This window comes from Magallana gigas, chromosome 5, assembly GCF_963853765.1.
Source record: "Magallana gigas chromosome 5, xbMagGiga1.1, whole genome shotgun sequence".
Classification (NCBI taxonomy): domain Eukaryota; kingdom Metazoa; phylum Mollusca; class Bivalvia; order Ostreida; family Ostreidae; genus Magallana; species Magallana gigas.
In genome coordinates this window covers 17,920,871-18,065,049 of record NC_088857.1, presented here as the reverse complement: position 1 = coordinate 18,065,049, position 144,179 = coordinate 17,920,871, and the positions used below count along the sequence as shown (strand labels likewise).

The 144,179-nt window shown below is 33.3% G+C and overlaps 6 protein-coding genes and 1 non-coding gene across 12 annotated transcripts; 4 read left to right on the top strand and 3 right to left on the bottom strand.

Moving 5' to 3' along the window:
- Positions 1-8,862: 8,862 nt before the first annotated feature.
- Positions 8,863-22,791, bottom strand: LOC105338615 (uncharacterized). Of its 4 annotated transcripts, none has more exons than XM_066084649.1 (11): positions 22,089-22,775; positions 20,958-21,002; positions 20,710-20,805; positions 20,204-20,425; positions 19,619-19,725; positions 16,778-16,904; positions 16,471-16,605; positions 13,982-14,260; positions 11,954-12,058; positions 10,731-10,824; positions 8,863-10,153 (listed from the first exon to the last, which is right to left on the bottom strand). In XM_066084649.1, the coding sequence occupies exons 1-11, from the start codon at positions 22,153-22,155 to the stop codon at positions 9,781-9,783; spliced, it is 1,650 nt and encodes a 549-aa protein (XP_065940721.1). In that variant the 5' UTR covers positions 22,156-22,775; the 3' UTR covers positions 8,863-9,780. The 4 variants fall into 4 exon arrangements, with proteins under 4 accessions (XP_065940721.1, XP_065940719.1, XP_065940720.1 ...); XM_066084647.1 differs by having other exon boundaries at positions 8,864-10,153; positions 20,958-21,227; positions 22,089-22,766; XM_066084648.1 differs by having other exon boundaries at positions 8,866-10,153; positions 10,731-10,812; positions 20,958-21,227; positions 22,089-22,745.
- Positions 22,792-35,655: 12,864 nt separating this feature from the next.
- On the bottom strand, positions 35,656-41,396 carry LOC105317302 (uncharacterized). Of its 2 annotated transcripts, none has more exons than XM_011413911.4 (4): positions 41,253-41,396; positions 40,382-40,459; positions 37,873-40,257; positions 35,656-37,704 (listed from the first exon to the last, which is right to left on the bottom strand). In XM_011413911.4, exons 2-4 carry the CDS (start codon positions 40,455-40,457, stop codon positions 37,331-37,333), a joined length of 2,835 nt encoding a protein of 944 aa, XP_011412213.3. In that variant the 5' UTR covers positions 40,458-40,459; positions 41,253-41,396; the 3' UTR covers positions 35,656-37,330. The 2 variants fall into 2 exon arrangements, with proteins under 2 accessions (XP_011412213.3, XP_011412214.3); XM_011413912.4 differs by having other exon boundaries at positions 35,656-37,695.
- A 1,156-nt stretch (positions 41,397-42,552) lies between these two features.
- On the top strand, positions 42,553-50,458 carry LOC105317300 (protein SpAN). The gene is made up of 14 exons (XM_066084395.1): positions 42,553-42,678; positions 42,937-42,961; positions 43,079-43,153; positions 43,279-43,331; positions 45,170-45,254; positions 45,505-45,625; positions 45,991-46,166; positions 46,708-46,929; positions 47,110-47,451; positions 47,645-47,748; positions 48,357-48,534; positions 49,083-49,424; positions 49,701-49,973; positions 50,114-50,458. Exons 1-14 carry the CDS (start codon positions 42,637-42,639, stop codon positions 50,455-50,457), a joined length of 2,382 nt encoding a protein of 793 aa, XP_065940467.1. The 5' UTR covers positions 42,553-42,636; the 3' UTR covers position 50,458.
- LOC105317301 (uncharacterized) lies at positions 49,444-62,766 on the bottom strand. Of its 2 annotated transcripts, XR_010713942.1 has the most exons (6): positions 62,663-62,710; positions 62,347-62,379; positions 53,796-53,897; positions 53,276-53,349; positions 51,500-51,614; positions 49,444-51,201 (listed from the first exon to the last, which is right to left on the bottom strand). It is a non-coding gene; the product is annotated as an uncharacterized protein (transcript). The 2 variants fall into 2 exon arrangements; XR_010713941.1 differs by lacking the exon at positions 62,347-62,379 and having other exon boundaries at positions 62,663-62,766.
- A 12,823-nt stretch (positions 62,767-75,589) lies between these two features.
- LOC105317299 (uncharacterized) lies at positions 75,590-94,396 on the top strand. Its single transcript, XM_066084716.1, has 8 exons — positions 75,590-76,251; positions 77,308-77,565; positions 90,893-91,126; positions 91,229-91,456; positions 92,433-92,687; positions 93,087-93,341; positions 93,490-93,732; positions 93,946-94,396. The coding sequence occupies exons 1-8, from the start codon at positions 76,200-76,202 to the stop codon at positions 94,260-94,262; spliced, it is 1,842 nt and encodes a 613-aa protein (XP_065940788.1). The 5' UTR covers positions 75,590-76,199; the 3' UTR covers positions 94,263-94,396.
- Positions 94,397-95,946: 1,550 nt separating this feature from the next.
- LOC105317298 (SCO-spondin) lies at positions 95,947-133,756 on the top strand. Its single transcript, XM_034474977.2, has 27 exons — positions 95,947-96,089; positions 96,233-96,382; positions 96,946-97,068; positions 97,707-97,799; positions 99,184-99,339; positions 100,444-100,590; positions 101,476-101,649; positions 102,083-102,253; positions 104,220-104,384; positions 105,713-105,889; positions 106,897-107,067; positions 107,273-107,443; positions 107,766-107,936; positions 109,204-109,371; positions 111,721-111,891; positions 114,706-114,876; positions 115,418-115,588; positions 115,717-115,887; positions 116,174-116,344; positions 116,582-116,752; positions 130,585-130,755; positions 131,114-131,284; positions 131,573-131,743; positions 132,217-132,387; positions 132,487-132,657; positions 132,997-133,121; positions 133,609-133,756. Exons 1-27 carry the CDS (start codon positions 96,050-96,052, stop codon positions 133,708-133,710), a joined length of 4,185 nt encoding a protein of 1,394 aa, XP_034330868.2. The 5' UTR covers positions 95,947-96,049; the 3' UTR covers positions 133,711-133,756.
- Positions 133,757-134,517: 761 nt separating this feature from the next.
- Positions 134,518-143,384, top strand: LOC105317296 (semaphorin-5A). Its single transcript, XM_066084112.1, has 12 exons — positions 134,518-134,627; positions 138,554-138,703; positions 139,996-140,187; positions 140,369-140,569; positions 140,821-140,937; positions 141,292-141,381; positions 141,551-141,955; positions 142,032-142,127; positions 142,377-142,550; positions 142,652-142,822; positions 142,903-143,024; positions 143,221-143,384. Exons 1-12 carry the CDS (start codon positions 134,591-134,593, stop codon positions 143,314-143,316), a joined length of 1,851 nt encoding a protein of 616 aa, XP_065940184.1. The 5' UTR covers positions 134,518-134,590; the 3' UTR covers positions 143,317-143,384.
- Positions 143,385-144,179: the final 795 nt, after the last annotated feature.

Below are 144,179 nucleotides of genomic sequence, written 5' to 3'. Positions count from 1 at the left end.
GTTCTGTGTGTATGGCGACAAATTGGTAAATTTGCACTTCTCGCCCCTTGTAGCTTCACCCTTATTACATTTTATCTGGCTAAGTGTAATGTAGTAGTATATTTAAAAGTACACACATCTTTGCAGTGCTTATTTACGTCTTTAGAGAGTTACTTACATACAAAGTAAACTTTTGTATGATTTATATGCAATTATCGTCAATTTTGGTGCGTGGGGGGGGGGGGGGGGGGGTAGGAAACTACAGAGAAAATCAACTTGGGTGTGATACATATCCCTGTCTGTATCTTCTATTCTTTCTTGTTGATATATCAATGAATGAATTATAACAAACTACAACAATAGATTTTGAAAAATTCATGCACAATCAAATTTTTTAAATTTTACTGTTCTCTGCTCAAGAAATCGGCAATGTGAACAAAGTGGCACCTAATATCCCTACCTTTAATTGTACAGAATATGTATCCTTCTATATTGAAAACAATGCCAAAGGTAAGACTCATAATAAGTTGTTTACTCAAGAAAAGGGGAAAAAAATTGTCTTAATTAATAATTCCGTATGATGTGATAATATTTCAATGATTAGTTTATAATCATAGTATTAGTGTATGCCTGTATACATAAAAAACGATAAGTAATGCTTATATTTATTGGTGAAACCTGGACTGATTATCTATATTTAGATTAAAACATATTTTAGTTACTATAATCTTCATGCGCGGAGGGGGTCTATAAAGGAGGGAGTCAGGGGGTCTGGACTTTTCTTGGGAAAATTGAAGCTTATTTAATTTACATAGTAAAATTATTGAAAATTGGCCTAGGACCCCCCCTACCGAAAATGGTTCCTGGCTCCGCTTATGAAGCTCTCTACCATAATCGAATTTTTACACAAAAAGGGTGAATAAAGCCGGGGTTTAAACTATTGGTGGTGAAATACCCCAGGGTTCAAACGCATCAGGTGGAAATGCACCAGGGCAAACAAAATCACTTAGATCTGCGAAACACACTGCATTATTACTAGTCTACTTGAATATTCTGTGTAAAAATAAATACAAACAATTATTTATTTAGCTAGGGAGAAGTGATCATAGCATTTATTTGTATATAAGAGCTTGGACTAATGATCTTAAGCTTTAAGTAGAACAGTTTGATGTCGCTAGGATACGTGTTTTCAGATCCTTGATTTGATTGGTTAATTAGATATTGAATCTCGAATTTCGAATCTTGAATCTCGTATTTCGAATCTCGTATTTTGAATCTCGTATTTTGAATGATCCTTCTCGGCTTTCGTAGGAAACAGAAAAAGTTTACTAAAAAGTTTGGATACAACAATTTTTAAAAAGCACCAGTTACAGTGCTGTAGTTAAAATACCGAGATTTTCAATTCATGACACATGTTAAAACCTAGGACGCGAGGTAATTGCTGAACTTGTTATAAATACAACATTAAATAGACTATCTAGTTTATTTTCACCAATTTGCGACTGAATTCATTCAGATTTAGAATTAAAGTGTTTGTAGTCAGGAAAAAGTGAAACGGAAAATGCGAAGCAAATTTGTTAAAAATCAAAAAAAGTAAAAAAAATACAGAGTATATTGCAGATACATAAGTGGTTATTGAATTGAGCCGAGTGCTGGTATCCAAAAACAAGAGGCCCAGGGGCCACATCGCTCACCTGAGCAAAAATTGCCTTAATTCTGATCAAATTAGCATTACAGTATCAAAATATCTTGACAACTGAGTACAGTAGATCTTGCTAAAAAAAATTGAAAATCTGCCAATTTTTATCAACCTCTTATTTTTTGGTAAATACCAAGCCCCTTTTGTTGTTGTACCTGTAAGAAGATTTGTCTCTATTCCTATATACCCCCCCCCCTTCCCCCCATTTCATGGCCCCATTTTTCTCTAGGGAATCATGGTTTCATCAGACTTAAATCTGCATAACCTTTGCTTTCACACTAAGTACTGAGTTTTGAACCGAACACTTTCCCAGAATAGTTTTAAAGATTTTCTCTTCATATTCCTATGTAAAAATTCAAACCGCCATCACGGTCCCGCCCTACCACTAGGGACTGTGATTTTGCAAACTTGAATTTACACTACCCGAGGATGCCTCTACACAAGTTTAAACCCTTTCTGGCCAAAAATTCTTTAAAAAGAAGATTTTTAAAGATTGTCTCTATATATTCCTAAGTAAAAATTCATCCCCCATTGTGGCCTCACCCTACCCCTGGACTATTATTTAAACAAACTTGAATCTATACGATCTGGGGATGCTTCCACTCAAATTTGGGCTTTCCTGGCCTAATAATTTTGAGAAGAAGACTTTTAAAGATTTTCTCTATCTATAAAAATTCATCCCCCATTGTGACCCCGCCCTACCCCCAGGGACCATGATTTGAACAAACTTGAATCTACACTTCCTAAGGATGGTTACATGCCAATTTGAGATTTCTTGGCCAAATATTTTTGAGAAGAAGATTTTTAAAAGATTTTCTCAATATATTCCTATGTAAAACTTGATCTCCCAATTGTGGCCCCACCCTACCCCCGGGGATCATGATTTGAACAAACTTGAATCTACACTACCTGAGGATGCTTTCATTTCAATTTGAACTTTTCTGGCCTAATAGTTTTTGAGAAGATTTTTAAAGATTTTCTCTATATATTCTTATGTAAAACATGATCCCCCTATTGTGGCCCCACCCTACCCCCGGGAACCATGATTTGAACAAACTTGAATCTACACTATCTGAGGATGCTTCCACTCAAATTTGAGCTTTCCTGGCCTAATAGTTTTTGAGAAGACTTTGGCTCAGGTGAGCTAAAAAAGGTTAAGTTTACAATGCAATAAGTTGTTAAAGTTGGTTTCTGGAAGAAGAGACTTTGAAAATTTTCTTAATAAATATTGAAATTTTTTTTAGTTTTTTAATCTTTAGTTTTTAAGATCTGTGTACAAACATAGAATTGTGAGCAAATCTCTGTATCTTGCTTATAATTCGAAGCTTAACACTCAAATATGGTTAGTAAATAGAAATTGTAAACAATTATATAAAACACAAGAAACATGCACTATAACAAATAAAGAACACAATTTATTTTTTCGAAATGAATCATATATATACATGTACATGTATATACCTACATATTTCCGACAGCGATATCAAACTCTATTTAAACTGAATAAACTCGAGAAAATGCCGAGCATCTCAACAAAACCTATTGCATTAATATACCATTACCCAAAATATAATGCCGAATTACCGATAGAATGAATTGTATTTCAGTACTTTTTTGATACATCAGATTTTGCTTAATTTGCGCAGGTAAACAGTTAACTGTTTGATTTACCGAAGTCTCTGTTTGATTTGATACGTAAAAATCACGAAATACAGACGATAGTTCCCAGGTTACAAAGCATAAATAATGAAAACGAAACGAAAATCAGAACAAGCTAACACCAACGTCATGTGTGAAAACTGTCAACGCATTGAAATATTTAGCCTCAATTTACTTCACAAAATCGGCACAAATACATTTTGCATGTTTCAAAACTCTCCCTTCATTCGCGAACTGTTGCACAACAAGCAAATTCATCATAGTCAGATCGACCCTTTTTCGTATAATGTCATGGCTGCTTTAAACAAAGAACCTCGTTTTAGATGTATGGAATACGAGTCTTGGTAAAATGGGTACGCAAACCTGGGCCGTGGCAAAATAAAAGCCGGGGCAGATCGGCAATCGTCAATTCCAAATACGCATTATTTTGCAGCAATATTTACAGCAAATACAAATATACTGGTCCATCAAATATCCTGAAATTTTAATGAGATTGGCAGATTAATAACTGCCAATCTTTTGTTTTGCCCAGGCCAAGTCTTGTCTACCCATTTTACCGAATGCCGAATCCGAAGCTATTAAACTGATTGAAACACGCCTTTCCTTTATTATTATTTTCGTAATAACTCAGATTTGAAACATAATTAGACCTTAATTTTTGCAATTTATATTTTCCTTCCCATAAGGATAATTTATGCTAAACAACGTTGAATTGGAATCAGTAGTTCTTGAGAAGAAGATTTTTTAAAATGCACCCCCCTTTTTTTACAGTTTCAAGGTTTTCTCCGCTTTGAATACAGATCTGACTTTTATTTCTGCAATTTATATTCGCCCTCCCATAAGGATGCTTTGTGCCAAATTTGGTTGAAATTGGATAAGCGGTTTTAGAGAAGAAGTTCAAAATGTAAAAAGTTTACAGACGGACAGACAGACGGACGGACAGACGGACGGACGGACGGACGGACGGACGACGGACAAAAAGTGATCAGAATAGCTCACTTGAGCTTTCAGCTCAGGTGAGCTAAAAACCCAAAAAACAATGAGGGTATTGCAGATACGTTAAGTGGATAATGAATTTGATTTTATAATGTGCTTTTATAATGTAAGGCATGTATTTATTAATATATTATTTAATTATTGGGGCGATTCTACAGAAAGTAAACAAATTGTCATTTTAATTTACAAGAAACAAAATGCATTTATTTTTTGTCCCGTGGTAACGAAGTATGTCTGTATATATATTTTTTTCATTTTTTGGCCGCGAGTTAAAATAAATATTCTTAAATTGTGATATCATTAAAAGTATCAAGCCTTTGTGAAAGAGAATGTTAGCAAGACAATAAAATAAGGTGAATCGATCTTGTAGCTCTCACAAGCACAATCTAAATTTCCATATAGTTGGAAAAAGTAGATTATACATCATTTAAAATAATATAAAGATAAGATAGTATAACGAAAAGCAAATGCACTACTTTGCTTTAACATAAATAACTAATATAATCGTTTTATTTATAGGGGTTGCCAATTTAACTTTTGTAGCTTTACTGATAACATTAAATATATTATTGTTTGTTGTGGTCAGGACAAGCTGCTGTTGTCATGACAAAGTGTTATAGTTATGACGGTTTGGGTGTTGAGACACTACATATCATATAGGAATGAGAAATAATGCAAAACTAAAATAAATGTATGTACCAAACAAAACGTTACAGTATTTAGTTCAAATCAAATTGTAACAGTATTCCATTCAAATAAAAAATATAACACTATTTAATTCAAATCATCACGAGTGCTTGCATTTACACCGAAATTCAATTCAACTTTTAACATCTAGAATTCATCTTCTTCTTTCTGTATTAGTTCTCAGACAGTAGGATCAACCTCAAGGCGGGTTCTTTAGTAGGGTTATTATATTTTCTTTTTCACACCACAGTGTATCGTCCATTATGGGAAAAAAATAATCCAACGGTTTAATCCAACTCTTTGCATGGTTTTGACCTCTAACTCATCATCAGCTGCTAGTATGACAACTGGGCATGCTCGACCGTCGTAATTTAGAACACAGTATTGTGATACAAGGCTTTCATCTAACTCCAAATTCGATTAAGCCGATAGATTTCACAGACTGGCTCAATTACTTCTTCTTGTGGAGATGAAAAATCGAAGACATCAACACTATTCTATAAATGGAAATGAAATTTCATATTATTTGTTTTATGGCGAGCTATTCCTTGAAGTTTTCTCTTTTCACATTTAATAAACATATACACTAAAAAACAACAACAATAAAAAACAATATTTGACTGAAAACAATAGCATGAATAACATACCAATTTGTTAAAGGGGAAGGAAACTAAAAATATGTTGTACAATAAATCAATTAATTATCATCTACTATAATTGTAAATCGTATTTATTTTCATTAAAAACCCCGGAACAATGAATAAATCAAGAAAACTACAAACTAACGTAAAATGGAGTATGTTCGTTGAAATCTAAAAGCGGGGGTTAGTGTCGGAGAAATCTCCGCGTAAATGTGGAAATTGTCTACAGATGCCAAGTATCACAGAAAATGTCTGCCGTCGTTATTTCGACATGGTAATTCCGACTTTAAAAAATGAATTTTAAACATCCCGATTACAATTATAACATTAATTCAGTTAGCGAAGAACTTGACTTGGAATAAAAAATTTAATCGAGGTCGTTTTCAACTTTGAATGATAGCAGATTAATAGCTGTCATTTACTTATAAAAATGCATATTATATTTATGCATACAATGGTACATGTATTTATTCTTTAGATTGACGTGTGAACTCAAACATTATCAATTTTGTTTAGTCGAATATTTGAGTAACAGAAAGGTATAAACCAGCGTTAATTATATTCAGAGCACTGTGTACATTCATTTGTTTATGTACACCAAACCGGAATAGATGGTGTGACGTCAAAATAATCAATTTTTTTTGTTTTTAATACAAAAGAGTTCAACATCATGTCAGCCTTCAGTAAATACGATTTCTCCAACTTCAAACGTTCATTCAAGCTTAATTACGTATTTTATTTTCAAAACAGCATGACCACATGTGATAATTTACACCACTTTATTAAAATAAATAAATTATGTTTTTGACTTTCCTTCCCCTTTAAAAATAATTGACACACAACACAACGCGCGGTATTCAATTTGTCTGCACCGTTTGGTTTGTCATGGACCGACGACATCCAAAACAAACCATTCACTGCTTAAATAATTATTTGATACTGTAATGACAAAAAAAAATCGGCCCAAGCAGCTTTAATTTCTAACAGTCAAAATCACCACTGAAGCGGGCTGTTGGAAAAAAGAGTTAATACAGAGGGACACTTGACCATGTATTGATTTCAAATTACCTTTCCCTTATTAAAATTAATGATAATATGATAAAACAAAGTGTTTTAAAGATGTTTATACTCAGTCTTTAATTAACTACATTTTGAATATTATCACCTTTTGTGAGCGTACTCCCTGAAAAACGAAGAAATTTACATATTAAGAAGATTTGTTTTACTCAGCGTTCAAGTAACAACAAATTTAGAAAATATCAGCTCTTCATTCTGGAGGGGACACACTTGTAAGTATATTTTGAGTCTCATTTTAGTGAATCATCGTTTCGCAGTTTCCTTCAGATGAAATTTGGCGGAAGCTTTTGACACTCTGTGAAATTCTGACTGCGATAGGATAATAAAAAGAGTGTCAAATAAATGATACCATATAATTATATTTAATCAGTAGAGGGCTTGTATGAAAAAGGATGTGCCATGATCTTGAGTTTAAGCTTAGAATAGAGCGACTTCCTCTTGAATATGTGTCAATTGTTCTTTATTAAAACAGGCACCTATAAGATTGTCACAATTTGATGATGTCTAAATATATCTGGATAAGGTTGTATAATCTGTTCTCCAATGCAGTGTATTTTAGCATTATATTAAAAAAAAAAAAAATTATTTTGTATCACAATATGATATAAAAAATTGGAGTCTTGAGTTTTATTGTTTATTGGCGAACGGATGTAACAAAAATAAAATAACAAAATGAATTCAAATAAAAATTTGAATTCATTTTTATTTTATTTTTTTTGGACACTTTGTAGTCTGACTCATAACTGTTACACATCACTTGACTTGTGTGGTAATTAATTTCAGATTAATCAGGAATGGAAGGATTAAGGGGTCCTCTGTTCAAGGCTGTTGTCTCGTTTGAGAGCTTCACTAATGTAGACTGGGACTTTCCCGCTATTGCTACGCGGAGATTGTGGCCTTACAGTTCTACTAGCACTAATGTGTATGTTGTTTTCAAGCCGGGTATAAGGGAAGAAAAACATATGACGTCAGGGGCCTGTTGAAGGATAGGGCCTTTGATTAAGGCATCGCCCGTTGAAGCAAATTAAAAGGAAAATGAAGATTGCAGGGTGGCAGTGACGTAATAGTTCACGCTAAAACATCGAGATGTTAAGTAAAGTTAGCCAATACACGGAAGAATCTCCAACGATTCAGTCATTGTGACAAATATAAATAATATGGTTTTAATACACCAATTACTTTGATGACTTAAATTCCTATATTTGAACATAGTTCTTGACCAACTACATGCACAAGTTGATTCGCTGTCCCAAGAAATCAAAATCCATGTAAAATCACAACATCCATCATTAAATCACCCATAATTTAATGCAAATTTAATGCCAATGTAAAAGTTACAGACGAGACGGGTATGACGATCTCATGTACCAATCCATGCATTCTCACATGGGTGGTAACGTTGATAATTCTTCAGCCTCAGGCTGTACTTTTAGAATGTCCCTCAAATCACATCCAGGTTATGTTTCGATGAGGTTCCATTCTTTTTATATAGTCTTCTAAATTAAATAGTATCAATAGCCTACAGTTTAATGATTAAAAATTGACAATTTTTGGAAAAATATTTCAACAAGAGACCAATAGGCCTTAACGGTCACCTGAGTAGTGCTCATATAACTCAAACATAAACTTGTCGAAGAGTTTCATATATGCATTCAATTTGGTTTCATTCTGGAGTAGAAAAATTATGAATTTGTAATGACGACCACCTTCCTGCCTGAAATCTTTCAAAAAGAACAATGAAACCTATTATTTTGGCAAAAAATTAAAGATCTGGTCTACAAAATCGTGAATTCGATTATCCATTAATTTTTAAACATTATATGCATTAACAACTATACATCCATTTTGGCCCTGCCCTAGAGTCAAAAGAAATACTCCAGGGTACATGAAATTTAAATTTTAGTAGAGGACTTCCTGGTAAACATAATTATGAAGTCAGTTTTTCATACAGATGTGTGGGAATAGATAAGAAGATCTTTAAACATTATATGCCTTTACACTATATTGCCCCCCCCCCCATGTCCTGAGCCCCTGACCCAGGGGCCATCAGTAGACATCAAAACCATGTATTCAGTTTTATGCCAATATGTGTGGAAGTAAAGAAGAAGATTTTTTAAATTTTAATACATTTTTACTATATAGCCCAATTAGTCCCACCCTTAATAGCTTGAGCCTGAAATTCACAATTTTGGTATCAATCAGAGTTTAATGCAACATTCATATAAGAATTAGAATCATTATCGTAAATGTCTTTGGATGAAATTTTCCTAAAGTTCTCTATCCTTGGAAACGCGATATGAGTAGAAAGCAAACAATTTCTTTAGACATTTATATTTAATACAAAATGATCCTTGACCAAAAAAAAGTTCCAATTCATATTCTCAGAGTTGGCAAGGATTTTGGTTTTTGTATCTGAGGTATCGATTGGTACCTTTATATGAGATTGAGTGATAGAAGTGTATTACATGTATAACTGTATAATCAGAGTTTAATGCAACATTCATATAGGAATTAGAATCATTATCGTAAATGTCTTTGGATGAAATTTTCCTAAAGTTCTCTATCCTTGGAAACGTGATATGAGTAGAAGGCAAACAATTTCAATCTTCCCCAATTTTGATTCGATTCAACTCCATCCCAACCCACTCGGTTCTATTTCAAACTATGTGATTTTTCTTAAATACTCTTTATAGACCGCAAATTGTTTAATCAATTGAGGCCAATATTACCAACATGCGCGAATTTCTTTGTTATTTATTATATAGTCTTTATTTAAGATGTATAACAATGAAATGGTTTACAAACAAAAGTAATAAAAAATAGTAAACCAAAATAGTTAAACAATAAAAGTATTTATGTAAAGATAACGGAAGCTTTAATTCTAGTTCTTGAAAATAAACAAAAATCGACATGACCTTAAAATGTTGGTCATCATGTCTAAGCACTCGCCATTTTAAATAATAAAATCATAAAAATAAGTTATTCACCCATTGAGTAACATTGCATGTACACTCAGTGGAACTGTTAAATACATGGACAAATTTATAAGTTGTAAGTATCGTTATCTGGTGTCTGTAATGTAGTATCATAAATCCCACTGACTGAATTATTTGTCCTGTCATAAATGTTGGCATCGACTGAAACCTCTTGGTTTTCCCTTGTATTCCTTAAAACATCATATTCACTACTTTGCTCGGTCATTGCGTATTCATCCTCTAACGTATTATTGAACTTGATTTTGTCAGCTGAATGAAGCTTTGAATAGTCCTCTTCCAGCTGTTCGATATTATTGATTGAATCTCTTTGAATGTTTTCTATTACTGCTTCTTGTGTATTAACCGGCTGAGAATAGATGTGTTCTTTGCTCATAAGACCAGTATTACGAATTCCTTGATTTTTTCGATTTCTCTTGACCCTGCAGAAAAAAAATTGCAAAATAAATTAAATAATATATAGAAATGATTAAATATAATATCTTTTTGTATATGTCATCATCACCAAAAAAAAAAACCCCACAACACATATTATGTAAAAAAAAAAAAAAAAAAGGAAAAAAAAAAGAACACGTTAAATTAAAACGGACTCTCACAAAATAATACGTCAACAAACAAACTTAAGGTGGAATAACACACCTGGAAAAAGTCACTCAAATTAACAGGATTTGTTTTTAATGAAAGATATAATGATAAATAAACTGTACAAATGTCAAATAAGCGAAAAATAAGCAGTTTGTGGATAAAAAATAAATGTCTAAAATAATTATTCCAGTAAGTAACAACAAAAGCCCGAACTCGGGATGTACGGATCACAAGTCCGACACTTTATCCAGTCGGCTATGAAGTAAGTTGCATGTGTCAGTCCATAAAACGAATCGTCTTTTCGATCAGCGGTCAGCCATTTTGTGATGATGTGTTATTGCACTTTAAAATACTGCTAAAAATGATAATTTTTGTAGAAAAAGAAATTTTGAAAATATTTAGACATAATCTGACCTGTGGATGACGCAAGACACAACAACAACAATCAACAGGAAACCAACGGAAGATGGTGCTATTATGATGATCAGCTTGGAATCTAGAAAAGAGACTGATTAAGGTACATGTACATGTATTCTTCTAATAGTATATGGATTTGATAAATAATAACACATATATGACTGGAATAAAAAGACGCATGTATCAAATTAAAAATATTGTTCTTTAAATTATACTTTTCATTTTTTTAATAGCTTTGTTCAGATATTGCCGACTCCAATCAGGATCTTTACATAAGGTAAATGTACTTAAAAAATGTTCTTAATAAAACTGCCAATCTCCTCAGTCTTATAGAATACTATGGTTGTAGAATAAACGGAAGCTCTACATTATTAAACTTTCTTTAATAACTAATGTCGCCGTCTATTTTAACGTCATTGTTGTTATGACCATATTAGGTAAAAAGTCCGAGGATGTTTACTCAGAATGCAAAATGTAAAGAAATCCACTGATGATTTAAAAATAAATCTATATATATGTTTATTATAGTGTATTATAGTGTATGTTTTACAAATAAACCAGGTCAATTACGCTCTTATTTGGTGACGTTTAAATTTTTTAAGCAAAAAAAACCAACTCTATCATTTGATGGAGATTCTTTTATTCGTGAAATTGTCATCAAATAAAATAACTCTTAATAGAAAGAAATTAAATAGAAAAACGTAGTTAAAGATAAATATGAAAAATTGAAGGGGGGTTTGAGCAATAATTCATAAGGTAAAGGCTTCCATTCCGAATTTCCTCTATCAAATTTTTAAACTGTATTAATTTTTTTTTAATTTGAGAAAAAATGAATGACGAAAACATGTAAACATTTTCAGTCATTCGCTGCATATATTCACCTTAATTTTTATTTTTTTTTTTGCATTTCATTTCAAACAGTTAATTATCTAGCGTAAAAATTAGGATAAAACAAGGAAGAAATCTAGTGAAATCAATTTGAAATAAAATTGCCCAAATTTCCTCTGTTTTTTCAAAAATTTTCAGTTTGTAAAATTATTACTTCCCGTTTATCAGAAATACTCTATACTAAATTTGGCAAAAAATGGCCCTTATCAGATGAAGGGACCGCGGATTACGGCTGATAAGAAAAGCTCAACTTAAAAAAAACAGAAAAAACAACATCCAGTTGGCAGTAATTAAATCATGAAATCAATTGATAGTGACAACATTTTACTCACCACTTTGCCTAGTAGGTGGTACCCCGGTATTTTGACCTATTGTTGGTGTAAACACGTTACTATCCGTTTGTGAAGTGTTGATACAAGGGACTGGCTTTTCGTAATCTATAAAAAATATAATTATAATTAAAATTTCTCAATTATTTTGTTTATTTTTATTGAATTAATCCAGTTTTTTAGTCATTTTTTCTCTGTACTATCAATGTATTGATCGATGATACGATGATTTATTTAAGTAATTTAGTTTTTAGTTTAGATTCATATTAGATATTACGATGTGCATATAGTTAATACGGGATGTAACGGTAGCAAAGATTACAGGGAGAAAAAATAACTCATGTTTGCCTGTATAATTTCCGCGTGATTGATGTACCGCTAATCAAATAAAGAAGATGGATGAATAAGGCGTGTAAAATGCCCATATGAGAAATAATTAGATACTGCAAAATTAAAATATCATTAAATCTGATACTTTTTGAGAAAAAAAATTAAAAACAATGTTTATTTAACGTAACACCGGTTAGTAACCCTTAAATATTTTAAATACTTGCAATAGGTTGATTCAAACTCGCGTATGCGTGTCAATACCTCCAAATAGTGTAAATTTTATAACTTAAATGCATTTTCTTTCATAGAGTGGGTCTGAGCTTCATATTTTTGTCATAGTCTAAATGCGGTTTAATTGAATTTAAACCGATTCTAATCAACAAAAATGTGTAGAGATGACCCAATTTACTTTTAAAATGTTATTTTGTAGCCCAACAATTGAACGTTTTAATAAAAAAAAAATACAAGTCCGTAAATTTGTGGCCAACGTCTCATATAGCATTTAAAAAACGCACTTTATTGTGAATGAAATGGCTCAGTGGTTAGAGCAGCAGACATTTGTTGACTTTATAGAACTTGGGTTTTTAGGTTGTGGGTTAGATTCCACCAAAACTTGAGGATTATTTTAAAAAAATTATTATCGTTTTTTGAAATATTTCAAACTGAATATAGTTAGAAATTACCCTTTTGTTAACTTGTATTATAACAAATCAAATATATTTAATTGAAAAAAAATGTTAAATTTGAAATTGTATTTTGCGACTAAACCAAATGGGCAGTTGCGCCATCCTATTCCCCCATCTTCTTTATATTTCGATTTCATAATTTTGAAATACATTACTTCCTTTAAATATTTATGTACATACTTGTCTCCTTGTGTAATTCCCCGTTAAAAGTGTATTGCGTGTAAAGCAATATTTCGTCCCTGTTTTTTTTATTTTCGACAAGGAAAAAATGCACATTTTAAATATTTGTCACGATTCTTTTCTTTAGATATATAACATATTCATTGAATCAGACTTTAGGAGTAAGTTATACTAAAAATATCAAGATCGATACACTACATTAGATTTGAATTATACGTGTAAGAGAAATACATTGCCTATAGAGAGTCACGCTTGTGTCCTCACCAACAATAAAAAATACTCATGCGAACTAAATGTACACACGCATGCCCGGTTAAAAATTAATTTCCTGCAATAGTTGTGCACAATATATTGTCATGAAACAGAGAACAATTCATTATCACTTTTTTTGATATTATAGCCAATTGTGCTAGCTTCCTAGTTTTTTTTACTAGTTATAGAAAAGCTTGCATTAAAGAACATTGTTATTTAACGCAATCATTGCGTTTAAACTAAATTAAAAGAAATACTTTCCGGACTCAACAGGCTTCCATAAAATAGCGAAATATAGGGATAAAATGAATCATTTTTTTTTTACGCTATTGCGTTACATATCATTATCAATGCATACCGGTATATTCTCAAATGTAAAAATATGAAATTCATTAGGTTAAAAAAAAATTGTATAATCAATTATGTTTTTTATTAGCACATACATGTAATATTTTTTTTATAATTTGTGCATTAGTATACGTGAACACAAAAGCATCCCGAATTTCAATGCATGATTTTTATAGACGTCTCAAAATAATTGTTGCATTGGAAAAACCCATTATTTTTACCGAACGAACTTTACCCGTTTTGACTCGGCATAAGAATGGAAGACCACGAGTGTTGTTGGTTGGTTGGACAGTTGTGTTGCCGTCTATGTTCTTTATTTGTTTGATTACTGGTCGAAACATGATAGATAAGTTTTGGTATACGGCCAGACAGATTAATGAGTTGTTAACTATGTGACTCAGTGGTGATTTGAGTAAATCGGATTCGATGCCTGGCAGTGACTTGTTTAGACTGATGCATAAATCCATGGCCTTTTTCCATTGCTTGTTACCATGTTCCGTGACGTTTGATCCATCTACAAGAAACCATGCTCCATACGATGATTTTTATTATAAATACCATTAAGGGATTAAGTCTGAGAAAATAGAAATAAATTCATTAAACTAGACAAATACCTATGGTGGCATATCTCTGCCCCTTGTGTGCAAGTTATTTTTCTACCAAATATGTCGACATGTAAGATAAATATGTTGACATGCAAGATAATTATGTCAACATGCAACATAATTATGTTGACATGCAAGAAAATTGCAATCAGATAAGAATTATACGAAATCTCAAAAAATCTCAAATATCGCCGACCTGTGACATCCAAGATGCTAGATGCTACTTTTTTTTATGTCGACATGCAACTTATTTATGTTAACATGCAAGATAAATATGCTGATATGCAACTTATTTATGTCAACATGCAACTTATTTATTTCGACATGCAACTTATTTATGTCAACATGGAACTTACGTATGTTGACATGCGAGATAAATATGTTGACATGCAACTTAGTTATGTTTACATGCGAGATAAATATGTTGACATGCAACTTATAAGTTGTATGTCAACATAACTAAGTTGCATGTCGACATTAATATGTTGCATGTCAACATATTTATCTTGCATGTTAACATAACTAAGTTGCATGTCGACATAATTAAGTTGCATGTCGACATAAAGAAGTTGCATGTTAACATAAATAAGTTGCATGTTGACATCAATAGGTAGCGTATCTAGCATCTTGGATGTCACATGTTGGCGGTATTTGATATTTTTAAAACATCTTATTTGATTGCTGTTTTCTTGCATGTAAACATAGTTATGTTGTATGTTGACATAACTATCTTGCATGTCAACATCTTTATCTTGCATGTCGACATAATTAATAGAAAAATAACTTGTACAGAAGGGGCAGAAATATGCCACCATAAATACCTTTATTTGTGAAAATATTATTAACAGCTAAGGTTTCTATTATTGGGTCTCGCTTTGCGGTATTGTTTAAACCTATAGTACGTGTAGGTGTCAATACATCACCTTGACTCTACATGCCTTATACTACACCAATAAATTGCTTGCTGAATTAATGTTGTATATTGAACTTTAAGGTGTATGTGGCGTATTTTTGTGGATAACAATAATAAGATCTGATTATTTGCTTCGTTTCTTTACTTAAAAATAGGACTTTCACACAAATTACGCTTTATAAGTCTATCGAATAACAAAGATACAAGAAATCAAAATAATATTTTTTGGCGACGACGAGAAAGATAGATATATCGTTTGACAGATTTGGCAATGAAAGAAAAGAGACAGGCAGACAAGGATAGAGAGAAAGGGAATATTGTTATCAGAGACCATGTAGATTGATGGAATAGGAATTAAAGTAGAATTAAACTAAGTTTCCATCATGAAGTAGTAAGGGTTTTACTAAATAGTCAGGTTCGTGCTTCCTGTGTTCCTTGTCTTTACTTTATAAGTTATAAACCACAATCGGATTTTCGTTTAGAGGAATTTTTGAATAAAAAAATAAACACTCTAAGTACACGCATCCCTCAGGGAAAGGGGGTATTCACTCTTAAAGGAGAAGGGTATTTACCGTGTCGATGATGCTAAAATCGTCTTTATTACACATAATTAACAACTTATATCGTTCTATTAATAAATGAATTTCGGAATAAAAATACTTCGAGCATCATCTGATATAAAAATTATCTAATATAAGACATGAAAAACGGGATTCTAATTTGTAAACAACTGTTCTCCCATCGTGTTTTAATGCTAAGTTTTCCCGCACTCATGCGCAGTGGCGTTATAAAAGGCGGATAACATTATTTAATATTCATCAGACGTGTAGCAAATAACTAAGGACAGAACACTTTTTTATATGGGCTTAGAGTTTGTGAAACGTCTAATTATAAGAAGCATGATGTATATTTTTACTCAAACTCGTGTCAAAAATTTTACTCCAAATACGTCACATATACCTTTAATAAATTTTATTTAAAAACAAAAGTTCTTTAAGTTTTTAAGTCCATCTTACGTTCAGCATAATCTCCATAATGTCAAGTTTATTTATAAAAAGACCAAGTTAAGGAATAAACCCTTCAGATACCATCTGCAATAGCTTACAAACAAACAACATACTAAGATTAGAGCTGTATATAATATTATACTATGAACTCCTCCAATAGGAGTGACAAGGTAATTTTTAAGTAAACAAGAAAACAAACCATGTCGAAGACAAAATGCATCACAGCGAGCTGTCTCTGAACATGGTATTCCCCAGAATTTGTTCTCTTCTATATCAATGTAAGCTGCATTACAAGTTGAACTTTCTTCTCCAATGAAAGATAGACTATATGAACCTTGAAGAAACCATTTAAAAAACTAAATATTAACTATAATTTTATCACGAAAATGATTTATATTTTAAATTCGAAATTAAAGATATCTTCAAACAATCAAAAGATAATTATAAATTACATCTATAGTTTTTTTTTTATAGATATATTACATAATAGAAACAAAGGTACATACCATCTATGATGGAATACAACTCTATATATTCATAGGAATCCTTTTTATCTTCTCGGCAATACTCATATGACACTCGTTTACCAGTGGCATTTTCACTTTGATCCAATAGAATACATTTATTTAGCCTCTAAAATTAAAAGGTAAGTTCATGGGTCACGTCCCTCATATGACAAAATTCTCTTAAGAAGATATGTTTCCCCAATGTTTTTTCATAGATATCGTAGTTTTAGTTTGACCATGACAGGTCATAATTAAAACTTATTATTTTCAAAACACCAAAAGCATTTTCTGCATGTATGGGTCTAGGCCGATGGCATCAACAATTTTTTCAGACACATCACTAATTAAGAATATTTCTCTTTCTGTTTTCCCATTATTGTTTAGGGTTTAAGTAGCCCCCAAACAAAATAGTCTTATGAAAAACTTTGCACTCGTCGTAGTCCTATTTTTGGATTATTTACGATAGTTTGAAGACTCTACACTCCATCAGGATGCTTGCATATGACATTATACAAATCGATTTTCTTAGCACGCAGATTTTTTCATCAGTTTTCTTCCGAAATATTTTTTGGTCAAATCTGCATGCTTCCTATGGCCCTAGCATTGATCAGTGATGCATTATTTCGATGATAGTTTAACTAAGAAGGAATTTATATTACACCAACTAGCCTTTGACCCGTGCGTGCACGGGTTGACATTGCATATGGTATAGGACATTTACGAAATAGATACATCGACCCACCGTATTGTTGACATTTACATATTAACCAAGCTTTAATAAGCCTACGATAATGCTATTAATTTCACTACACTATGTGTAGTTATAATAATCCAACTGTGTCTCGACACAGACCTTCACCACAGTTAAAATAACTCCCATATACCCGTAATGTAGCAAACAATTGCAGAATCACTCCAAGACGATTTTGGAGAAAATTAATGAAGATGCATTGAAAATTACAGTCAAATTTATAACAAACCATTTTGAGGCTGTAAATACCTTTCACCCAAAAATTTAATTCATATTAATGAAGAATCAGGGACTGGAAGAATTCAACACTTTTTCACCAACGTTTTTACTCGCTTCGAATATTTACACATGTTGACATTCGGAACTTTCGGGATTTTTCATATTAAATGCACTGAGTTAGAGTTATCACCTACCCGTAATTCCTTTGATGAACAGAATATAATTATGACAAATTTTCAGTGAAAATTTATACGTATTTGTAAAATCGTTTCTGAGTTTATCCACACAAATGTGATATTGTGGAAACATAAACTAAAGAGCCTACTATGATTTATCGTGAATGTAATGCGCATGCGCAAGATTGTAAAATCCAAAAAATCCAAATGTTTTCCTGATTTTCTAACGGAATTTTCGTTGATTCTTAATTAGCGAAACTTGATTGAGAAAAAATTAAAACAAATTGGTAAACTTCAAATACCAATGATGTTTAAAATATATAAAACAGAAGACAGTACTGTACTCTTCCGATTTCTCGCGATCGGTATTAAAGCCCCAAAATTCGAGTATATTATTTTAATAAAGTAGTATAGATAATATATTTATACTATTATATAAAGGTTTTTTTAAGGATGGAAAGTGTCTTTTTTGAAACAATCTCCACTCCTCTACCTAGAAATATATTAATCAACGCTAAGTTAAAATCGACTTAGAGTATCACAGATAAAACCTATAAACAAGAGGCACAGATGTTCACATCGCTCATCAAAGCAACAATAGCTCATACCTCAAATCAGCATTTATAAAATCACAAAATCAATTTTAAAATACTTTGACAATAAAGTACAGTAGAAATGGCTTTAAAAGTATTCTAAAAACCTATCGACTTTTATCCACCTATTTTTATGTAAAATAGCTAGCCCCTTTTGTTTTTCTAGCATTTGAGAAGATATTTTTATTTATTCATATTCTAAAATCTCCAATAGTATCTCCTCTCCTATGACTAATTTTTTTGACAAAACTTTAACACAAGTTTCAGTTTTTCTGGCTAAATGTTTTCCCGGAGGAAGATTTTTAGGATATTCTCCTATGTAAAAATGCAATCCCCAACAATGAAGCATAATCATATCCCCGGAGATGATGAATTGAACAAAAATGAATCTACTCTAAGAATGTTTCCACACAAGTTTCTGCTTTTCTTGTTGAACAGTTTTTGAAAAGAAAATTGTTTTTAAAAAGTACGATTTATTGTTGCATACCCTTCCCTAGGAGATCATGATTTTAACAAATTTGAGTCTGTAATACCCGAGGATGTTTCCATACAAGTTACAGTTTTTCTAAATATGTCCCTTTGGTTTTTTAAAAGAAGATCATAATTTTTAAAAGATGATTTGATAATTACTATGTTAAAGTTGACCTGCTTCCGATTGTGGTCTTACCCTACGACGGGATAATGATTCTAACATTCTTTAATCTACACTACCTGAGGATGCTGCGATATAAGTTTCAGCTTTTCTGGCTAAAGGGTTTTTGAAAAGAATTTTTTAAATAACAACAAACTCTCAATCTCCTATTTTATTTGAACAAACTTGAATTCTCTTTAAACAATACTGCTTTGTGCCAAGTTTGGTGAAATTGGCACAGTGGTTTTTAAGAAACAAAAAGAAAATGTAAATGTTTACGATGACAACATCAACGACAGACAGCGCCAAATTTTGATTAGAAAGCTTACTTAAGCCTTCGGCTCAGGTGAGCTATAAATCAAACGATTACCGTCAGAGAGACAAAATGGCAGACGCCTGACACTGTGTGATCAGAAGCTAGCTTAAGCTCATAACATTTTGAATAAAAAAAAGCTTAAAAATATTTTTCACCGTGACTCCAATTAAAGGTAGACGGTCAATTGTTTTGGTCCATTCAGTGACATCGATTGTTGTACAGTCCTCTTCTTTAAATTTATTTACAGTATAGTTGTAACATCCTGCAAAAAAAAAATCATAATGGTAAAAACAAATCAAAACAAAACAAATCAATTTTATCACTGATGGTTTTTATTTCGAGAAAAACCCCCGATATTACTTAATAAGGTACAAACGTTTCTGAAGACTGCAAAATCAATGTAAATTCCTTTAAATTTTAGATACATTAACTTTTTACCGACTTATTGAATGCTAATTTTTGCAATTGATTAATATCGTTTCGACAATTTAACTAGTCAGAATAGGTCATTCCTTATATCTACAGCTATTCGGTGATGAATAATTATAGCCTAATATCTTAAATCATAAAACATGCTTTAAGAAAAGGTAGTTTCATTCAAGAAAAATAGTCATAATTGAGTGAGTTTTAAAAAAAAAGTAAATTATGTATTTTATATAGAAATAATTTAAAATATTGTATTTTATAAACGGAATTTTCCTTTACTGTTGTATATCAACCAAACATTTAAAGTACCATACCTTTATAAGAGACCCATGGTTTGGATATAACAATACTTTTATTGTTAACACTAAACGTTGGGAGAACGGAGTAAAATGCAGATTCATTTGGACGAAGTCTGATTTGGTGTACAATCGAATCGTCCTCGAATACACTGCAATCAAACGGGGTCAAAGTCGGCGAGGAAGCGTTAGGTTTTGGCATAGTTACGTACTCAGTAAGGTTTCCTGCTCTGCTTGAATCTATTGCATCATAAACAAAAGAAATTACTTTATACAAAATATATATCAGTGAAAAAATTAAGCTTTTTACACTTTTATTTTGATGTAAAAAATGTTCGCTTAAAACTGTAACTCTCAATGTGTAAATTTTACACATGTGACAAGCAACAGACAATTTGTCAATTTGGCACCAATATATTTCTGTAACTCTTACCATTTACTTCCACAACAAAAGAATGAATTATGTTGTGAAATATGAAATGCTGTAGTCATCGTAATAAAGACAATGCTTTAAATATACTCACTGCTTGTGTAAAGGCTTTTACTGTTATATTTTGTTATTTTTTTGTTCGAGAGAGTCGCATAACATAAATATAATCCTTCGTCCAAGTTGCTGGCATCTGTAAATAGATACCGTCATTGATAGATATTCTCTTTGATATTTATTTTTACTAGCTTTGTAATCAAACTTAACAGCATTATTGGGACTGGTTACATTTATATTATCTAAACATTACATTGGTGGATTGTGATATAAAACATGACAACTTACTGGAGACGTGTAACCTCACTATGGTTCTTTTGTGGTAATCATCATCTTTGTAATAGAATACCATCCAGCTATAATTATCGTTTTCCGGTAAATCGTTGTTTTCGAAATTCGATATTGAACCTTTTACTATTCTTTTGATAAACTGATTTTGTCTCAAAAGAATTTCTACATTTAATGTTAAAAGATCGACTCCGCTTAATTCAAAAATATTACAATCAATAGAAAAGGCTTCTCCGGTTTTTATGAAATTTGTTGATGCATCGATTGAGACTAAAATAAAATAAAATATATATTTAATTAATTTTTTTTATTAACAATTATATAAAAGATTTTCTAATCTTCATATTATTCTATAATGCAATATGCATGGATTTCAAAAATAAACGATTTTGTTCGGTAAGCAATTTTAATCTTTTACACAAGGTGTGTCATGTATAATTCTAACTTTTTAACCTGGATAAATACATACGCATGTGCCATATTTTTTATAAGAATTGTTCAAAAATACACAACTTTTACATGTCCATCAGTAAAGTAGAATTTAAAATAATTATTCTTTAAGAGACTGCAAGTAATTTGCATATATACTCAATTTTTATATTGCGACTTGTGACATCAAAATAGCATACATTGTATTTTATATTGTTCTACTTTCAGAAGTGGAATTCCAACTCACAACACAAGAATAGGCCCGTTCTTTTGAAAATAAGTGTAACCTTTATATAACTATTAGAAAATATAAATGAAATATTAAAATTCAACGGAATTACAGGTTGTGGGCCAAACTGTCAGATTAATCTACTATGTACATGTAATTATAAGTAACCCCCTCCCCCACCCACTTAATCTGAAGAGCCACTCAAAGGCATTTGGGAGCGAACCTAGTATTTGATTTAACTTTTAGCAGATTGTTATGTACGTAAGTAAATTAATTGTTTTTATGTCACTTGTTCACTCAAATTGGTCTTGAATATTTTAATTTTCTAATTTGCATTTACTGTGACTCGATCATTGAAAAAATACAAGCACAAAAATATTCAAAACATCATGATAAAATATCAAATTATTATGACACAACATTATTCACCATACAACATACATGTACTAATTATATCATAATTGAGCACATACCACACAATTCGCTATCAGCAGTTGTTTGGTAAATCCATCCAAAGAAAGTTAGTATTAGTAAATCCATTCCTTACATAGACTGGATTATGCTGTCTGTTACTTTCACGATAATATAAAACTGAACACACTTCCTAGTTGGTATGAATGTTACACTATTATCGGCGCATTGCGCTCTTCCCTAGATGTATTTGAAGCAACACTCATAACTTCCGTTAGCAACTCAAGATGAACTTGTGCGTTTCATTTGAAGGTCTGAAAATGCATAGCATACTCGTGGCATCGTTTTTGAAAGAGGAGACAGATCCGAAAAATCTTGACAAGCCCAACAAATACATACATGTATTCGTCAACCTGGTGATCTTCTAAGCCTAATCCATGGTGCAAAGTCCCTTAAGCTATTGTTTTAAAAGTTCATTTTCTGAACTCTTATATAAATGTTTATTTTTTCCCAAAAAAGTAGGAGGTCAACTCAAAGAGTACATTATAGAAAATGTTTGTTGCCACTTTTGATGATATGTGCCCGTGCCTGCATAATAATAAAGCTACACAATTTATTAAAGAAACTTTCAACGATGGAATGTCATATTTCACATCTATACTATTCTGTCCCGTGTCTGCTTATCTCCACAATAGTATAATTTTATTCACAGAAATTTTTTGTTAAAATAATTATAATATACCAATGCACCATCATGCATATTTCCTTTCATTCTTTAGTTATTAGGTCTTTTTTATTTTTCATTATTTTATCGTTTCAACTGAATTACATGCAATAGCATTCCTTGAAAAAAAAATCTTTTTAATAATCGCACGTGGAAGCACATAAAGAATATCGATACTTTAGTAGAGAGAGAGAGAGAGAGAGAGAGAGAGAGAGAGAGAGAGAGAGAGAGAGAGAGAGAGGCTTTTTCTATTCAATTAAAATAAAATGTTTTCAAATAAAAGTGGCCCCTAATGGCACGTGATTGAAATCTTCGCAAATGATCATAGCGTTATAAGATACAGTAGTGCTAATTTATATAATCTTCATCCGAGCAGCGTATCCATTTTTATGGATCCTTTTTTATGTTTAAACGTTTTTACAGGAAACTATTCAGATCTATGTAAACAAGCAGGGTTTTTCTCTTGATAGCTACTTGACCTGTAACATCCCGTTGTGTATCGAGATAGTATGATAATTTTGACACTTTTGAATTCTCAAATGATGAACATTATGATGTTTGGCACATGTTTTGTGACAGGGACACAACAAAAAAAGTTCAAAGTCTCCTTCGCTATCACATGACGAATCACCTATTAAGCGTCGTCTATGGAGGGTAATCGTGTTCAAAAGTCCAGACATGTAAACTTGTAAATCCGAATATGCAATCGTGTTGATGTACGTGCCTGAGTATAAATATGTGTAATTCTGATCGTGTAACCTATAAAACTCGGGCATAAACACGTGTAAGATATGACTCAGTTCCTTCGCATGATGCACATTTTGCCACTTTATTGTTTACATTAGCTAATTAAACCTTTAACTTTGCACGCTTTCAATCCGTAGTTTCTGCATTTGTAACTTCAGACTCGGCAATAGCATATCTGACATGATACAAATTGACAAATGTAAAGTCTACAAGTTTGTCGAATTTTGACATGACCTTATATGGCCACTGCCTTGCTGCGAGAAAAGGCATGCCGTAATCGCCGGAATAGACGAAAAATAAACATAATATTCAGCTAAACCATTGCAATAAGCTTTTAATGAACGACACCTTTTCTATCGAAAATACCGGTATTCTTTTTAGAAAAAAAATTGAGGCACGATTGAAACTGGACCAAACAGGAAGAAGTTGCCGATGTGACGAATGCGCTAATTTCCGTAATATAATTCTCATAGTATTATAAAAGGAAATGCCTAATATCTTATTTCTCTAAAAAAAAAAATTGACATGTAATTTAAACTGGAATATAAGTTAATGCGTACTCTTTTCTAGAAATGAGACGGATCAAGAAAATTTCTAAGGGGGTAAATATATTTTGAGCGGCATGGGGTTCGAAGACCGCCGTGAGGTCCCGTGTAACTCCATTGCTTCTGAATTCTTGCCATATATGAAGAATTTTGAGAGAGAATTTAAAACCGGGTTTCCGATTACATGTATTGAAATAGTAAAAATGGCGGGCGGGTGAGTGGCTGCCAAAAAGGTACCCATATTGTACCGATAACTCCTCGTACAATTTTCAAGATAGGAAGTTTTGCAGATCAATTATACATACCGTGGTTTCATTAATATTCGTTGAATACCAATTTTCGTGGATTTCGTTATTAAGTTGATCCATGAAATTTATTGTTCATTAAAGTGCAATTTCTATTAACTTTTTGTAATGATAGGGTCATTGGCCTCGAATTTACGTATCCTTGAAACTGTGATTTTATCTTTATCCACGAAAATTGACACCTTTAAATATTAATGAAACCACAGTATGTTACATTAAAAGTTTAGACTTTATCAAGTTAAACTTATCTATAACAGTCTTAAAAGTTTAGACTTTATCAAGTTAAACTTATCTATAACAGTCTTACTGTAATAGATAAGTTTAACTTGATAAAGTATAAACTTTTAATGTAACACATATATCAGAGGTATGGAAATTGCTGGGATTTTGATTTTTAATAATTTATGAAAAAATATCAGCTGTTAAACTAATTCATTTTGGGCAAAAACATTGTATATAGCGTACCCCATTTCTTTGGATAGGTAGTATTCATCAACTCAGGATTGACAAATGGATTATGGATACTGTTCACACAAAAGAAAACCGGTTTGCTGTCACATTGACAGCTTTTATTACTCTTGTTATTTTTCTGAATTAGTTAGAATAAACGTCCTGCAAAGATTTGGTAATTTTTCGCGGAAAAATTTATGTTACTTTACATGTATTTATACTTTTTTGTTTTCGTGCAAGTGAAAGATAAATGATAACACAATCTTCAATAATGATTAAAAAAAAAAAAACAAGAGGCCCATGGGCCACATCGCTCACCTGAGGAACAATAGGTATGATAAAATCAGCTTAATACAAACTATCTGGAGAATGTACAATAATACATTAAGATCCTATATAAATAAAATCCATTTTTCCCCCGGGATATTCTTATGTTTATAATCATTAGTCCGTATTCTAACAGGATGATTTTATAGTCATATCACATGTTGAATGTTGCAGTTCTCAAAAAGATCCTTAACAATAGTTTATATATGGGATATAAATCTATATCAAACTCTGAACCTTCTTGTGAGGCCAAAGAATTGTCCTGGGGCCAAAGTCTTAACAATTATAAAGAATCATCTGGCTGATTAGTTTCTGAGAAGAAGATTTTTAAAGATTTACTCTATATATTCCTTTGTTAAAATTTGACCCCCCATTGTGGCCCCACTCTACCCCCGGGGGTAATGATTTTCACAACTTTGAATCTACGCTACCTGAGTATGCTTCCACACACGTTTCAGCTTTCCTGGCTGATTAGTTTCTGAGAAGAAGATTTTTAAAGATTTATTCTATTTATTCCTATGTTAAACCTTTACACCCCCATTGTGGCCCAAACCTACCGCCGGGGGTCATGATTTTCACAAATTTGATTCTACACTAGCTGAGGATGCTTTCACACAAGTTTCAGCTTTCCTGGCTGATAAGTTTCTGAGTAGAAGATTTTTAAAGATTTACTCTATATATTAATATGTTAAACTTTGACCCCCATTGTGGCCCCACCCTACCCCCGGGGGTCATGATTTTTACAACTTTGAATTTACACTACCTGAGGATGCTTTCACGCAAGTTTCAGCTTTCCTGGCTGATTAATTTCTGAGAAGAAGAATTTTAAAGATTTACTCTATAGATTCCTATGTTAAACTTTGACCCCCCCCCTCTATTGTGGCCCCATTTTACCCCTGGGGGTCATGATTTTCACAACTTTGAGTCTACACTACCTGAGGATGCTTTCATACAAGTTTCAGCTTTCCTGGTCTTATGGTTCGTGAGAAGAGTTTTGAAAATTTCTCAAACATTTTCATAAATTCCTAATAATTTTCACAATTTTGAATTCCCTTAGGCTAAAGATGCTTTGTGTCAAGTTTGGTTGAAATTGCCTTAGTGGTTCTTGAGAAGATGTTGAAAATGTGAAAAGTTTACAGACATACGACCAGACAGACGGACGACAGACAAAATGTGATCAGAATAGCTCACTTGAGCTTTCAGCTCAGGTGAGCTAAAAACCAACGCATATTTTTATGCGCCGTAAATTGAAGTTTTTATTATGGGAGGCTACACGTACAGACCTGCAGCTACTTCACAAGTGGATGTAAAGCTGTAATATAATTATAGCTCTCCGGAAATTTTTTATCAACCAACTTCACAAAGTGAGTCTGTATTGAAACTACATTCAGGACGTCATACTCATATCCCGTAATAATTGCTTGAAATAAAAAAAATGCCAATTTTTACCTGCATGATAGGCTTTTTTCCCTACATATTGCCGACAATGCAATGAAACATTTCTAAAATAATTTGTACACATTTTAATTTCACGACAGTTAACCTAATCTTTGGAATTTTTAACTGGGTTTTCCAGCGGAAAAATCCAGTTATAAAAATGGTGAAAATGGCGGGCGGGCGGGCGGGCGGCTGCCAAAAGGGTACCCTCATTTTACGGATAACTCCTACAGTTTTGAAGATAGGAAGTTGTTCTTTTGCAGATAATTTGTACATATATCAGAGGTGTGCATATTGCTAGGATTTTGATTTCTGATAATTTTTTGAAGAAAAAAATACCAGCTTTTGAACTTAATCATTTTTTGGCAAAATATTGCATATAGGATATTCCATTTCACTGGATACGGGTTGACATGGATTATGGATACAGTTCACATAAAAGAAAACCCGGTTTGCTGTCACATTGACAGCTTTTCACTTGTTATTTATTTTTTTAAAGAGGGTATCGCTTCTTATGCCTCATATTAATCACAATTTCAAAACCAATGTCTTTAAGTAGTTTGTTTTTCTTATCGATAACTTTGCAACTCAGTTGGCCGACCCCGTGTAATTTTTCGCGTAGGGGAAGGGGTTGTTTCTTGTCCCAACTTTATGGTAGCGATAAGGATGCTTTTGGAGATATTTTCTTAATTCAGCTGATGCCTATACTTTAACAACTTGTTGCATGTACTCTAATAAACTTTACACACGTGTATTCAAACAAAGTCATTTAAAGTAATTTGTTCAGTCCTAAGAAAATATCTGAAGCCAATCGAATTCCTCACTCGCATCTTTTAAACATTCTCTTGATAAAATGTACATCAATCTCATAATTTAATTTTCCGAAAAGTAATAATTAATACTTTCTAAGAAACGTTGTTATCCAGAGATAATATGATTATAAGCCTACCTAATATTTTTTATTTACTCCGTCCGTATTCCGGCGATTACGGCATGCCTTTACCTGCAGCTAGCCTTTTTCTATCAGTGACGTCACTCTTTCCATATATGGTCATGTCAAAATTCGACAAACTTGTAGACTTTACATTTGTCAATTTGTAACATGTCAGCCGTGATTTTTCAGAAAACGGAAAGACAAATGCAAGGATTACAGATGGAAAGTGTGTATTATAGTAGCAAGTTACATGTAAATTTCAAACAGCATTTTACAGCTGCACTTTAGCATCTGTAGGAAAAATTAGATTGAAGGCCTGTGGGGTTAACTCTAAAGTGTTTATCATTGAGTTGTTTAGGTTATACGATCAAAATTACAATAATTCATACTCAGGCTCACACAGCAACACGATTGCATATCCGGATTTACAAGTTTACAAGTCTGGATTTTTGAACACGATTACCCTCCATAGTCGTCTACGTTTGCAAGTGACTATCTTTAACTATCGGACGTCACACATTAAAATCAAAGTACCGAAAAACTTACGGGAGTTGATTTTATCGATGGTTATTTATTTTAAAATCAATGATATATGTTATTTTGCATGACAAGTACAGGTAGTTTCTAATCTGTATTTGAATTACGCACATTTTTATAATATGAATTTTCGGACTTTTTCAACACAAGAATGTTGATAAAACCCCATACGAATCATGTTAAGTAATATTTAAAGATAGAATAAATTCAATCAAACTATGTATCAGTAATAGAAATATTTCTGGAAAATTTATGGATCCAAGCAATATTGAACTCTTGTCTCGTTCAACCAAACGCTCGGCTCTCGCCGTTAATCTCCGACAAGCAAGAGAGACTCTCTGCTTGTTGGAGATTTAGATTTACAGAGACAGCCGAGTGTTGAGTTGAATGAGACTATATTGAACTCTGGCGTAAGAATACATACAGCTACAAAAAATATCTAAATTGTTCGTACCATTTAAAATCTGACTATTTTCAAGGTATTTATAAATATGTTTTCTTGAAAAACAATGCTTTAGCATACATTATTTCGGATTTATCTATTATTCTCAAGAACTAATTCTTGTCAGCGGCGATGATTTGTGCTTTGGTCCAAACACTGTTTCACTTTTGGTTTGTCAGAGTAACTGCATAGGAGAGTTGATTAAAATCAACTCCCAAAAACCAGCATATTATCAATAACATGGTACAATTATTACACTTATATTAGCGTCACTGCAGATTCAATCGTCGTCCAATTTCTTTTTTAAAAAATTCGTCTCTACCAACGATGTTTGATTTATCCATATGGGCAATGAATCTTTTCATCCTCTTCAGGATAATTGACGATCATAGTCTCTCTGAATACCTGTCCATGCAGTTATTAAATGTGTTGAAGGAGGGGGGGGGGGTAACAATTTTGACAAACTAAAAAAAGGCATGTTCGCAAATTGTGAAACATGTACCAAAAAGGGAGCAACTCCATGATGATTAAGTTTTTGAAGTTTAGAGAGGAATATTTTTTTTAATTAAATTATTTAATTTTGATCATGTCATATACTCTGAAGATCCATTCCGTCCTGGTACTGTTCATGGAAAACGTGTTAAAAATCACATCAGAAAACGTGATTGAATTACATGTATTCCATTGTTAAATATATTGATTCATTTGTGTTTATAAAAAGACATGTATTTAGAAATATGATGATTAATTCTTTCTTCACGAATGACTGACCTGTGAACTGATAAATTTCTGTTCTATCTTAATATATGTGATATTTTCCTCAAAATTTCGATACAGCAGTTTGTTTAATAAGCTTAGGTAAAATGAAACCTTATGTACAAACCCAAAAATTGTGCTAATTGTCAAACTCGCTGTTTTAGTTTGGAATGTTCTGGACTTGATTCTTGTAGAAGGCAACATTTTATGTGCCTAGGTTCCTTATTATTCTTTTTCCGTCATGGTTCTGTTCAAGAGGGTGTTTCGTCTCATTTGATCTTGATGACATCAAAGTTGAATGTTAGTATATTTATCTAGAGATATCACCTGTTTAGGAGACCATTACAATCCTAAGTATTTTTTTACGCAAAAAGAAACAAGTTTTTAAATATATATATTACTTGCCTATGCCGTATGATTTTGCTTCAGGGGTCCGTATACATGCAGGATATAAGCGTGATTTACGCAGATCAAACAAACAGGAAGATGGTGGTGTGTCGACTTCAAAGGAAAGAAAGAAAAGGTCAGTGAAATTACTACATGTTTTTCAGTCCTTAGCATGAAAAATCTCTGTATAAGGCACCAATGATTAACTGTGTTGTTCACATTTGTAGTATTTTAGGCCTATTACTTAATTTTATGAACAGGTATTACTCAATTTTTTTTTCTAAAGCAACATTGATACAGTTTAAAAGAACTGCAACTACAACTTATCCGCATCACATCATATAAAAGAAATAAGAAATATTAAACAACGCAGTGAAACATCATTGCATTGCTTTGATACTCATAATTACACTAGTTTTTTTCATAACTTCTTTGGACTTCAGAAATGAAATTCGATTCCAATGTTTAAATCTATGCTAATACAATATCAATAAGTAAACACTATAGAATTTAACCTGTTGATCAAGATAAATGAACAGAATTGAAAAAGGAGTTAAAGTACTGCCACAGGCATGCTCTTTCTACCAACTTTACTCTCCAAAAGATTTGTTCATTAGCCTTTAAAAGGCGAAGAGCATGGAAAAGAAAGCCCTGCAGCTAGATTAAATGGTCTCCCTCCACTCTTCCCCCATCCCCGGAAATTCTTTTCATATGATTTAGAATTGTAATGTTGTGCGTGTGTAAAATATCTTTCCCTTTTCGGTCGCTTTTTTGTCACAGTTCAAGACAATTTTGAATAGTATTTTTTTACAATTTGTTTTGAATTAAAGGAGAAAATTGTCCATGTCATGACCCACCAGCCCCACCCACCCCGCGAATCTAAAGGTTATGATTGCAATAAAGAAATCGCTGGTGTTTTTGCTAACTTATTTTCCTCCTAGTTTACGTGTGTTTTATGAATATACTTTTATTCTTAACACATTGATGGACAGCAAGATCCTTTATAGAACTTTTGCACCTCTTTTAAACCGTACAATGTGGATCCGCCCAATTTACTTAAATAATTATGGGCGAAACAAATGCTCATGTCTTGGCAATTACAAAGTTTAAATTTATTCCGGTTCAAATTCCGGACTTTTAGACATAATTTTGCTGATATTTAATGAATCAACGCTAATAGGAGGGGACAAATTGGCACGACTAAGTTTGGTACAATGTTCATTATAAAATATAAAGCAATGCACAGTTCTCACCCAACTTGCCGGTCTTAAAAGACAAAAAATGGAGTCCATAATTTTTATATAGAATTACATGTATAGATAAAAAAAAAAATGTTTTCACAACATCCATGTTTTCTGGTAATGTGAACAATGCATGACGCAAAAGATCAAAGTGTGTTTCGCTTCTACCACATTTACAGTGGTTTTGTCTGTGATAACACTACGAATTCAATTTGAAACGTATATTAGTTCAATTTTGAAGCTTCCATCACACAGGGCAAAATACTGTCTGACTGGAAAAATGCTTTTGGTACCCTTCTGTCCAAGAAGGGTAACCGCAGTAAACCATCAAATTACCAACCAGTAATTCGAACACCCATTCGCTGCAAAATACCAGAGCATATTTAATCAGCGTCGTCATGAAACATCTCGAGACTACATATGTAACTGCTTTCTTACTGAGTCAGAGCATGACTTTAGGAAATCATATCCATGTGAAGAGCAGCTCCTTCTAACATTGGAATTCCTAGCATCCAGCCGCAGCAAGAATAAGCAAATTGATGCGATACTGTTTGACTTTAGCAAAGCCTTTGATAAGGTTCCTCATCAGAGTTTTAGTAAAACTTAAGCATTACAACATCATAGATTACAATGTACCCTAATAACTGGGTCAGCGACTTTCTAGGAGGACGAAAACAATAAAGTAGTCTTAGAAGGAAAACACTCATGCAACATCATCAAACGTAACATCAGACGCCTCTGAAGACACTGTATTGCGACCGCTTCTGTTTTTCCTGTTCATTAACGATACCGTCAAAATCAAGGTTATTTGCTGAAGATTGTTTCTAATATCGAACAATCAAAATTATAGATAATGCTGAAGAACTCAAAAAAGATCTGGATACACTTCAACGATGGGAACAAACCTGACTTATGGAATTCAACCTCGACATATGTGAGGTGATTAACATTTCCAACGAAAGATTACATGTACACAATAACCATAACATCCATGGAAAGACACTAGTTATGTACCCCAAGCTAAATATCTTGGTCTAATCTTTTGTACCAACATGACATGGAACAAACACATCAATTGACACCATAACCTCCCTAGTCATACCTAACGCTGAATACTCTGCGACAGTATGGAACCTACATACTAAATAAAACATGGACAAAATGAAATGAATTGATTCCAACGTAGAGCTGCACGTTTTGTCAGTGGGTACTATTCGAAACACAGCAGCGAATTAAAGATGATAACAAAACTTAATTGGCCGTCATTTAACCAGGACGTCAAAAATTGTAATTGATCATGATGTACAAAGATAGTTTACAACCTGGTTGCAATTCCATAACAAGTCCAGCTATCACCAACACACCCAGAGGACACTCAATGAGATTCATCCGCACACTCCCGGATTAAGGCTAATCAGTATTCATTCTGTCCTTCAGCCAACCGCCTGTGGAATACAGTGCCAGACATACTAGTGGTCTTTTCAACGCTGGAGTCCAGATGGCCGAGAAGAAAAAGGAACTTGGATTTTTAATTTTAAATACACACTCTTTTACGTGTTTAGTCCTTTGTCGCCGTATTTTCAGAAGTTCGACAATACTTAGTCAACTGAGGGATAAGCTTTAATTTATGGAGGGTAATCGTGTTAAAAAATCCAGACATGTAAACTTGTAAATCCGAATACTCTATGCAATCGTGTTGATGTGTGAGTCTCGGTATGAAAATGTGTAATTCTGATCGTGTAACCTGTAAAACTAGGGCATAAACACGTGTAAGATTTGACCCACTTCCTTCGCATGATGCACATTTTGCAACTTTATTGTTTACATTAGTTGATTAAACCTTCAACTTTGTTCACTTTCAATCCGTAGTTTCTGCATTTGTAACTTCAGGCTCGGCAATACCACATCTAACATGATACAAATTGACAATTGTAAAGTCTACAAGTTTGTCGAATTTTGACATGGCCTTACATGTATATGGCAACTGCCTTGCTGCGGGAAAAGGCATGCCGTAATCGCCGGAATGGACGAAAAATAAACATTATATTCAGCTAAACTGTAGCAATGAGCTTTCAATAACGACAATTTTTTTTTTCGAAAATACCGGAATTATTTTTAGAAAAAAAATTGAGGTATGATTGAAACTGGACCAAACAGGAAGAGGTTCATGTATAAAAAAAAAAATCGTTGCCGATGTGACGAATGGGCTTATTTCCGTAATATAATTATCATGGTATTAAATAAAAGGAGATGCCTAATATCTTATTTCTATAAAAAAAAAATTGACGTTATTTAAACTAGAATATAAGTAAATGCGTACTCTTTTCTAGAAATGAGACGGATCAAGAAATTTCCTAAGGGGGGTGAATATATTTTGAGCGTCATGGGGGTCGAAGACTGCCGTGAGGTCCCCTGTAACCCCATTGCTTCTGAATTCTAAGAATTTTGAGAGAGAATTTTTAACCGGGTTTCCGATTATTGAAATAGAAAAAAAAATCGCGGGCGGGCGAGTGGCTGCCAAAAAGGTACCTTTATTGTACCGATAACTCCTCGAACAGTTTTCAACAAAGGAAGGTGTTCTTTTGCAGATCAATTATACATATATCAGAGGTATGCAAATTGCTAGGATTTTGATTTCTGATAATTTATGAAAAAATATCAGTTGTTGAACTTAGTCATTTTTGGGCAAAACATTGCATACAGAGTACCCCATTTCTTTGGATCATAGGTAGTATTTATCAATTCAGGATTGACAAATGGATTATGGATACTGTTCACACAAAACAAAACTGGTTTGCTGTCACATTGACAGATTTACTCTTGTTATTTTTCTGAATTAGTTAGATTAAACGACCTGCAAAGATCTTGTAATTTTTCGCGGAAAAATTTGTGTTACTTTACATGTATTTATACTTTTATTTTGTTGTGCAAGTGAAAGATAAATAATAACACAATCTTCAATAATAATTTTAAAAACCAGCGCATATTTTTGTGCGCCGTAAAGTGAAGTTTTTTATTATGGGGGGCACTGTAGCTCCCAGGTCGTCCATCCGAATTTTTTCAGACCGGGAGCCACAGACCTGCAGCTAGTTCACAAGTGGATGTAAAGCTGTATTATATATAAAAGCTCTCCAGAAAATTTTTATCAACCAACTACACAAAGTGAGTCTGTATTGAATCGACATTCAGGACGTCATACTCATATTCCGTAATAATTGCTTGAAATTAAAAAAAAATGCCAATTTTTACCTGCATGATAGGCTTTTTTTTCGCTATATATTGCCGACAATGCAATGAAACATTTCTTAAAATAATTTACACACATTTTAATTTCACGACAGTTAACCTTACCTTTGGAATTTTTATTTATTTTTTTTAAAGAGGGTGTCGCTTCTTATGTCTCATATTAATCACAATCTCAAAACCATTGCCTTTAAATAGTTTGTTTTTCTTATCGATAACTTTGCAACTCAGCTGGCCGACCCCGTGTAATTTTTCGTAAGGGGGGGGGGGGTGTTCTTGTCCCAACTTTATGGTAACGATAACGATGCTTTCGGAGATATTTTCTTAATTCAGCCGAGGCCTATACTTTAACAATTTGTTGCATATACTCTAATAAAATGGCGTATATATCTTTATAAACGTGTATTCAAACAAAGTCATTAAATGTATTTTTTCAGTTCTAAGAAGATATCTGAAGCCGATCGAATTCTTCACTCGCATCTTTCATACATTCTCATGATAAAATGTACACCAATCTCATAATCTAATTTTCCGAAAAATGATACTTTCTAAGAAATGTTGTTATTCAACATGATTATAGGCCTACCTTATATTTTTTAATTTACTTCGTCCCTATTTCGGCGATTACGGCATGCCTTTACCTGCAGCTAACCTTTTTTTAACAGTGACATCACTGTTTCCATATATGGTCATGTGAAAATTTGACAAACTTGTAGACTTTACATTTGTCAATTTGTAACATGTCAGCTGTGATTTTTCAGAAAACGGAAATACATATGCAGGGATTACAGATGGAAAATGTGTATTATAGTAGCAGGTTAAATGTAAATAACAAACAGCATTTTACAGCTGCAATTAAGCATTTTAGGAAAAATAAGATTGAAGGCCTGTGGGGTCAACACTGAAGTGTTTATCCCTGAGTTTTTTTTAGGTTATACGATCAAAATTACACTCATTCATACTCAGGCTCACACATCAACACGATTGCATATTCGGATTTACAAGTTAATTGAGGAAGAAGAAATCATTTCCTCAGTGAGCTAAACTATTTGGGCGCAAGCGGGGTTTGCATAATTATACAAAAAAGAAAATAATGTAAAAATGTCGAAAATTTAATATTTAATCGTAGAATTGTTAAAAATCATAAAAACATAGGTATAAGGAATCATTCATCGAATACTATGAAGTGATCATTTAGTGTTCATTGCGTGATCAAATCTATGATAAAGTTTAAATGGAATTGATTACGCCCCAACCATAATGATCACTTCATAATACTGAGAGAGAGAGAGAGAGAGAGAGAGAGAGAGAGAGAGAGAGAGAGAGAGAGAGAATCTTTTGATCCTCGTCTCCAGATTGTTTTGGTTTAATATACACCAAATTTATTTATATCTTTTGTTGTACGCATACATATGAGAATGTGCAATTCTTAATGATATATTTATTTACATTTTTTTTTGAGAATTATTTTTCGCTACTTAAACATGCTACATGTAACAGGATACCTCGATATATAACATAACCCTTAATGTTAAGAGGGCTCAATGGTCGTGACAATTTTGATCTCCTTTGGAAGAAGAGCACTAATCAAAATTAAATTGCATTGATTTTTCTTCACTAGATGATAGTTTGTAGCTTAAAAATCATATCTAGAAAATTAAGATAGGTATGACGGTTAGTTCATTAACACCCAGGCTACCTAAAAGTCAGATGAAAAAAAATATTCTATTTTATTCATTCTTAAACCAATTTGTAAACAGGATGACAATAATGAAATTTTACTCCAATTAGAGCCTCTTAATATCTTTCCTACAAAAATACAATACAACAGAAGTGTGTCAATCTAGATTTTGTGAGTCGTATAATGAATATTTTCAAGATCAAGACTTGCCGCTTATATCGCTTACATTTAGTGACTACCGAAAACATAAAAAATAGCCAACCCTTTTACTGGGAATACACCGCCAATTGTCACTTTAAATGTTATTGAATTCCACTCGATAGTTGTGTTTTATAAACGCAGTCTGCACATTATTTACGTATAAAAATAGAAAAAATCTTGACTTGTTTTCTTTTTATTAAAAAGAATAATAAAAAAATAATGTTGTTAATCTCTCATAATCCTTGTCAATCAACATAGCACAGTAGGATAAAACGTAACCTATTGGACTGCAAGTCCCGTGTTTAAAACCCTCTTTTAAGAATAATATATTAATATGTAATATATGTTCGATATTTTAAAAAATGCAGTGCAGTGATGTTTTGTGTTTTAAATATGGTATAATTTTATTTACCTTGATATATCAAGATACCCCGATAGATTTACTCCGCCTTTAAAGGGGCTTGGACACGATTTGACTTAAAATTTTTAAATTTTATTTTTCCATTTTCAATGTTTATACTGATAAAAATAGAAGTTTTTAATGCTATGTCAAAAATTGAATGTCAAATATCAAATATAAGCAAGATACAGAGTTCATAGTTCTTCGTTTTGTAAACAAAGCTCGAATATTGTCATTTTTACATTTGTGTTGTATTGGTGTAAGTTTCAATCAAATGTATCTTTCTTTTGTTGATAATAGCATTTAATAAGATATTGAGTTAATTTAAATTGTTTTTTAAATGTCATTTTGTCTAAGAAATGGTAATTCTCTACATTGCATTTTTAGTAAACAATTATAAGACTCGAGCTTTGTTTACATAACGACCAATTCTTACCTCTGTATCTCGCTTGAAACTTGACTTTAACATTCAATATTTTCGTCAATCATTTAAAATGCTCCAGTTAATCATTTTATACATAAAAAATAATTTTTTTATCTAAAATCGTGTCCAAGTCCCTCTAATATTATGATAATTAATGATCGAGATAACAACGGCTTTTGTTTCATCAATATGTGAATGTACTAAGAATATGTATTTTATACATGGATGAATAAACCTGACTGGTCGTTAATTTTCGACGAAAGAAGAATGTTGATTTAAGTGTAGCATTCGTGCCAGTAATTGTTTTCTGATTTCAGAGGTATACATAGTGTTTAATAATTGATTTTAAATGGCTCAATGTATATCAGCTAACACAGAGGTCCCCAAGATAGCACAACCCTTCGCCCGCCCTAACCTGTCCCACAGTGAAAAGTTCTATAATATTTAACTTCATAACCACTTAAAAAACGAAATTCATTTTTAAACTGAACATAACCGAGTTACGACGAATTGATTGTTGACATTAAAATACTCTATTTTCTTTCACAACAGGTGTATTAATGTATTCAATTTTTCTTAGTCCTTGCATAGTAGCTTTTTCTAATAAATTTTGTGTAGCATTTTGTTTTGAGACAGGCTTAATTCTTTTTTTGGACGATGGCTTAACTTCAACATCAGAAAACATCATCACTCGAGGATTGAAAAACCCACTGCCCATAAAAGGAAGTTCTTCGCTCGCTATAATGGGCGAGACTGGGGGAGCAATCTGTCGTATTCCGAAAGGGTTATTATTTGTTTGCGGGTTGAGAGGAATGTCGATTCTCATCTGATTTGGCATTTGTCGGCTAGGAAACTGAGGTCGTCTTCGGTTCTGGAAGGTTCGTCTGCCTGAAATGTCTAATGTCGGATTAAATAGATTGTTCGTCAAAGATAGAGATGGATCTTGAAGATAGAGGAGAGCTTCTTCGTTGAAGTTATCGAAGAGTTCAAAGGCAAGAGGATCTAGAAGAAAGTCTTGGAAAGGAAGGAAGAGAAGAGGATCTAGAAGATCGAAAGGAGGCCCACCTTGTTGAAGTTGATTTTGAGTCTCATGCTGTCGCCCGCGCTGCCTCTGTCGTCGACGATCTGTCCGAAACGTAGGTCGCGTCGGGGAGTTTTGGAAAGGAATTCTGTTCAAGGGGATTTGAGCCGGGTTAGGAAATCTTGCTGTTGGCTGGGAAGGACGAAAGGGAGGACGAAGTGTTGGTGCAACGTTGCTTGGAATTAGCTGTCTTCGTGAAAAAATTGGAAGGCCTTGTCGTAACGATTGGGGTAATCCCTGATTAACACGAAACTGAGGTGTGGTCACAAATGCAGCATTATTAGATCGCTGTCCTATCTGATTATTTGATAACATCGTTGGATCTCTTCCAAAGTTTTGAGACCTATCTTGTATCCCGTCCCAGACTTGTGTATTTAAATTCCTGGTGCGTTGATCATTTATAAAACGCACTGCGTTGCCATTTTCTACAGGTATTGAGTTTGGACTAGTGCGGCCAAGATTTCGTTGAATATTCGAACGAATTAAATTCGGTGTAAATTGCGAGTTTGGTATAGATGGGCCGTTAAAATTAGGAATTTCCAAATTATTCACTGGCATTGGTCTATTTTGTGAATCAATCATTGATCCCTGGGCTACGGTATTCTGAAATATCCTCTGTGCTGGCAATGGTTGTGGTAGTGGTGCAAAGCTATTCATTGCAGTCGGCTGCAATTGTTGCTGCTGGATCCCTGTAAAAACTTGTTGCTGTTGTTGCTGAATTCTTTGTGAATCTATAAAGTTAGGGCGAATATTTGGTAACCTAGGTGATGTTATACCTGCAGAATCTGCGCTAATAAAATTGTTTCCTTGTTCGTTTCTAAAGCTACTCACAACATTTTGGACTGTTCTAGAAGGATTTTGGAAGATATCTCTAGCCACAGTTCGCGGCTCAATTCCATTGCCCGGGTTTATTTGACCTTGCTGTATTGGAGGTCCCTGAATTGGAGGTCCTCGTAATGGAGGTCCCTGTACTGGGAGTCCTTGTATTGAAGATCCCTGAATTGGAAGACTCCGTAATGGAGGTCCCTGTACTTGGGGTCCTTGTATTGAAGATCCCTGAAATGGAGGTCCCCGTAATGAAGGCCCCTGTACTGGTGGCCCCTGTATTGGAGGTCCTTGTAATGGAGGTCCCCGTAATGGAGGCCCCTGTACTGGTGGCCCCTGTATTGGAGGTCCTTGTAATGGAGGTCGTCCCTGTACTGGACGTCCCCGTATTGGAGGCCCGCCTCCTATTTGGAACACACCTAGTTCATTTACGATGGGTTGTCGTACATTAGAAAATTGAGGTAAACTCGTTGGAATTCTAGGCTGAAAGGTTGATCGCGGAGGTGGCAAAAGAGGTCTGTTAACCTGTTGTCTAATGTTAGTGTTAAGAGGAGATCGGCGCAGTGGTTGATTTACATGAATCCTATTTTCGCCCATATCAGACACTGATTGTCTTTGTTGTCCACCTATTCCATTTCGAGCAATGTTCCCTCCCAATGGAAAATTGATTGGAATATTCATATTCCCAAAGACATCAGACGGTTCGCCTAAATTTGGACTGTTGAACAATGAGTTGTGTGACCACATATCAGATTGTGCAGCTCGATCCGCCGGTAGGTTATTTTGAATTAACATACTGTTCATACTGTTTTGAGCAGGGAGTTGGTTGCTATTTTGTGCTAAAGAATCTGTCAAAGGTTGCCGACTACTAGGAAAAGAAGGAAATGAAGGCTGTGTATCTGCAGGACTGCTATTTACTGGAGTGTTAAGTTGATCTTGTCCTGAAGTAATTGATAACCAATCTCTAATTACAGAAGATGCGGGTGATGCAGTATTTGCCTGATTGGTTAAAGAAGGAGGCAGCTGTTCGTGTGGCAAGTTCTGGTGAAAAATTGTATTAGCATTAGGACTAGGTTGGTTCCTAGTTAATTCTGAAGACCCCTGAGTTGTCGATGATTGACCAGTCATTGACATCATAGAACGGAGATCCGGTAATTCTGGTCCTATTGGCGACGCTTCACGTTGACGGTCTGTTACAGAATCAGAAACACGAATAGTATTGTTCGGAGGAATATCATTACTGGTTCCAGGGGGCAGTTGGAAATTCGTCCCTGAAATCATGTCATCAATAAAATTTCCATTTGAGAATAACGCATTGTTTCCAGATGAATCAGGTGGAGTGATATTATCAAACAGGTTATTAACTGAAGAATGTGGTGGCCTGATGGTAGTTCCTCCCAAGAAATCTAATGGCACATTAGCGAGGCTTTCAAGATTAGGCATGGACTCAGAACCGGAGAAAAGATTCCTTCCAAATGGATCCGGGTCAACTGCACTAGGCTCGTTCAGCGGCCTTGCAAATCCGAATTCGGGTCCATTAATGCCTTAGATAATAAATAAGATAACGGATATTAGATTGATATGAATTAAATATTAACGAGAGAGAGAGAGAGAGAGAGAGAGAGAGAGAGAGAGAGAGAGAGAGAGAGAGAGCGAGAGAGAGATTACCATTTCTCTGTTGACCGGAAGTCACGTATATTGCCCCCAATAGTCCATAAAGAACTGCGACCAGCCTTAGCGTCATACCTGAAATTTAATTTGTTTATTAGTGTGATTTACATTATTTGTATATAAATAAAAGAGACAAAAGTAGAAGGAGAATGGTATCTAACATTTACGTTTGTAAGTGATTGAAAACAAGTTTTTTTTTGTTTTTTTTTAATTTTTATAATTAAGTTTGTAATATTGCTCTCAATTAAATACATAAATATGGTACAAGTAGCAATTTATGATATACTACTATCCTCCATTCCCATTTTATTGCTAGTTCTGTTGTATTTCACTTATTGTTTCACTCATGAAAATTAAATAAAAATGTTTAGAGCTCAATCTAAACATGTTATTAAACTATCTGTCAACGATAACGTACATTTGAAAAATCAAAAAGGGTTCACTCTGAAAATAGAGTGGTCACTTGATGGCTAATAACAATTTGAGACCAAATTTTGATATATACATCTTTGTTCTTTTGCAAATAGAGTTTAATGTTGATAAAAAAAAAAAGTATATCATATCTAAAAAATTACAATGCATTTAACAAATTAAATTTAAAGCAGAAAACATTAGGCGTTATTGTTATAACAACAGAACTACAATGAAAATAGTCATATCGATATAACTATGTGCTAGCAGTTTTCATTAAGCTAATATATGATAAAGAAGCTATCAAAAAAAAAACGGTTTATCATTCATATGTCTTTTACCGGTGTATACAATCCGTTAATTAATTATATTCAAATAACTGGAAAACTCCGATAGCAGCGATGAAATCATTCAATAAATTTATATACTTAAAAGATCATAAAATAATTAGGCTTACCTGACGCTTGATAAAGGATCCTTGCTCAAATCATATTTTAAAGCTTATATTTTTTAGCATGTGAAAATAACCAATCGAGTATCACGTGACCTTGTTGGACATGCTCGTTATGAAAGCGTTTACATATCTACTCGGTAGACAATGGTTTTCAAAGGTGTTGAACTACATACAAATGCAATCTACCGTGACAGGCGTACACATCTTAATGAGCAAATTGAGACCGTATATCTTCGACGGTCCTAGTTCAAACGACTGACCACAAAGTAAAAAGGAAACGAACTTTGTTCTACTACTATTCATGGCTTGCCCCCCCCCCCCCCCCCCTTGCTATCATATCTTTCTTTCACGCTTATTTATCTCTCTCTCTCTCTCTTTTGCTCTCTATCTATTTTACACATACACATGAACACATTTTTTTTTAAAGGACTATATATGATAAGGGTCGAAAATGGCCCCCTAAAATGAACATCGTCATTTTTCTATCATTCTTTGTTTTCTTAGTACAGATATGTATGTGATGTGTTTACATAATATTCATTTTGGTTCAAGTGCCCACAATTTAGAAATATGACATTATAAAGACAACCTTTTCCCGCCATATTTGCATTTTTAGCTTAAAACAGCTTGTTTTCAAGCAGGTTTTCCTTCCGAAAACATAGAGCGCATTCTTGAACAAATAAAATATTTTAATCAGAGATGTATCTAGCCAAGACTAATAAGTGACAAAAAAATTCTCCTTGTTCAAGCATGCGCTCTATATTTCCCATTCGTAAATAGATAAGAAAAATGTCAATTTTTGGCCGATTTTGATTGAATTATAGAAATGGCGTGATTTCTGACGTCATATACTGCCAGTGAGTGCAAATTAATCAATCAAATAGATGAAAAATATATTTTATATCAACTCTTCTAAAAAATTAGTTAACATTTTATTGTACCCGAAACACTCAAAAAATGGCGAATCATGGAGGCCAAATTTAATTCTTATCATATATACTTCTTTCATTTTTAGCAAAGAGTTCAACCTATGTAATAAAATACGGATTTTAAACGATGCTCATAAAAACACAAAAAGTCCATGGTTTTCAACAACTTAAATTGTGCAATTGTTCGCCTGAACAACTAAGCTTGTCCATTATGGCTTGTCGTCATTTGAATTCATAATAAAATTAAAACCTATCCTATGCGTGATGGCCGGTGTTTCAGTAATCAGCCTGTATATATTTGAAGATTTTTGCGTATCACTGGACTTTATCACAAATTGCTTAAAATTAGAACGAAATTCGTTTCGGACATAAGCTTATCTGTTGACAAACAAACTCATCTGCAGGACCCTGATGAAGGTTTATTCATGTTCATGTAGCTAGCCCGAAAGATTTAAACAATGAGATATTTGGTTGTGGCCTTGGCGCTTTGCCTCGAGACAGTAAGTTTTGAAACTTTTTTATTAAAACATTAACAAATAAAAAAATAATACGAATGGCAAATCAATGAAAAATAAAGAACTTAAAAAGATGCAAATATTTTCAAAAGGATTTTTTCACCCTTTTGAGCATTGCGCCTGTCTGTAATGAACATTCATAAATTATATGTGTTTTCATCGGATAAATTAAGTTGCAATGTACCATGGACATGTACATTTATTTACGTCATTCAAAATCTGGGTTTTTTTTTCTTCTGAAAGGTTAATCATGGGACGCCTTGCTATGGTATGTATAATTATGATTTAATTGTATTAACATTACAGTCAAGTTATTAAAAAAGTTTTGGACACATTATGATATTAGTTTCAAATTCATAAGACAACGCCTTTTTTCTCCCTGTAGGTCAAACGAATGACACCACAGGGGATTTACCCCAAGATACCAATGTCATGGACATCATTGTCAAAGCTAACATGGGTAGAGTTCTTCTTTATTATTATATATAGATGTTTATTAACTAAGTCTTTTATATATTCAATTCACCTATTTTCATTCAAATCAACCCAAAATGAAATAAATGCGATATGTTTGTATGTCCACAGAGTCCCGGAATTTGAATAATCTTTACGAGGGCGATATCATTAGACATGCATCGGTATGTATACATTACTTTTATACATTGTATATTAATCAATAATACCATTATCACCGAGATATCAGTGCATTTTTTAAAATTGGTTCTTTACGAATATATTGGTGAAAGAAGCTCTTAGTGCACATGTATAAGAATTGTAATTTTCAGTGCCAGAAATTTTATGACTATTTTTTTCTGAAATGCATGTAATCCTAAATGTTTTTTTTTATTGTTGCTTATTTTTCACGATTTGCAAACAGGAAGTAGTCCACAAATATATATAACAACATAAGTATAACATAAGTACATCAATTCAAGCGTTTTTAAAGTTTTATTTTTATCTGGATGTTTAATTCGTTTTCTACACTAAGCTTATATTATACGATGTGAAGTCAATTTGCATAACATTTTTTTATTGATAAGATAAGGAATAATTATGTAAGCAAGAAATTTTCAACATTTTTATCTCTTTTTGTTTTCATGATTTTTCCGTAAAGTAAACACCACTACGCGTGCACACGCATAACTGGCATGTCATTTGTAATAAATATGAATTACCCTTTATTTTCTGTATTCGGATAAATACACATTAATTTTTTTTGGGTGTGTTATTTTTACACGGAGTTAAGGAAATTATATATTAAGAAATACTTCTATGTACGACCAAGTATGGCAAAATTTATTGATTTACTCAATTCTGATTCTATATTTATGTTAAAAAAACTGGGTAAATATGTGTACGAACCTTTTAATAAGAGGGACAACTTTACCATGAGACGTGAATAAGCGTAAATCAAGTTTATATATAATTACTGCTTTGTTGGTCTTTTTGATATTTTTTCATCCACTTTATACCTTTTATATATATTTATATAACTTGCCTCCCACCTGTACCCACAATTATTGTAAAGTACTGTTAAATTGTATGCTATGGCAATGTATGTAATGTATACGCCAATAAACTACTACTACTACTATTAATCTATATTGAGATAAGTACACATAATTTAACACCGTGAATATTACGAGGCTACAGCTGTTCTTGTTTTTCCGGGGCCCCGGGCTAAACTCTTGTTTACTGATAGTCTGTTAAAGACGATACGCGGTTCATTAGAATCTTTCTGTACAGTAATAATGTGACCGTAATTTTGAGGAACAGAAATATTTGTTTATGTATTTATGTATTAAGATTTTCGAGGGTCTTTGTCTGTGATAATTCTACGAATCAGATTTGTAACATAGAGTTTAACAGTGACGCAAATAACGTGCATGTACTGTTGGGGCGAGAGCGGTGTTTGCATGATTATAAGAAATTGTTATAACTTAGATAAGTTGATATATTAATAAAGTCATAAATAACTGAAATTTTGAAAAATATTTATTATAGCCGCGGAATTAACTAACAACGAACTCACGATTTTTCATCTTAGATGACGCTAAGCAGTCCCTTATCATCAGTTGTTGACGGGAGGGGGGAGGGGGAAGCTCGGCATCGACTTGAATTTTTAAATCACTCAACTCAGTCCTCAACTCAAATCCTTATACGAAAAGTGCAGAATTTGAAGTCAAAACTTATAATTAGACTTGCGGCTGTGTATTGACTTGAGGAAAGTTGGTTAATATACGAAGGAGGCCTGAATGTACAATTTGTTACCTACAATACACAAAAGCCGTATTAAATTTAGCATTTTTGTCCAGGCGGTGAACTTTGAAAAAATACTATCTTAATAAATAAACCGTTGATTTATTGCATGTGAACAAAATTCATCCAATATGATCAAAACATTGCACTTTCATGATAGATAAACAATTTTTTTTAGAGTAACTGTTGCACTTTTTTATTTTCATTAATATGTTAGAGAGAGAAAAGAAATGCAATACGGGTCGAAAATTGGAAGTGGAAAAATAACATTATCCCTTATATCATTGAGAAGAATGGAATAAGTGAGTAATTGGATTAAACAGATATTACAATATACATGTAATAAATGAACAGTAATAAGTTAACGTTTTACAGATCCGACTTTGAAGATCAATACAATTTATCTGTGGCAAATAGATGTACTAATACAAATATTACACATTCCAATGGTGACTTTGAACCGATTGATTTTTGATCGTTGATACATGTACCTCAGTCTATAAATCAATGCACCATCAGACCACACCAGAATTTTTGTTTATCAATTTCAAGGTGACAAAGGTTTGGCCGTGATTCAGTTTGCGATAATCAAGTACAACAGTGTACAGTCCTGTGTCAGGTGGATCCCGAGGACGAAGGAGGAGGACTATGTCATCATCAAAGACGGAGAGGGGTACATGTTTACATTCTCATATTACATAAATTAAACGGAAAGTTTGAGCGTACATTGTCAACACTTGACAATATATAGCTAACAGTGTTTCCTTGTTTCCGAGCACAGTGGATTTTTGTGCAAGTTGTCTGAATGTGAGTGATTGTGAATCAAGTCTATACTTAACTTCAGAAATTCTTCGGAATCAAAATACATGTACACATGTTATAACTCAAATAAAAACGTTGATATTTAGAACTTTGTTGGTAACATGTAACTTGACCTCAACCATAAACAAAAAACAAATGTACCGCAAGCAAGCATGTATCTGGGAACGAAAGTCGATCTGCAGTATTTTTTTCAACAAAGCAAGTCCTTTCTTTCAGCTGTCATTCGTCTATCGGTCGTGACACTGGACCTCAAAACCTCGTTCTGGGCTCTTCCTGTTACTACATCGGTGTCATATTGCACGAGTTGAACCACGCTGTAGGATTTTTCCACGAGCAGAGCCGGTATGACCGAGATGATTACATCCTTGTCAACTGGGAAAATATTCAAAACGGTATCATCTTTCAGGATTTGTACTCGATAACACTGTTTCTAATACCCAGATTTCTACTATCGACAAAAAAATCCGACACAGACTAGAATAAGTTTTTAATACTATAGAGAGTTTTGTTTTTATAATGAAAATAATTTTATGATGAATCGTCTCCAATGTTTGTTTTTCACAATTCAGAAGAAATCAAGAATGTATATTTCATCACCGTGAATAAGAAGTCTTTTTTTTTTAAAGCATTGATTTTCAATATTTTACATCATTTAAAGCTTAAAAATCGTATGTGCTATTCGTGCGTTTTCAAGTACAATGAACATACAGTAGAAATCTTGATTTTTAGTACATGTACATGTACATACCGTAAAAAGTTTTTTCCCAATTATATACAATTTTTCAATATTATAAGAGATTATTCCTTATTGTGTGCATACATATACTTTAACAATAACGCTATAGGTTTATGCTATATTTTTTTTGGGGGGGGGGAATTTGACGATTTTGAAAATATATAAGGTTTTATCTGCTTTCTTATGAATTTTTGTAGATAGGACAGGCGATTTCACAAAGCAACAGAACAACATTATGGATACTTTGGGAACTGTATATGACTATGGTAGCATTATGCACTATAGTTCGACTACCTTCTCCATAAATGGAAAACCTACGTTGGTGCCCAAATTCAACACACACGGAAATATGGGACAGAGATCGGAAATGAGTGAAGTTGATATCTGGAAAATAAACAAATTATATGGCTGTGAAAAAGGTAAATATTATCATTATTTTTTGTACTTCATTCAAAATAACTGTATTCCGATCGACTTTCTAAAATATTTTTATCAAAATTTGTTTTCATTGATATTCAAAATTTATTTTAATTGAAATTTCAAGATAAAACGTAGTCTTTGATAAATTGTTTTTAATTTTGCATATTTTCTCTATTAAGGTGATCCACCATTGCCAATTTGGGCACAATTAGAGCAGACGACAGTCACAACATCAGTACCAGTGCCTTCAAGTACCCCAACAACAAACCGATCAACTACCAAGCTACCATCGACAACCCAGGGTCATGTGACACACTCTCCCATGACGTCATCTCTATTGGAGTCTTCTTCAACAACCTCTCATACGTTACAGATCAAAACAAGAACAATACCTACAACAACTAATGCAATGACAACAAAAGCTACAACAACAACAAGAACAACACCTACAACAACCAATACAAAGACAACAAAAACAACAACGACAACAACAATAAAGCCTTGTCCTGAAGAAAGTCGACGTAAGTCAACAGCCCTGCTTTTATTTGAACAAGAAACTACAATCTAACTAATTTAATATTTTTGAAATATATTTACAGCAAACTTTAACTTAATTTTTTTATTTTTATAAATGCAGTGCTATGATTGAAATGTGGCACATGCATAGTAAATCTTTAATGTATTGACTGATATTTATTTCTTTAATTCTTGTAGTTCCTAATGGCATTCCAGGAAAAGTTCAAGACTTGAAAGTCTTTTTGATTGAGAACACGTTAAGGGTGTTTTGGATAGCACCCTGTACAAGTGTCCCTTTAACAGTAAGACGCTTACAGTCAGTCAAGCATATCTTTTACAACATACACCACAGCACAGCATAGCATAGCATTCAAGTCTCATAGCATAGCATTAGATCTCATAGCATAACAATGGAATCTCATAGCTTAGCATACAATCTCATAGAATCTTGTTCGTCATATCATAACATAGCATACATAGCATAGCATACAACATTATTAAAACCCAGTTTTAAGGGCTTTTATTTAAAGAAATAAATGTTCACATTTCAAATTATTGGTAAACTTTGGCTTTTGTCATTTTATTTCGAAATGTTTGGAACTCTTCTGTAAATGGAGGCGTTTTTGTTCAAATCTCATAGCATAGCATACCATATCATTTAGTCCTTCATTTCAATTTCTCATAGCATACAGTTTACGAATAGCATTGATGCATGCTATGCTTGTACACAAATTTTAAAACTATAATTGAAATATAATTATCAATTTCTCACAATTCTATTTAAAGCACTCAATGTGTACCGCATAACAGCGTATTGTAAAATAAAAGTTTAAATTGAATCTGATACATGTGGACCAAATTTAATCCAAATTATTGCAAAACTGAAATAAAATGAAATAATTATTGACAGGGCTACAGGTTAACAATTAAAAATGGCCAGAAACACTCGACAATAACAATAGCACCAAATCATCGATCCTACTACGTTTACACCGCCAATCATCCGGGCACTCGGTACGAAATGACAGTGACGGCTTTATCTAAGTCCGGAAGTGGAGAAACCTCAGAACGTGTATCAACTGTTTCCGGTAAACTTTTGTCAATGTATCCTCTTAATTTTTATTATTTCTAAGGTCTTTTATTTTAACTTGCTACCGCTTTTACGACAAGACTGATCTTTATACATGTACATGTATTAATAAAGCTGTTATTCACGACAAATCAACACAACTTAATCTCTGTGTACATAACGTGCAGTTTTAATATTAAGAAATCGTATTTTTAAATTAAACGTAATTTCATTATTATAATACCATTCTACATGTTAATAATTATTATACATTGTACAAGTTCCCTTACAATTTTTGGGTTCGGTCGTGCAATTCCTGTTACTCACATTCCGGATATTATTTACCAGATACTAATGCGTCATGCTATGTTAACACGTACTTGCATATGTATTTGTATTAATTAAGTTATGTCAGTACTTCATTTAATATAACATAAGGAAATAATACATGAACATACATGTTATATAAAAGAAGTCTTTTTTATATCTATAAAAAAACCATGTCTAATAAAAAATATAGTTCTGATATGTAGAATGCATGACTGTCAATATTTTTTTTTATTTAAGCTTGTGGGCACGATATTGTTCTACCAGAATATGGAAAGGTTGCTTCAATTCACTCTCCCTACTTCCGTAACGAATACTATGAACCGGATGTTGCGTGTCATTGGAATGTCAAAGCATCTGAGGGTCAAAGATTAAAAATTCACTTTGACGCCATCAACCTGGCAGATAACACAACTTCCTGTACAAATGATTACGTCATGCTTAACGATGACCGCTTCTGCAGAGAACATCCAAATGGCGGATATTACGTCACAGTCGGCAGAGATGCAAAAATCATATTTAGATCATCGTCCGGTGCGAATATCAAACATAGTGGTTTTAACTTATCCATTGAGGCTATAGGTAAATAGTTAACAATCAATCCTAAAATCAGTATATTTTGGATTTTACATCACAGACCATCATCCACTTGCAACAAAATTTAAAGAACATTCCCACATTGAAAAGTAACTGTGTTGTTTTATGTGGTTAACGATGTATTTGAAAATCTTATATTTAACAATAGTACATTCAAACATGTTTAATGACACAAAAGAATTTAAAAAAATTGAATGATGTTAGTAAAAGGCAGGTTTCCTTTTCCAAGACTGCTATAATCTTCATTGTACATCAATTTAGACACGAGGCCAAACGTAAAGAATGTGATCAATACACCCGGAGTGATTGGGCTAGCATGGGATCCTCCGGAAAATTCCAAAAATACTTCCTATAACCACGTCCTTAAATACAGAATATTACCGGAAGTAAATCAAGAGGTCATTAGGTTGGCACCAGGTGTCCACGAGTTTGTGTTTCCGACAGGACGAAATATAGGACGCCAGTACGAGATTGAGTTATCTACCTTGACTGATAAAGAAGAAGGACGACCCGTCAAATATACCTTAAGATCGGGTATGTTAGTCGCCGATTCATCGCGAACAATCTTTTTTTGCTATTACAAAAAGGCGAAAAAATATCGTAAAATTTCAGTTCTCATACTTGCTAATAAGCAATAGGTTTCTGCAGAAAATGTACCATTTTTATTATTTCAGCTTGCGGTCATAATGTCACAGTTAATGGCGTTGGAAGAATTCAGAACCCGCCATCTTATGGTCTATATCAACCGGATGTTGTTTGTGAATGGCAATTCAGTTCATTTCAAGGACGACAATACAGATTACGTCTCTTAAATATAGAACTCGAATCTTCCCCAAATTGTGAAAATGATTTTGTATCGATTAACTCACAGAAATTCTGTGAAGTCAACCATATAACTTCTAGTACTTCTGTTTTTACCAAAACTGCAAAAGTTGTGTTTCGGACAGATGGGTCCGTACAGGGAAAAGGTTTCATTATACAATATGAAATGGTAAGACAATACGCAATGACCATTTAAAGAGTTAAACAAATAGTACAAGCTTCGCATGTTGTGCATACGTTGTCTTAAATTTCCACAAGTTGCTTTACATATATTAACTTGTTTTTACGCTAATTTATGTTATTAAGTCTTATCGATGTACAAAATAAACAAAGTTGCTCAATAATTCCTTGAATACATTTTCCAAAGCCAGTATATACATGTACGTGTTTCATACAAAAGAATGTTTTATCAAAATTCTATTTCTTTTTCTGGTTTTTTTTTCAGGTATCGTGAGTTTTAACAATGGTTCCACCATTACCTGAATGCGGGAAGTAAATTTGTACATTTCTTAAAGTTTAAATTTATCATTTTTGGTTTTAAAAAAAAACACGTTGCAATTTTGTGGTTGTCATAAAGCTGACTCTTTGTTTTAAAAAATCTCAGGCAGTTGTTGTTTTCGTCTTGTTTCCACCACAGTGCCCTTTCGGAATCAGCAATGGCTCTGCTTGGTTGGATGTGTTACGACAATTTGGTCGTTCGTCTTTGTTTTGCAGGCTTAGGTTAATAATCTCTTCGTCTTTTTGACTGCTGTAAATCCTTTTCTTTAATAAACCCTTCAGGAAGAATCCAATAGCGGTTCCCACCAGTATTGCTACCAGTATCAGTGCATTCATCGACATGACGCACAGCATAAGGAGATATGCTACAGTTACCCGGATGAGGTACAAAAACGTTCCCAGTAATCGCCGTGGTAGCACAAAGGGGTTACACGACGTCGATCTGCTGAGTTAAAAACAGATCTTATATCTATTCGTTTAAATACAAATGTATCTTAGGGAAATCCTATTTTTGAAGAACATATTATAAGATTGAAAGTTTTAATTCTCAAAAAACGTCAACACTTAATATGTGAAACGCTGACTGCAATTTAGTATTTATGTTATCTTGAAGTTTTGTAATTCAAAGAATTCAAAACTATCTATAACAGTCTAGATTGTTATAGATAGGTTTGAATTCTTTGAATTACAAAACTTAAATGTAACTTTTAATATTTAATGATTATGAAATACAAACTTACTGCTGGAAATTATTTTCGATCTCGTGCAATCTAGTAATAACTCTATAGTGAATTAGGGTGATAACCTCGAACAAAAATGCCAGGACTGCACTTGCAACCATAGCCATTGCTATTCCTGAAAAGGAAAGGTCAATACTAGTAATTGATTAAATATGAAGGAAATAAATAATTGTAAATATGCAGGGTATTAACTGCAATCATTATGCATTTCTGTTTACGGCTTTCGTTGAAAAAATACCATACCGGTACATGTATCTGTATTTCATGAATCTACAACTGTTGGTTGTCATCAATACGATTCGTATCTCCTTGACATTAAAGAGGATTTGTTGGAAACGAATTGCACTTGTATCCGAAAACTTGGAACGTTTATAAATTAATAACGTATTCTATTTTGTTATTGTAAAATATTACATATTAATAATAACTAGACTTTGACCCGTGCGTGCACTCTCCTAACAAATATAATGTAACTTTTTTGCAATCTTCAAGTACCAATGATGTTTAAAATATATACATTTTGTAAATTAAACAAAAGACAGTATTCTTCCGATTTCTCGGTATTAAAGACCAAAAAATTCGAGACTATTATTTAAGAAATAAAGTACGAGTTTTCGTGAATGTTGCAGAATAACCTCCGAGGTCGAGAAATGTTGTTTTGAAATATAAAAGCCGAGGCGTTAACCGAGGCTTTTATATTTCAAACAATATTTCGAGACCGAGGAGGTTATCCTGCAACACTCACGAAAACAAGAACTTTATTCCTATTCTACTAACAGCCCAGTATTTCTACAGATCGTTTCTCCTATAGAGAGACGATCTAGGTCATTTTGACGGCTGTTCCGTGTAATCCCAACGGTTTTGTTAGTAATGTTTACATGTGTATCGATCAAAGGAATCACATGCAGACGACAGACTTTTTCTTAGGATTTTAATACTCTTCACTTATTTATAAAATATCTATGAATCACATTCCTAATATTTTAAAGGCAATTTAATACGATTATTACTACTACAAGTTATATATATTTTATGTAAAAACCGCAGTGAAAATGTGCTAGGGAGGTCCTAGGAACAGCCGCATTGATCTCTTAAAAATAAAGATTTGAGGCAATACACATTGTTTTGACTGGAACTAACACGTGAAATTGACATGGTTTTAAAACTTTTTACGGTTTGAGGTTGTACTTCCATGGTCAGTGCGAGACAAATAGGTATTTCTGATCTAATAATTTACGTGGTATATTGGAGAATAATGTCTGCGGTATCTCTTTGATCTCGGCAATAACTGTAGTAGAATTTAATATAGTAGTATAGATATAGTGGCTTAAATAAAACTGTTTTGAATGATATTCTTCCGTTAGAATGAAACGAACAAGTCTCCTCTTTAATTTAATGCTGTATATAGGCAATTTCGCCATATTTGACTCTCATATATATAATCTGCCACATATGATACTTACATGATTCGATTTACATATGATACACATTTGTCATAATTTTATGATTCTCATATAATTTTAAAAAATATATAAGAGAAATTATAAGAGAATCATATATGGCGAAATTCCCTATGTATTTTTTTTTTGTCACGAGAAGCAAGTTTTGAATGAATGAATTCATTTTAATTACACAATTAGGAGTTGACAAGAAACTAATCATTCTTACCCCCCCCCCCCCCCCAAATTAAAATTAAACTTTGATACATTATTCGTACCATTTACTTTAAAAGTTTGAATGTTTTTACTGAAAATCCATGATTCACAGCACACTTACCTGACGGTGTCCCCAGGTGCCAGGCATCATGTATCAGATGGGTCCTTGTCAACGTTGTCCAATAACTATACATCCTATTTATTAAATATTAAACAAAATTATTAGTATTTTTTTATTTGATCTTTATACTTTTAAAGGGGTGGGGATGGGTAATTTATATAAAAGACAAGACCCTTGAAAGATGACACACTACATGAGTGATTGCTAATATATTGTACCATTCAGTCGTGTGAACTGTCTGACACACAAGTAACCAGGTACATGTATATTGATGCCAATTGTTACTTCTAATGCAGTTTTTGTTCCATTGTGGGTTTTTTATAATCTCATATGGAGTCTTAAAAATGATGAAGAAAATCTCTAACGTATTTTATTTTTACCAAAAACTGAATAAATTTGCATTTACTTTCTTAGAAATCACCTGAATCATTGACATGATTCTTAATCAGCCGAAGTTTATACATGAAGTTAATCAACTTTCAAAAAAAAATGAATAGATAACGGTAACCCCCACACTTACCTGTGAACAAAACTTCTAGAACTGTTAAGAACACAGTTTTCACAGACAGAGCGTTAAATTCATTATGACTTCCTCCACGATGAAGACTTAGTTGCACACAGCCTGTTAATTGGAGAATAATACATCACTTCATACCATCCGGAAATGGACATCCATAACAAAACAACACTGTTTTTGTTAGTACTTCATACTATATATATAAAATATCGTCATTATTTTGTTTACTCTCTTGTAAAATACTGATCATATAGGAATAATATAAACATCATACTTATATTTGTAATTGAAAAATCTAAAATTTAAAATGTTGAAACTTTTTGTCACCCACCCACCAACCCCACAACCCAGCCCCAATTAGGTAGGGCTTTCAATGGTTGCCTTTATAATGACCGTCTTCTTACAGTGGCGTTGGAAGCAAATCGAAAGTGTGTGTGGGGGGTGGGGTGAGCTAAACTTATCAGACAATCTTGACAAGCAAATTAAAAAAAATAAAAATAGGCTATCATTATGGTTTATGTCTAACATTGCAAAAACAGTGGGGGTGGGAGGGGGGTCCGACGCCTACATGTACGTCTTATTTCTTATTTTCATTACTGACATTTATAGCCAACCTCACTGCTTCATTCCAAAAATACTCTTATTTCCTCGATACCGATTCCTTTCCAACACAAAAAAATCTTACCATAACAAATAAAACCCAATTAGAAGTAGCATTGTCTTTTCTTTTTAAAAAAGTCTTTTCCAGCAAAATAAACGATCAATGTTAAACAATTTGTATGCACTTCAGTAATTTTTCCGGTCGAATAAACCATATTTTAATGGGAAAATGTTAGTTTACTATATGTTTTTTACGAAACAAACTTTACATTAGAGGGTACTGCAGTTATTTCGCTTTTTAACGATTTGCCCTGACGTCGAGGCGGGTATGATTGTGTTAGGACTTTGAAATTAGCTTGAATTAAGGAAATGTCATTTACGATTAGTTTGAAAAATTTTATAAACGTACCAAAGTTGGACGTGTGGGGTGGGTTTGGGTAAAACGTTCAAGTTTCCCTCGTTAGATTTCTGAGGATAAATAAATGTATATATGCTTTTAAAGGACTTGGACCCGATTTGGCCTCAAGTTTTCAAATTTTATTTTTCCATTTTCAATTTTTATACTGATAAATATAGAAGTTTATAAATAATGCTATGTCAAAATTTGAAAGTCAAATATCAAGTTATAAGCAAGATACAGAGTTAATAATTTTTTGTTTTGTAAAAAGGTAGAATATTGACATTTTTTACACGTGTTGTATTGCTGTAAGTTTCAAACAAATGTATCTTTCTTCTCTTGCTAATAGTATTAATGAAGATATTGAGTTAGTTTAAAATGTTTTTTACATGTCATTTTGTCTAAGAAATGGTAATTCTCTACATTACATTTTTTGTAAACAACTATAAGATTCGAGCTTTGTTTACATATCAATCAATTTTTACCTCTGTATCTCGCTTGTACTTGACTTTAACATTCAATATTTTTGTCAAACATTTAAAACACTAGTATACCATTATATACATAAAAAATAAAAATAAAATTTTTGATCTCAAATCGTGTCCAAGTCTCTTTAATCATAACAATGTAATGATTCTATACAGGATAGCAATATCCGTAGGATGAGTGGCAACATAAATGCGTACAAGATGACATTGGAAATTTTTACAATCATATAAATCTCCATCTTCGCTAGCCAAGGGTTTTCGGTCCACTTTGCTCCCCATAAACCCTTGGCGGATTTCATTGCGAGAATTCGGTGACGAGCTCCGTTTTATGATTGGCTGCAGCTGCGAGTAGCTGATCCAATCGCAGTGCTTGTAAATATAAACTTTAAAAGAAAACACGTGTGTGATCTTAGGTAAATCTAGCTGCAATAATGTAGCCCTCTCCCGATTTTTTTTTTTTTTTTTTTTTTTGGGAGAGGGCTACAACTCCATAGGATCTCCGTAATGGTGCAAGTGCGGGAGTGTTTCACTCCCGCAACAATTTCGTCTCAAATCGTATATAAATGACAATAACATTTGCATTTTTTACCTGAACTCAAACATTGTAGATGGCATAAATTAATCCAAAAATATCAAGTATAGTCCATATATCGGTTATTTTTCGTGTATTTCAACAACACAAGTTGAATTTGTCCGCCATGTTTACTGACCTTGACCGGTCTTATTTTTGGACAGCCAATGAGAATTCAGGAGCGGATCTTGAACTGAATACAGGAATTCCCCTAATATAAACATAATTAACGCGGTAAATATGAATTTTCCATTACATACCATTTCCTTAAATGATATTTTGGTGATAGAACGAGGTAAGATCGATTATCTACACTGACATTCACGTTATCAAGCCCATCAAAACTCCAAGCGTAAATCCCATAAAATCACGCGAGAAATGTCATGGCTGCTGAAAAAGACGACTGGTAAACATACTGATGTGTTTTATCTGGTTTTGGTTTATATACGGGTAGTTTGTTCAACCTGAATTAAAAAATAATTTTATCTTAAGGAGGTCAAATATAAAATCGATCTTTTCAGACCGAAGTCAGTCGCATCAAAAGATTAATTTTGCACCATTACGGAGATCCTATGGAATTGTAGCCCTCTCCAGTAAACATCAGATATAAAAAATCGGAGAGGGCTACATTATTGCAGCTAAGGTAAATCATTCGGTGCTTTTAACAAATTGAGACACAAGTTCTCGAGTACAGTGCCTCGCCAACGATGGTCTAACCAGATCGCTTAAAAAACCTATATATTTTACTGGGATTGAACATAGTTCTACAAACTTGTCAAGGCTCGCGTGATAGCATGGGAAGTAAACATGGCGAATGTAGAAGCTGCCCATCCCGTTAGTATATACGTTCCTGCTTATGGTTATTGCTTTTAAAGGTTCAATGAGATTTATTTTATTTAATTTCTTTGGTTCACAATATTTACGACAACGATACCTGGTTTTATGACATGAAAGCTTTGATATAAATCGCGACTTTTTCACTCCTGGTACAGATCCTTACAAAACACTATGAATAAAACATTCCATGCTTTCCATAGTTTATAACTTAATTCGTATTTAATAGCATCGTTAATTATGTTCCGATATTCGGTAGTCAACATGTTTTCAAGTTGTATTAATGCCGTAGTGTGTACATGGTGTATATAACCCGTTGTTTAATTCGATTAAAATGTAAATATGCAAGGGGCGCAACTCAAGTTGCTCGCTAGATAGCGCCACCACATCACCGAGTTTTCGCAATGAAATCCGCCAAGGGTTTATGGGGAGCAAAGTGGACCGAAAACCCTTGGCTAGCGAAGATGATAAATCTCTAGTTTTACTTTTACGTTTTTAGATAAATCAGTATTGAATCTTGAAATCATTCAACCGAAAATATTCCGAGAGCTGCCCATGTTTAGTAAGCATACATGTATCTGAGAATGGTGTTTGGGTTCCGATTATGATAAGCAATTGTAAAAATGGGATAAAATGTGTGTGCAAAGGTTTGTTTGACAAGTAAAAATATACAGGAAAAAAACCCGAAAAATATTTCTGAATTTTTATATGAAAATATAGGCATCTCGATACTGCGTACAACAAAAACCAAGAAATTTAAGAATATTTTAAGCATGTGTTTTTATTTTATCTCTTTTATCTTATTATTAACGTTAAAAATGCTAGGATAGTTTTTGTTCGATAAAGTAAACAAACCGTTACTATCATAATTAGGTATTTCCTTCGAAACTTCTGTTATAAATATTCAAAATATTGAGATTTATACCATTTCTTTCTTTCAACTTCAAAATCGACCAATTTATATTCGGTTCCTGATTATATTATTGTTTAAACCCCATCTGCACTACTCCTATACCGGTAATATCAATTTTTAATTTTCAATATGCTCACAATATTTTGAAAAGCAATGGATGATATTTATAAAAAAAAGAAGTTATAATTGTAAATTTCTTTGGAAGTTTTTAAGAAATGGTGTCATCCAACAAGATAATTGATCATGGCATTTTATTGCGGGTAAAGAATAATCTTTAAAAATATGCAAGATAACGATTGGTTTACAGGTTTTTTAATGCGCTCACTGTCTCCCAATAAATACATAATAAAGAGTTTAAAAATCCTCAGAAAGTTTATTTCATTTTAATTTTCTCAGAAGTATGATTTAAACTCTCTTGAAGAAACATTTACTCTTCATTGAAAATCTTTTTCTTAATGCAAATTCATCGAAAACATTGACCCGTTAACCTGGATTATAAACATTTTATAAATAAACTTTACCTCGACATTTGAAAGTTATGGCCTCCTGTCTCCATAATAAACACTGGATGAATTGGTTACATTATTCAAACATGTAAATTGAAACTGTGGTTGGTCGAGTATTTATATCAAAATGTTTTGGTTTAGTGAACTTGTTGAATACGAGCCAGCGGTTACTTTAAGAAATGAAAAGAATCCCCCGTAAAGAGAAAACTATAAACCTCGGATAAATTGAGTTAAAAAATGTCACGGGTGTTTACATGAATGGATGTATAAAGTGGACAGATAACACAAAATAACAAATATTGTGGAATGATTAAATTTTGTGGTGGATCAATTTCCGTGGAATTCGTGTGTACCTCTCATCCACGAATTAACATCCTCCATGAATTAATAAATAAGGGTTATTTAGTCATATTTCCTTTTGAAGATATAATGTATAAGAGAATACACGAAATTACGTCCCAAAACCTATAAAATTTAAACAATCCACGAAAATTTGCACCCACGAATTCTAATGATTCCAAAGTATTAGTATTGATGTCCTCAGAAGTTCATTGATACAAAAGTTTCTCTAACACATTGGAACACATACAGGTATGCAAAGTACCCGAAATGATTCTTCAATATCCAAGCAGCACTGTAAATGTATGTGGTATGATATAATTCACCGTACTTTTGTGACAGCTCTTAATCGACTGCATCACAACCTGGGTCATATTTCATTTCGAAATTCGTATTTCAATTGCAAAAATGAAAGCCGGAATTAAGAATGCCCATTCTAGTCTTCGAATTTGATTTTCTCCTTTCAGATTCTTGGACGCCAATCAAGTGTCATCCTTGCCATTTTTATTCAGCAATGTCTTCAGCTCAAAATGCGATTCATTCTCAGTACCATTTTTTGTTATTAATGAAAGGCTCACAATGTTTAACTATTGTAATCGTTTCTCTCTCCGGTTTGTAGCCAGGAAAGTTGTTACCGACTTCCATGTCTGATCTGGAAAACTCCTTTCTTTTTATGATCCTTTTGAGAAAATGTCCTGCTGAAGTCCCAAGAAGTACTGTCACTAATATCCAAACATTCATTGTCATAACACACAGCATTAAGATGTAAACTATCAGAACTCGACACGTGTAAAATACTGTTGTCGTCAATCTCACGGCAATGGAAGAAGAGTTGTGTTCCTTGGATCTGTATGAAGATATAAATACAATAGTGTAGACAAAGTATTTACAGCGCTATTCAAACGGAACGCCAATTACACAAACTATGTTAAAAAGCTATCGAAAATTCAATGCAGTATCAATTAGGATTATTATACTTTCATATTAAATACTGAAATCTGATTGGTTTAGACGCAGTTGGTAATCCGTTCTAATACCCTCAGCGTTAGCAACACACTCGGCAAATGGTAACACAACGAATTGTTACATGCGCGTAAATTATGCGAGTACGGTTCGCCGTAGAATTCACTTCATTTCTATATAAAAGCAGTAAAATTTTCTTTAAAATTAAGACATTCAGTATAATAAAAAAAAATTGCCTGTTTGGGAGGGTAACTGTTGAAATTGACATCCCCCGAAAATCATTGTTTCGGGGTGTCAATTTCAACAGTTACCCTCCCAAACAGGCACTATTTACATGTATGTACAGTAATATTCACCTGGTCCTGCCACCCACAACTTTCCTCGAGTCAATTCTTAACTTCAAGTCTGAGTTTGTACCTCAAAATTATGCACTTTTCCCTTTAGGATTTGAGTTAAGGACTAAGTTGAGTGATTTAAAAAATTTTGGTGACGGCGGGGCCAGCAGTCCTCGCCATAAGTTTTATTTTCTGTTTCCACCATTTTTGCTCAATATCTCGATACTTAAAAATACCTTTGTGCCTAAATACCTTTTGTTCTGAACCCCCCCCCCCCCTCCCCGACCGCTTCAGGTTTCAATACACAACCGAAAATATAAAGTCGACGGGGGATATACATTGCAAACAATATTAAGTACCCGGGATGATAACTTTAAAAATTGTGCAAGGTGTCCCGAGGATTTCTGAATGGAGGAAAGATGTAAACGTTTCCTATTTTGATTCGCTGTATATGTTTGTTTTTGGTTCCTGTGAAATTCTTCGAGTATAAACAGATGCGTTTTGAATAAAGAAATCTGAACTTTCCTGTTAATCGATTTTAATTGAATTTCATTGAAAAGGTTTTGTTTTTTTAAATTTAATTGAAAATTCATCAGAATGTGACGGCAGCAATACATAGAGACAGACTATAGTAATCATTGACTATGTTGACGTTCACATGGTACACAGTATATTATGTTTCATTGATAAACTAAATACTAGTTAAATATATCTCGTAGGTCTTACTTTAAAACCTTTTTACGTGGCCAAAATCTGTTGACAACTTTTAGTTTGATTATGTCGATGTACTCAAATAAAATGGACAAAATGGCCGCTGTAACCATGGCAGCAATCAGTCCTGTAGAATAAAAAAAATGAATAATTTATAAATTACTGAATTTCTCGTAAAGCATGATAAAGTTGCACAAAAATATTGATTAAGATATACAGTGGATCAACTGAAAATAGTAAAATGTATCTTGATTTTGATGAATTAAAATACTTGCATTTTTACGTTGATTAAGATTTGTTTAGTGCTTAATTAAAAACTATATGATTTTTTCCTGACAATACCTTCATACAAGTTTATCGTGTTATTAATCTAAAAGGTATCAACGTATCAAGCATGCACGGATCCAGAACTGGAGGGGGTGGTTCCGAGGAATAATTTTCGTGTGTTTTGTTTTGTTTGTTTGTCTGGGTTTTTTGTTTCTTTGTTTGTTTTTCTGAATTGTAGAAATTCGACTTATTCAGGGAATGGGGTCTGAATCTATCGGATCTGCCCTCGATCTCATCCCCTTTTCTAGATCCGCGCATGACAAGTGTAAATGTATACCCTCATATGTGTCCAGACGCCATGCATCATGAAGCAACTGGCTTCTTGTTAGCGTGGTCCAAAAGCCCATTTCCAAATAAAAGAATCACTGTGCCTTGTATAAGAAAGAAACTGAACATACATTGTCCTGCAGTGTTTATTTTACATGTACGGTGTGATAGAATATTGATTAAATGTCAAACGTACCTTTTTCTTATTCCGTCGATTACATAAGCATATAAAATTTTTACCGACCGAACTTATTTGCTTCGAGAAGTATCGATATCGTACACGATCTAAAATAGAAAACTTGAAATTTATGCCAAGGAATGGGCGTTCTCAGACTTTTGAGAATTCAAATACACATTTTTCTTTTCTATATTTAGTTATGCAATCGAACTTCCGGGTAAGGAGCTCTTGGGTACACCTGTAATTTTATTGTGCATTCGAAATTTCAATTTATCTTAAATGTCGAGTTCCTTGAATTTTTGACACCAAATACCTCAACATCACTTACGGAGAACATTATTTATTTTTGGAGTTAATTTACAAAAAAATGTTCACTAAACAAATGCTGATTTTGCTATGTATGGAGTGGGGCTATGTTATAACGTGACCCCAAAGAAAAAAAAGATGAAGTTGAACTGTTCAGTCATTTCTATATATGTTCAACTGTTTATTTATTTCTATGTTAAAGACATTTCCTTTTTGATCGAGAAAGTAAACAAGTTATTCATTGTTCAGTACCTAACCAATGCCGAAAGTAACTCGACCTTTTGCAAGGACCTACCTATTAAATAAATCTACGATGGTGTCACTGAACCACTTTACCCGATCATTTTCTCCTTAAGCTGTTGGCACTATGAGGATTTTATATTGACTTACATAGATATGTGAACTTGTTCTTATATATATATATACATTGTACAAGCTATTTACAAAATACAAGCCGGAGGCTCCGTGTTGAATTAGTACAACATCCGTCAGCTACTAAAGATGGATTAAGTAACATCTTATTTTAAAATCTTCCCGCTATAAACAAATAATTAATGGGATATCAGGACTGGAGCTACAGACCTGCAGCTAAAACGCTCCAGGGTCTTGGATGGAATTGCAAAGTACCTCCACTGTTAATTTTTTTTAAATAGATAATTTAGGAAAAATTTCCACATAAGAGGACCCATCGATTTGCAAGACCATATAAAAGTGACATGCTATCTGAAAATGCCGTACCCTCTTTTTGTGAGTAAATCGGTTGGGTTGTTTACAATGTAAGTAATGCCGTTGTATTACAGAAAAATTGAATTTTCTTACCATTTGTTGAAATTCATATGCTAATACAGTCAGCTTTGAAAAAAAAATTCGTGGGGATAAAACTTTGAGTATTCAAAGTAAAATCTTGAAGCTGATTAAAAGAAAAATAAGATGCACATGTATATCATGCCTCATAGTTTTTTTTTTTTAAACGTCACTTGTTTCCAACGTCGCAAAATTTATAATAGAATTGATGAGAGATATTATCCTTGTTATTTTGGAGTAAAAAAAGAGGGAATTTTAAGTGAAAATATAATTATTTTCAACTTTCTGACAAATAAGCTCGAAATATTCCTGTAAAGAAGTCAAGACTTACCACTATCATTTGACAAGCCTTCTTCAAGGTCCGGTCACCCAGAAAGAGACTGCCAGTGGGTAAAACCTGTATCCATCCAACATCGTGAATGATTTCGGCAGGTATTAAAACGAGTCGGGTCAAATGTAAACAAACAAATTCTTGTACGGCGTATTAAAACGAAGTTTAAAGGGTCCTCTTTAAATCAGACAGGCGGTGTCGTTTTTCAAAACATGAAGGAAGTCAGGGGGTTGGGATGGTTTGGAAAACTACTACCCCTATCCTCAAAATCTGTGTCCTTTGGACTGGCCGTACTGAAAGTGTTGAACTTTTTTTTCTATTCAAATGAAAAGATTAGCTTACACTCATTTCATACTGTCAAAAAAGTGTGAGGATGGTTTATTCTTCAACTTCTGTATGTATTTTTTACAATAAGAAAGGGTTGAATAAATGTCTACTGTTTTGTCCTGTTACATGAATATGCAAGGTGATGACCATGCGCGGGTCTAAAGGGGGAGATGAGGGCGGAAACCCCGATCCAAATTTTGAAAATTATAAAATTTGTTAAATAACATTGTAATCCAAATTATAGGAAATAAAGCCTCGTCCACCCCCTCCCCATCTCCACTGGCAAACATTATCTCCTTGTTGACCCCTCCTTCTCCCCAGAAAAAAATTGGATCCGCGCATGTAAACAACCATTAAAAAATTGTTCAAAGAGATCAGATCCGATAGAAATTTCATGAAAATCTATCCTATCCATTATTTTATCTTTTACTGAAGTCACGTTTTCTTAATCGCATTCGTACATCATGTTTCGTAACATAGATAAGTTATTTTTGTTATCATCTTTTTTATTTTGAACCCAACAACAATTTTACACTGTAATAGGACACCAATGCAATTTTTAACAACGCACTACGTACCTTAATTGGTCTCCTGGTTTTATTATTATGTGGACCAAAGTACGGTCTATTTATCTACTTGTAAATCAATACGACGCAAAAAATCTCTTTTTATGGAAGAGGTAAGGATTAAGTCTTTGAGGGGTTTGTATTTTAGCTAACTGATGGGTACATCGGTATCATTCCACTTATTCTAAGTTTACATATGCATAGTTCAAATCGAAAAAGTACAATATATCGACACAATTAGGGCGGAACCGATTTGAATTTTAAGAGGGCTGGGTGGAAGTGACAAATTCAAGGCTATATTCATCACCTTAAAAAAAGGTTCTGTACAAAGATAAAAGAAAAAGAAGGTACATGTATTCAAATATATTTGAAAAGATAAAATATTTAAAGATTTTTTCTTTACTGAATCATAATTCATAGATTAAAAACATATCAAAAGAGTTAAGATTGACGTGTTTGTTGACTAGTTAATATTCAATGGCATTCATCCAATGTCATAGCTGCCTTTTACTAAAAAAAAAAAAATACAAGAGGCCCAGGGGCCACATCGCTCATCTGGGCAACAATTGCCTTAATTCTGATCAATTAGCATAATAGTATCAAAATATCTTGACAACTGAGTACAGTAGATCTTGCTAAATAAAATTGAAAATCAGCCAATTTTTATCCACCTCATTTTATTTGGTAAATACCAAGCCCCTTTTGTTGTTGTACCTGTAAGAATATTTTTTTCTCTATTCCTATATAACCCCCCCCCCCCCATTTCATGGCCCCACTTTTCGTTACGGAAACATGGTTTCATCAAACTTAAATCTGCATAACCTGTGCTTTCACACTAAGTACGGAGTTTAGGACCGAAATCTTTCCCAGAATATTTTAAAAGATTTTCTCTATATATTCCTATGTAAAACTTGATCCCCCTCTTGTGGCCCCTCCCTACCCCCGGGGACCATGATTTAAACAAACTTGAATCTACACTACCTGAGGATGCTTCCATTTTAATTTGACCTTTTCTGGTCTAATAGTTTTTGAGAAGAAGATTTTTAAAGATTTTCTCTATATATTCCTATGTAAAACATGATCCCCCTCTTGTGGCCCCTCCCTACCCCCGGGGACCATGATTTGAACAAACTTGAATTTACACTACCTGAGGATGCTTCCATTTTTATTTGAGCTTTTCTTGCCTAATAGTTTTTGAAAAGAAGATTTTAAAAGATTTTCTCTATATATTCCTATGTACAAACTTGATCCCCCTATTGTGGCCCCACCCTACCGCCAGGGACCATGATTTGAATAAACTTGAATCTACACTACCTGAGGATGCTTCCATTTTAATTTGAGCTTTTCTGGCCTGATAGTTTTTGAGAAAAAGATTTTTAAAGATTTTCTCTATATATTCTTATGCTAAACATGATCCCCCTCTTGTGGCCCCTCCTTACCCCCGGGGACCATGATTTGAACAAACTTGAATCTACACTACCTGAGGATGCTTCCATTTTAATTTGAGCTTTTCTTGCCTAATAGTTTATGAGAAGAAGATTTTAAAAGATTTTCTCTATATATTCCTATGTAAAACTTGATCCCCCTCTTGTGGCCCCACCCAAACCACAGGGACCATGATTTGAACAAACTTGAATCTACACTACCTGAGGATGCTTCCATTTTAATTTGAGCTTTTCTTGCCTAATAGTTTTTGAGAAGAAGATTTTAAAAGATTTTCTCTATATACTCCTATGTAAAACTTGATCCCCCTATTGTGGCCCCACCCTACCGCCAGGGACCATGATTTGAACAAACTTGAATTTACACTTCCTGAGGATGCTTCCATTTTAATTTGAGCTTTTCTGGCCTGATTTTTTATGAGAAGAAGATTTTAAAACATTTTCTCTATATATTCCTATGTAAAACTTGATCCCCCTATTGTGGCCCCACCCTAACCACAGGGACCATGATTTGAACAAACCTGAATCTACACTACCTAAGGATGCTTCCACTTTATTTGAGCGTTCCTGGCCTAATGGTTTTTGAGAAAAAATTTAAATATTTTCTCTATAAATTCCTATGTAAAACTTGATATTCCGATTGTGGCCCCACCCTACCCCCAGGGACTATGATTTGAACAAACTTGAATCTACACTACCTGAGGATACTTTCATTTTAATTTGAGCTTTTCTGGCCTGATAGTTTTTGAGAAGAAGATTTTTAAAGTTTTTTTTCTATATATTCCTATGTAAAACTTGATCCCTAAATTGTAGCCCCTCCCTACCCCCGGGAACCATGATTTGAACAAACTTGAATCTTCACTACCTGAGGATGCTTCCATTTATTTTAATTTGAGCTTTTCTGGCCTTATAGTTTTTGAGAAGAAGATTTTTAAAGATCTTCTCTATATATTCCTATGTAAAACATGATCCCCAAATTGTGGCCCCACCCTACCCCCGGGGACCATGATTTAAACAAACTTGAATTTACACTACCTGAGGATGCTTCCATTTTAATTTGAGCTTTTCTTGCCTAATAGTTTATGAGAAGAAGATTTTAAAAGATTTTCTCTATATATTCCTATGTACAAACTTGATCCCCCTCTTGTGGCCCCACCCTACCGCCAGGGACCATGATTTGAACAAACTTGAATCTACACTACCTGAGGATGCTCCCATTTTAATTTGAGCTTTTCTGGCCTGATAGTTTATGAGAAGAAGATTTTAAAAGATTTTCTCTATATATTCCTATGTAAAACTTGATCCCCTCTTGTGGCCCCACCCTACCCCCAGGGACCATGATTTGAACAAACTTGAATCTACACTACCTGAGGATGCTCCCATTTTAATTTGAGCTTTTCAGGCCTAATAGTTTTTGAGAAGAAGATTTTTAAAGATTTTCTCTATATATTCCTGGGTAAAACTTGATCCCCCTCTTGTGGTCCCTCCCTACCACCCAATGTGGCCCCACCCTACCGCCAGGGACCATGATTTGAAAAAACTTGAATCTACACTACCTGAGGATGCCTCCACACAAGTTTAAGCTTTTCAGGCCTAATAGTTTTTGAGAAGAAGATTTTTGAAAAATACCAACAAATTTTCAATAATTCTCAATTATTTCCCCGTTAAAGAGGGCGTGGCCCTTCGTTTGAACAAACTTGAATCCCCTTCACCTAGTGATGCTTTGTGCCAAGTTTGGTTAAAATCTGCCCAGTGGTTCTTGAGAAGAAGATGAAAATGTGAAAAGTTTACGACGACGACGACAACGACGACAACGCCTACAACGACGACAACGACAGACAACGGACAAATTGTGATCTGGAAAGCTCACTTGAGCCTTTGGCTCAGGTGAGCTAAAAATTAAAACAAAGTCGTAAATATTTTACTCGAATGAAATTGCCTTCGAGGCAAAATTTTACACAAAACATTTTTATCAATCTATTACAATCATTATGATAATATTTTACTGATATTATGTCTAAACAATTGGTTACTAATAATATATAAGTTAGCATTTTTGAATTTGGTCGTAAGTCGTTTGCTCTTTTGTAAGAATTGTTATTAAGATGTTAATCTTTCAACATTTTTAGCAAAAAATTTGATATTGGTGGTCTTTTAAAATTCAGACATATTCAATGTGCATTTCGTTTATTTGACTTTCTAACGATTAGTTTTCTACTGTAATCTATTGTTATCAGAACTGTTAAAGTCTACCTCTCTTATCTTAAGATGACGTCATAATCATAATCCCTTTCACCTGCCCGCGAAACAACACTGAAATAGTGGAACACTTTGTTTAATGTAAATCAACGAAAACAGATGCATTCTAAATGTAAGTATTGAGCAAAAACAGGTTCCTAAACTTACAGGAACTTTATTCGGCAAGAAAAAAAGGTGTGTTATTCATGGTTCATTAAGTCGACCTGCGAAATACATGTATTGATAACCTAATTATTTTAAATCAGATATGCATGTATTTATAAAAACTGAAACGGTTTCACAAAGAGACAACATGTTTCTGAAGACGCCCAACGAAAATATTTACCTTCCGGCTTTGCATAACTTTTGTCGAAAGTTTAATACTACGATTATTTTATCATTACCTGTGTAAATTTATGGAGGGCTTATTTTCCAGGTTTATTGGCCATATACCTGGCGTTGACAATGATTCAAGTGGCACATTCTGCCTCTTTAGAAGGGACACGTGATATACGAGGTCAAAGGGGACTTGAAACCTGGTGCAGGACCCAGGAATGCATCCAGGAAATGCTGAAATGGGAACTGCAGATGTCAACTCAGAATATCGGGAACATCTTTGGGAAGTTTGGAGGACGAAAATAAATTCCTGTCTGTCTCATTAATTTGCAAGATCTGCATCCAAATTTAGGCTACAGATATACAATCAGTTTAGCTTGGACCCCATTCACTGTAAAAAAAAAAAAAAGAAAAAAAAAGTCTGTGTTTTTTTTATTTTGAAATACGATTTAAACAAACAAATAAATATGATTTCAGCTTTGTTTATACTTTGAGGCCACTGAAAAGGCTTGTTTTTGCATTACCTCACATTTTATATCGGTCGTCATTAAACTTTTTGTATCAAAGTTTACTGCTGATTTGCCACACTTTGAGGAACATTCGACACATGTGTAAACTAATATGTCTCTAATTGATATCAACGTCAATAACAATATTAAAGTAACAGTTATAGTTAAACAATCATTTATGCATGAATGAAATTAATTGAGAGTGTTTCGGTTGATCCAAGATCACATGGGGATAGGATTCTATTGGTGATTGGCAAAGCTGACAGAGTTATCTCGAACGGAGCGTTAATTAGTAACATATGCTATTGGCATATAAAATACTTTTAAAAAGGGTAGAATAACTGTTAAGATATACACCCTTTGTTCCTACAACACAATAGGTGGTGCATTTAAACAGTGTATATCGTTTATGTAAATAGCCTGCGCAATGATATCATTAAAAGTTAAATATTGATAATTATTCAAAAGTTGTCAAAATCGACTGGTTTTATTATGCTTCTGGTCAATACACTTGAACATCAAAGTATCTCAAATTACCACCTGTTATGGGATACAAATAATCTAAACTATATATCTTTTTTTTCAGTCGATATTTGTTACATGAACATCAATTGATATGTTATCAAATACTCTTTCTCTGCACAAACAAAAGAAAGGTAACAGCATGTAACACCAAAAAACGTTTGTACACTGTAAATAAGGAACCAAAGTTACAATGCAGCTTTTGACAAATACGTAGAACAACGCGTATGAATCCACTCGACATGATATTTAGATTCATGCAATGCAAATTTATGGCATTTATAAAAAGTTAAAATTGTCGGGGTTTTTTTTTTTGTGTGGCCAAAAGAAGGTTTAATAAACATCAAAAAATGTCTATCTATACATATATATGGGAGATAGAAAGCTAAACCGGTATTTTAGAAACCGTGTATTTGAAATGCGTAAATGGACCAATCTGATAGTGGTAAACTGTCAAATCCCAGTCAAGGAGGCGTTAAGTGAATCGCTCTCTGCTATTCTTTCTTTCCTCAAATAAACTACTTTAAATCAGATAAAATTAACTGCTACACAAGTCATTCCTTAGATAATCCAACTTTAAGTAAAACTTAATTGCAAAAAGCTTGATGAACATTTCATCATATCGTGTACTTAAATGGATATCAGTAATAACATTGTGTATGTTTAGGAAGCAGATTATGGGAAATAAATTAACTGGTAGGTTAAGCAATTATAATTTCTTTCATTTTTAATGAAAATCTGTGCTCAATACAACAAATTACATTTATTCATAAGATAACTTCATTATAAAGATGCGAGTATTTGGAAATAAAAGAATTTCTCCATACCTTTCAATAAAAAAAAGGAGGCCAACAGGCCTTGGCGGTTACCTGAGTACCATAGCCCTTTGATGGACCTGTCGAGGAGTCACATGTTTGCATTCTAAGCTTCATTTGGAAGTCTAAGCCCTAATTATAGACTCCTTACCCCAGCTTTTAATTTTTGATGTTTGCACTTATCAACTCATATATAAAAGGGGGAGGTGGGGGGACAGAAATGGAAAAAATCTCAGATTATCTATACCCTAACTTCAGGGTCCAAAAATATTGGAATTATGGGTGAGAAGAGACCTGCAGGCCTTTAAAGTTCGATTGTTATTTTTTGCAATTTTCACAGTTTCCTTTACAATGCACACAATATGCATACAGTGTATTGCTACATGCAAGTATATAATGCACAGGAAATTAAGGTATATTTCTTAAAATAGAACACTAAAGTTGAATAGTAAAATTGTTCACAGACGCATGACCAACGGCAATAGGCTACCCGAGTGGCTCAAGTGATAATATATGTTCACTTCATGGTCATATTTGTCACCCCCTCCCTCCAATAAAAAGCCTCAATCTCTGACCCATGGACAATGAATTTAACAATTTAAGAAGACGACATTATGAACACACTGCAATAACAATGAATATAGTTTATCTCCCACGACTGTGAAATTACACAATTTTTTTAAATTTAATATAATTATATTTTTACTACGTGGCCATATTTACCCTACATTAGGGCCTGAACCCTTTACCAAATGGTCATAAATTTCACAAATTAAGAAAAGGGCTTCATATGCATTATAACCATGCATTCAGTTGAATTTTCCCTGTTGTAGATGTAGAGAAGATTTTCTAAGATGCATTTCAAATAGTTGGCCCTGCCCAATATGGCCAATATGACCAAGGGGGGGGGGACATTAATTTCACAATTTCAAAAATACCCGAGGCTTCAGGGGTTTTAAAGTAATAATTTTGACTATTTAGATTACTCTTACCTAGATAAGCTTCAAACAAAAAAATGGCAGCAATTGGCGTTGTTTTCAAGAAGTAAAAAATATATAATTGTTAACGGGCGACGCACGACAACGGACGAAAACAAATAGCAATTAGGTTACCCGAGTGACTCGGGTGACCTAAAAATGAAAATTTATCATATGCAGTACAATAACAAACCCGAATTGCATATAGATGTATTGATAAATTTGTAAGTAGTTAAGACATATTTCATACATATTTCTACCTTGCTTTGAGCTAAAGAAGGTGTCGCAGTTCCTATGCTATTTTCCCAAATGGATTTGCAGATAGAATAATAAAATCAAAGTTACAGAATTCGATGTAATTTGTTTTTGTTTGCAACGTTTTACATGTTTTTAAAGCAGTGTAGAATTTCATCTGGAACGATGGTACTAATTTTTATAATAACATTATATAAATTTGAAATTGGTTACACAGACAAATATGGCAGATTTTATGCTTAATAAAAGGGGAATCCTCATTGTTGTGAAAAACTGCCTCCTTAAAAGACAACGTTTTAATCTCTACGTTTATATGTAAATATAGTCGTCTACTGCTTGTCTCTATATTTAGATATGACTGCAAGCCATACGGATATTCCCGCTTTTTTTTTTATTTTGCAACACTCTCTTACATCGGATATCAAGCTGTAATATTGATGTCTGCAATAATCAATATCTTATACCACCGAAGTAGCTAGAGTGAAAATATCAATAACCTTAACAATAATTGGAACTTTCTTTGACCGAATGATTCTTAAAATAGAGAGCAAATAACCTCAGAAACAACATATCCAACACCATATCCAACTACATGACTGTTGAAGCTTGAAATGATTTCATATTAGATGGCGGATCGATGGATTGTTAATGATTTTGATTGTCTAAGTCAAGTGATTGAAAAGATTGTTGATTTCTTAGGCACCAATGTTTACACTTATATGTTTGTACTTATCGACATTCTCATTGAATAATGCTAAGCGGTTGTCTTCAGAGTCTGTTTCGGACTATGTTTCGAAATTTGACAGTGATACGTTTTGTGATTTAAGAATTTGACATCATTTTAGTTTTATTTATCAGGTTTAATGATTTTTTTTTGTGTCAAATACACGTATTAGGAAAAATGCCATTTAACTACAATTAATTAGGTCAAGATCAAAGTCAAACCTAAAAATAAAGGGGGGGGGGGGGTGAATGAGCTAATTGTACATAGAAATCCATTTATAAATAGAAAATGGTTGTATTCTGACGCAGTTTCTTAAAAAAAAAATTTTTTGGGGGGGGGGCGCAATGGTGTTGATACAGTTATATCCATATGAACCATCAACCGCTAAATTTTATTATTTACGTAGCGCATGACAAGCAAAACTGATTAGGAAAACTAACATGGATTAGATAGCAGATAACAAATGTGTAAAACAATATATTTAATTTCACAGCATTTTTGATAAAATTTACCCATTTTCCGAATTGAAACTGAGTTTTTAGTCATGATGATTTATGGTTTAAAATCATTTAACACAAAAAAATTTCCTTGGATGATATTTGTGATTCAGTTCCTCCTTTGTTCTGATTATCATAATAAGTCCACTACTGTGGAAACTGGCAGTCATTATCGCTGTCTGTGGATCATATCATTCTCTTGATTTGAAATTAATTTGAAACTTGTGTCATAATGAGAAACCACAGATTAAGTTTGACTTTTATTAACTAAAGATTGATTTTAACAGATAATGAAGAAATTAATTTTAAACGGCTCCTTATAATTACTAACCAGGTTAGTCCTTTGAAAATAATAAAAATCTTTCAACGAATGTTCTCGACACCTATTTAGCAAATAAAACGACAATTGTTTTGAAGTTGAGTGTGGCTGTAAGAAATATATACTGCTTATTTGATAATCTCAGAATGCTTAATTTAAAAGTGCCAGATACATTTAAAAGTCCTGACAAACCAGTTAGTATTAATCTTTTTGTCTTGTAAATGTTCATCTTCTTTCTTGTATACTCTATGCGTAATACCAAATCTGAAAGAGTCCGTTTTCAAGATGACCTTTGTTCGCTTTGAACGTTTTCATTCATCTTAACATAATTATTTAACCTTGTGGTTTTTATTCAATATCTTTTGATAGAAAAATCAATTCAACTTAAATTCGATTCCTACCGTCATATATTTCTGCTACAACGATGCCCGAGGTTATGTACATGTATTGAAACAAACATTTATTTTTCTAATTACACTTGCAGTCGCGTCTACTATTTACTAATTGAAATACTTGACGGCCCAATCAAACTCATTAACAATCGCAAGCTGTTTGGAATGAAGTTAACTTCTTTGCTGTCCGTAGGAAAGCAAATATATTGATAAATTGTGTTTACTCCTCTTCGGTATTAAGAAATGCTTCACCTGAATATTAAAGTGCTCAATTTAAAATACATTTTTTAAATTACTTTTTCTGTGAATTATTTTTTGTCGTCCATGGTTGACGACAAAATACATCACAGTGTTCGTTGTGAGGATGTAAAAAATATAAAAAAAACCATCAGATGACATTACTTGTTTTCAACGTGTATATGTGGGTTTCTTTCAAAGACAATTTAATGGAAATATTCATTTAGGATACGTTTTTCTTGAAAAAAAAAATGCATACCTGAGGCCAGATTTTGTAAAGGCAAGTATATTAACTTCTTGATATTTTTTTCATTTAATTTAATTCAAAACAAAACAACTGATAAAATAGAATTTGCTCTTTCACTCATTCCCTTAAAAAATTGTTAAACGATTTTATCAAAACTTTTAATAGCTGAACACAAATAAAAAATTGTACTTGACTGTATTGAATAAAATTGGAAATATTCTAAGATTTAGCCATGTTGTAAGTTATCAATGATGTTGATTTGAATTACATGCAATAAACTAAATTATTTCCTGCAGGTATTTGATTCAGACAGGTAGTTTTCCTCTAGGAAGTTAAGATTTCCTATCGGATCTTAAAATCCTTTGAATTTTTTTTTAATCCTATCGGAATTTTGTAGGAATTCCTATTAGAAGTTTTTTTTCCGGTAAGAAATTTCAAATATCTTGTAGGAAAATTGTTTTTCCTATGGAAAAAAATATTTTCCTGTGGGAATTTATTTTTTTCAGGTAAATTTCACCTGAAAGGTGCAATACATTAATTACAAATGTGGTTATAAGCTCCTTAAGACAAGATCTATCATATGGCGTATTTGAATTTTTCGATATATGCAGCTTAGACGGGTGCAAAATGTCACCATGGCACTGGCATAATTATCCGGCACAATGTTTACTAATAAAAATTTATAATCACATATGTTTTAAAAGACTTTGAGACATTTTCTTTCAATATGTACGAAGATTTCAGATTTGGTGTTACTATGTTTTAAGCATACTGTTATTACCCCCCAAAACAAACTATCTTGCATACTTATTAAATTTGTACATACAAATTAATTTCAAATCACCGGAGTAAGGGGTTAAAGATCAATTATATTTCACAAGTTAACTACGATTCGAAGCGGTCACATAATTTACCTCAAATTATTATCCATTTGTTAAAGTATGCGTACACTCTCTATTTTCCTTTCTTCAAACTTCCAATTTCTTTATTCCAATTCAATTCTTTATTCAAAGAATTGTACTAGATTGTGTCTTTTAAATTGTTAGCATCACGATAAATGGTACATTGTATATAAGATAATCTGAAAATACAATTTAAAAAATAATTATAGGACAATATTTAACTTGATTCAGGTATTCAGGGGTCATTGTTTGAAATGTGAAATTATTTCACTATAATTGGTTAGTGACATATCGATTCCATCCAGTGTTACATATGTAATCATATCAATCCGACAGGACCCGCATAAAGGTATTTTGTTTTATGAAAAGGATCGATTTTCATAATGCGTTATTCAGTGGATAAATATATGTATTATCCCTCTTGATGTCTCGATAACTTCGAAATTATGAATCTATAATTATTGATATACGTATTTGCAGTGCTGATTGCCAAAAATCGTTAGGTTGAAGTCGAAATCTTCTTTTCTTCTTTTAATCTCATGAAGGCATGATGGTTGTGGCAAGTTTTTTGACCATATTTATCTCTATAAGAAAAAGAGCTTTGTAAAAAATGTAGGGAAAAAACAGTCAAATTTTGAATTGAAAATAGTTTGGGGTTATTTTTACACAATGACACTTAATGGTATAAATGGTTAAAATAAAATCTATGTAAAGTTTTAAAGGCAGATGTGATGAGTAATATATTTGACATGCAGCCTCCTTATAGAGTCCGACTTTAGATTTTATTGTGTTAAAATACAGTGTATTTATGCCTTTTATTAAATTATTTTAATACAATATATTACATGTAAATTAAACAAATTAAACAAAATACAGATAAAAGAGGTAAGTGAGCGCTGCCATGGGGCTTTTGACGTTATAATGAAATAAAGCTTTATAGCAGTACATATGATTATAAGTCTTTAGATATAACATGAAAGAAAATGTTAAATGTACGCCTTTGAAATCTTACACATGGAGTAATGCTATCCTCAGGGGATATTTTCTAAATTTTTCAAATGACTCCATTGTGCCAATCTATATTTGTAATATATTTGTATATATTGCAAAATTTATTGCATTTTGATATTGTGAGATGATATCCATTAAAAACCAGATAGTAGAATTTAGTATTTTTTTTTTTTACATATAATGTAGAAAATGATATTTCTAATAAAATATTACAAATTGAGGAAAATGGCTATTGTAGTATTTTTTAAATCTGCATCCAAGGACTGAAAATGTCAGTTCGCTATATATTTCTATAGTAAATGTACCTGTATTTTGAGATGGCCTCCAAAAAGAACCAGACGGTAGATTTCCTTGAAAATTCGCAAATATACTGAAGTTGGTGTGAAATACATAATGTTTAGAATAAATAAAGAGTTTTGCAATTGTTGTATTTACGCAAAAAAACCAAAATCGACCTCCTTGATTTGCAGAATGAAACAGCTGTGTTTATCCTTTTGTATCAAAGATAACTTTAATGTTCAATTCAAGAAATGGTTAGTTCATTAGCACTCGTGTTAGGTCAAGAGACTTGTTTCTACAAAAACTAATCGGTTTATCCATTTAGGATTTCTAAGTGCATATATACCGGTTAACTCGATACCTTTTCTTGTTGTTTAGAATCGAACTTTTATTCAATAAAAAGCTAAAGACCTTGTCACTGTAAGCTACTACTTGGCCTCCGTTGGAAAATGAAATGTCCTTTTATTTACCTTGATAAAAGCCTTTTCTGGAATCGATCGCTCTTCGGAATTACTGATCTAATGAGAAGAAATATATTTTTCCAATATCTGTATCGTTAATTTTCTAAAGATATTTGCTGTTGTTTTTATTGAATATCGGTAGAACATATAGCTCTTTTTCATTTGCACCCCACTATTTCAAAAAGAGTCCAATTAAATTTCAGTACTAGTTTGACACATCTATGCATGTTATAATAATGGGAATTTTCTCACACGCCTTGTTCCAGCCATGCACACTAAATTGTTTCTAATCACTAAGAAATGGATCTTTCATTTAGCTTTGAGAACTAATTTGACGAAGTAGTTGATGCTTGATTTGTTCGTAAAACATGTATATTTCCAGACTTTTCGTAATCTTTGAGAGATCGTTAAACTCGTTTTTATAGTTCAAGGATTTGGGATCCTGTTTTTAAAATTAGCAGATTCTACAGTGTGAATTTAAATGAAGATGTCAGGAACCAATATCTTACGCATATTTGTGATTTGTTTAGCTGGTAAGTTTCATGTATATGTTATAATGTTGTCAATTTTAAGTTAATTTAAGTGTGTTATTTAGACTTTTCACTTTTGAATTTAAAATTTGTGCTTACATTTTCTTTGACTATTTTTTTATTTGCCTTATTGTGTTGGAACCTCCAGCTCTCAATTTTAATATTTGTTTTCACTGTCATGCCTCTGATAGAGTTTTTATAAAAATTAATTCAGTTCTTTAATTCCATTCGTGAATTTCTTCAAATAATGAACGACGCCGTTTGGCTGTAAGTATTGTCAAAAGTGTGGCAATACGAAAGATCATGTTGCAAAATGTCTGTTTAATAAGCATTAAGAACTATAACGAGGTATTACCGACACTGTAGTTTTCATTTTTCATTGATTTTTTTTTAACATTTGCTGCTTATTTATCGTTTTATGATAAGAAAATGCTATATCAGTAAGATTTAATCCCTCTTTTTAGTTTAAATAACTAAATCAAGGTAAAATAAAAATGAAAGTATTTATTTTTTTAATAGCCTTGTAATTTAATGACCTGTTTACAGGGAAATATTCGCCTTCGTTTAATTTTCGCCCTCGTTGTAAGCGGTTGAATTTAAGACTAGGCGAATTTCAAACGTCCCAAATTATCTCTTTAATACGCAGATGTGACTTGGCGAATGTAAGTCGGGCTGAAACCATTCGCAAGCGTAGAAGGTCGAAAATAACTCGGTGTGAAAATAACCCTGTATATAGTATATCGGAAACATTTTCACATATGTTAAACATGTAGCCACAGGAACCCTAATTTTGATACCCATTTAAAAAAGTTACCTTTCCGTTCAAAGAATCAGCATTTACTTATTTTTTGTACATATCCATCAACAAGTCCACAGTTTATTCAACGTATACATTTAGGTACACGGTTTAATATTCTTCCATTCATATATTCTATAGAAAGTAATGTGATCTTTGTATTATTAACTGTTGTAAAATTCAGACGATTTTTACTCTCTAAGATTAAAAATTGTCTATAATAATTGATTAGTTATGCATTGATTTTGTATTTTATTTTTCAGTATCAGTGACTCTGCAGTATTCGACTTTGTACATATCGTATGATAAAAAGGGTATGAATATGTCTGAGATGTATGAAACTATTGATACGACAAAAGCAGATTGTCAGCATCAATGCACAGTGGATGATCGATGCAAATCCTATGTGGTATTTGAAAACGCTCAAGACAACTCTACTTGCGGCTTCTCTGAAAACCAGGACTATCATTCAGTTACAAATTGTACAACGTGTTCCGTAAATCTAAAAAATTGTTCTTCAGGTAAGATTTTTGCAAACTTTTTTTAACAAAAGATACAGAAATATATTTGTCAAACAGCACAATTTTGTTCGAAGTATAAATAGAAAAGGTGTTCTATACTCATAACTCACACAAACTTTATACTTACAGAACAGAACAATCGATCAGCGTTGGTTTCTGTTTTAGTCAATTTCACTTTAAATTCACGAAGAGCTCTTCTCCGTCTTCTTGTAGAGCTGCACGACTGAAAAAATTGTGACTCAATTTCATTGCCTATGTTCGGAAACTCACATGCTTCAGCAATGAACTCTCTTATTTCCTGTTTAGATAGTCTGAAGAACAATACAAACTTAGTATAATTAAACGTCACAGATTAAATGGGTATAAAAAAAATTTGGCCGTTTTTTACTTTTGAAACTACCTGGAGAAGTATATGTACTTTGGTATCTCTTGGTCATCTCTCAAAAACAAGTATTCTACGGTGACTATACAATGAAGACCGAGACACAACACACTCATTCCAAACAGCTGTAAATGACATTTGCAGTGTTTTGCTAAATTTAGAAGCATAATTTGATTTTTTTAAAAGTCACCGATTAACAAGTCTTAAAAAAACGTAATCGAAGATATGCTATTAATGTACTCAATCAGCTCATAACATTTTTCAATTCTAATTCTGCAACCTGATCCCGTTCATCAACATTATTTGCTTGCCTTCTTATTCCTTCGTTTACATGTATTAAGTATAATAAAATAAATAGTGCCTGATTGGGAGGGTAACAGTTGAAATTGACACCCCGAGGAAACCATTGTCAACCGACGCGAAGCGGAGGTTGACAATGGTTTTCGAGGGGTGTCAGTTTCAACTGTTACCTTCCCAATCAGGCACTATTTATTTTATTATACTGAATGTCTTAATTTTAGAGATTTTTTTTACTGCTTTTATATAGAAATGACGTGAATTCCACGGCGAACCGTACGCTCAAAATTTACGCTCATGTAACAATTCGTTGTGTTACCACTTGCTAAGTGTGTTGCTAACGCTGAGGGAGATAGAACGGATTATCAACTGCGTCTAAACCAATCAGATTTCAGTATTTAACATAAAGAATAATAATAATAGTTGGCAAGAAAAGTGTTTCAAACACCACAAACATATCGGAGAGAACAGTACTAGGTACTGACACCCTTTTTGATATTAAACTCAATGCTTAAAACTAGGGTGACAATACACTCATTTGAGCATTCCTTTGTTGATAGTGTTTCAAATGTTAACCTGATATTTCAAATGGTTTTAAACGATAAATACGCAATGAAAAGTTTTCTGAAACGTTTAAAAATTTAATATTTTAAAAATTTTTAAATGTAATATAATAAATATTAGATCTTATAAATATTTATTTAATGTAAAATGATAAGAAATTAAAAGAAAAAAATCTTTTACCAATTAATCTGTTTGAGGAAAAAAAATCCCATACGTGAAGAATGATGGGACACTACTAAAGGAGTTGTAATATAGATTCTAATACATTTCATCAATTACTATTTTAATACTTAATCGTACAGTAAACTGTTGCTGGAAACATATATAAATATAAGTAAAAAGGAATTATTGTTTTTGATCTGATCAAATACGGTCCGATGTGATCATATCTATCGAAATGCCTTTCGGGCTCTATGGTATTTGATCACCCCATAAAACCCGAAGAATGGTTCCTTACTCTAATAGTAAACAAAGCTCGAGTCTTACACATGTATTTGTTTCAAATAATGTAAAGTAAAGAAACCATAATTTCCTTGATAAAATGACTCATGGCAAATAAGATAGTAAACCTGATTCAATTTTTTTTTCATAAATGACGTGTGGTGATAACAAACAGTGTTCAAAAACAAAGGTTCAAAGGGAAACACAGAAAACAGGATCAGAGCAAACACGGACCTCTAAAACAATAGAGGTAGGATTAGGTGCCATGGAGGAGTGAGCATACTCTGTTGACCGGTCACATCCGCCGTGTGCTCTTTGTCGTAATCGAGAAAAACGGAAACATCCGTAGACAATTAGGGGATTAATTATGTTCTAACAATGAGTATGAAAAACTTCAGTCCGCATGCGACCCAGTGGAAGATTGTTTTAGCTGACAAGGTCGTTGTATCGACCTTAGAACTTACGAAAATATGACTTTAATCGAGGCTGTTGTTACAGATGTCTATATTAATCATTTAAGACATTATGAATGTAAAAATAAAATTAGAAAGTTTTAAGCTCAAATCGTGTGTAGGTCCCTTTGAAAAAACATTAAATAAATTCAATAACTCAATAATCCATCACAAGAAAGCATAATTTTCTCTGCCTATATATTGACATCAAAGAATTTCAAGATATTATTCAAAAGGCTCTTGACCCTTCGAGAGACTGATGGCTTTAATCTGCTTTAGAAATAACTGACTTTAAATGCACGATCGATTTTAATTGATATCTTTTTCACTCAATGTTTATTATTTCTAACATTGACGTTTTAATCAAGCACCACGTTTATGTCAAAAGTTACCCGGTCCAAAAAAAAAAAGTGAAAAGCAAGATATCTATGAGCCAAAGCTGACTATGTATACTTTTTAGAAACTATTGAAATGAAAATTAGAGAAGGATTTGTTAATATGGTGTGAGAGATATTGAACATGTAGAGTGCAAAAGTTTTACAATAAAGAGTCTAAAAGTATTTTAATCATATACATTCAACTTTCTGCGCGTGTTGAGAAGAAAATAAAGACGAAAGTTGCAGTCCTATACCGAGAAGACATATACATGAGCATTTATAGTTAATTTCCCATCAAAATAAAGAAAACGTTTACATCTTAAACAAAATATGTTTGCATTTTACTCCATATAGAACAGGAGCTCAAATACATGTACAAATACGAAGTGCGAATACTTGTGGGCTGTACTAAGTACGGTTCAAAAGTTAAAGCAAATAAAATATAAAAGTTTTCGATGAAAGAGAGACAGAGCAATCGTACAAAGCCCCAGTTCTTCGATTTTTAGGGGGAATGAATATTTTATGCAGATACAGATTAATGTTTGCATGCAATACGAACGTTTCATAAAATATAAGACAATTATGGAGTTCAAAGGTTTGCGTAGAAAAAAAAATAATTAAGTATTCTCGACAAAATTTTAAGGTCACCCGAGGTCACTCAGATGACCTTTTGCTATCGGTCTTGGTGCGTCGTTCGTTAACAATTATTTATTTTTAACTTCTTAAAACTGCAACAAGACTTATTGTTACCATTTTTTGATTACCGCATTTCTAGGATAAGAAAATTCTCAGTTGTTAAATTTATTGTCTTACCACCCCGAAGCCTCATAGGCTGGTCAAATATGCGGAAAATGCTAATTTTCAAAAAAATAAAAATATAAAAAAAATCTCGACTCCCACATGTGGGGGGGGGGGGACTAAATGCATGGTTATGATGTCAATAAAGCTCTCTTTCCAAATTCATGACCCCTCGGTCAGGGGGGCGGGGTTCAATCAGGCCCTAAGGTGAGGCCAATATGTCCATATAATAAAAATGTACTAATTTTAGAAAACGTCTCTACATCAACAGCAGGGATAGATAAACTAAATGCATGGTCATAATGTCTTAATTGTGATATCGATGACTCCTGGGTCAAAGGATATGCCACTGGGTAAGTCTAATATAGCCTCAGAGTGGAAATGTATGCAATCTTATTATTTCTTCTGTATTTTCACAGCACATGGAGGCAAATTGAATGCATTGTTATTATATCTATAGTGTTGTCTTCTTAATTTACTGCCAATTGGGTTTTTTTCGGGGTGACAAATGTGGTGATATAGTGAACATAAAAGACCTGCAGGTCTCCTTTTACCAAAAGATTTCAATGTTTGGCCCCTGGAGGTAATGTATAGATAATCTTAGATTCCTCATCCTACCCCTTTTTGGACTACTTTTATGAATTATCCAATAATAAAAGCGAGCATAATAGGCTAATTGTATTCAGCGCGCCCGCGCGTCCATCTCATCTCTTTTATTCCAAGTTAAAAACACTCAAATGACGTCAATTTTTCTTTATTTTAAAAAAAATATCGAGCCCGATAGTAATTACCTTGTCAAATAGTAAGAGCTTTCATATATCGCAGATTTACAGTATTCTTTAGTGACACAAACCAATGTCTTTGTATTTCATTTTAATTCATGATTTGGTCTGTTTTGCTGTAACATTGAGCGGTTAGAGCTTTGGCTTTTAGTTTTATTGGACATCACCTGATAATATTTTCTAATCTTTAATATGACATTGAACCTGGAGTCTAGTCTACTCTCGTAAGACCATTCTTGGTCATTAAATGCCATACAGGGTATCAGTGTTTTATAAACACAGACTGTGTGTATTCGTCTGAGCAATAATATCATAAGGTTTATGACAAAAAGACTTATCATGACATGTACAGACATTTTTTTATAACTTCAATTTCTCCCGCACCTATTCCCGATATATTATTTATCAAGTGAAAATGTGTTACCAATTTAAATAATAATACAAGGTACTACTATACATGTACATTTGAGCATAGGATAACCAAAAACAATTATGTCTCCCCCTCCAGCCTTGAACCCGTACCCTATTACATGATCAGTGAATACCTATCCGCGTGGTATTTAGTATTATATGAAAAACATGAAGTTTGATGACAAAAACGTAGAACTGTATTATACACATCAAACAAACAAAATTTACAGTATCAAAACAGTTTGTGTTTTTTCTCTCATTCATTTATCATCTCGATCTCCATACTCATATACTCAATGTTTCTTAAAGTTTTCTATTGAAAAAGACATCAAGTGCCTCATTTAAATCAAACTCATTGATATCAGGATTATTTATTACCGTCTTCCGTGGAAGACGGTATAAAGTGAAATATATATAGTGAAATATTTTCTCCGGGTTGTACACTTTCTCTCCTTTGTGATTGGTCGAAAATGCATGATGTGAAAATTCACATTCATTTCATAGGTTGAAATACTGTTCGGCGCAAGGGAGATAATTTTCTAATGATCTTTGGCCATACCGCATCAATTTTTTTTGACATTTTTCTATTTGAATAAACGATAATAAAAGAAAAGCAAATAATTTCAATTGATATTATAGAATATTGCTGTCAACTTGTTGGACCTGAAAATTAAAGGCTGAATTTCATTGAAAGCAATCTGTATTGCTTTTTCGTTTTCTTACTTTTTGTCCCCCGCCGCAACGCGGAACGGGGACATAGAAATGCCGGGCGTCCGTCCGTGTGTCCGTGCGTCCGTGATTCCGTCCGTCACACTTTTTTGTAAGCGCTCTCATGCCTACAAATTTTGACGGATTTTCATTTTTATACCAAATGTTTATACCACTATTACCTTGGTCAAGTTCGAAAATCAGCATTGGTTGATACTTTTTGTTGGAGTTGTGGGACTTTGTGACCTTGTAAGCGCTCTCATACTTTTTTGTAAGCGCTCTAATGCCTACACATTTTGACGGATTTTCATTAAATTTATACCAAATGTTTATACCACTATAACCTTGGTCAAGTTCGAAAATCAGCATTGGTTGATACTTTTTGTTGGAGTTATGGGACTTTGTGACCTTGTAAGCGCTCTCATGCCTACAAATTTTGACGGATTTTCATTAAATTTATACCAAATGTTTATACCACTAATACTTTGGTCAAGATCGAAAATCAGCATTGGTCGATACTTTTTGTTGGAGTTATGGGACTTTGACCACAATAATGACTCTGTTTTATCCAAAAATTGACCTTGTAAGCGCTCTCATGCCTACAAATTTTGACGGATTTATCACACTTTTTTGTAAGCGCTCTCATGCCTACAAATTTTGACGGATTTTCATTAAATTTATACCAACTGTTTATACCACTATTACCTTGGTCAAGTTCGAAAATCAGCATTGGTCGATACTTTTTGTTGGAGTTATGTGACTTTGTGACCTTCTAAGCGCTCTCATGCCTACAGATTTTCACTCATTATTTTTTTTTAAAATATGGTATTGCACACCAAAAGCACCAAACATAGATATGATTTTATTAAGCCACACAATGTTTATATTTTCAACCACTCAACACGTGGTTGAACACGAACGATAACTCTGTTCTAAATATCATCGTTTAATATAAAAAAAACCCCGCTAAATGGTGAAATAAGACATTCATCTTTAAAGTACGGAAGCGTATTAGTGCCACATATACACTTCACATTTTTTTATTTTCTACACTTTAAAGTGTAAATTTTACACTTTAAACTGTAAATTTTACACTTTAATCTGTAAAATTCACACTTTAATATGTAAAATTCACACTTTAAAGTATAAAATTCACACATTAATCTGTAAAACTCACACTTTAATCTGTAAATTTTACACTTTAATCTGTAAAATTCACACTTTAATCTGTAAATTTTACACTTTAATCTGTAAAATTTACACTTTAATCTGTACAATTCACACTTTAATCTATAAAATTCACACTTTAATCTGTAAATTTTACACTTTAATCTGTAAAATTCACACTTTAATCTGTAAAATTCACACTTTAAAGTGTAAAATTCACACTTTAATCTGTAAATTTCACACTTTAATCTGTAAATTTCACACTTTAATCTGTAAATTTTACACTTTAATCTGTAAAATTCATACTTTAAAGTGTAAATTTCACACTTTAATCTGTAAATTTCACACTTTAATCTGTAAAGTTTACACATCTATATGTAAAAATCACACATTAATCTGTAAAATACTATGCTAACACCACATGGCTGTTTTAATTAAATGTCCGACATTTCTTTGATCTTGCTTTAAAAATAAACATTGCAATCGAGAAATGAGTTCTCATTAACAGTATTCAATTTTTCAAAAACTGAAACAGTTATAATTAAATTCTCTTAGACAAAATGTATCCGTGTCAAATGGCCAAAAAATGTTCAACACTAAAGACTTTTTATAATGCAAGCCGTTTCCCTCGTCTCTTTCAATCAGATTAAAATTTTCATAAAACCTGAAAAAAAGTGATAATTTAATGGACTAAAAACTAATTTATCTGACGGCCAGCCGGCCACCACATAATTATATGGTGGCCGCAACATAAAATTAGAATTATCTGTAACAATCTTATGGGGTTTTGACTTTTTGTTCACTTTTATGCAAATACACAGTCTTCAAGCCTGCTAAATGTATACAAGGCTTTTACTAGTTTAAAGCATCAATTTTATTCAGTTGTATACGGTACAATTTTATTTAATCAAGCTTTTGTAGTACGTACACAACTCAGAATACTGAACGTACTTATGCTAAATCGAGGTTTAGACAGAATGATATATAATGTATATTCTTTGAATGATCAGTAATTCAACACCATTTGTTATTTTTTTTGTAAAATCATCATAAAAATGTGTGGAAAAAAGCCGAGGCATAAAACCACTTATATCTATTTGAAAAATCCACGGTTTTTTAAAAATATCACTGTGTAATGATGTCACTGTATTTAAGACAAAGTTTGAAATATTTTCTAATTAAAATATTTTAGTCCATAATGCTTCTATCAAACCATCGGAAATGATATATATACTCTCCAATGTATGTGTATATATGAGCCAATTTTACAGGATAGTGTGTAAATTTAACACTTTGAAGTGTAAAATTTACAGATTAAAGTGTAAAATTTACAGATTAAAGTGTGAATTTTACACTTTAAAGTATAAAAATTACAGATTAAAGTGTAACATTTACAGATTAACGTGTGAATTTTAAACATTAAAGTGTAAAATTTACAGATTAAAGTGTAAAATTTACAGATTAAAGTGTGAATTTTACAGATTAAAGTGTGAATTATACACTTTAAAGTGTGAATTTTACAGATTAAAGTGTAAAATTTACATATTAAAGTGTAAATTTACAGATAAAAGTGTGAATTTTACAATTTAAAGTGTAAATTTTACACTTAAACGTCTAAACTTTACAGATTAAAGTGTAAAATTTACAGATCAAAGTGTAAAATATACAGATTAAAGTGTGAATTTTACAGATTAAAGTGTAAAATTTACAGATTAAAGTGTAAAATTTACAGATTAAAGTGTAAATTTTACACTTTAAAGTGTGAATTTTATAGATTAAAGTGTGAATTTTACACTTTAAAGTGTAACTTTTACAGATAAAAATGTGAATTATACAGATTAAAGTGTCAAATTTATAGATTAAAGTGTAGATTTTACAGATTAAAGTGTACAATTTACACTTTAAAGTGTAGAAAATAAAAAAATGTGAAGTGTATATGTGGCACTAATATGCTTCCGTATATATGAGCCAATTTTACAGGATAGTGTGTAAATTTAGCACTTTTAAGTGTAAATTTTACAGATTAAAGTGTAATATTTACAAAGTGTAAATTTTACAGATTAAAGTGTGAATTTTACACTTTAAAGTGTGAATTTTACAGATGAAGGTATAAAATTTACAGATTAAAGTGTGAATTTTACAGATTAAAGTGTAAATTTTACAGATTAAAGTGTGAATTTTACAGATTAAAGTGTGAATTTTACAGATTAAAGTGTGAATTTTACACTTTAAAGCGTAAATTTTACACTTTAAAGTGTAACATTTACAGAATAAAGTGTAAAATTTACAGATTAAAGTGTTACTTTTACAAATTAAAGTGTGAATTTTACAGATAAAAGTGTGAAATTTACAGATTAAAGTGTGAATTTTACACTTTAAAGTGTAAAATTTACAGATTAATTGTAAAATTAATAGATTAAAGTGTTAATTTTACAGATTTAAGCGTGAATTTTACAGATTTAAGCGTGAATTTTACACTTTATAGTGTGAATTTTACACTTTAAAGTGTAAATTTTACAGATTAAAGTGTGAATTTTACAGATTAAAGTGTAAAATGTACAGATTAAAGTGTAAAATGTACAGATTAAAGTGTAAAATTTACAGATTAAAGTGTAAAATTTACACTTTAATGTGCAGAAAATAAAAAAATGTGAAGTGTATATGTGGCACTAATACGCTTCCGTATTAAAGAGTTTCATGTTTTAACATAAACCAAAGTAGGGTACGATATGAAAAACGACCAGTACTTACGTATTTTGAGAAAATTATCCGAACACTTATACTTCCGCTCGAAATTTCACAGGAACTGAACAAATCTCGGTGAAGTCTCGTGAACTTTCATTCGAGCACCTCTGGATTTATTACATACTTAGCAACGATAAAGAAAACATTCTGAACACATTCGCAGGGGTGAATTTTGACGGATTTTCATTAAATTTATACCAAATGTTTATACCACTAATACTTTGGTCAAGTTCTTTTAGATTGTAGTATTTTGGATATATTTGCGACAGGAAAAATAGAAAAAAATGGCTGGTGGTTAAAAAAAATGTTCCTCCCAACCTCCCCACACATTTAATTCTGGAACAGCCCTAAATGTTTAAAAATAATGCAATTTCATATACAGTATACTAGTATACTGCTTGACCGGCGGGGGACCCAGGAATTCTATTTTTGTTAAGATTTGAAATCTACGAAAATTGTTAAGTCGTACGTGAAGTACATGAGCCATCGATAAAGTTGTTTGCACCATGGATAGGCAAAACTAATATTAGTTAAACAAGATGCTAAATGCAGCGGTATAACTTTGATTTTATCAAAATAACACGAGTCTAAGACCCTTCCTAAGATCACTTTTACCCTACTTTAATAGTCGATATCAACTTACAAGCTCGAATACGCATTTCTTTAAAAGGCACATAATGACATAAACATGTTCCACACGCCATGGCATGTAGGTGACATTTATATAAAAAAGAATTGTTAGCTCACCTGAGCTGAAAGCTGATCACAGTTTGCCGTCGTCCGTCTGTCTGTCTGTCTGTCCGTCTGTAAACTTTTCACATTTTAAACTCTAAAACCGCTTATCCAATTTCAACCAAATTTGGCACAAAGCATCCTTATGGTAAGGCAAATATAAATTGCACAAATGAAAGACCTATCTTTATTCAAGGTGAGAAACCCTCGAAACTGTAGAAAAAGGGGGAGTGCATTTTTAAAAATGTTCTCAAGAACTACTGAGTCAAATTCAACGTAGTTTAGCATAAATTATCCTTATGGGAAGGAAAATATAAATTGCAAAAATTAAGGTCTTATTCTGTTTCAAATTTGAGTAATTTACGGAAATGGTAATAAGACAGAGAGAATAAGGGTCAATCAGTTTAACTTCGGGTTCGGTATTCCATATCTCAAAACCCTCTTTGAAACAAAGAAGCGGCCATTTTGAACGTATAAGAAATTGGTCAATTTGACAAAGATGAATTTGGTTGTTGTGGAACAGTTTGCATGCGAAAGGAATATTTGAAACGTGCAAGATACATTAATGCCGATTTTGTGAAGTAAATTGAGATCAAATATTCCAATGCATTGACATTTTCACCTTTGACGGTGGTTTTAGCTTGTTTTGATTTTCGTTTCGTTTTCATGAGTTACGGTTTGTAACTTAGGGAAACTATCGCCTGTATTTTGTAATTTTTACGTACCAATCAAATATAGACATCGGAAAGTAAGACAGCTGACTGTTACGTGCGGAAAATAAGATACATTAACAGGTACGGTACTTAAACAACTAAAATACAAATTCTAATGGTAATACGGTATGGTTTTTGCGTAATAGTTGATTACTGCAATGTGTTTTAGGCTAGTTGTAAGTATTTTCTCGTCTATTCAGTCTAAACGGAGATTAATTTTGCTGATGGAAATACTAAGTGTGTGTACATGTAGCAGAGACATAAATTATTGTTAGCTCACCTGAGGTGAAATATACAGAGAAATATCTTTAAAAATATTCTTCTCAAAAATCAATCGGCCAAAAAAGCTGTAACTTGTGTGGAAGCATCCTCAAGTAGTGTAGATTCAAGCTTGTCCAAACCATGATCCCCGGGGGTACAGTGGGGCCCCAATGGGGGATCAAATTTTTTGATACAAATGTATAGAGAAAAATCATTAAAATTTTCTTTTCAAATACCAGTTAGCCAAAAAGGCTGGAACTGTGGAAGCATCTTCAGGTAGTGTAGATTCATTTTTTTTTAAATCACGATCCCCGGGGGTAGGGTGGGGCCACAATGGGGGGTCGAAATTTTTACATAGGAATACATAGAGAAAAATCTTCTCAACAAAAACCAGTAGGCCAGAAAAGCTGTAACTTGTTTGGAAGCATCCTCAGGTAGTGTAGATTCAAATTTGTTCAAACCATGATCCCGGGGGTAGGGTGCAGCCACAATGGGTGGGTCGAATTTTACATAGGAATACATAGCGAAAAATCTTTTTAAAAATTTCTTTTCAAAAACCAATTGGCCAGAAAAGCTGTAACTTGTGTGGAAGCATCTTCAGGTAATGTTGATTTATTCTTGTTTTTTCAAACCATGATTTCAGCGGATAGGGTAGGGCCACCATGGGGGATCAAATTATGGTGGTGAGTGTAATTCGGTATTATCTCTACGTAATAGTTGATTAATGCTACATGTTCTATTAAGATGTTCAGCAATTTCAATCTAAACGGAGATTATTCTCGCTGCTAGAAATATATAACTAAAGTATATATAATTATGATGAAAAATAAATTGAGTTTATTCTTTGTTTTAGTGCAGTTTTCTCTTGTTTTAATTGTTTACAAATTCCTATAATTTTACTAACCTGAGAGTCAAGCGTCAAGCTTCGAGTTATAAGCAAGATACAGAGCTTTGCGCACAATGCTACTATATGTTTGTACACAAAGCTGAGGTCATCTTTTAGTTTGTTTATATTTTAAATGCAGCTATGCTGAATTGGAAATACCAAGTTTAAAATTCTTAAGTTGAATGTAATAAACTCATGTGAACAAAAGCATGACTCAAACCAAGCTATATATCTTGCTTATGATTCTACAATTGACACTGAAATTTTGGTTGATCAATAGAAATATCTTGCTAAAAGGATGATATGCTGTAATTACTTTCTGGTGCCCCTTCTTCAACAATGAATTGCATAAAATCTACACAAATTTTTGATAGTTTTTCGAACACAAGTAAATGAAAACAATGCCTTTTAAACAGTTCCATAGGCCTGACACATAATTATTATGAGGATAAAAGCATTATCGGTGTTCTTAACAAATTATTGCAATGGAAAATCATCTTTGTTTGTACACATTTGTTGTTTTTTAATAAAGATGAAAATATTGGATGGGCCTTGGTACAATAGAGCGACATGCCTGCCAATACATTAATTTGAATTATAGCTCTTTAACATATGTGACAACATTTTCAGTTCAGTTTATTTTCTTCAATCAAGTGAGTAAGGATATGAAAGGTCATACGAAATGAATTCATGCCTGGTAAATGACAATCGTCTATAATGGACAAGGCCAATTAAATTTTTCAATGTTTTTAATTTGAGGAATTGAGCGCAATCATTCTGGTGCATTGAGGTACACTTTTCTTCTTACACATATAGAATACAATAAGTAGCAAGTAGTGGAGTTTAGTTATTTATATTGCATATGATCTTATTTTCGGTAAAAATGGTATTCCATGAAGGTATATATATCAAAGATTAAGTACATGCAAAAATAAGTGAAAATTCGGATATTCATTTTTGGTTAATCTACCGAGGGGCCACGTGGCACAATATCCTTTGAACGCCCATATAAAGCCAGTGTTGCTCAGGTGAGCGATGTGGCCCATTGGGCCTCATGTTTTTGGTTACTAATTGCTGTTTAGGGTTTGCTCTAAATACGATGCATCGACTACCATCGTTGCATCCTCTCCCATCGTTGTTCACTACACATTCTGGCAGAGTGAAACATCGTGCCCGATGATAATAAGTCGTATAATCGATAATATACTTTACAAACAAAATCTGTTGCGCGAGCGCGTCGACGCGCCGAATACAATTAGCCGCATAATAAGTGTCTTGGATTAGGATTTAGACTCCAAACTTTAGCTTACGATGCATAAATGACACTCTCTGACAGACTATGGTACTCAGGTTACCATAAAGGCCTGTGTGCCTCTTGTTTCTAGAACAGAGAAGAATCTCTGTCTATGAAGAGAGTTATAAAGAAATCGTAAAAAGAAGCTTCCAGGCTACTAAAGTGGCTTTCTTTCTTTATTACAGTGCATTGAAAGTGCAAGCTACTTAAATCAACAAGAATGATATGACGACATTTCTCGCATTTGGTTCTTTTTATTTATTTAATCAAACCATGCGGATTTCAATATAAATTTTACTCTCCTCTTTTCTCCACAGGATCAATTACTTACACTGAGTTCTTGAATGGCTATATCGGAACCAATCAGTATGCCAATTTTGATGCTGCTAATGTTAATTTTGTGAAATGTAGTAAGCTATGCAATTCTGACCAATTCTGCAATGGATTCATATTTAACTCTGCAACTCGTCAGTGTCGACACGTTGATTCCAGCTCTGTTGTGCCATTCTCTGACGCTAAATTCTCATTCTATCGAAAGGACTGCCCATTAGGTAAACATCTACTATCACAGACCAAATCGCTGTTTCAAATTTATTCGCGGTAGCGTTAAATTTTCTTAAAGATTAATTTTGATTTATTGTTCTGTCTTTCAGGATGTACAACATACAGTGATATATCATTGAATGCAACTGGTACCTATTACGATGTGATTGAAAACGTAACAAGTAAAGGTTGTGAGTATCTTTGTAACAACGTGTCAGACTGTCGGGGATTTACAGGCGACGACGTACAGCAGACGTGTGCCTTGTCGTATTCTTCAAGAAATGCAAACTTAGACATTTGTTCAACCTGCTCCACCTACCTCAAACAATGCCCCATAGGTGATGAACAAGGCTAAAACCTTGTATCTTTTTGCACACGTTAATTTATTTTTGCTTTACGGATTATGTTTTTTCCAAAATAATACATAGTCTTTAAATGTAAGCATTCAACAAACGTTGCGATTGAAAACTATGTTGACCAAGTACAGCCATCTGCAAAGGTTCAACAGGTTGTTGAGTAAAACACATCCTACAGCATTTGTCATGCTAACATTATATTACACTACAAACTGTTATTCCTAACGCTGTCGCTTGGCTCTACTTCACCATACACGCTGTCACACATCATGCCAGCAAGGCAACACAACTTTACATAACGCATCGTCACGCTGTCACTTATTACGCACTCATGCTGTCACACATCACATCGTAAAACTAACGCAATTTTACCAACACGTCATGGCGATGTCGCTCACCACGCTGTTGCACTTACTAAACTCCAAAATCGTGCCATATCACTAACACACAACTGTCTGTCACAATGTCAAAATTTTTGATTTCATAATTTAGCACAAGTCCGTTAACACAAGTCCGTGTAATGCAAAGTTCTGTTAAGGCGACGTTGTGTTGTTTTAGATTTTGAAAACGCTTGCGTATGTTGCTACAGTTTGTTAAACCGCGACAGCGTGGGGTGCGACAGTGCGACGGGGTTTATTTGAACCCAACGCAGCGTATGAAGTCATGTGTTACTACAGCGCGTTTTGCGCCACAGATTTGTGTGATGTTGTGAATTCGCTCGACATGTTTTATTCAATCATCTTTTTTAAGTCTTTCCAGCAATTTGTGAATTATTCTGTCTTGAAACCACAGTAAACATCTATTTTGACAGTTTTGTGAAATGAGTGTTGTTCAGAGAAATGAAAGATAAGTTCCTTTAAATTTCTTTTGTCTCTAAAGCACTAAAGACTTCCTCTTTATCTGTTGATATAAGTGTAGAAAAAAATGACTTCCATTTTATCTGTTGATATACATGTAGAAAAAGACACAGTTCCGACGAAAAGATGCAGGGCAACTTCATTTTATGAAATGGGATCAAATTTCGAATCTTCCGCTACGTATAGGAGCTTCAAAAATTCGACACCAGCTACATGTTATACAGAGTGCATGAACGACGAGGAGTGTTGGGGATATGCATTTAATGCCCAGACTGCGACCTGTGATTTATCTATAAACATGTTCCCACAATATACTGATTGCAGCCACTGCACTTTCGTGGCCAGGGATTGTTCAAGTGAGTACATTTTCAGCCCACTATGCAAAATTGTGTAATAACCGATTTGATGTGAAGTAAATAAATTGCATACACTTTGTCTGATTGCAACTTTTGGGGTTTGTTTCTTTGGTAATATCTTTGATTTTTACATAGATTTTTGCACAAAAAAAGATGATTAGTTAATGGCAATTTAATTGAATTTTTTGAAAGGTGTTTGTGTTAAATCTTTACTGTAAGATTTTCAGGAGCTGGTAATAAGCTGTTGTTGTTATGTTTTTAAAACGGAAGTACTTTTATTTCTACTGGAAGAAAAAAAAAAATCTTTAAATCAATGAATTTTTTACTTAATTCTGACGATCAAATTCACCTAGGAACATACACACACACCTATATATAAATATGCTTGATTTCTTGTAGGTTCGGTCGACGGTTACAACGTTCAGTGTTCTTCAAACTTTACGGCATACGGATCTAACTTGACAGTCTCATCAACATTTTTCAGTAGCGGCAGCGCGACTTTTGAGAGTTGTCAGCAAATGTGCTCCGATAATACTTCGTGCATTTCGTTTTATCATCGCTCAGACACGTCAGAATGTCATCTGTCAAAATCCAGCGCCCGTATATCTGCCGATTGTTCGTCTTGCTCTTACTATATTAAACAATGTTGGCAAGGTACATGTACATGTATTTCACACTTTTTTATCCTATCAATTATGATCTCAAAATAAGTTAAACGAATGCCTACATATTTTTCACAGAAAAGAGTTTGACCAAAAGCATACAATCATGTACATGTAAATACTACTTGATTTTTTTTAAGGATGCAGTTTGATTTCCTATTCTACGACCGAATTCGGATATGTGACGTCATCCACCCTTTCCGATTTATCTGGTCAGGCGATGACCTATACACAATGTAAGGACATGTGTACCAGCGACCCTCTTTGCTATGGATTCAGTCACCAGGCAGATAACCAACACTGTATTCTGTCGGAATCCGGTCTCCATGCGTGGTCTCCATCTTGCAATACATGCTCGTTTTCGCAAAAGATATGTCTACCCGGTATGAACTTTTTTTGTATAATTATATATTTTTATCACATATTAAATGCCGTTATCGAAAACAGTATCCCTTGTGATTTTCATAAAATATAGTAGAATACAAATTCTATTCACATATAATGAATGTGTTGAAGTGCTAAATTCAAAATGGATAATTAAAAAGGGAGAAATGTAAATAATTATTTAAATATAAATTTTCTTTCACTCTTTCTAGAAACAACGACTGTTCCTTCCAACGAATCATGTTGTTCTTGCAAACTAAAGAGCAATCAGACAATGGATGACCTGATGGCACAACGAAAACAAGAGTTAACTGTTAACTCGGAAACTCTCTCGTCAACGATACGCAAGCAGACATGCGCCTCTGACTTCCGCGCAAGTTCCAACGTGATAGGCGCGTTTGGCGTGCTTGTGCTGATAGCTGTTATATCACTGATTGTTCTACCAGATTTATACACAGCCGTCAAATTCATTATTAGAAAAATTATTAAATTCAGGAAAAACCAAACACGTTTAACGCTGAACCAGTAGCTTATTTAATATTTTTTAGGTTCATATGTCTGTGTGTTAGCGGAGAGATATAATTACAGTATCATAAAATTAATTCACATTTGTATTTTGATATTGTTGATGTTCATTGCTTATCAATAAAAAAAATATTAATTTTAAAAACCTTGTAGTTGATTGTTGTTTCCTATTAGCTCTTTTTTATTTTCTAAACTTAGTAAAATGTCTTTAAAAAATTAAATTACATGTACATTGATTGCAAACATGTAGTGCCTAGGTAAATAAATCCAATTGTTATACTTTTCATGTTGGTAATTAGATTGATCAACGAACTCAAATGGGATCAAGGCTAAATACACATGTGTGAACTTATTCTTGGCCATTAGATTATTCAAGATGACCGTGCTAACTTATCTTATCATAATCACGTCCGAACTTCTAAGAAGACATTGTTTTGGTTTTTGTGTGTTATGATTATTTCCACCTTTTTTCATTTATCTTTAACATAAATATCAATTTTACTTTTGCCATTGTAGCACATCATATTTTTGATTATTTTTTTTCTCCTTCGTTATGACACTTAAACGCGACATCAGCGTTTTAAAGGGGAACTGAAGTTGGACCTTATTCAATTAAACGAAAGAAATAAAGCTCGAAAATGTTTGAAGAAATAGGTCGTTTCTAAATAGTTGGGGGTGGGTTGTTGTTTTTTTTTTTGTTTTTTTTTTTTTGTTGTTTTTTTTTTTGGTATAAATGAGAGATCAAGAGGAAGTATTGATCAATATTGAAAAAAATTAAGGTTTACATGCAGATGTGCAAATATAGCATAACCTCACACATGTAAATATTCAATTATAATTAGACAATGGGACAGCATGGTTTTTTTTTTTAAAAAGCTGTTCGAGATATGAAAACAAAGTCGACAGGCTAGATTCTATTTTAGTTTCATTGGAAATCTAAGAAAAGGTTCCAGTAGAAGTCGTCCTTTTAATGGTTTGTACTAAAATATTGATCAGAATTTCGTTGAAGATACTTGTAATGTATATCAGAACAAAAAAAATTCTTATTTGTGATTTTGAATAGAACATGATTAGTCGGGAATTTCTTTAAAAAAAAATCATTGAAATTTATGCAATAGATTTTATAAGTCAATATACCGGTAGTTTGGAGACTAATATTGATTCGTTATAGAGTCGAGTTCGAATGATAAACCAGCTACATGTGTATTAAGGGTTTTGAGCTACATGTGCACATGTATTTATGTTGATTTCTCACATATATAATCAAATGACTTCAGCAAATTTTATATTTTTTAATAACTTTTTTGAAAGTCTTATCTTCAACGATTTTGTCAACGATCGATGTTCCGGAGACGCGTTGTATTAAAGTTTCTAGCACCGGATTAAAACATCGACGAGTCTGAGGTTTCAACCTCGACGTTGTTCCCTTTGTTGAAATTAAATTAATCATTTCATTGCTGTTGTTTCTGTGATGTAACACTTTCTGTAACACCGAACCCGTCTTTTCTGTACGACGTGACATATAACGGAAAACAACTAAGTGCAGAAAAAGGCGTTTTTCTTTAAAAAAAAAATAATAAATTACGCAACACTGAAAAGGAAAAAAAAATAATTGACAGTCAAGGTGAAATTAATCGTTCGTCTAGCATTTTTTCTGGACATGTTTGATTGTTATTATTTAGAGGTATTGTACATTGTACGTGTGGCAAAGGGAGCACGATTTGCGTTGCCATTCGACAGATAACGGCGTGAGTACGACGGTTCCATAGCAGAGCATTCCTTTCTGAAAATATGCCCAGGTTTTGGATGTTTTACGCGCTCGCTTTAGTCTGTGAGTACACGTAACCTAGCTTTCTAGCAAATACTTTCTTTATTTGAAATTTTCTGTTTTATGTATTTTTTCTTACTTTTGTCCTTTCAATCTTTGATTATGATGAACAAAATTTATTAATAATCACCTTTATCTCTTATCAGGTGTGGTAAAATGTTTTGCCGTAAATGCCTCATGTAATCATTGTCTTGAGGATTCTGATTGTTCCGACTTTTGCGAAAATAAGTATGAACAACCCAAATGTGCGGACCAGGGTTATTACGGATCGAATTTTCGATGTTGTGTCTGCAAAGGTGAGCAGCAATCATACTATTTTAGCGTTAGAATTTCGAGTCTTTTTCTATTCATACATTTTTGTGACGTTTTTGTTTCTCTTTCGGTGATATTTTTGTTTTTCTTTTATTGCCTTTACATATTGAAGCTAAACAATTTTAAAAAAGTTAAGTTAATGCAATAAAAAGCAAAAGTGTGGGTCAAAAATGTTGGTCATTGAAAACCTCTCTCAACCTCTCTCTCTCTCTCTCTCTCTCTCTCTCTCTCTCTCTCTCTCTCTCTCTTTATGATCTTAAAATTATTTTTCTTATCCTCTTTTTTTCGTCGCTGGGTTGTAGCCGTGGGTGGGGTCAATGGGGGCGGGGGGTGATAAGTTGATCTATTATTTAAAGAATACGCGACATATTTCATTTTACGTATATTCTCTGAAATCTCAAATTATACTGACATACATTTGATTCAACTATTCTCGGGTAAGTTCATTAAAACCAAAAATCGTAATTCTTGATAAGGCCTTTTAAAAGATCTAGAAAAATATACGAGTTTTGGTCTTATTTATTGTATTTTGAAAATCCATTTACAGGCTTAGCGAAACGGCACAGACCAGACCCGTGTACTTCAAACCACGATTGTGCGACACACCACTGCCACAGTAGTCACGAGGTACCCTACTGTGACCATGCACACAATCATTGCGAATGTGCACGTAAGAACTTTTTATGTATATGCATCATACTTTTCATTTGAGAAAATAAGATTATTTATGATTATTTTAAACCGTTAACTTTTAAACCTAACTATTTCAGATTTCAAATTCAAAACAATTATATCTAGAGTTTTTTTTTTATCTGACGGTAAGGAAAATCTAAAAAATATCTTTTGGGGATTTATCAAAATATAAACCAGACACACGGGAGCTCTCGATAGAATTTATTTTGTTGGAAATGCATGTACCTTCTATAATGCATATTTTAGCATTTACAAAAAGGAATTTATCCTGTGTCGTTACGATTTCGATTTTATTTACAATGATCATTTTAATCGCCAAAAGGTCGCTTAAAATTAATGTACAAACGTCAAAGTATCTCTGTTACTAGGCAAACGTGAAACCACCGTTCGCTCTAATGCGTCTCCTTTTTGTTTTGTTTTTTTCGGTTCGTTTCTTTTTTTATTTTGAAAGGGTCAATTCTGATAATTTCACTGGTTTTGGTTTTCTTTACATTATTTGTAGACATTTTTCAATTCCAAAACTTCTGACTGTATTTCTTTTCAATGCATTGTTCTAATTTCCTTTGCACACTCAAAAACCTACTGGTTTATTTAGTTTATTGGTTTTTTCTTCAGACTGTTTGTCAGATCATGATTGTCGAAGTACCCAGTGCCATGCAGGGGAGGTTCCATTCTGTAGAAGTCATACCTGCGAATGCCACAGACATGGTAGGGATGTTTCTATGATATCTTGAACAGTTTCATGAGATACAACTCAATGTTAGAATAATCGTTGTTAACAATTCCACATGAAGAATGCTGTGTGACTTATTCTATTAATAAATACGAAGCTGGGTGTCTAATCGTTGTTATTACGTAATATAAGAGTATTTATCTCAAATGTGATACATTTATTGCATGGTAATAGTGAAGAAGATATGAAGATTTTTCCTTCCAGGGAAAATCATATTTTCCGAGCCCAACGCCCGAGGGAAATGTGATTTTCCTGGGGGAATAAATCCTTATACATGTATCCCCATCACCAATTCACTATCATGCAATAAATTGTTTATTATACCAAATCGATCACAGGTGAATTTTTTAGACTACATCAGGTTCGCATCGTTTTTTTACTTTAACTCTCATAAAGCAAAAACGTTGTGAATGTTTACTGATTTCTTTCTATGTTAGTTTTCTGATATAGAAAATATTCAAAATGTTGAATATAACTCAATAAAACTAATATACTTTTGTCTATTGATCATTTGAATCATATTGTATCCTCATTCTTGAGACTTTTCATACGCTTTTAATGAAAATTCACGTGGCTTCCAAAGGGGAGGGGTGTAATGACGATGACAGAGCCATAAGGAAGTTTTATTGCCCTGATTCGCGATCACCCAAAGCCAATCAAATATTTGTGTTATATAGAATTAATATACTAGTACTGAGGTATACCAATAATTTTTCCTGATCTCTATAACTCGTTTTATGTTGCTAGTTATATATTGATGATGGGGGTGGGTGATTTAATTAAATGCACTGCTAGATGCTTATTTTGATGCATAATTAAATAAATATGACCAAAAAATATTCATAAACGTTTCTGCATTGAACTTAATGCTCCTTGCAAAATTATGACTGCATAATGCTTCTATTCTGGCTCATACAGGCAGATAGCTAACCACGTACAATAAAAGTCACACGAATTCATACTATTATTATAATGTGTGGAAAACACTATTGGGATCTCATTCAAATGAAAAAGAAATTGATTAACAGCCATGTACATGTATATCTAACTGTTTTGGAAAATGCTGATATCAGAGGCCTTTTTTATTCTAATTGGTTTTGTTTTTTTATTTTAGCTTCACAATGTGTTTTCTAAAATAAAAAAAATAGGAAAAACTCTTTGTTATATGTATGGTGTCATTTGGGGACGGGTGGACTCTTATTAACTAAGTCAGATTTCTTATGCAATGCATTAATTATAATTACAAAAAAGCTGTCACCCCCATCTTCCCCACACCAACCCCCGCAGAGAATTATACCTATGAGTTTTGAGGGATATTGCGGTTGTTGTTATCTGTTTTGCTTTGGGTTTTATTTGTAGTCTATGGTAATTGGCAGCCGTGGTCTACCTGGTCTAGCTGCTCGAGCACCTGTGGGCATGGTACGATGACAAGAACACGTCACTGTGACACGGAACCGACCCACCCGTGTCAGGGTCAGTCTTCAGAGGAATATACCTGTAACAATGCTCCATGTGGTGAGTCAAACTGTTGTGCATCTTTCGTTAGCTCTACCTCAAGTCCCATGGGATTGAATTATGTTTTTTAAAATCATACATAGTAAAGGAAAATTTAATGTGTATTCTGAATTTTTTTTTCTCACATTTATTTTGAATCAAATCTTTGTGTGTAATATGAAAGGTTTTTTTTTGCGCCCAAACAGTCTATTATATTTTAAAAGATATACATGTACATATATATATAAAGTCAGACACCAAACGTCAAAAAAAGTGCATGTTGTTGATAATGGTCATAAATCTGTGTTTCAAACTTAGTAAAATTATTGATATCAATGTTTACTTCTATATATATGTGTGTGTGTAGACTGAAATGAAAGATAAGACACACAACGCTTTAGAACTTCCAGTTATATGATGATTATTCTAATCTTATGAAACGTGTTAATTTGTCTAAAAAGTTGATACTAAACGGAATAGTTGTTATGCGACTCAGATAATAATGTGCTAAAATCTGAAAAAATACTGTCCGATATTTTATTCTTCAAAAAAGTTGAGTTGACGTCATACATGTAACATGAACTTTTGACCGAAACCTTCATTAAGGGTATTGGAATCATCATGAAATGACGTCATATTGATGAGATAAAAAGACATTTTTTTTTTAAATAAATGTGTGTCCCAAATAGCCTAATTCGTATGACACAGGATCTTTTTGTAGTAGGCTGACATATTTTGATCAGTTGTATCATGTAAAAATATTTAATCAAAATTACTAAAATTGGTGAATTTTTACAATCGTAACTTTAAATATGTAGATGTTCAAAATCATGTTGGGTTAAAATAATCATAGAAATATTATTGTTATTATCATATCAATGGTAATAAATAAATCATTGAAGATAATTTACACTGCTCCCTGATCCTCCTTAAACACATATATATGTTCTGTAATATCAGAATTGTTCAATTAAACTAGAATAGGAAAAACACATGTCTTTGGTAATAAAATTAATATTAATTTTTTTAAACTAATTTATTTAAATATGATAGTTTTATTTTATCTGGTGCATATTGGACGATATTGAAACTTTTGGTTATACGTTTATTGGTTTGTTTTATTAGCTGTATGGTCCAACTGGAGTGCCTGGAGCTCGTGTAGCCTCACGTGCGGGACAGGCACGCAGTCTAGAACACGCACCTGTTCCGGGTCCCACCCTTGTTCTGGAGACCCAACTGAAACGAGGTCTTGCAAAGACAGTGTTTGTAGTGGTACTTTAAATTTGATTTTTTTCCACCGCCCAATTTAATTGTACCATTCTTTTATTTAATTTAAAAAATCCAATAAATACATATATCTTTGGGGTTTTTTATGGGCCTTCCGGATTGGGGTAATTTTGCTTCATTCAAATTCATTCATGTAGTTTCCGTGACATAAAAGTTTAAAAAAAATAATGAGTTTGTCATTTTACCTAATTGCCAAAATCATAGAAAAGAATTTAAAGGAGCATGGTCACGATTTTGGTCAATTTGGTCGATTTTTCTGTTTTTATTATTTACAATGCTTTAAAAATGCATTTCTTATTATCAACTTAAATTTTGGTGCCAGTCGATGAGTTTTAAGCAAGATACAGGGCATAAAATTCTTCGTCATGTAAACAAGGCTCGTGCCCTGTTTTTGTTTACATAGGTTCAATATACCAGTAAAAAAAAAATTTCAAGCGGATTTGTCTATCTTCTTATTCATTTTAAGCATAAATAAACAGTTCCTAACGGTTAACACATTCAGTTGAGGTCTAAAACTGGAATTTTCACTTCAACATTCAAAATGTAAACAAAAGCTTTGTTTACATAGCGAAGAATTATAAACTCTGTAACTCGCTTATAACTCAACAAATGGCACTCAAATTTTGGTTGCCTATTAAAAATGCCTCACTGAAGCATTGTACACATTAAAATCGAAAAAAATATATTTTTTGACCAAAATCGTGATCATGCCCCTTGAAGGAACTTAGATGTGAAACAAAACAAAAAACAAACTGAAGAAAACGACACATTTCTTTAGCTAAAACCGTAAATAATATCAAAACATTTGAGTTATTATCTCATAAAATTGTTGAATACTATTTGCACATGACAAGTGCCAATGATTTGTAGCTGTGGACGGCGGCTGGACTAATTGGAGTGATTGGGGCTCCTGCAGCACCACGTGTGGATATGGACAAAAGAGGCGATTTCGAAGTTGTTCCAATCCTTCCCCTGAATATGGAGGTCTTGACTGCTCCGGGGAGAGCACTGAACTCATGAATTGTCTTGGTGGAAACTGCACTGGTACTGAAGCATGTCTATTTGAATCTTTATTTTGTTTTATTTTTTATTTGACCCCGGAGAGCATAAATTAAGGTACATGTATACGGAACCGCTCAATATTAGAACATACTTCCTTTCGGAAATCATTTACTATAATATCAATTATCATATTTCAAAATAAACATCGTAGACCAATTAATACATTAGTCTTAGAATTAAACATCAGCTACTGACCTTCGAGTCATGTGTATATATGATACCTTTAGAGGAATTTTATGAATATTTTGATTAAATAAGGGACATGTATAATTTGAAAATTCTATAACTCTGACATTTTTTTTTTCTTAAATGATGTACTTTTATCCGGCTCATTAATCAACACTCTCAAATGACACAAACTACCTTATTATCTTTGATATATTTTAACATTTGAGTTGTGACCTAATCTCCCTAGCTGATGGCGACTGGTCCAAATGGATGTCTTGGAGCACGTGCTCCAATACTTGTGGAACAGGATGGAAGATCCGATCCCGTGAATGTAACAACCCTCCACCATTTCTGGGAGGACAAACTTGCAATGGGCTTGGCTACGCTGTTGATTCTTGTACAGTTTCTGCATGTGCCGGTGAGCATACTCTTTTTTATTGTTGAAAAAATAAAAAAATATCTCTCTCTCTCTTCTCTCTCTCTCTCTCTCTCTCTCTCTCTCTCTCTCTCTCTCTCTCTCTCTCTCTCTCTATGATTTCGGTTTTTGTAGTAAAAAGCTTCTGTTGTACATCGCTGTAGGTTTAATGGCAGTCGGTCAAACTAAATCGTTAGTTGTACATACGATTACGGGCGCTATAGAACGGTATTTTATATACAAGATACGCAGATCTAGCACTGAAGCGTTGATGTTATGTTTTGTGGTATTACATTTTCCGCATTGAAAAATACTGTTACGTCAGATTACGTTAGTTAAAAGGAACACTTCCTGTGTGATACACTGAGAACTATCTCATTAATTATCAATTAGTAAAGTTCACCAGAATTCACCGAATTTTGGTCTAAACTTAACTTCCTATTTTCATTGAAACATTATGTTAAATGATTTTTGTCTGTTGATTTTTCCAATGACTGACAATGTTGTCTGCCTAGCATTATGCAACAGCAAGATCTAAGAAACAGATTCACTTTTATAGAGTCATTTTAAAGAAGACCGACACAATTAAGCGGAAAAGATGCATTACATAAGCGAATATTTTGCAAAACCGCAACTCAAACATTAATTTGATTAAATAATGCAACATCAAAATCATCTAAAAATGCAGAATCAAAATCTCCAAAAATGAACCGTTAACCTTTGCCCGACAAAGGTCAACAAAAGTACATAAGTATTTGTGTGCATATTTGAAGCCCTGACCAATGTTTGCGCACTCATATTACCAGCACAAATGTGGCATGAAATCAATGCTATGCTAATTTAAAAAAGAATAATGATTGCTTTGGTGCTCAGACCTCAAAATGAAAAAGACACTACAGCTATTTTTTTCATCTCGGTTATTTTTTTTAATTTTTAAAACACATTTCAGTACAAGAAGAAAAGTTCTGTATACTGAAAGATTGAATCTTTTTACTGCAATAATAAGCTCGTGAGTGCGTGTTCAAGATGTTCCGAAATTCATTATTTACATCATATCGACTTGATTTTACTGAGATCACGTGATTTTGAATGACAGTTGCTGTCAATGGAATATTTGTGATTATAGTTTTATTGAAATAAAAAGATAGTGAAATATTATTTTTTACATAGAATCATGCACGTGAGGGATACTAGTACTAGCAAAGCGTTTTAACTCTTAATGTAAAGAAATTTCTACACTTGTTGCTCGTAGGACCCCAGAGCGTTATTTTAAATGAGGCGCCTGATGAAGAAGGGAAATGGAAATGCCTGGCATATCTGAATTTTAAATTCTCTTACTACTTATAGAAAATGAGGTTTTGATGACACAGGGAAATTAATTATGGTTTTTTTATCTCTCACAATATGTACATTTCGCACTTGTGATCTGTCTCTTTACTTTCGTTCATTTTTTAGCCAAATCTGCTATAATTCGTGGTCTTTCATCCTCACGCTGAAATGTTTACAGTCGATGCGCATGCCGTATTGAACTAAATGCTGGACTAGCAATAGTTATTTATAGGCATATATATAGTTATATAAATTGAGAATTTTAAAGACTTTACAATGCGTACTTTTTGCAAAGTTCACACTCAACTTTTCAAGAAAATGCATTTAAGTTACGGGAAAACATTGCATGGTATTTGCGCAAAATTAGCTGTAGTGTCTCTTTAATGAATACACTTTCTGATTTTAAGAACGAAAATAAAACTCCTTATTTAGTTATAAAATTGCGTGCAAAATAATAAACTTTTCTTATTTTGTGAATACACATTGTTATTGACCCACCTTGAGCCCTGCCTGCATTTAATCAATAATTTGATGAATGGTGACCATATCTTTTAATGTTAAATCAAATATACAAAACAGTAATTCGAACACGCGTTTAGCGACTATCATATTAACGTACTCTCATTACTTTGATGATTAGTCGATGGCGGCTGGGCGGATTGGATGGGCTGGTCCACCTGTTCTGAGTCAACCGTAAACGGTATGCAATTTAGGTATCGATCCTGCACCAATCCCGGGCCTTCTCATGGCGGAATGAACTGCAATGGATCATCCATGGAAATGACAAACTGTAGCCATCCTCCAGGTTAGCTTAAGGGATTTTGTAAATTGCGATTATGCAAGGAAAAGGACAAAATTGACAACTAATTTAGTACTCCAACAAAACTCCATTTATATTGTTTTTTATTGTTGATTCTATCCTACGCTACATCGCACTTTCAAAAATACGCACTTTGAATTTTTTTAAAGTGCATTAATTTTGAGACAAATTGCAAATCAAAGCAGCTTAAAAATTGAGTAATCTTATAAGTTAAAGTTGTAACTTAATTTTCACACTAAAAAAAAAACTCGTGACAATCATCAAAGTAGGACTTAAAGAGCACTGCTAAGAAACTGCCCGTTCTTTCTTTCTTTCTTTTTTTCAAATCATTGGGCAATGCCAGAACTGAAAATGATCGATGCAAAATTATTTTCAAATATCATAAATTTTATGTGCTTATGAACAAACATGGTGAGATAAATTAAAACTTGCTTTAATGCTTGTGTGTTTAAGCTGATATTGTTTTGGAGTTTGTACAAACTTATTCTATTTTTATATTAATGAAATGAATTATTTGGTTTGAATTCGAGAAGACGGTTTATGTTTAGACAACTCCATGTATAATTTTTTTAACAAAGCATGTGAGAAACCATTGTTTGGCCAACATATTATTTTTTTAATATCACTATTCATTAACAGCAAAGCTTAATATCCTCTTTTCCGTTCTGTTACGTTTACTGCAGTTTGCTGAATAAAATATGTTTGGAAAGGAAATATGAGAGACAGGAGACCTTCTTCCGGTCATCAATTGAGTTATGAACTGTTGGTTTAATGCACTTGAAAAAAATTTCAAAGTGTGTTGACAAAATGCTCTACATGTAATGGCTATTCATGCATTAAAAAGATTTTTGTAAATGTTGTCATTTATTCCTTTCATTCTTTGCTGATGCTTATTTTCAATCTGAAGTAACATTGTATTTGGTATAAATTTTGACTTGAGATTTAAGATATAATTTGAAAATTCATCAATTAAGATATTGTCCTGATAATGCTTCCAATTTGCAATCGATCATGATCATTTCTTCATTCTGTTTTAATACATAATCATAACTTACATATAATCCTCTTTCTTTTTTAAAAAAAAAATGCAAATCGTTTTGAACTAATCTAAAATAATGGCCTGTCTAAAATATTGTGGTATAAGCAAGAATTATTTTGGTGTGTTTACCAAAAACAAAAAACAAAACTAAGAACTTCCACTACCATGTTTAAGGCTTGGAATTTCCTGCCACCTGTTAAAAACTAAATTGAGAACAGAACAAAGACATGGTTTTAAATGTTTTTGTGAATTACACATCTTTGAAAAATAACAGCAATTGATGGTAGCTGGGGCCACTGGAGTTCTTGGGACACCTGTAGTGCCACGTGTGGGCCCGGAGTGCAGATTCGAACACGAAATTGTACACACCCAGCACCGCAAAACGGCGGACTCCCATGCCCCGGAAGTGGGATTGAATCTAAAAACTGCAGTGCAACCAGTGTTTGCATTGGTATGTTGTTAAATACATCTTTTTAAGTTCCGTAAAAGTTTAATAGGAATCCCTCGTTTTCTGAGGGACCATTTATATTTGAATGAACAATAGAAAGTATTCATTAAAGCGTCAAACTGTTGGTCTGCAGTTCGAAACTGGCTGGAATATTTTTTGCAATCAATCACTTACGGTATTATAGCTACAAATGGAAGAACAAATCAGATTGTCATAGTGCGTTAGTGAATTGCATCAGAAAACCAATACAGATAACAATTAATGCAAACCAAAAAGGAGCTTCGCTAAAAAGTTGACACTGAAAATTTCAAAATGAAAATTATATTCTGAAAATAAAACACTTCTCCCCTAATTGGTTTTCCAAAGTTCCATGCTACATTGAACTAAAATTTGAGTCACATTTTGAAATTTTAAAAAGAATATGAATTTATAAGGTAAAAAGGCCGATTTTCTCCTGTAGCTTTATCCTTTTTGGTCATCTACATCTGTATGTAAGCATGTAACATCTTTTAAAACATTAAGCAATTTCATTTTGATTGCGTAAGTTTTCCATTTGGTTTTAACTTTCTTTAACTGATAAAATAGAAGTTAACTGCAAATTCAAATTGCTTTTTAAAAAGCATTTTTTAATTCTTATTAAAGTTGGTTTGATTCTTTGAATTTAAATTCGGTGTCATCAAAGTGGTTTTGTTGTTCAGGTTTTCCAAAGGTAATAGTATGTTAAAGATATGATTCTGGAAAATTCTCAAAATCTAATTTGTATAATTACAAAATCACATATTGAATGAAATCGTACGAGAACTGTTATGAATTGTAGCGCATTAGTTGAATATGACGCGAAAACTTAAACATGTTACGTAATATACAATGTAAATACTGGTTACTACTTTTCACTTTCTCATGTTAAAATATAAATGTAGATAATGAAAACTACGCTGTATATTATTCACAGCCTTGAAAAGAGGGACGAAGATTGATGAATATTTTTTTTTTCAAATTAATTTTTGAAGTTGACGGCGGATGGTCGAACTGGAATGCGTGGTCGCCTTGTTCAAGCCCCACCGGAGATGGCTGGAGAATCCGCGCGCGCACGTGCAGCAACCCGTCTCCATTGAATGGTGGACACGACTGCGTTGGATTGTCATTTAACTCTGTGGCGTGCTCATTGACACCTACATTTGGTTTGTTTCCATATTCTTATTTATCTTTGATATCATCTGATATTTCATGACCTTTATGTATTATGGTATTAAAGTTAAACACGTGTATTATATCCATTTGATGTGGTTGGAAAATTTTATTTTGTATGGAGGGAATGGGGTGGTTTTTTGTGGTTGTAATATTTAATTTATTTTCATCTTTATTTCATAATCTTTACTACTTTAGAGGATGGGGGTTGGAGCTCTTGGGAAGAATGGTCATCCTGCAGTGTATCGTGTGGGGTCGGAGTGCATAGTCGGTCACGTAGCTGTACGAACCCAGCGCCACTTGGCGGCGGAAAAGACTGCTCTGGAAACAACATAGAATCAAGTACTTGTGATGCAGGCATCTGTGCAGGTAAGTGTGCGGTTGCGTTTTTAAGAAACTTATTTTGGTGTTTTTTTCTATACATGTAGTTAATATGTTGACTTGTAGCCGAAATGGTTTTCTTCAAAACATTTGATAACTCTTTATATTAGTTTGTTCACAATTTTATAAAATCAAAATCCTTTTAGAAATACTAAAATTAATTTATTATATATAAATGCCCTAATTTTTTAATAAAAATACATGTAATTTCTGAATCATCAAAGACAGCAATGAATTGATACAGATTGCATTATCATATCTTAGATTTCGTATTTGCTTGGGCAGTATTGTGCAGTGTAAAGTATTTCAGTGGACGGTGGTTGGAATCTATGGACAGCATGGACTCCCTGTAGCGTCACGTGTGGATCCGGGGAACAAACACGTCATAGAAAATGTTCAAATCCGGAACCGGTATTTGGAGGGAAGCCGTGTTCAGGAGAATCCACTGAATCCAAAAATTGTCATCTTCGATTTTGTAGTGGTATGTTTTTATACGCTTTGTTTTATTTACTACATGTTTGCATGACCAAGAAACAGGAATATAGACCAAGAAACAGGAATATATTGTTTAAACTGATATATCTATGCACTCTTTTTTTTTTAAATTATGATTACGGGCCGCCGGAAGGCGGTCCGTTATTTGATATACATTTAAATATTGTTACTGCGTTTCTGCGGGATAGTTCTTTTTTAATAGAATTAATATTATGCTTATTTTTATGAATTAAAAGTAAATTTGCATGTAGAAATATGTTTTATGCCTTTTAAAAAATATCACATATTTTTTGTTTTACTCGTAAATGAAAAATATGTCATACTAAGTAGATTGTCGTGTTTAGCGCGTTTTTATCGAGATTATAATCTATTCGGAAAATTTCGGACTTCTTCATTCTTTACAAAACAATGCATCGGCATCGGTAAGCGGGACATACTAAAGACCTGAAATACCAAAGACCTGAATGTAATTAAATTTTATATAAATGATATATTTGAATTTCTATGTGGCGTGTCCAATAAAATGTCTTTGTGTGTGTATTTATTATATTTCCATGTAAAATGTGGTAGAAAATATCATGAAATGACTTCCATTTCAATTATTTACGCAAAAATATGACAGAAATGAAAATTTTAATTGACTGGAAATTTTGAACTAATCCATTTCTATTTTATCATGCGGTCCCTTGAAATCATATGAACTAGTGCATTAAGTTTTTATGCAATACAATGCAACAAAAACATGGTTTGAAATACATAATCTCCAAGAGAAAAATTATGAGTTGAACTTTACATTAGAGTAATGTACAAATCAATGTGTTCTCCATTACTTCATATTATAGCAATGGTCATACAATTACCGTTAGAAATGCTTACAGTAACGAACTCGATTCTTTATGATAATAGTAAAATATTAAACTTCAAAACAAGTTGCTTAAAGTATATTCAAATTTACCATTAAAACTAGTACAACCAACTATTATTTTCTTCTTTTTGGTGTGTTTTTATGTAAACAACCAATGATTCATACAACAATTATGTTTTTGAGGCCCATTTGACGCTTGCGTCAATATGATTTCTTGTTATTTCTTTATAATATGATTTCTTCTATATCGGTAAGCGAGCCCGCTTCCACTTTTTTAATTCTCTGCATGTACATATATAATGTTAACTATATAAACAGGTTTGGGAGGTGTTTGTGAAATGTATAAAATTGAAACTACATTTGGCTTCAACTTGTTCTCTCAATAAAGTGGATGGCGCTTGGTCCAGCTGGTTGTGGTCCTCGTGTTCAAGCACGTGTGGATCAGGCTGGAGGATTAAAGGACGCACCTGCACAAACCCTGCACCCCTGAACGGAGGAAAACCTTGCAGTGGTCACAACCATTTTCAAGAGTCGTGCTCTCTACAACCATGTCCAGGTCAGATCATTCAACGTAATTCATATTTAGGGAGTTATAGGAAGCCTTAATAATAACGTAATTTCTATCTATTAAAATAACACTATAGTTGGGATACATAAATATAATTTGGAAGGATCATTAATTTCTAACTACATGTAGAATAAAGCATATGTTACTGAGTTAAAAATTGTTAGTTTTGAGTTCGAAACCTATAGGGACTTCAACGATTATTATCTTTCTAAGAATTTTTTAAATTGCATATGATCAATTACTAGTATGCAGTTTGAAAATTTTAAAGCAATGCACGTGATTATTTTTTGAGTATGATGTACTTTCAGGAATAGATATTATTCGTACAAGCCCTAAACTGTCCATTCCGTAAGATATTGTACAGTCCGCAGCGCGTTGGTATAGAGGACAGTACATGAACAATATATTTTTCTCACATAATCACCGGTGTGAGATGGGTTTGTCCGGTGTGAGACAGCAGTGTAATATTTTTCTGGTTACACTGTGTATTACTACGCCGCTTTAAAATGTAAACAAACGTCTGCTGTAGGGATAAGCAAAATAATGGATTTAGATTATCCATTAGGTGATTGTTGTGCTTAATTAATTACAATTTATTGTATTTTTTTTTTTATAAAACTATGCTATCATTTTTGTAAAGCACGCGGAGGGATAATTCAAAACCGAGAGTAATCTTTTGAACGTCATAACATAAAGTTGTCAGACATCGCTTATTTAACGTTAAATAATGCGAGAAAAGTAATCATTCATTATATAAACGTGTGGGATAGTGAAATTACCTCGGGTCCAAGATTCACGGTCAAGGATTCGGCAAATCGTCCTGGCCTAGACCGTGAATCGTGTCCCCTCGGTGGAATTTCACTATTTCACACTCGTAATAATGAATGATTCTATTAATCTGACATAATGGTCAGTTAGAGGTTTAAATCTTACTTAGAACATTTTAATTGGCTTTCCATTGCTTAGGAGAAGTTTTTACGATTGTCCTGCAGTTTCGTTTCATTTACCATTTTGCGTATGTAACTAAACTAAATATTGAATAAAAGAACACTTGTCAATTGCAAGACCATGACACATGTTTAGATAAACCATAATTTAATATGTTTGTATTGTTCCTATTAGTCCATATTACGTCATGAAACAAAAAAACGCGCATAGGTGAGTATGGAAACCCCCGCAGATTCGTTAATTATGTACAAACAACGGGAAAGGGTGGCGTTTTTGTAGGGTTAAAATGTTATAGAGGCTGGTTGTTCAACAATTTAACCATCAGATCTTTGTAAAATTTTAAAGCAATATAAGCTTTAGAATTTCATTTTACTGCAAAAACCTGCTAGTATGATAAGTCTGCATGTAACTGAAAATTTCATGAACATAAGATTTAAAAAAAAAATCAGAAATTTTTGTCAGAAGAAACAGTTTACTTCTACGGAATTTATAGCAGATCAATTTTTGAAAAGGACGACAATAATTCAATTTTTCTCCAATTTAGGTTTCTTTAACGACATTTTCCACAAAATATGGCTAACAGAAATTAAAAAAACCATGATATTTTTTGACATTTTATTAGAAAATAATATTTTTGGAAGAAAAAAAAATTTCAACACGAAAATTGCAGCTCACATTGCTTGAAGATTGATTTAGTAAGCTTTTTATGTATTTAGTAAAAAAAAAAAAATAACAACAACAAATCAATAGATTTTACCTTTTAAATTTGAATTTTGCTATATTTTTATATATAGCTCTTCTTATAAATAAGATAAACACAGTCTAAAAATGGTCTCGACCATCGAGTCCTCTTAATGTATGAATTTATGAATGTTTGATTTAATTTAGAAACCTTTTCTGACTCAATTTCATGCAAAAGGACGACGTTTATATGGTTTTAAAATAGGTGAAATAGGTCGATTTTGTAGAACTTTTCTTCTTGTTTGGATCTGTAAATTTCAAATCTCGTGAATATTTTACGTCATTTGCCCATGAAAGCCGATAAACTCCCGGAAAATTGAAGACAAATTTGTAATTGTGTTTTTCTTTGCTACTGTTTGTCTGTTAGTCTGTGTTTATCCCAATTATCAGCAGCAGTTAAGTATGTCACTTGTAGAAGTCCAATAAGTATTGAACAGCTGCAAGTAAAGAAATTATTGAACGGGTGCAGGACAGTTAGAGATTTTTTGGACTCGGTTTAACTAAAGATGACGTCACCATTTTAAATGTTTTAATCCACAACAATACCCCACAGTGTTTAATATAATTATATCACTTAAGCCTATTTTGTCAAAAGTTGGAAGCGATAAATATTATAAAAGTTAAATGATAATTAACAAATTTCAACAGTGGATGGAGGATGGACGGACTGGCACGTGGTAAGCGGGTGTAGTGTGACTTGTGGAAGTGGACTACAGAAGCGTACGCGAACTTGCACTAATCCACCACCGGCTTTTGGCGGGAAATCGTGTTCCGGAAACGACACGGACCATATACCATGCATGCCAAAACATTGCAGCGGTGTGTATTGATAATTTATTTTTACGATCTCTTAGGATTTCTCAATTTGCTTTTCAATTTTGTAAATATTCTAGAAAATAATTAAGAAGGGTACTGTATAAAAATAATCTACAATTGCAGGCAAATAGCATTGTTTTTGAAAGGGGGGGGGGGGGCAGGGAACTCATCTAAAAAATATTGACAAGCAAAAAAAAAATAATTAAGGGACTATCCTAAGTTGGGAGGGGGGAAGGGGGGGGGGGGCTGGCGTAGTATAACATAATTTCCTTATTTTCATGCCAATGTTTTACATACTCCCAAAAAGCGGGGGGGGGGGGGCAACACCATGATAATTCAATTTTTTATATGTAAATGTAAGAAAATTAGTTGCTGCGAGAAAAATGGGGGGGAGGGGCGGGGGGGGGGGGGGGGGGCAGGCCCTCTTGATGCTTCGTGCCTGAATTGAGAAAGTAAAGTCATTTGAGGTATGCGTTTGTTGATATGTACTGTAGTTTACTACTGATTGTTTAAAAAACTTTACTTTGACATGACCATTGTGAAAGTTTATTGTATAAAAATATTGTAAAGCTGATTTGAAAAAAAAGCTTTAAAAAATCTATAAATGATACAGTTAATATAACATAAACTATTTATATACATGAAATATATTAATTTAAATATAGTTTACTTCTTGACTTAAAAATATTTCTCTTGAATCTTAAAAAGGCATGGTCACGATTTTTGTCAAAAATTATTTTTCCAATTTTGATATTCACTTTGCTTAAAAAACGCATTCTTAGTAGGCAACCGAAATTTGAGTGCCATTTGTTGAGTTTTAAGCGAGTTGCAGAGCTTGAAAATCTTCGCTATGTAAACAAAGCTTTTGTTTACCTTTTGAACGTTGAAGTGAAAATTTCAGTTTTAAACCTTAATCGAATGTGTTTAACGTTAGGAACTGTTTATCTATGCTTAAGATAAATAAAAAGATAGACAAATCAGCCGTAAAAAGATTTTTAACTGGTATATTGAACCTATGTAAACAGAAACAGGGCACGAGCCTTGTTTACACAACAAAGAATTGCAAGCCCTGTATCTTGCTAATAACTCTACGAATGACTTTCAAATTTTATTTGAGCATTATAAATGCATTTTTGAAGCATTGTAAATAATAAAAACATAAAAATAGAATTTAACCAAAATCGTGACCATGCCCCCTTTAAAGATTGATCGCGATTTTTAATACTGTAGATCATCCCCGAGGTAAGTTTTGGTGAGCAGTAAAGCTTGTTTGATGCAGGCTTGAACTCTCGAGCAGAAAAACCCCGCTTGTTTTTGCTTACATTTGGTGTTTTATCAATACACATGTTATAATTTGGTGAAATAATCGACATATTAATCTATAAAATTAAGGAATTAACAAGGCCGAGTTTAATCATTTCTATCTTAATTATTTTGATGAAATTTCTTGCATGTGAATTTACTTCTATATCAATTTTTCAAGGATCAAACAATTTATTTACCACCCCAATTTTCTCGGGAGTCGTCTCGAAAATGAACACTTTTCACTATGAGACCCTTTTGGATTTTGTATTAAAAAGCACTTAATTTTCACGTTTTTTTCCATACTTTTGCATTTCTTTCCTAATGATATCTTTTTCATTTAAATATATGAAAACATTTGTAAAAAGTCACCAAGCAGTGTATTTTACATGTACGTAAATGTTTATCTTGCGGTTTGGTCAAGGGATAATATCAAAGTTGATTTTTTTCTCAATAAATTCTCAATATGTCTCTCTTAATACTCGATCTGTCAATCGTTCCTTATTTTTGAAATCCATCGCCAACTCAAATAAATGAATTTATCATAATTTTTGTCGCTTTATACATATTTTAAAACACTTGGAAAGAAGACGCGTACGGAAGCGAATTAGTGCCACATATGCACTACACATTTTTTTAAATCTGTAAAATTCACACTTAAATCTTTAAATTTTACACTTTAATCTGTAAATTTTCACTTTAATCTGTAAACACTTTAAGGTGTGAATTTTACAGATTAATCTGTGCATTTTACATTTTAAAGTATGAATTTTACAGATTAAAGTGTAAAAAATTACAGATTTAAGTGTAAAATTTACAGATTAACGTGTGAATTTTACATTTTTAAATGTAAAATTGTACAGATTAAAGTGTAAAATTGTACAGAATAAAGTGTAAAATTGTACAGATTAAAGTGTAAATTTTACACTTAAAAGTATAAAATTTACAGATTAAAGTGTGAATTATTCAGATTAAAGTGTAAAATTTACAGATTAAAGTGTAAAGTTTACATGTTAAAGTATTAAATTTACATGTTAAAGTGTGGGAAATAAAAATAATGTGAAATGCATATGTGGTACTAATACGCTTCCGTACTACATTTTAAATAAAAACACAATTAAAAAAATATAGCTTTGCACCTAAGGCAGCATGAAAATAAGAAGATGCGCAAAGTCATGCGCACTCAAATTGTACTTGGCCTCGTTAAAAGCATTTTAAAATGTGCTTCCGTTCAATGTAACCAGCTCATGATAAGCAGGATGGGCATTCAGGCTTTGCCGCTGTTTCTAATCTGTGACCTGATAGAAATGATTAAAGATCAAGATGATAATGCATCATTGCTTGCATGGCTTCCTATGTTCACGGAGCATAATGGAGATACCCGAGGACTGCCGATTGCTTCATCGCTGATAAACTGAATCTTGTTTGCAATATATATATATATATATATATATATATATATATATATATATATATATATATATATATATATAAACAATCTTTTTTATGATACAGTTGATGGGGAATGGTCCAACTGGAAGTCATGGTCGACTTGTTCAAACACCTGTGGTGAGGGATATATGATGCGGGTACGCTCGTGCAATAACCCATCCCCCGCATACGGTGGAAAGGAATGTCCTGACACATCGTATACTCTTCAGCCATGCAATCTTAGACACTGTTCGGGTAAGATTAAAACATTCGGATTTTTTTTTATATAAGCCGAAGGGAATATATCATCATGCAAGCTACTTATACTCAAAAAATTAAATTCCAACGAAGAGTTAAAAGGGATGGTGGAGTCATTACAATTCGTGGTTGCCTAATTTTGAAGCATTTCGAGAATATCCCTCACCCACGAATTTATATTCTTAATAAATTCTGAAAACATTCTTTATTACCTCATTTATATAAAAACCCGATTTATAAAGTCCACATAAGTACACACACATCAAGAAAAAAAGGCTATCTGGTAAATTGTAAATTTTGAATTTTCACAATGGGTAAAAATCTTCTATGCATGTATGAAAATTCGCGTATTTACACGTAAAATCTTTAATACTTTGGATTATACTGACAACTGCCATATTGTAAGTCTTATTCCTGTCATGAATGTTGTCTTTATACCTATAACAAGTTCATTGAAAAAATACAATAGGACAGAGCGCCGACTTCTATGATCGATTTTAAACGAGAACATAATATCTTTTAAACAATTTTTCATCAGTGGATGGTGAGTGGAACGCGTGGACCGGATGGAGCGCGTGCAGTGTGACGTGTGGAAGTGGGAGGGAAACTCGCACCCGCCACTGTAACAATCCTGCACCTGAATATGGCGGGAAAATGTGTCCCGGAAATACCACCGAATCCAAATCTTGTTATCCCGCCTATTGTAGTGGTATGGGCAATTTCACATTTCCTCATCATTCTCCAAGATTTTTTTTTATTTACGTCCATACCTCCACTTACTAAAACATTATGTTGTATACATCGTCATGAAAGAAGGAATTAAATTTCTTTGATCAGTTGATGGTGGGTGGAGCGTATGGCAGACGTGGGGCCGTTGCAGTGTGACTTGTGGGAACGGAGTACGGAATCGAGCCCGCTCTTGTAATAACCCTGTACCCCAATATGGAGGGAACCAGTGTACCGGGGATGCCACGGAGATTCATTTTTGTCATGAAAGATCTTGTCCCGGTGTGTTTTACTTTGACATTACAAGGTCTTGTTTCTGCCATGTGACATATTTGTTAAATACAAACGTTAAGGTAGTCACTGATTGATCGTCTTGAATGTATCACTGAACGAAATGTTAAGGAATGCTATCTTTAAATAAGTCTTGAAACCCTTGAAATTACGAATTAGTTAAGATCTCGCATATGATTTGCATTATTTGCATATCAAATTCAGTAAGTTATAACCTTTTGAGATTGCTAACTAGTTTATATCTCGCTGTATTTTTGCTGGTTGATGTTTCATGAAGTTGACGGTGCGTGGTCCATTTGGTCGGGTTGGGGGTCGTGCTCTCGCACTTGTGGAGATGGGACGAGGATCCGCTCTCGTTCATGCACCAATCCGGCCCCTCTGCATGGGGGACACTATTGCTATGGACATTACCAGGAATCTATGCCTTGTTATTTGATGTCTTGTCCCGGTGAGTTCCATACTATATTACCAATATTATTGGCAATTCAGAAAAGATACATTTTTCTCTATTAATTTTGAAAACTGATTTGGAGCGAGAGTTTTTTTTAAACTGTTTTTTTTTTAAACTACTGTAGCAGAGTATAAAGAATATTTTTAAAAGCTCTTATATCCTAGAAAACATTAAAAAAAAAAAGACACGTTGAGGAATGAATTCGGTAATCTGTTTTTGTAAATGTTATTTAAGTGGATGGGCATTGGGCAAATTGGATGGCTTGGACATCTTGCTCAAGCACATGCGGATACGGTGTAAAAACAAGAGCACACACGTGCACAAACCCAGCTCCCTCACATGGCGGGAAGGACTGTGCAGGATCGTCGTACGAGTCCCACCCTTGTCAAATGACGGCCTGTTCGGGTCAGTACTAATATTATAAAGCACAATCACTCTTTGGGACTCGAGTCTTGATATTAATAATTTATTCACTTTTATAATTCGTCTTCATACATATCGCAAAGATCGTTTAGTGTTGATAAACTCTACTCAACTGCCGTTTTCTGCGCATGTTGTAAATTTTGAATTCACCGGATGACAGTAAATACAATATGTAATATTTTCCTGTTCTTTTGTAAGTCTTGTATTTCCTGTCATCGGGTAAATTCAAAACATAATATTTTCTCCTGTTAGTTTATAATGTCTTTTTTAATATAATTTTGATTGATTATTATAATAAATACAATTGCATGGGCACATGATATAACTCATGTAAGTTATCTCATACATGTGGTGTGTACTGCCCTTGTGATAAACCATAGCTTTATCAACGGGTGATGCTTATCGAATAAATGTACTTCCGGTCAGAAATGTTATGACCCAGCCGTTTCATTGTTCGAAGATATTTCACATCATTATTTCTTCTTCTAAATATTATTTAAAAAGGATTTTGATAAAGACGTTATTCAAAGTAAAGAAAAACGCATCGTAATGTAGTTATACATAAATCTACAAATGATGATAGCAATCGACAACAATCCTCATGACGCGATGAAAACAGAACGTGGTGTTTCTATTCTAAAAAGATATTTTAAAATGAGAAAATTAAAAAAAAAATGTAGGTCTTTTAAGCGATACTACAATTATCACAGACATATTCATCGTCGAAACGACGTGCTAAACTGTATTGCACAAGGTCTTAATAACCGCATTGAACAATGTTGAAAAAAGGCTAGAAAATCAATTATTGTCGTTTGGGGGGCTATCTCAAAATTAAAAATTGCACTGGATACAATGTACATGTATGTAAGTAAAACATCAGCAGGCATGTTCACGAAACTTTCCTAAGTTATGCCCTAAGTGTGTTCCTAAGATATGACTTAGGAAAAAAGTTAGGAACATCCTAAGATCAACTTATGACACGTCTTAAGATGTAGCTCGACGGTTACTTAGGAACATCTTAAGTTAGGATATCGTAACCTTCTACAACCATTCTTATTTTTTAACATTTATCCATTCAGATCGAATTTGAGAGACTTGTGTAGGGATGAATCATTAAACATTTCGACAGAGAAAATTGTACGTCTAGGTAGTTAGCATAATAGGCCTAAACCCAGTAATTTTAATGTATACATTTTAAAAATTTTACATTTACCTAAATATGTATCAGTGACCAACAACAATTTAGTTTGTAGTTTCTTTAAATGACCAACCCCCCCCCCCCCCCCAAAAAAAAAAAAAAATTAAAATTAAAAATATCACACGCCCCAAAAAATTCAAATAACTGTTCTTTTAAAAAAAAGAAAATATGTATCAGGACAGAATTGGCTTACAAGCAGATAATTATGTAAACAATACGTGTGTATTGTCATTTGATAATTAACATTTGAGAATCGTGTCATTCAAGTATATGTAATACATAAACACGCGATTTTCTTATAATTTGAAACGTTACATGAGGAAACACGTGTACTCGTACAAACACAACCAATTTCCCTTTAAGCTGCAATATATAGAATACACGAACATGATAAATAAGAAGTTGTAATATATTTCGAAAATATATAAATTCAGTTCATAAAACAGCTGTAAAACATTACAAGTTTTTTAAAGATTATTTTTTTCAGAATAAAGTGATAAAAATTAGGAATGATAACGCATGGCCTATATAACCCGATGTAAATTTACTTTTTAGCAAAGTACACATTCAAATCATTGTTATAAACAACTAGAGACGAGCTCGTTGCAAGCAACGATTAGGTCTTCCGTCGTAGCTGCGTCATACTTGTGACGTAATACAAAAATTGATACCTGACCATGGTGCAATATTAGATGTGTAAACACTGTGTAAAAGAAACAAAGTACATGTATATAAGCAAATACAGATCTTTCAAAGTTGTCTGAAGTTTGATTCGCCGCATGTTGTTTTTTTGCATGTGCATTTTATTTTGAGAAACTTATCTAATCATCATAATTGACTCAATATACACAGAATATGGACGACGATTATAATCACACAGTGGGTATGCCCGGTATGAACGTAAAAAGACCAAACATTTTACTCGCATTTTTAATCGAAAGCAAGGGCCAATGAATCTTTTAGAATGTATGCGGAGATCCTCGAAATTTTACAGGGGGTTCTGAAGAATAATTTTGTTTTTTGAGGGGGGGGGGGGGGGGGGAAGGGGCATGCGCGGATAAGAAAAAATTTCCTGGGGTGGGGGTTGAGTGTCTGACGGTTATTTGAGTTTGCCTGGGGATGTCCGAGGCATATTTTTGTAATTTTATATTGTACATGTAATGGAAAGAAATTTTGCGGGGGTTAGGGTTGGGTCTGGAACCCTCACCCTACTCTTCTAGATTCGCGCATGGGGAACCGATGCCGGTAATTTAACGGTAATTTTAACCCTTTTTATTTAATTAACCATTTTCAAAATTATCGGAATTCCAATATTACCTTTAAACGCAGTTAAAACTTAAAATACGAACCATTTAGTCTCGGTGAGTATTCGGCCAACATGCGTCCGCGTACGTAAGAAATGGCAACATTCAAGAAATTTGGATGGACGATCTGGGTCCTAGGTCGTCCATCCGATTCTTTTTCAGACTAAGAGCTACAGAACTGCACTTAGAGAATGTCAAACTGATTATGTCAATTTATTTTGTCTCAAAGAATCAGTTTTTTTCAACAATAAAGATTTACCTTAAAAACAAACGGAATCGGGCACAATTTTCAATGTTAGCATTTTACAATTTAAAGGTCTAATAAAATTTTGAATGAAGTTTCAAGATACTACTCTTCGTTGTTTTATACGAAATATTGCATGGAAAAAAGATTTACATCGCATATATATTATAGAACTAATTATTTCTCTTTTTTATTTACATCAAAATAAATCCAAGAAAAAATCTAAATATTTTTTTTCCTTTATATGTGTTAATGAAAACGTTGGTCAGCAAGGGCCGGTTCTATGTCGTGCAAGCACCTACTTAATAGATTGTTACACGGATCTACCACGATGACAAATATCGAAAAGGCAATATTGTGGGTGAAGGATGAAAGTGTAGTTTGTTTTTTAGGTTTATTTTTGATAATTATATTTATCTGGATCAATTTCCGTTATGAAGTCAAGCATATATTTTCATATTATTATTGACTTAAAACATGTTGGAAAAAAGAAATATTGTATCAAGCAGTTAGTTATTATGCGCAGATCATGCATTCCTCTATGGTTTTCACAATTGCATGTATCAGTTACTACACGTTTTTGCTTACGGAGAAATAAATTTCCAAAGAGATGATATAGTTATCAGTTAAGTTCCAGATTGTCTTCTGCACATGCAAGCACGTGTGTAATCCTGATTTAAAAATAGGTATAATGGCCGGGGGGGGGGGGGTCATCGCAACAAAATTGTGTATTAGCGTACTAGAGTGTACATTGTTAATTAATGATTGATGTTGAATTGTTATTAACAAACAAAATCATAAATTTATAATAACATACACTAAAATGCCAGGGAGTTCTGCTGGACGCGATTTCATTTGTCTTCAATTAATAGGGTGTAAGGATGCCCGCCTACTTAATACATATGCTCACGCGTCAACCGATTAAAAATGACTGTATTTTGGATTTATAAATCGTTCTAAAACATTCGATCTGATATTTCGTTGTTAACAATTCAAAACTTTGAACGATTAAATTTGTTTTTATACCTACCCCGACCCTCACGGAAAAATCCATTCAGATCAATGGAAATTTCATTTACAAGACTCCGCGCCAGAATCAGAATGTCTCATTCATTAATTTTTTCCTAGTTAAAGTGGACGAGTCCAAAATAGGAATAGAATAGGAATAGGAATACCATGTGAACATATGTCGTGAATGCAGTTTACTTTGCGTCTATTTTTTTTATTTTGAGAGTCCTTTTTATCATGTTTATCATGGCTTGAACATGACGGAAGGCCCTTGAATGTTGTTATCTTTATGCAGGCACGTAGCATCCTTTTTGAAAGTGGGGGGGGGGGGGGGGCAGACTCATCCAAAAAATCTTGACAAGCAAAAAAAGAAAAAAAAAAAAAAAAAAAGACTTTCCCAAAATCTTCAAAATCCTAATCCGGAAAAATTAGTTGCTGTGAGAAAAAGTGTGGTGGGGGGGGGGGGGCACCCACAAGCTTGAATTAATAATTGCCTGACGATGCATCTTTAATGTGTCAACATTTATATTCATAATTGATGAAAACGTTATATGGGATGTAATAAGCAACAATGAGCAAGATTGTTCAATTAAAAAGGCTTTTCACATTGCACGTGTGTAATCCTGATTTAAAAATAGATTGCCATATTTGAAAGGTCAAAAAAAAAAGAGGGAGGTGTCATCGCAACAAGATAATACACATTGTCTAAGTAGTACAATGTAAGTAATTGTTGGTGTTTGATTATCATCATTAACAAAGACTCATCAGTTTGGATTAATTAAAACAAATATAAATTCATATAATTGGAATATTTACTGGAGGGGCTACGTACAAGTAATTCGCCGAAGTGGGGTACGTGTGACCCGATTTTCGATCAATTGGGCGATTTCATTCATCTGGAAAAGGGTTTCACTCGCGTGTACAAATGTAAATGTACATCAAACAATTGCTAGTCAATTAAGTGTGTATGTTAATTGGATAGATTTCTTCTAAAACATTCAATCCAAAGTATAATATATGTAGTTATTAGTTGACACCCTCCCAATGGATCTATGCCGATGGATCTATCTGAGATTTCAGCTGTTGCGTGAATGGTAAAGAAAGACTTCGCGCCATAATACGTCTCATTCATAATTTTGGCTCGCCGATTAGTGGGCGAGTCCAAGTAAGGCAAGAGCACATGATGTGTAGATGGTCTTACCCACTCTATTTTCTTAACTGGTCATATAATAAATAGAGATATCATGGATCTTTCACTTTTGTCGGAGCATGTAATAAATGGAACCAAAAAATAAAGTAATTCTAATTGAATTAAATTGAAGTTAAAATGTAAATACCCCCTCCCACCTACGGATTAGGATTTTCAAAATTCCCCATTTTTTAAATTCCTTGTCACGATTTTTTTTTGATAAAGCTGCCCACCTACCCCCCCCCCCCCCCTCCCCCCCCCCCCCCACACACACTTTCAAATAACGATGCTACATGTACGTGTTTGAATATCCTTTCCTATATGGTTAGAAATAACAAAATGTCTTTGATTTTGCATCTAATATATAACAAATTCAATTTTCAATTTGGCTGTTTGAGATTATTCGATACATGTACATTCCTAAAATGATTTAAAATAATGAAATGATTTAATTTCCAGTGATATACAGGTACATGCACTCGATCGAAGAAAAAGATTGAAATTGCTTCTAAACTCTGCACGTTCATTTTAATAATTTATGATCCGCAGCGAAAATTAAATTTAATTTCTTATAAGATTGATACATGCATGCTTCCATTGAATAAATTTGGGTAGTCAGGCAAGCTTTTTGGAAAGCTATTGCTTGTATAATATTAAGGTCAGACGCGACCTTCATGTATCTTCCATTTTTCCTATCTCCACAATGTGAATTAAGATTTCCACTTTGTTATTTCATAATTAAATTTTTAGGTAATATGATTTTTTTGGTTTGGATATAAAGTGTTCAAATTAAAATATATAGTATTACTTAACTTATAAGCATTCAAATGCATTTTGCGTGCTATTTTAAGGGAATTTCGAAATATTCTAGCTCCAAAACGAGCCTGGTAATGTACTCTAAATTTTTTGGAATTAACAGGTTTAAATGTTAATAAATAAGGAATGAAATATCAAGGAAAATTATATAAAATTGAGGAACGTCTCGTCTGTCCTTAATTAAAATAATATAAATAGACATCATAAATCCCATATCAAACGACATATAACCACTTGAATCTGCACGTCTTTTAATGAATTTATGAACAGCGGGAAATTCTAAGGTAATGTTAGCTGCAAATCTGTACAGCCCTTGTATGAACAATTTCGGATGGTACTCAATTTTTCAGACGGAGAGCTACATATATGCAGCTAAGGTAACTAATAATGCTTCCGATGAAATACTTTGTTTAGTAATGCAAGGTTTTAAGAGAGCAATACTTATTTGTTTAAAAAATAACACCCTAATACTTCGCATTTTATTCGCTGTTTGTAGAACAAGCAGAACCAGTATCAGTTCGATCCCTACCATATGTACATTGTTCGAATTTAATAGTCCTTGCATTGCATTGCTTTGCATGTACAAAATATCTTTTAAAAAATCAACACCGAAAGTGTTTATCTATATGGCTATTAATCTATATGTACATAGCGTACACATGTGATTCAAAATACCCCAAACGGAAAAATTCACTTATTGAGTCTACATTTTATAGAACTTGCAAAAAATACATTGCGGGTCTGAATGTTTGTTAATGTGTCAATCTATCAATATACAGTTTGTTAATTTTTTTCGATTGCTGAGGCTACATCGTTTTTGATGAACATTGAACAACATTTTTTCCATGCCATTATTTCCACGGAAGATAGCGAGTACAATTATAAAGCACAATTTATTTAATTATCTCTTTAATATTGTGTACTAGTATGTAATAAATAATTTATAAATTGCTGCCGAAGGTTGTTTGGTATTTTCGTTTGTAGATGCATTGCAAGTAAAAAACGTGAAACGCGGGGCAAGTCATAATTAATATCCCTAATAACCGTTACTTAAAAATAGCGGCTTTGGATTCAAATATTATCGTATACGAATATTAAGTTCACTTTTTAATATGGAACGCCTCAACTGCCTTATGTAGATAATCTTCATAATATGATGATACTTCAACATTACATACTGATACTTTAACATTACATGATGGTACTTTAACATTACGTGCTGATATTTCAACATTACATGCTGATACTTTAACATTACATGATGGTACTTTAACATTACATGCTGATACTTCAACATTACATGCTGATACTTTAACATTACATGATGGTACTTTAACATTACATGCTGATACTTCAACATTACATGCTGATACTTTAACATTACATGCTGGTACTTCATTATATGATGGTACTTCACTATGCGGTAGTTCTAAAAATAGGGTTAGGGAAGCGTCGCCTAGGGAACGAAATACGCTAAAACTCAGAACACGTGGATGCCTGTAAAGTTTTTAACACTGGGCTGTTTTCTCTGTTTCAGAGATTGATCAGATTGGACTAAGGTCCACTAAAACTTGTTAAGATCGAGATACTCAACAAATGCTACTATTTGATTTAGTGTTGTCTTTTAAATGGGTCATTTTAAATTTTAAAGAATGGCTGCATTGTGAGTTCATTGGGGCTCAGCGCATAAAAATCAGGGGGTACCAAAAGTCCTTCAGGGAATTTTGGTCTAAAAATGTGCATTCAGACCGAATCTTTTGGCGCTTAGTCAGAGCGAACAGCTATTTTTTTTCAAAAAAGCACCTAAATTAAAACAAATACTTCTGTCATTCATGTTACATGTAGATTGGACTTATGGGGATTAATGGGTTCTTCCTGGAGATCCACGTGAAAGAGTGGGCAATGAAAGCACTGATTTGTTCAACAGTACAGTTACTGCTAAAATCAGATTCAACAGCAATGCAGTGCTTTATCCTTTGCATGATCTTATAAGTTGCATGTGTGGTTGTCGTTTGCCTAAATACATTGCACCAAAACAAATCGTATGTTTCGACAATATTTTTATTCAGTAGAGATGTGTTTTGTGTACTTCTTCAGTTCCAGCTTTTTATTTTTTTTTTTTTTTTTTTTTTACACATAAATCCACATACACACATATTTCAGACATATTTCATACATTTCAAGATTCTACATATTGTAATATCTTATTAATCTAAAGGAAATAGATTATCCCTGTAGTGTTTCTCACAAATTGTTTGCCAGTGGTTTTCATAATTTGAGTATCTACAGTTTTTCAATAACATATATTTTCAAGCAGAATCCTGTTTTTTATTATTTGTAGTTCCAGCTTTTTGACATGATCCAAACTAGTCTCAATGGACCTAAGTCCTGTATATATGATCAATGTTAAAACTTCCCTATTTTTAGAACCACTGCATACTGAAGTATCATCATATAATGAAGTATCAGCATGTAATGTTGAACTATCAGCACGTAATGTTAAAGTACCATCATGTAATGTTAAAGTATCAGCATGTAATGTTAAAGTATCAGCACGTAATGTTAAAGTACCGTCACTTAATGTTAAAGTACCATCACGTAATGTTGAAGTATCAGCATGTAATGTTAAAGTACCATCATGTAATGTTGAAGTATCAGCATGTAATGTTGAAGTACCATCATGTAATGTTGAAGTACCATCATGTAATGTTGAAGCATCATCATATTATGAAGATTACCTACATGAGGCAGTTGAGGCGTTCCATATTTTAAAATCATCTCCACGATGATAATATTATATCCATCGGAAATCAGTATTTTGTTTTGCTTTAAAAGAAATGTTCTATCGGGAGCAATCCCGCGTTCGTTTAAATTGCCAGCGTACATTTGTCATGTCAGTTATACACATTGTGCTTTATATGACGGCCGTGTATACGTACTGTAGAAAAGTTGAGTTTAATTACCATGCATTCGAACCATTTTATTAACACATCTCCCAGTACTGAAACAATTCAAAATGTCTCTGTTACAGTAACACAGTGGGGCGTTAAACATGTGTACGTCCAGCTCTACAAGCATATGCACTGTCGTCAAGGCGACGGCCTGAATACAGCTAGCGACTCTTTTATCGATCGGTTACCTGAGTCTCGTAATGCATCTAAATATAGAAAGGGGCACAGTTATGAAACAAACAACAAAAATAAGGTCAAAGACGTTCATCTTTATGAAATGAATATGTACATATGAATAAAAACATTTGGGAATTTTATGTAGAATTATTTTTGCGCGCTGCATGTATCAGTTAGTGCATTACAAAAAGCCTTTTCATAACCTCCTAAACGTGCGCACCCCCATAAAAATGGACCGAACTGACAACAATTGTTTCTGCAAATACTGGCTATAAATTACGAAAACATTAAATTGAATACCACGGAAGGATTCAAAATTAATTTCTTTACAACTTTGCTTCAATAATGCATTAGAAATTTTTATTCCTTTACAAGTTATTGACAAGAAACTTTTGACGCATCTAACTCCCTAATTATAGGGGCCAGCCCCTTTTTCTGTATACCGAATGAAAGGTCTTGGTAAGACCAAGATCTTTGAAATTACATGTTATAACAAGTTTTTATCAGGTAGAAAACTAACACGGAAAATACGCGAATTTTTTTGAATTTTTTTCGTACCTTTGTTTCAACATCTATACCACCCCTTTTATTTGCATTTAAATAATAAATAAAATATATCTCGCACAAATTCAATGTATTAGCTTCCAAACCAGCCCATCTTTGAGACTCTGCCAGTCATCGTTATAGCTAAAACCCCATGGACAAAAGAAGTCGTTAAATTTTACTAAAAGGGGAATAACTCAAAACCGGATGGGGATTTTCCTCAACTAAAATATGCAACGACAACATCACGCGGCATGTTATCAGTCCTGAAAATTTCAAAACAATCGGTGAACAAACGAGCGAGATATTAAGGATCACAGTTGGCGTCTAGAAGAAAAAAAAAATAAGAAGAAATTTGAAAATTTTTCAGAATAATAGTAAGGTCTTCCGTTGGAAACGGAAGACCTTAATTATTATAATCAAAACAATGAATGTAACTCATTTAGTGTACGGGTGTAGATAAAAAAAAAATAAGTGAATAATTTTCATTCGTCAAACAGAGATAGTATTTGCGAAAAAAAAATCCTTAATTTGTCAACTCCCAGGCAGGCATGTAGCAACGGGGAAGTAGTGAGAGTTCGGGGTCCTCCTCCACATCATTTTGTTAAAATGAACATACATGATAGAATAAATGACTATGCCCCCCCCCCCCTCTCCTCACGGATTAGGAATTTGATGTTTGTCGAAAATGCTGGAACTGTGGAAAATATTGCTTTATTCTACCGGTCTTAAGAAAAGGCTTCACAACATCCCATTATCCCCCAAAACGGTATTTTATAGCTTTAGGATGGTCTTAGGACAAGGTAGGTAATGTCCTAAAGTTAGGACAAAGATAAGGCGGTTCCTAAATTTAGGAGAGCTTCGAGAAACAGACTTAAGACTAAGACGTATCCTTAGATGTACTTAGGACACACCATAGTCTTAAGATAGCTTCGTGAACATGCCTGCAGTTCTTTATTGTGTGATTTTATATTTGTTTTATCCAACTCGTTGAAGTGGTATATGTACATCATTTCAACTCGCTGGATAACGCCAATATAAAATCACACAAAGTAGGTATCCTCTATTTATTTAATAAATGAAAAATATTCACATGCTTATAAAAGGACATTTAAGACATGTTTGACAGGGATCGACATTAACGGTTGCCCAATTGCCCGGGGCAAGTAACATATAGATCTATTCGGGCAAGTGAAACTCTGGATAGACTAGTCCGATCGGGCAAGAAAAAAGATTAAAAGTACGTCCTTTCTTGGTTACAAACAATTTTCATCATAAAACAAAGTCTTTACCGATTTGTAACTCTTCAGTCCTGTGTTAGCGTTTAACTTTAGGTAAGTCTTTCCATATGATATTCTTGTTACATTGATTTGCCGATCGCTTGAATATACATGTATATCCATGTGTTCAATGACAATTTTATTCCGTAATGGTATGTGTTGTCACGATAAAGAGCCAAATCATGTGATTGAATCTTGTCCCGATATTCTGAAAGCATTTGTCGTACGACTTATTAATTTTACAAAGAACACACATGTGTTTGTTGGCGGAGGATTTTTTGAGACGGAGATCGTTTGGTTATGTATATGGCATGACAGTCTTCTCTTTTTAAATACTTTGGGGGAAACAAAATGAAAGTAAATCAAAAAGTCAAAATATTCTACTGAAAATTCAAAAACAAAATACGAACTTAAAAGGAAACGGAGATATGTTGAATCTTGGAAACCTGAATTTGTAGGTTGATCCGATACTGATGCAGGTATGGTACAGTCGTTTTACCGGTAACGAACCAGTATGTGTTTTTTTCGTGCATGCGTCTGAGATGGTCGTATCATCGAATGTTTTAGGATATTATTTAAATAATGTGTTTGTGTGCTTCAATTTGGTGGCATCAAATTCCCAAAAATATATCTAATAAAACACAGAGATTGCGATTTCTACACCCCCTCCATTTTCCTAGTTTCGAATTCATTTTCCAGTATCGAATCAAGCGCCCCCTATCATTAAAAAGGGGTGGATCAAGAATACATCACACGGAAGCAGGGTATGAACTTCACGAATAAGAAATTATTGTGGGGCTATGTTGTTTGGTAAAAATATATGAATTATGGAAACATTTTTATCTACAATTTTGAACTGTTAAATATTTTTAACCTGTCATAAAAAACTAAATTTAATAATATTAGATTTTAATTGTGTTTTAAAACATTATAAAATTTAAACCTGCGTAAAAACCATTTTTTTTTAAAAACAAATATAAAATGTCTGCATGTGAATGAGAAAAAAAAACAACACAAACAAAAATATGCATGACAATGTTAATCAATTTAATTTTCACTGAATGCTCATTGCATCTTTTTCTTTCATTTGATTGACAGCTGATTGCAATGTATCCTTCACAAATTGAACCATACATGGTGAACATTTAATAAAATAGTCACAGGGAATGACCGCACCACCACCTGTCATCTAAAAATGCACAAAATGCATCAGAATTCATCAACCCTTTCTTTGTGTAGACAACTGTTGAACCTCTTTGTGCTCCTTTCATGGGATTATATGATCTTGGTTTCGGCTCTGGGTACACAAAAAAGGGGGCATCATAGATCCTTCAGCATTTGCCGAGTAAAGAACAATTAACCTCTCCTTTGATGAACCACCTGAAACATGTGGGCAATCAACTGGGGCGACTGATTTTACAGGACCTATTACCTTTCCTGGTTTACTCCCCATTGTAAACCCAGTTTCATCAATATTCCATATTCTATGGCCTTTATCAAGCAAATCTCTCTTGGACAAAAAAGCTCTGTAATCTGTGAACCACTTGTCCATACTTTCATGAGTCACTTTTGATCTTGAAGTCTCAAGAAGAGTTTCCTTTCTCATCTGAATTTTCTGAGCATACCTACTGATAAAGCCATAATACCATGTGTAACCAGGTCTATTATTCTTAAATGGTGTTTTTCTTTTCTCCCTGTTAACAAAATTTTGAACTTATTTCATCACATCAGCTGGCCTGAGTCCCATACCCCTCATGGCCATTTCAGACAAGTACTCGGCAATGGCATTTTCTTCCTCATTTGAAAGAAAGGGTGATGGACCTTGTCTAGCAGTAATGGGCACAGAACCACTAGCTCGCCGTTGCAAGTAGCTATAGCTTAAGTCATATTTTTCAGCAGCTTTATGTAATGCAAGGCCTTTGGTTACCTCAAATAAGGCTCGCTTTGCCCTTTGTACTTTCGTAGGTGTTTTCACATATCCTTTGCTGTATCTCTTCTTAATCTTTGATGCAGTTTTTTGTGCTGGTGATTTGGGATTCTTTTTTGGCTTCATTCTAGAAAATAGATTCATATATATTACTTCCCTTTACTAGTTCCTTTATAAAAATTTAAATACAGGTACTCTAGATGATTTAATACTACAAAAAATAAGTTGTTTTCAGTACAGATTTATTGTATTGCATGTCATTAGTGTAGGTCGGCAATGCTGTATAAATATCATTCAATGTATAACAAAATTACCATCCTTTCAAAATTGATTTCGGTTGCTTTAGCCCTATTATAACACAAATTACAATAAATTATATTCAATAAATAAAGACAAACTACTAATTATAATTAAACTATGCATAGTCTAAGTAATTTACAAATTACCTTTATAGTGTCCGCATTCGTTCATAAACCCCGCCAAATGATACTTCTTTAGGACTGAACCGAAACTAGGAAAAGTACACGTGTTCCTTTGGGTAGTCGTAATTTCATCCAAACCTCAAATATCGTAAATTATGATGTTTAATCCTAAAGTATATATCCTAAATAATACCTACTAAATCAGGTTTGATAACACTATTGGTTTTTTATTTTAACTTAATTGTTTTTCCACTTTCGTTTTCGCTGCCTTGCATTTCCGGCCGCTCTGATCTAGGTCACATTTTTAACTTGTCAACAATGTGGGAAATAACGGCGCAAATGTGAAGCAACATAACACACGGATAGAATATTCATTCATGTATAATAATAACATAGATAGGTATTTTTAAAACTCTTACTTTATTTTTTTTCAACACATTTTGTAAAAATTATTCGATACTTGCAAATAATCGTTACCGGTAAAACGACTGTATGCACTAATTTATAAAACAATGAAATGTCTTAAATGGAAATCTGATTATCAAGATCGACTAGTCTATGTACTGTAGCATTACATTATTGACATATCACTACTAGTTTATATAAATAAAATAGCGGAATGGACCGAAACCTCTGCCTAGCGAAGATGATTTACGGGTATCTTTTTTACATAATCCGAACATAATCTTAAACCCACTAAAATCGAGATGGAGATGGGTAATGCATACATGTATATAAACTATATATCTTTAAAGTGGATGGCCAATGGGCTGATTGGGTGGCCTGGACTTCTTGCTCAAGCACGTGTGGAGACAGTGTAAGAACAAGAGCACGCACGTGCACTAACCCAGCTCCCTCACAGGGCGGGCAGGACTGTGCCGGATCCTCGCAAGAGTCCCACTCGTGTCATATGGCGTCCTGTTCAGGTAAATACTACCAACAGTACCAGCAAGCCTTTCGTATTATTAACTCTATTCACTTTATGATTCATCGTGTTCTGTTCATGCAGTTAGGCGTTCTAATGGTCGTACTGTATTGGAGCCGCATAAAGCTAGTAATCCGTCCGTTCGTGTATCCGGATGTAAAATTGTCCTGTCTGCATTAAATCTTACACAACGCCTCGCGATTTTTTTATTAAGCTTATAAACTGTTCCATCTCTTTATATTATATCTTTCTAATTTGTTAGCAATGAAATTCACCCCTCATTTAAAAGCATTGAATGGAAAAATCACTATCCCACTCTGCTAATACATTGTGTTGATCTGTGCGGCTATTCTCTGTAGTTGACGGTGGGTGGTCCGCCTGGATAGCCTGGTCTCCCTGTTCTTCGTCATGTGGAAACGGCCAAAAAACACGCGCTCGCTCCTGTGTCAATCCAGCGCCCTCTGCCGGAGGAAAAGACTGTGTGGGAAGTATCTATGAAATGCAGCCATGTTTTGGGACCGCGTGTTCCGGTTAGTATTAATACAAATTTGTTATGCTGAAAAATGATTCATGCCAGGTTTAATAACTGCATGGTAGTCAGTCGAGAAATTTGTAAAATATTGGTTAAGAAATAAAAATATTCTGAAGGAATATGAAAGAAAAAACATTTCATGGAGATTGGCCATTGATGCGCGCGTTTGGTTATAATAATATGGAGCGTAGCAAAATTTTCAAAAAGGGAAAAGTAAGTGAAAGATTCGACTTTCAAGCAAACACACGAGAAAAAGTAACTTTAAAAACTGATGTTGTGTGTGTAGTGGACGGTGGTTGGGGAGCATGGGCGACTTGGAGTCATTGTAGTAAGACCTGTGGATCTGGAGTTGAATCCCGAGCCCGAAGCTGTGATAGCCCCACTCCGTCTGGTGGAGGACAGCCGTGTGCTGGAGATACGACCGAAACGAGGACCTGCAATTTAGGCATATGTGCCAGTAAGATTAATATATATCCCTTCATCCAGTGGGTAAAATTATTTTCAGCATGAAATATCCTAATTAAAATGCAAGTAAAATCATCCCTCTAACTACTAGTATCTCTTAACGCAAAAGATTATGATCATAAATATTTCTAAACCCAGCGAGCAAGGTTATTCTCATAAATATCCCTAAATCCAGCAAATAAGGTTTAATTTCCTCATAGATATTCCTATATCCAGCGAGTAAGATTTTCCTTACAAATATCCCCAGCAAGTATTATTCGTCACAAACATCCGTTTACTGTACACATCCATCGAGTAAGATAAACTTACTATCATCTTATCATCATATACTTACATCTAGAGTAGGAAATTGTCCTCATAAATATCCCTAGGTTCAGATTTTGATGGTTGGTGTTCCAGATGATGTAAGTAGAATGTATACAATCTACTAGTAGGTATATACAAATGTATAAAAAAAAATTTCAGTCGATGGTCACTGGTCCGATTGGATGCGTTGGTCTCCATGTTCTAGTACCTGTGGAAGCGGAATGAAAACACGTGCACGTATGTGTACGAATCCGGCGCCATCGCAGGGTGGAAAAGATTGTGTGGGAAGTCCATATGAAATGCAGCAGTGCTTTGAGATTATATGTCCTGGTTAGTATCACATGTACATCTTTCAAGTATTACTTCTTTTGATCCTTGGTGATATTTTATAAAAATAAAACTTGATTAAAACCATTGTGTATAATGAAGTTGATGGAAATTGGGGCGATTGGTCATCATGGTCCAAATGCTCGGCGTCATGTGGGGGTGGAAACGAGGTCAGATCACGTAACTGTAGTAACCCGGCGCCATCCCATGGAGGAAAACCCTGTGCTGGAGATCCAACACAGTCACAGACATGCGCAAACACAACATGTCCTGGTAATTTGATTCCATGTTTTCCTGAGTTAAAAATATTTTATTTCGATTTTTTTCAGCAATTTGAGCGCGTTATCAATTTAACATCTGATAAATATAAATACATATCTGTATATGTACTTAATTGCAGTGTTTATTGTGTCTTTGGCATTTTATCTCCTTTATGTCAAAGAAATCACTGTAGCGTAAAATACAAAGTTTGCATACAATCAAAATATTTTGTATTTTATCTAATGTTTCAAGATTAGTTTGAAGATCGTATGAATTTTTTGCTATCCTATGCTAATGAATATCTGAATATAAAGACTTTTTATCAACACATACAATTTCATTGGTTTAAAGTTGGCCCCGAGTGTCCATCTTGCGATGAGAATTTGAACTGTCAGTGGGGATCTGTGTGTGATGTATCTGAAACCTGTATGATTAGATCATTTCCCCATTCGCCATTCACTGTGCATTGCTCAAAGGTATTTGTCTCGTACTATCAGATGCCCATAAAAGTCTTCAAAATATTTAAAATGTTGAATATTTGTTTTACTAATATGCTTCCTATATTTATGATGTTTTAATGTTTACAAAATTACAGTTTTTCAACAATTTATATTTATTTCACTAAAATGTCTTTATGCATATTTATCCTCTTCTTGTTCTACCAATTAAAGAAGTATACCTAAAAGTAACATTTAACTATCAGATATTGCTTTGAATTTTGCAAATCCTTTTCATGTGATCTTTCTCTTATACAGAGTATGAAAGATATTTGAAGTAGTTTGAAATGATTTCCCTGTCTAAGCGAAAAAATAATTTGTATGTACATGTAACACTGGGACATACCAGTAGTCAAATTCTAGTACTAGTATGTAATGACGGAGTGTCCAGCAATTATTTGCCATCTTTAACAACCTACCAAAAGTTTTAAGTCTTGTTAAAATGATTATTATTCGTTATTTTCAGATACAAGACTGTGAGTTTGAAAAGTCTAAGTTACCAAAGGGCGAGATATTTTGCTGCTATGACCGTTCGTGCCTTACGACTTATTTGGGACTTACGCCGTAACAACTTCCTACGATCTCTAATAAAACGTTTTTAAAAAGAATCCATACTCAAGAATTTATTTTTGTTTCATAATTTCAATGTAGTTATTTATTCTTTAATTTCGAAATAAAGTTATTTTCCTAAATGATATTTTTCTTATAACTTTGAGTTTTGCAAATCGGTTATTAGTTCTTATTTCTACATGTAATCATCATCGAGCTCCTAGATTTAAAAACTGAGCAAAGGTGTTTTGTAAAAAACATGAACTGAACATTGTACAAACTAAGCATGGAGTGTTCCACATCTACAAAAACACTTCTGGCATAGTTGTGAATCACTTTTAAAAGTAGTTGCTACAATAACTGTTGTTTGTCTATTGACAATGTTTACCGAGTTTGAACTGTTGAAAATTGGTTACCCAAACGTTAACCTTTAACGTTTTTAGGCTTTTCGCTTTATTTATGTTACTGGTAATCTGTAACAGGTTCCTCTACAATTTGATCGAAGATGATACAAAAACTTTTGAAATATGATAAAATTTTGGCAACTGGAATGCGGTAAAACAAATTATTGTAGTCATTTAGTATAAGAATACATCGATTTACAATATTAAACAAATACTTTTATTAAATTGCAAAAATGTTAAATCTTTTTTGTGGTTATCTCTACTGTTATTATGTCGTGTTTACTAGCCTTGCCCTGATAGAGAAATAGTTTTAATTGATGAGTTTTGTCTAAGATCAGTTATTATTTGTGCAGCTTTAATCTGTATACGTGTTCTTTCTTAACAACCTTGTTCATATCTTAATTTTCCTCTGTGTACAGAAAAGATAACAGATAACAGCTTTTGATCTGACCATTTCATGACCTCGAGTTTTTATGTAGCTAGCTCACAGGAAACATGGCACGATATTGGAGCATTCTTATCGTCGCTGTCCGTAAGTGTTTGTACATATAAAGAGATTTGTGGCATATCAGTCCTTAAAATCTATCACAGGGATTTTTTTTCATGCATATAGTCGTTATGAATTAAACAAAACCCGTAACAATGTTTGATAAGAAATCTCTACATCTTTGTATGACCTTCTGGTGCCATTATACCACACTTAAATTTTAGGAAATGTTAAAACATTTAAATATGAAATGCTAAACAGAGTGTTTTTGAGGTTAGTTTTAAAATTTTATTGATTTTTAACCGGGTTTTCCAACGGAAAAATCCGATTATTGAAATGGTGAAAATGGCTGGCGGATGGCTTCCAAAAAGGGTACCCTCATTGTACGGATAACTCCGCCTACAGTTTTCAAGATAGGAAGTTGTTCTTTTGCACATCAATTTAACATATATCAGAGGTTTGCATATTGCCAGGATTTTGATTTTTGATAATTTATGAAAAACAATTACCAGCTTTTGAATTTAGTCATTTTTTGGCAAAACATTGCATATAGGGTACCTTCATTGTACGGATAACTCCTCATACAGTTTTCAAGATAGGAAGTTGTTGTTTTGCAGATCAATTGTACATATATCAGAGGTGTGCATATTGCTAGGATTTTGATTTCTGATTGTTTGGTATGGAGAAAAAATAATAGCATTTGAACTTAGTCATTTTTTGGTAAAATATTGCATAAAGGGTACCCTTATTGTACGGATAACTCCTCCTATATCTTTCAAGGTAAGAAGTTGTTCTTTTGCAGATTAATTGTACATACATCAGAGGTGTGCATATAGGCAGGATTTTGATTTCTGATAACTTATGAAAAAAATACCAGGTTTTGAACTTAGTAATTTTTTGGCAAAATATTTCATATAGAGTACTCCATTTTACTGGATATGGTAGGTAGTGTTTATCAATTCACGGTTGACATGGATTATGGATACAATTCACATAAAAAAAACCCGGGTTGCTGTCACATTGACAGCTTTTCACTTGTTTTATTTTATAACCTAAAAGTAGCCTCAATAAGGAAGTCAGCTAAAATACAAATGTACCTTGATATTCTTAAATTATCCAAATTAATATTGATTATTACAATACAAATAACAAAGATTCATGTCCATATATTTTGGGGGGAAAATGTTCCCATGACGTTAAGTATATTTTTAATCAAATCAACTTCATCGCAAATAACAAACTTATTACCAAAATGCTATTTCAAACTTATTTCCGAAAAATGATGCCTTCAAGGTATAGTTGGTCTGTAATATAATCTTTTCCCTTGAATGTTTGTCGTTAAAAATACTTTTGACTTGCAATGATACGAATATCAGATGATCCATACGTGGTTCAAGTCTGTCGTCAGTTTTAAAGCATGGTTTTTCGTCCAAAAGGTACCATATAAAATAATAACTTTAGATTTTAATCACATATTAAATTTAAAAATATCCACCAATCAGAGAAAATAACAAAATATTCTGATTCAACAAAAAAGCTGTTAATGTAGCAGCAAGCCGGGTTTTCTTTTGTGTGAACAGTATCCATAATGTGACATATGTGTTACATTGAAGTTTTGTTATTCAAAGAATTCAAAACTATCTATGTTGTAGATAGTTTTGAATTCTTTGAATAACAAAACTTTAATGTAACATATGTACAATTGATTCATCTTGAAAACTGTAGGAGGGGTCTATTGAACTTTCTTTCTGTTTAATTAATACAGTTGTATGACATGACTTTGAAATAGTTAATTATAATAATTTTGCATCGTATAAAATATCCAAAACCTAAACATTAGGGGGTTTTAACACAAAGAATAATAATCTAAGACCATGATCAATTAGATTTTAGTATATTTTGGACGGTGAATATTCCAAATGATTTTGGGTTTTGTTCATTTTAATCTACTAGTACTAGTAATTTCTCCTCTATTTCAAAACCGATTTAATTTGTATTTCTATAAAACTGCAGGGATGAAATCTACACAATCTAGTTCTAAACAGTTGATTGATTGGTCAAAACCATAGCAAAATTTTTGAAAAATCACGGACTGCACGAAATAATTGTAATAGTGTCAAACAAATCTCCATATTAAGACGACATGTCTATTTCTTGTATCTGAATGTAACCCAATAATAAACATTAAAGCTGAACACCGCTCGTAAATAGGCACTGTCCGCCATATTTCTCTTTCATCACTGATGTCCATACAACCTCTATATAAGGCATAAACGTCTAAACAGTTCAAAGTACTTCGCTGTAGAGGTCTCACCTGTTTGGACGTACATATTGACTCGCCGTGTTACTCGGTCGCGATGAAATTATCAAATTTTACGCACTTTTTTCAAGCCAGGGGAATACTAACATCAAATAAGTTGGTCAATGCATTATTTAGAAAAAGAATATGCACATAGATTAAGAAATAAAAGCATAAAATCGGCAGACCACGAAAGGAATACTACACGTTGGCCACGAGTTTCACGTGTGCAATCGGGTGTAACGGAATCCAAGGGTTTATATATTAGGTATCAGTGTGACGATGCCTATTTACGAGCGGTGTTCATCTTAAATTTTAAAACTTTTGACTTAAACGATTAAAGCAACGAAGCACTGAATGCTTATTTTGGATGTAGTCGGTCCTATAGCACACCAGGCAGTGCGATAAATTTGAATACCGCGCTTCAGCAATAGGATAATTTGTCTGCTTGGTGTAGTAATAGGACCGACGACGTCCAAAAATAAGCATTTAGGGCTTATATTTATATCTAAATTAATGGTTTTTTGTCCCCCGCCGCAACGCGGAGGGGGACATAGAAATGCCGGGCGTCTGTCCGTGTGTCCATGCGTCCGGGTTTCCGTCCGTCACACTTTTTTGTAAGCGCTCTCATGCCTACAAATTTTGACGGATTTTCATTAAATTTATACCAAATGTTTATACTACTATTACCATGGTCAAGTTCGAAAATCAGCATTGGTTGATACTTTTTGTTGGAGTTGTGGGACTTTGTGACCTTGTAAGCGCTCTCATACTTTCTTGTAAGCGCTCTCATGCCTACAAATTTTGACGGATTTTCATTAAATTTATACCAAATGTTTATACCACTATTACCTTGGTCAAGTTCGAAAATCAGCATTGGTCGATACTTTTTGTTGGAGTTATGGGACTGTGACCTTGTAAGCGCTCTCATGCCTACAAATTTTGACGGATTTTCATTAAATTTATACTAAATGTTTATACCACTAATACTTTGGTCAAGTTCTTTTAGATTGTAGTATTTTGGATATATTTGCGACAGGAAAAATAGAAAAAAAAATGGGTGGTGGGGGTAAAAAAATGTTCCTCCCAACCTCCCCACACATTTAATTCTGGAACAGCCCTGAATGTTTGAAAATATTGCAATTTCATGTACAGTATACTAGTATACTGCTTGACCGGCGGGGGACCCAGGAATTCTATTCTTGTTATAAATGGTTTGTGTGTCGTCGCTTTAAAACTATTAAAACGCTTTTATTCAGTGTTAAGAAGCATAGGTGGAGGGGCCATATTAAACTTGGTTTTTCCGCTATTCCGTGAATAAATATATAGTGCTAGACACTTTGTCGAGAAAATATTTTGTTTATTAACGAATAGATATGGTTAACGATTATTTTTCATTAGTACATATCAGACTGGTTATGTAAGTTGGAAAGTTTCACTTAATCTTGCAATAATAAATATACTTTAAAAAACGCGTATACTTGAATGTGCTCATGAGTCGTGTGTTTACAAGATCGAACCTTGCAGATTGCTGATGCAAACATAAAGGAAAATATACACGTAATTTAAACATTCATTTGTTAAAAGAAAGATGTGGGCAATGAATTTAGCAATCATTGCAGAAAAAATGTTTTAATACAAACACATAGTCATAAAATTTCTTGCAACCCAGTTTTCGAACAGGTTCATCAAGTATCGACATTTTGTTTGCCATGTCACTCAGACGGAGACTGCCATGGACACTGTAGTGTATCATCTCACATTCCTGTCTGTGATTGGCTTACTTTCTTTATTATAAGAGAGCACTGCTGCCTTTGCAAAGGTAACTGTCAACTGTTATTGAAACAACTGATGTATTTAGATTTTCATTTAACAGTTCACTATCTAATTAAAGACCGGTGTTTACGGTCTTAAAAAGTGTTTCAAGCAAATTGTCATGATGTAAATTTTGAATTTACCGGATGGCAGTAAATACAAAAGGACAGGGGCGTACAAGGCGTTGAATATCCCCCACTTGGAGCAATAAAGACGAACGATTTTCAGTTTAATTACAATGGAGTTTAGACCCATAATGGGTCAAAATTCGTGGTTTTAACCCAAAACATTTACTTTTATTAAATTAATAATAACTGTCAAACAAATAAAGTTTTTCACCGTACCTGTTATGTATCAGCGTAGCTCAGTGAGATTGGTGGAGGCTTGTAGACTTGTCGGATGAGAGGGTGTTTGAATCTTGGCCGACGTGTTGTTGTTTTTTTAGATGTCTGTGGTTTTTAAGTAAATCATTTTTTTAAAATAAATTCATCACAATGTCGCATAAAAATAGCGCTAGCAAAGATATGAGATCATGATGTTAATGTTTAGAAAATAAACTAATAAACAAACGAGATAAGTACAAAGTATAAAAATATATTTGTTAATTTGTCAGACAATGCTGGTTTTTTTTATTATACATGTACTGATGTACACTTTCAAATGTAAAGGACTAAGTGTGGTAATATACATTTTTCGCCCCCAAAATTAAAGTTTTAAAAAAAGCTTTAAAATAAGGTGGAAGATAATTAAATTTGTACTTGAGCAGACCTGCGCTCTATACTTCTGAATGCAAAATATAAAGCAAAATTGAGAATATATTCATTTTTTTGCAAATTGCAAATTTGCGGGAATAAGGTCCTTTGGGTGACGTCATAGATAAACAGCGAATGAGCAATGATCACTAAAATCAAGATTAAATTGATAGACAGCCTCTGTGTATTGATTTATAAAGTTTAATTTTTAAACGATACTATTCAAAAATTGGGGGCAGATATTTGATCATACCGCGCATAATCATTTCAACATTCTGGGAGCGGGGATTTGTCAGGCATTGTACGCTCTTGTCCTTTACAACATGACAACTGTTGTCATGTTGTAAATTTTGTATTTACTGCCAGCCGGTAACTTCATAATTTACAACATGACATAATGTTTACCTACAATTGCTAGGATTTTTAATTTAATGCAAACAAAAACAGTATAAATTTATGTGCCTGTAGGTTACTAGTATTGGCCTCATTTGTATACAATGACCGTAAGGATTAACAAAGAGCCAACATACATTATCTTTTTACACAGCAGCCACATGCTCTCATGATGCCGATTGTTCGAGGCATTCTTGTAGCAGTGGACATGTGTCAAAATGCAACTCACAGAGACAGTGCCATTGCGAGCGGGACACTTCCTGTACCCTTGACACAGATTGTAGCAACCACTGTTTTTCGGACCTCACAGCAACCTGTAGCAACGGCCAATGCCATTGCCAAAGAGGTAAAACTATAATTTATTTGCCTCATCCAAAAAAAGTCAGTTTGTTTTGTAATTGTTGCTGTCTTCGTCAGTCCAAAGGTCAACAAATACAGACGTCAGCAAATTATTGCATCAAGTATTCCAATATTTTTGTAATATGTTATGATAAGATGCAGTAGATTTATATCAACCCTTTTTACAGCAGGCACATGCTCTTCTGATGCTGATTGCTTGAGTCAGTCTTGTAGAAATGATTCTATGTCAAAATGCGATACCCATAACCATTGCCATTGCACGCAGAGGCCAGCTTGTGGCCATGGTCATGACACAGACTGTAGAAATCTTCATTGTTCCTCAGGCTTTAAAGGAACCTGCAGCAACGGCCACTGTCATTGTCAAAGGGGTATGCCTTATTATATTATATTATATGCCTCTTCCACAAGAAGAGGAATATTTCATTTCTACTTCTTGTTTTGTTCGGGGGCAGGGGGAGAGACTTTTACTATTCCTTTTCATTAAATCAACATCGAAGAAATAGTTAAAATGTTATGGATTTCTTCGTATGGCCTATAAGGCCTTTAATTTTTGCTAACCTTCATTGCTTATTGTAACATCGAGTAAAGAGGAACACAACTGCTGTTAATATTATTGTAGAATCGACACAATTGATAAGTTGTTCCCTAAATACGGACTGTGTAAATTATCATTGCTCGTCTGGAAGAAGCCCGTATTGTCGTACTACGATTCTAGATGGCCATTGTGATTGTTTAGGTAAGACCATTAAGGCTCAAAATAATAAAAGGTGCAGGTTTGCTCATTTGTATATAATGTTACATTTGCAGATTTGTTAGTACGTGCAATTCTATACATATCAAAAAGCAAGAGAACAATGCAATCTTCAAAGGGCTTTAAAATTACATTTTAATGGATTTCTTCCACAGCTGACTTTTTTTCTCCTTATATTTTAAAAGTGCAAAAAAACTATTACTTTCATTTATTTGATATCAAAACAATAATCCAATTAGTACTGAATTTCTTCTGTTTTTTGATAACTATCGAGAGGTTGCATAATCATATTCATTGCTATTAACATGCTTAGGTTGCTGGGTTTTTTTTATTAATCAGAGTGTCAAGTAGATTCCGACTGTTCACAGTATTGTCCACATCGCTATTCCAGAAAATGCCAAAGTAATAGGTGTGATTGCCTGTACGACAGTAAGAAATTCAAATGTATTATCAGAGGTTTTAAACCTGAGAGCGAATCTGAGGTACAACCGTTCTCAGTATTCTCACTAAATGAAAAAAATATTATAGAAATGAGACACAATCAAATATTTTATAAATCCATATCACGCATCATCTATATTACAATTATTTTCCGAAGGGGCATCAGCCCACTGTTCCAGAAACAGCGACTGTGTAAATCTCCAGTGCTCATCAGGACATACTCGTGTCTGTTCCTTATCAACCCAGTCATGTCATTGTCAGGCAACCTGCAATACTCACCACGATTGTGTGCACATGACCTGTCGCCATGGTTACTCAGTATGTTCCGCATCACAAAACAACACTAGGACATGTATGTGCCAATCAACCTGTTCGACGCAGGACGAGTGCACAAATCATGACTGTGGTAGTCATCATAAATCCTACTGTCAATCCGGGCAATGCTATTGTTCTCGCCAATGCTCTTCCAATTCATACTGTTCCTCCCTCTATGGATACTGTGAACATAGTAGAAGCAAACCGCACTGTTCAACTTATTTGGGAAACATTTGTGTCTGTAAAGGTTTGTAAAAAAAGTGTATTCCTATTTGCTAAATTCTGTAAAGTATTCTACTATTTACACTAGTTTCCCTCTTTAGAGTGTGTACACGATAGCGAGTGCTCTAATCTTCATTGCCAACCATACCATTCGCCGATTTGTAGAAACGATTCATGCTCGTGCGAATCTGATCCAAGTGAGTTATGGTTTCCTTTAATGCATAAAATTCAATTTCAGCATACATGTATTTGTTATTTTTAAAAATACGAAAGGATAATCAATCTTTCTGCTCTTAGAAAAACACATTTCACTTGTTTATGTCCCTTTATAAGATTCATTTACATTACCATTTTAATAACACATTACTGCATTTCATCAATACAAAACCAATACTTTATAAACTTTTTTGCATACTCCAGAGGAATTTTAAACATTTTGTATTCAGTTGATGGAGTGTGGAGTCAGTGGGGATCCTGGTCGTCTTGCAGCGTCACGTGTGGACCAGGGCGCCAAACGCGTTCACGCTCTTGTACAAACCCAGCACCTGCACATGGGGGTCTGTCCTGTAGTGGTAATAGTTATGAGGAGAGAAATTGCAGTCAAGTTTCATCTTGTCGGGGTAAAAGTTTGTTTTACGACAGTTTTATTTTTGACATAATATTCATGTGTTCCAACTACAAGGAGGGATTGTCTTTACTTTGACTGGGACTTTTTCAAAAGTTGATGGTGGATGGTCAAATTGGATGGCCTGGTCTACCTGTTCAGTTACTTGTGGGGCAGGAATGCAAACACGCGCTCGCATGTGCAGCAACCCTGTTCCTAGCAACGGCGGAAGTTACTGTGTTGGGGACGTGTACCAGACACAGACGTGTGCCACAGCAGCTTGTGGAGGTAGAGTTTCTGTTTCATATGTGCCACTTTGAATTTCTAGTGATGGAAGAGACTCCTAAAATCTAACTTTTTTATTACAGGGCTAGCCTGTCCAACCTGTGACAACAATCTTGTTTGTACCTTTAATAACACTTGTGATTCCTCTGAGACCTGCATGATCAGGTCCTACCATGGCACGAGGTTCACCGTCCACTGCTCCAAGGTAACGTTTTCTGAAAAGGGAGGGGGTACATGTAGTAAGAAAAGAAGACACTTTATATTGAAATTAAACACAAATCATTATATTACATGCACTGGAAATTGATGTCTGGAGTTTTATCATGTTGACTGTAGATCAATTTTCATGCATGTCTACATAAGATTTTGATAATTTAAATTTTGACATTTCGTTTTGATAGAAGGAGGATTGTGCCTTTATGAAGTCAAATATTCACGGAGAGATATATTGCTGTGAAGACCACAGTTGTTTACAACGATATCTTGGAGTTGCATAACTAAAAAATTAAAGAGTCATCTAATGTCACTGTTAATTTATACTTATAAAATTAATATCAATTTATGACTGCATGTTTATTATTTATAAGATTTTTTTTTTAAATCGGAAGTAACTTTTTTATGATGAAAAGATATTATCCGTGAAATTAAAAACATCATGGGAGGGAATCGTGAAAAGTTAGATACATGGAATTAAAGACGTTTACAGTATACATTTCATTTAGAAAATAGGTGATTGTATATCAAAGAAAATGGGAAAATGAAATGTGTAAAATGCCTACATTTGGACAAGTAAGATATTGTAAACCAAAATAACGTTAAAAAAATATTGACAAATTTTATAATCGATTTTTACAAAATCGTTTAATGTATTTGTAACAAAACATTGATTTCTAACCCTTGAATATGTATAATTCCGACAATATGTTGATTTAAAGATGCGTATGTGTGTCAAACGTCCAATGAATCTCACTTTTTAGAACCTCAATCTCTTTTAATTTTTAAAGTAGTTCTGTGCTCCACATTTTTTGTGGACACACAACATGCAGCTATGGTCGTCCATGGAGACATTCCTTCTGTTGTTGTTTATACACTGCAGGTGAACCCAGATGGAGCAGTCTTGGCATTGCCTCCAAATCCCAGACTTTGTCCTCCGACAAAAAGAGTTTTGGCAAACGTCATCGTCCTCTTCTGTCGTACCATCCATCAGTCTCTGCTTTATGTACCTTCTGTATCTGGCCACATGACTCTGCCTCATTATCTGCACATTTACGTTGCAGAGAATGGCTTCAGCATACCAAAAAGAAAATGCTAAATTTAATAACTGCTAACTTTTTAATTAAGTTTGTAATATTTAAAATAT

What these genes read in the sequence shown, in the direction of transcription:
- LOC105338615 (XM_066084647.1), bottom strand. Translation starts at nt 22,155, where the DNA reads ATGGATTTACTAATACTAACTTTCTTTGGATGGATTTACCAAACAACT. An exon ending in TGCATTTTGTCTTCGACATG is followed by an intron (nt 14,261 to 16,470) that starts GTTTGTTTTCTT and finishes GGTTTCTTGTAG; the next exon opens with ATGGATCAAACGTCACGGAA. An exon ending in GTGTCTTGCGTCATCCACAG is followed by an intron (nt 10,154 to 10,730) that starts GTCAGATTATGT and finishes TTTTTTCTGCAG; the next exon opens with GGTCAAGAGAAATCGAAAAA.
- LOC105317302 (XM_011413911.4), bottom strand. Translation starts at nt 40,457, where the DNA reads ATGACGCTAAGGCTGGTCGCAGTTCTTTATGGACTATTGGGGGCAATA. An exon ending in TTCCGGTCAACAGAGAAATG is followed by an intron (nt 40,258 to 40,381) that starts GTAATCTCTCTC and finishes TTATTATCTAAG; the next exon opens with GCATTAATGGACCCGAATTC. An exon ending in TCAAAATCAACTTCAACAAG is followed by an intron (nt 37,705 to 37,872) that starts GTGGGCCTCCTT and finishes ATCCGACATTAG; the next exon opens with ACATTTCAGGCAGACGAACC.
- LOC105317300 (XM_066084395.1), top strand. Translation starts at nt 42,637, where the DNA reads ATGAGATATTTGGTTGTGGCCTTGGCGCTTTGCCTCGAGACA. An exon ending in CTGGGAAAATATTCAAAACG is followed by an intron (nt 46,167 to 46,707) that starts GTATCATCTTTC and finishes GAATTTTTGTAG; the next exon opens with ATAGGACAGGCGATTTCACA. An exon ending in ACGTGTATCAACTGTTTCCG is followed by an intron (nt 48,535 to 49,082) that starts GTAAACTTTTGT and finishes TTTTTATTTAAG; the next exon opens with CTTGTGGGCACGATATTGTT.
- LOC105317299 (XM_066084716.1), top strand. Translation starts at nt 76,200, where the DNA reads ATGAAGATGTCAGGAACCAATATCTTACGCATATTTGTGATTTGTTTA. An exon ending in TATTAAACAATGTTGGCAAG is followed by an intron (nt 93,342 to 93,489) that starts GTACATGTACAT and finishes ATTTTTTTTAAG; the next exon opens with GATGCAGTTTGATTTCCTAT. An exon ending in GCAAAAGATATGTCTACCCG is followed by an intron (nt 93,733 to 93,945) that starts GTATGAACTTTT and finishes CACTCTTTCTAG; the next exon opens with AAACAACGACTGTTCCTTCC.
- LOC105317298 (XM_034474977.2), top strand. Translation starts at nt 96,050, where the DNA reads ATGCCCAGGTTTTGGATGTTTTACGCGCTCGCTTTAGTCT. An exon ending in CTGTAACAATGCTCCATGTG is followed by an intron (nt 99,340 to 100,443) that starts GTGAGTCAAACT and finishes TTGTTTTATTAG; the next exon opens with CTGTATGGTCCAACTGGAGT. An exon ending in AAACTGTAGCCATCCTCCAG is followed by an intron (nt 104,385 to 105,712) that starts GTTAGCTTAAGG and finishes GAAAAATAACAG; the next exon opens with CAATTGATGGTAGCTGGGGC.
- LOC105317296 (XM_066084112.1), top strand. Translation starts at nt 134,591, where the DNA reads ATGGCACGATATTGGAGCATTCTTATCGTCGCTGTCC. An exon ending in AAACATTTGTGTCTGTAAAG is followed by an intron (nt 141,956 to 142,031) that starts GTTTGTAAAAAA and finishes TTCCCTCTTTAG; the next exon opens with AGTGTGTACACGATAGCGAG. An exon ending in CTCGTGCGAATCTGATCCAA is followed by an intron (nt 142,128 to 142,376) that starts GTGAGTTATGGT and finishes TTTTGTATTCAG; the next exon opens with TTGATGGAGTGTGGAGTCAG.